This window comes from Melanaphis sacchari, unplaced genomic scaffold (genome assembly GCF_002803265.2).
Source record: "Melanaphis sacchari strain LSU unplaced genomic scaffold, SCAv2.0 Contig53_pilon_pilon, whole genome shotgun sequence".
Lineage (NCBI taxonomy): Eukaryota > Metazoa > Arthropoda > Insecta > Hemiptera > Aphididae > Melanaphis > Melanaphis sacchari.
Window position 1 is genome coordinate 92,449 of NW_020271371.1, and position 144,179 is coordinate 236,627.

Sequence of the window (144,179 nt, forward strand, 5' to 3'; positions counted from 1 at the left end):
TTTCTATACTATATAGTACATAGTATAACTGCAGTATGAATTCAGATGGCTGATCCTCACAATGGATAATAATTACGTCATTGTCAACTTAAGATTTAAAGTAAGTACTTGTTTTATTTATTTTTTAAATAAATAATGTTATAAAACTAGGAATACAGAAATAATTTGTTACTTAATTCATTATGAAATATCAACCTAAATAAAACATTAAAACAACGCTGAATTAAAATATCATTGATTAGGAAAAAAATATTAACTGATGATTCATAATAATATAAGTTATAACATTAGGCTTATTTATGTAGTATAATAATTATTGATAAAAACAGGTAAAGCGAGTATAATACATAATATAATGTATAAGCGCTTTGATAAAAATATTGTTGTGGATGTTTTTATTTAATTTTAAAACGATAAGATTTTTATTAATCTTTATTTGAAGTTTGACAGATTTTGTTGTCAATATTTCATTGCTCAACTTTCGTAACAAAAATATTTATTACCTTAAATAATTACGCATAATTTGATGATGCAACAATTTACAGACAATAACATTACATGCTATACATAGAAACAATATGTATTATACATCATAGTCCATATGACTTCATATACATACCCAAAAAAACAAATAAATTAATAAATAATAGTTAAATTAATCTTTATGCGAGTTATGTTTGTATACAAAACTAAATACTCGAAAAAATATATTTCAATCATATTCTAAAACAACGAAGTTAAGAAAAGTCAAAAAAATAAATATCAACCGACCCAATAGTGAATATTTTGTTTAATAAATTTAATAAGAGACTAATATTGATTAGATTATTTATAGGATTCGTCAAATTTTAATATTATATAAATCTGAATGATAATAAACCTACACTCTGATATGTTATTAGAAAAATGTTTTGGTAAAAAATATATCGATTACTCTAAATTTTTAGTTGGGAAATTTAATAGGTATTATTAAAATTTAAAACAACAAACGCAACTAATTACTAATTAGTATATTATTATTTTGAATTTATATATGACAATTATTGATGAATTACAAAAAAAATCACATTTTTAATTCATTATTCAAATTTTATTTTATACTTATACTTTTATTGCTATTTTAAACAACCTGTTTAAGTAGTTTGTCATAACCGCATATGTTGTCTCCATCTTACAAATGTATAATATAGTAAATTTGTGTTCGATAGAACTAATTTTGTGTTGTTAGTTTTCATATTAGAGTAAATTGACCTATCATAAAATATAAAGACATACTTATAAAATAATACATCTGTGTTTATAAGACAGTGACAACACATACGGGTAAGACGCCATGTAACATTAAATTAAAAAAATAAATAATTATATTTGAAGTCAAGACAAAAGCAATATTGTAATAATGTAATAAGCATTTTCAATAAATAAACAAGTAAATAATTGTTTTCTCCTTCAAGTGTTATAATTTATAAATAATTAATAATATTCATTGTATGTTTAAATAATTATAGCATACAACACCAAAATTAAAAGAACTAATAAATTAATAATACAACTACTATTTAATTTAAAATTATATTACTATTATTATTATTATTATTATTATTATTAATTACCTTTAAATCATAAAACATTTCAAATTTTCAAGACCTAAATGTCATACACATCTTTAGTATTAAACTTAATTACAATTTTTTAATTTCAAGTTCATTCAATTATTAATTAGAGCATTTTATTATTATAATAATAATTATAATTTGTTTTTGTAAATCGGTTTAAATACTTAAAATGTTAAAATCAATGAACAATTTGTCAACAAACAATACTTAAATTTTGTCAATAACATTTATAATAATGATTGTATTTTAATGCAAGTTAAATATTTCAGTATTTATATTATTATATACCTATGTAACATTTGGATAATTGTTTTAAATTAGTGTTTAAAATTCACTAATTTTTATCAGTTTATATTATCTTATACATAAGAGACCATAATATAAAAAAGGTATATAAAATATTTTTACAATTATTACTTATGGTTATTCAATTTTTCATTATAAATATTATATATTATTACCTTGTTCCATAGTTTCGCGTTGTTTCAAACGTCCCTTGCCAAAACACATTTTTAACGTTTTCATTCCCCACGTATTTCGATGCTTATTTCGAATTGAACACGGTACATCACGATGCATTTTCATGAAAAATAATGTTATTCTAATCTATGTTTATTCTCAGCAACGCAATAACAAACGTAGTAGAGTCATATGTACAAATATTATCTTGAGAAAAAAAAACTTTGTAAAAAATTACAATAGAATAAAAGGAACGTTCATGCGTTCTTAAGTCAGTTAGGTTAAGTTTTTATATCGGTTTTAGGCAAACGTTATAAAGACAAACCGGTGCGAATCACTTCTCATCGTGTTGACTGTTCGATCCACATTAAGCTATTATCATTTCACGACTTCACGTACCTACCTATCTACCTAACAAATTTAACCAGTCTATAAATTTGCGATAAGATAACAATACAAGAAGATTAATAAAATTACCCAGATTATTTAGGTTTTTATTCAGATGTTAAAAATAAGTTTTAATAGAAAACAAATTTGTTGGATACTTTTAAAAGCTTATAATGTTATAGTGTATTAGTGTACTAGTATATTATATCAAAAACTGTGGTTATTAATCATGATATAAGTAAATATGGTCAATTTATTAATATCTTAATACTTAATTAAAATTAAAATATGTTTAGTTCAAATATAGATTTGTTTATTTTACTTTGAATGAACTGTGGCAAATTTTACAGCATTCAATTTCAAAGTAAGTACGGTAATAAACTGTTTGGTGGGTAACTGGAATTATTATATTATTAATTTTAAAGCAAAAATAAACCATTATATTTGGAAAAACGATTTGAAAAATATTTAAAATTATCTAATAAAAATTATTTAAGATTTTGATTTTAACAAATTTATAGAAACACAATATACCTTTAATAATATTTAAAAACTAACAATACTAAGAATCTAAAATAAAATAAATATAATATCAGTCCAATCAACTTAATATAATTGACAAAATATGTATATATTTATACTTATGTTAGATTATTATATTATAGTGAACAGTATCTAACGAGCAACTAGCTTTCTTAATTTACCGTCGTACGATCGCGAGATTAAAAATAATAGAAACGAAAAAAAAATCTTGTAAACAAATTAATAATCATATATACTTTACCTTGTTAAATGTTGTACATTATAAATCATAAATGGTAAATTTCAAACAATTATGTATGTACATTAGCAGAGATAATAATTAGTGTACATTTAATGTATGTACCCGTAATATAGAAAAAAACCTCTTGTATGATTCCTATACAATATTATTTTAAAAAAATTGTAAATTAAGATTAATTATCACTTATTAATTAAATAATAAATAGCTGTTTAATTGATAAAAACAAAATTATTGAAGTAAAAATTTTAGTCAATAAAGGTAAATATTATAATACACTAATACTATAATATAAGAAACTACTTAAGTGCATCCATTTGTTTGTAAATAGTTTATATATCTTGACAAATATAGTCTAGTAAAATTGTTAAATATATTTTGATATATTACAATGTATAGCGTGCGTCTGCATATTTAAAATTATTTTATTATCGGATTTATTGATTATCTATATTTTCTATATAAATAGATGTGAGTGCAGTGAAAATAATCAGTTTTACATAATTTTAAATTCTATAATCATAATTCAAATTTAACATTTTGTAAACTATACATTATTAGCCGATAAAAAAAAAACTAGGCTACTCACTCTATTATATTCCTTAAATGGGTCCTTAAACGACGTGATGACAAAAAATATAATTTTCCTGTCACACTAGATCTAGAAGTATTAAGATTTTGAGAAGTATTAATATTAATTTTTAGATTAATTCCTAGATTTGTATGCAAATATAGATTCACAGGGTTTTTTTTTATTGGATATAGGTATTTGATTTCCACCATGGACTTACAATATAATTTTGAAAATTTTTATTTTTATTATTCAAGTATACATTTTATAAATATTTTAACTTTTAACTTTATTTTTTTTCATGTGAGTTTTGACTTAATTTCGTTGTGGAAATAGAAAAAGTTTTTTAATGCATTTTTTGGTGTTTAATTGTATTATGCCTCTCCTTCGTAAATTTCTAGCTGCAGGCGCCCATAATGGATAGAAATTGATAATCTAATCCTCCTGTACTAAAATAAAATAATTTATGTAGCAATTGGTATGATGTAAAAACATTTTATTAACATCTAATAAAAATTGTAAATATTTATAAATAACTAAATAAGGAGTCAACTTTTATTATTAATATTTACTTATTAAAATAATTAATATTTATACGATATAATAATATAATAATTATTGTTATTAATTTTCGAGTCAATACAATTTAACCATACAACAGTGTAAATAGATTCTTGGTAAAATTAGATATTATCGATGAATAATCTACATTTTTTGAAATTTTTATTGTGTATAGTAAAATTCATAATATATTATGTAAAAGCTTCAAGTCCTCATAAATAATGTTTTTGGATTATAACAAAATAATAAAAATCGTTATCTAAAGTACTATCTGTGAACTTCAAATGCTTATATATTTTTTTATTTATTTTTCCAACTATTTAAAAAATTCTAAAAATTGTTTACTTTTGAAATCTTTTCTCCTCCAGCTAAAGAATACCAACTAAATTCATTCTTCTACTAGATAAGATGAAGTTGAAAATCTAAGCATTGTTACTACTCCAAAAAATGATGACAGAAAAATAAAGGAACACACATTATTGTAAATTTAATAAATTTATTAATCCACTCAAAATCTAAAATTCATATTTTGAATTTTCACTCGACCATAATGTAAGATTTTTGGACTCTGGACTGTAAAATCGTATTATGGATACTGCATTACTGTTACGTATAAATCATTAAAATACAGCGTTCGTAGAGCTTAAGGCAACGTTTAAAAATTAGAATGACAAACGAAAATCGCACTCGAAGGGTAGGCTAACCTATAGACATATTATAGTATATATGGGGGAAACATATTTAAGCCTAATACGCTGTGTTTATCTTTAACCGGCGGCAGTCGGCGGTGTTGTTGTTTTTCCAGCCCCTTGTTTTCCGCGGGATCAGATCGCGGATTTGGGAGGGATGGTTGTTGTGTGATACACTTTATATAGCCATACGCGTGTGTATATGATAAAAAAACGACACAGAGAGCAGAGAAGGGTGGACGTCCAAAATAAGACGGAAATATTGTGAGTCATCGAACGCCGTGCCGACGGCCTGCCGGTCTGCGTATTAATAGAGAACGAGCGCGCAGGGACCTCCCACACACATACGCAAGACACGGTGCGACGTGCACATAAATGGACCTCTTCCGGCCAGTCCCTCGGTGACAAAAACAAAAGGTTTTCACAGCCGGACAGCAATGTTTTCTACTTTTCTGTTTAGATCCCTATTCACACGCCCCATTTATATTACTTTAACAATATATGATCACCATACATATTATTATGTATTTAAGTGTGATTAATCTACATACTGTGTAGAGTTGTGCTTTTTAAAGCCCTAAAAATCACATTCTTGGTCTAAAAAACACAAGCAATTCCATAATAACCTAATGTAAATGTCCTTTAATGATTTAAAAACATTATAAAAATACTTTTTAAGTTTTTAAAATCATACTTAAATTATTTATTTATTTTAAAAAATTTATAATTGCAACTTGTGAACACACAGAATATGCAAAGCAAATTATTGGGCAAGTAAACAATTATTAAAAATCTAAGAGGAAACTTTTAAAACTTAATAAGCTGCTAAGTCTGTAGCTATAATTATTAGTTATTTAGTAAACGGTACCTATAATAAAAATATTTGTAATATTTTGTTCAAATAAATAAAATGAAATATGCATTATGTGTTACAAATAACAACTAAACAGATACTGTAGACTATCTACTATAAACACTAGGTACCACAACCTGACAACCACATACCTGATATAGGCACGTAATATACCTACTTATGTGAAAAGATTGTTCAAATAGCTACTTCTTTTGGATTATTTAGTAAAATAAAAATTAGATCATAACATTAACAAAGCGACCTATGAAATATCCACACGTGTTATATCCACATATTGTTTATATATTTAATGATACATTATGTTTATAATTAAATTAATTTTTAAAATGTTTTAAAAAAGTACTATTACGGGAAATTAAACATAGATTAATATTATGCTTTACAGCAGCGGTTCTTAACCTGTGGTCTGCGGCCTTCTGGAGGTCCGTGATATTCATGTCGAGGATCCGCGGCAGCTTTAACACATAACATACGTCAATACGTGACGTATTGTAAAAGAAAAGTACTCGAAAAAAGTTAGTAAGAGGAGGGTCCATGATTTCTAAAAATCTTTGATTAGGGGTCGTGATCTTAAAGAAAGGTTAAGAACCACTGCTTTACAGTCTTAAGTAACATAATTTATTTTTTATTACAAAAAATGGGAATCAAAATGTTGTATAAAGATAGAAAAATTGAATAAAATACAGTAAACTTATTACAAATAGACAAATTAACATACATTATCTATAGTAGTATTGAAATATTTAAATAATAATAATATATATAGTTATAGTACACAATTCGTTGGTCTATAAAGTGTAATTATTTAGTTAGTTCAGTTTGTCGATGTGTCACTCTCATTGTTTTATAAATAAATTCCAAGAATAGAACATTCGTTATTAGTTATAATTAAGTAGGTATTTAGATATTATTCATATGTAAACGTTAATAGTATCGTTATTAATTTATTCTTGTAACGTATTATAAATTATAAACTAGACTAAAAACAGTAAAAACACATCATTATAATATTAATTCGTTTGGAGCACTAAGAATTTAAAGAAATATTAAAGTATTTTTTTTATGTATTTTACATATATTTGAATCACTTTTGGGTATGAACAAGAATACAAGAATAGATTAATACGTTATACGTTATGTATTAAAAAAAAAATTCTGAGACGAATATTAAGAGAGACACGAATTTGCACTTAACACCACCCCAACCCTTTTTTGTTTCTAATTGAATCGTTGGGAAAGGATATACTATAAGTGATATTTCATTTCTATGGTTTTAAATTTTTATAGGGAACCTTTTGAAAATTGGTTTGAAATTAATGAGCTATGGTCGTATTAAAATGTATTAAATATTATTAGTTATTGCCTACATATTATTTTCTTCCGTACATAATCCATGTTTAAATTTTTAATAGTGTAATATTTTTTATCACTTACACAAATCCCATCACTCTTTTATAAAACTGTAGAATTACTTAAAAGTTTTTTATTCAGCCCAGTTAAGAGTTCAAAATCATTAATGATAGGTTTAAATTAAAACTAAACTTTTACAAAATTTTAAGTAAGTACGTATCGATAAATAATTAATACTATAATCTATATTATAACTATATTTATCTCGCCCAACGTTTTCACAAACTATAAAAGTTAAACTTTTACCTATTGACTACAACGCATAACCTAACATAAATGTACATTTTATACTCTTATTAACTTTCATGCGTTATAAGTATTACGACTACGTAATACGAATAAATATTGTTGTATTATACTATTATTGCGACTATTTTATTAAATTTTCATAAAAGTTTATTCACTTGTGTTTAGGTCATATTTCCAAAGTGAAACTTTTTAATATGTGTGTAATTACTAAACATATAATTGAGCTAAAGTAACATTTTATGGTTTTTTTTTTTTTAATTATAAGTTAATATTAATACAATAATGATTAATTTTACTTTAATGAAATACACTAAAAAAAAGTTATTAAACTTAAATATTTTAGAAGGTGGTTTAATATCTTACTACGGTAAAAAATAGGTAATTTATTTGATGCCAGTGTGTCTGTGTATGTTAAATATATCAAAATAAAAATAGTTATCGGAAGTTAATAAAATAATATAGCTAGTGTTCAATTATGCCCATCATGCGTGGTCTATGCTTTTAATCGATTTTTTCCTTTGTACATTTTGTATAATACTACTGTATTATAATATTTTTATCTCGGGTGAAGTGTGCGCAGACTCATATTATAATACAAAATGCGCTATACACACAGAAAAAATATACCTATATATCGTCTGTGTATTTATCTGCGGTAGGATAAAACATTAAAGTGACACGACAGCTTTTTATCGCAAATCGTTCTTTGTGTACACCGGCGGCGGTGGTGTTGAATACACGCGCACGTGCCAGTTTGTCTGCACGTGTAAGCTCTTCGCCGCCAGGCGACAAATAATGCGAGCCAACGATGATAATGAGTCATCCTGCAGACTGCTGGGTGTGTGTAAACAGGGAGGTTCGACTTTTAAAAATATCTTCAGCGCATGTGGCGTGTAAAATATAATTGTGTATATATTTATAACATCCAAGCTAGATTGAAACGAACGTATGTATAATAATGAATAATGATATATATTATTAATATGTTATTATTTCGAATACGATTGAAAAATTTCCTTCACGTGTCGGACTCTGTAGTCTATTTTTCGACTGCAATTCTGCAATTCTATGTTTGAAATAAGTTGAATACTGTAACTATAAAAAAAAATGTAACAGTGCTGCGGTATTAGCCAAAAACATTTATGAGATTTCCAATATGTCCTAGTTAAACATTTACAGAGTAGCGTAGATATGTTAATTAAAAAAATTAAAATTTTAATTAGTTAAGTCAGCGTTTTGTATGTTAAGTTAATAACTAATGAATAATTTACGAGTACATATATCTAAAAAAAAAATTAAAGATAATACGAAGAAAATACATTAACTTTACTTTTAACTTTTAATTAAAAAAAGTATTCGTTTTTTATTGATTAAGCAACTTACAATTCATTTTTTAAATAACTAATAATTTTGTTAAAAATTGATCCTACTATTCCTTCTTATTACACATGAATATAATACATAATTATGTTTTTGTGATAGTTTTTATGATGTGAAAATATGCAATCTTATAATAATATAAGTTACTTATATTAACTTTACTAAAGAGTACCTACCCTATATTGGCTAGACGTATTAAACGTATGATATTTTCAAGCAAATTCATAAACTAGGTAAAGAATGTTGTTAATAATGATAACATTTAGAAGCTGTTAATAATAGGTATACTCACTGAATATACTACGACTATTAAAAAAAATGTAATACCATACAGAAACATTCCAACAAAAAGTACTCTCGGATACCTTAGATATATTAAAATGATTAATTTAATAATTTCCATTATTCGGACTTTCTAAAATACTTATCAAGTAAAGGTTAGCTGCTATACGTTTCTACACGCACATAAAAGTTGTTATTAAGTAAAAATTGATTGTTATAAACTTTTTCATTCATTTATTTAGTAAAGTTAATTTTTTAATTAACTTCATAACTTATAACTAGACTAATATTATCTATTATTATAATAACTTGGAGTTGTTTCTATTTAAAAAATAATAAGCATAAATATACTGCGTATAAAATTTAAATTATGTTCATACAAATCTGTAACCGTGTTTAAAATAAAAAATGAATACTATATTTTTTTGTTTTATTCTCTTCTCAGTATTCAATTTAAATTATTTAAGTTAAATATATTTTTATTTAGTAATCATAAACTTATAATTTAACATTTTGAATTATGAATTATTTTTACTAATTCAAGATATATATATTTTTTAACTTACCAATTATTGCAGACGTGTTATAGGCAAAATTTTGAATTAGGAAAATCTCAGAAATGTCTGAGTAAAACAAAAAGTGCTCACGAGAGTACAGTGTCTAAATTTAGATTAAAGTGTAATAAATAACATTCATTCAAAATCTTATTCTATTCAAAATGGCTACTCAAAATCTAATACGTTTAAAAAATTGATATTAAGGTTCTTAAATCAAAATTTACTATACGATATTGCTACTATAAGTACGAGCGTTAATTTAGATGCTATTTTGTTAAAAATTTAAAAAGTTATTAAAAAATAAAAAATAATAACCCCAAAACATTCACTTTGAAAGTCAAATAATTCTTTTAATGTAAGTACAAATATTTTCGTTTATAAAAATTGTATTATTTATAATAATAATAATACAAATATATATTATATTATTTTTTTTTTTTTTATGAAAGTCTAAAATGGGAATGTACTTATATAGTACATATTTTTAAGACCACAATCTATATATCTTGTTAAAATATACTGTTTAAACGTTCAAAAGTCCTTTAAATATTAGGTATGTGTATCATATGCTATAGTAACAAGTATAATACATTGAGCCTGCGGTAGATTATAGAGTACTTATTTTTTTATTAATTTTATTTTTTTTCGCACCATCTCCCCATTACTTTACTACTTGTCCATTAATCATATATGCGTTTCTGTGGTTGATTTTTGTAATTTAAAAGCTGTACATTTTTTTACGAGCACCATATCTTTCTTTGTATATAGCTCGGGGGTCATAATTCTATTATGAAGTCATCCACCCCTTCTATACGATGGTGCCATAGTTTGATAAGGGTGAATAATCCCGTGAAGCAAGGCATATGACTAATGGGTTATGTTAACACCCACGAAACCCCAACAACTGAGCCCTAATTTTTAAACACTCCATTAATATGGCCGAACTATATAGCGTGCATATCTCTTACCACCGGAAATCATCCCTGGAGAATTGAACCATTTATTCCAGATACGAATACCGGATTTATTTGCACAGACTATAATCTGGACATTTAAATGTAGATTTATGCATATTCGAAATACACTGTTACAATTATATATAGATATATTAATTCTTTACTGTGTTTTAAGCTTGTATAGTTATTTTATTCGACTGTATAATATATTATTAAGTTTCTTTTTTAATTAAATATTTAGTTTCAATTTAAAATTATAATTGCATTCATATAATTGTATCATATATAATCGGATATTATGATAAATAAATATATCATATATTATTAATTCATTGTGTATTTGTAACTTAGCTTATTCTCAAATTATTTTTTTGTTCTATAAATTGTGTTGTTGTACATAACTTTTTTTGAGTCAAATAATTGTAGATATAAGAAATTTTTATTTTTTTTTTATGTCGATAAAAATTGTTTGCTGTGTCAAAATCCTTGAACATTTAATACACACAATCCTCATATATGTAAGTAATTCATACAAAAATCATTAAATCTAAAAATGTATAATGATAATTTTTCTTTATAGACAGTTGAAGTTCCATTTAGATGAAATTTCTTATTTAAAAGATAAATAACGATATGTTAATTATTTTTAAGAACATGATTCGTAGGAACTTAAACTTTTATGCTTTTATATTATTATGAATTTTACTATACGTAATAACATTTTTGAATTGTTATAAAATATTATCTATTTAGAGGTACTCTAAATCTATTATTATTTTTTTTTTTTTTTAAGGATCAAACATCAAATATATCCCTAATCTGGATCCCCAAGGCACTGTAACATTGAAGGGAATGTAATGGCAGATGAAGAATCCAAGAAAGCAACGAAATCACCAAACACTTCTAAATTAAACTTAACAACTTACGCGGATATAAAAAACTAAATCCAAGCCTCTATTCAAACTGGATGGCAGGAACACTGACTGAGATAATGTACAAAACTCCGTGAAATCAAAAGTATAATATATCAATGGCCTAACTTCAATCTCAACAGTAGAGAAAGAATAGTTATCAATCGTCTCCGGATTGGTCACACAAAATTAACACTAAGTTCCTTATGGCTAAAGAAGAACTTTCTCAATGCTCAACTTGCGTAGTCATCAATAGTCAAGCACTTAATAACTGAATGCTTCAAGTATGTAAAAGACACTAAAAAACATAACATCTCATCTAACATAGACGAAGCTTTAGGCCCCAACATGAAATATATTAAGAACCTGGTCAATTTTTTAAGAAAAATTGACATGCTCAACCAAATCTAAAATAATACGACATAGCAACACACCCCCATACGGAACAGCCATAACAATGTATTATTATTAACCATATCAGCTGTATTTACTTAAACATACACATGTAAAGTTAAAAATATGTATAAAAAAAAAACTGTAACTATAATGACCTTTGCAGTCAATATATTTTAAAATCAATAAAAAAAAATCTATTTTTAATGTTTAACGGTATTCACAGAAAGATGTTACTAAATTTTGAGTTATTTAAGTTGATATAACATAGTATAAATAATAAATAAACATCGTTATAATAATTTAGCACTATAATAATATAATAAATGCAATATTTTCGGAAAAAATTTTATCAACTTACTATAACACTAAAAGTAAAATAATTTACTTTAATAGGTATTTATATTATATAGCTATATTAAAAAAAAAACATAATCACTTAGTCATGTAAGCTGATAAATCATTTTTCCTCAGAATCATTTTAAATACAATGATGTATCGTTAAATTCTAATTTAATAGACTTATAGTAATGACCCTTTTCCGCTTACCTACCTTTTTTTATATTAAAATTAATTTTTTTTTTTATATCAAAAGTTTTATAGAATGTGACATTTTTAATTTTTTACACTTTCCCAACCCTTATCTAATTGTTTTTCAATTCAAATTTCAAGCAACGCTTAGTAATTACTCCACTAAAATAATTTTTACTCTTATAAAATATTAAAATACAAGTATGATATTATACATACAATTAATGCGATTAGTATAAAAAAATAGGTTTATTTTCTATTAATTATTGTGTATATGTAAACTGTTAACCATTCGTATACCGTGTAAAAAAAGTTACGTATTATGCTGTTATGTTCTTTTGATCGATAATAATAAACTGTGTAAAAATACAGTTTTATTTTATGAGATTTAGAAGTTCTTCTCGTTTCAATTTACCGGACGGAGATCTAGGCACATCGTCTACGAATATAATGCCACCGCGCAGTCTCTCGTGGTCTCTCACTCTATCTGAAAAATATTTTACCAACAAATTGCCAACAGAAAACTTAGCACATTTCGCCAGGACATATTATTATCCATTATTGTAGAATCTCACCATTAACATATGATATGAGACTATCGGGTTCGATATTTTGACCAGGTTTGACTTTGACAACTCCTATCAACAAATCTCCATGGACACTATATTTGCCCGTCACCCCGGCATCAAGTACGGCAGGATGACTTAATAAAACGGTTTCTATGTCAATCGGTGCAATCTATAAACATTTATGCAGTATGTAAATATGTAGCTGCGTGATATTCGAAATCGAATATCTTATCGTACCCTCTGGTCCTTGTAAATCATCAATTCTTTAATTCGACCGACAATGAATATACAGCAATCTTCTGTGTAGTATCCAACATCACCGCTCTTGAACCAACCGTCCTCGTCGTACGAACAAATCGTTTTTTTCATATCGTTGACATATCCTTCCATATTGGACACCGATTTAATATAAATTTCGCCTTCAATATTGGGGCCAACACATTTACCAGTTTCCAAGCTAACAATCTAAAAATAATGTTTAAAATATAATTATTAATTTATACTCACGATAAACATTTATTTTTCAACAACATACTTTGATTTTTATACCAGCAGCTGGTCTCCCGACTGATCCGTCTCTGACGGTACCTATATCCGAATCCATAGACCAAACGGCTATAATACCCTGTTCAGAAGCACCGTATCCTTGTTTGATCGGTATCCTTCCCTGCAGTAAATTGTTCACCACAATCCTTTGTAAATCAGCTCGCATCGGAGACCCACCAACCACGCATGTCGTTAAACTCTGGATATTATACTTGTGACCATTCGCCATTTGACATGACATCATTTCATTGATTGCGGCTACACCAGTCATCATAAATGTTGGCTATAACACATAAACGCCATAAACTTACATAAATCATATTGTACATGATATATATAATGGATTATATTATACGTGTGTGTGTATATATATATATATATTATATATTTGATTTAGCGTTATTTAACTTAATTTTACATACAAAATATTGCAACTTAATATTACATTTATAGTGTAACAAAAAACGTCAAGAAATAATTAATAGTAATGTTTTCTGTTTACTTTAAATTTGTCTATTGAACAAAGTATTTGTTCAACGGTTGACTTTGTCGAAAAGAATAGTCTTGGTTTGCCAAAATGAATACCGAGCATCATTAATAATATTCCCGTGTACCAAAATAAAGGAGAAGTAATCATAAACTTGTTTTCGATAGGTTCTTCCATCAATGACCTTAAAACATTTTATGCTATATTATAGAATAATGCCAAATTACCTAACCGCATTCAATTTTAATATTTTTTTTTTTCTAAATTTATGCACTAATTGGCCGACTTTTATTTAAGTACTTACTGCTTGAACGATATTAAAGCTGATTTCATAGCGTCGTCCGACAAATATACTCCTTTCGGAGTACCTGTAGTGCCACTCGAAAAAATAATAGCACATGGGCCTCTTGTGTTTTTTGATTTTATCGGATGGACGAACAAAATTTCTTCCGCTAAAACAACGATATTCAAATAAGTAGTAAAACCATCATGAACCATAGTAGAAATTTTCAATATCGGTTGATGCGTAATATTATTTAAAATATCTGTTATTATATTTATACTAAACGTATTACAAAACACTACGCTTGGCTTGGATTCGTTAATAAGCGATATCAAGACACCTGTAAAACATAAAACGAAACAAATCAAGTAACAACATTGTACCAAATAATCATTACTATTACTTTTTCTTAAACTAGGATCCAATGCAGCTATAGTGGCTCCGATCAACATTCCAGCTAATATAACTACTTGCCCTTCGTACGAGCCATAGTCTATAATCATTACGACGTCTCCGTGTCCAAGATCATGTTTTTGAAATGCAGTAACCATTGCTAAAACGTCTTTTTTCAGTTTTGGATAACCATACTCTTTACCAGTAGAACAGTCGATCTGTATACATGGATATTATAAACATTTAAATAGATACTAAAGTACACAATAGGTATATTATAATATAAAGGTATGTAAGAATTGTATGTGCGTAATTATTGTACAATATAAAATATCTTACACCAAAAAGACCTTCATTGCTATTCAATTGATTTACAAACATTTCTGCTATTGTTTTGTTATGCATAATCATTTTTGGTCCAGATATGTGTATATTGAATGCCATTATCGCAATCGTACAAAAAGCTTACAACTGTACGAAATTTCGGAACAACCCACATATTTATAGACAAACTGATCGCGTGTATACATATTACTGGATTTGTAATTTATTAGCAATTAATACACTTGTAAATATTATAATTTACCAATTTGTTAAGTCATTATATATTTGAAATAATATTTTAGGGTAATTAAATGTTATACTCCAATGTAAAAACTCTTCGAAGGCCAATATTTCTATAATTGTTTGTTGTTCCTCAAATCTAGTTATTCAAAATTATGAATCAGTAATTAGGGACTAGAGTTACAATGAAACTTTAGTGAATCGATGTAGTCTATTCTTAGCACGCTGAATTTTTAAACTAATTTAATTTTGCTCAGTTGTTTTTATTTTTTTGTTACCTATTAGTAAACAAGTTTTTAATAATAGTTTATAATAAAACATACCTATTTGCCGATAAATAAGTATCAGTCATGTGTGAAGGTTTCAACTTAAAATATAAATAAACAGGCTAATTAGGTTACATTTGTTCATTTTTAAATTATATTTATGTATACTATAATATTAAGTCAGCAGTGGCTATGGACGATTGTAAATTTCACCGATTTACAGGTAATAGATTTTTGGGTAGAATTTTTAACTCGTAAATTCCACACTTTTTTCCCGTGAAAAAAAAAATGTTAATTTTACCGATATATATTTTTGACTTGAAAAACACGCCAACTCAACCTTAATTTGTAATAGTAATAATTTTTTCTCAAATATTAATTTGTTATGGGCTACGAGATATACTAATAATATAAATATATCATAATATAATGTTTATGAGCTACGAGATATGCTAATATATAATATAATGTGTAATATTGCTATAGGTGTTAGCAATAGTCATATAAATATATATGTGATCTAATAATTATAATGTATACTACTGCTATTTCTACAACTGTTATTTCAGGAAATGAAAAAAACGATCTATTAAATTGGAAACTTAACCAAAAATTAAAAACGTATTATTATTTTTTTTGTAAGAATAAGATACATCACTCAAACCCATTTCCAATGGTTGTTACGGAATAAACTGTATGGATATGAGTAAAAAGGTCTTTTTCAAGACCAACAATATCGATTGGGTAAAACAAGGAAGACTGACAGATAAAAATCACACTTGGTAAATATAAACAGCAGAGCAACGGTGTGATTTGTATCTGTCAGTACGAATCACGCGGACCAATGAATAACGGACTAGATGGCCGAAGACGGTATAAATACCGGACACTTTTGACCATCTAGTCAGTCCTCTTCAAACCTTCAAACTGTCAACATTCAACAAAGAAACCAGACATAAGAAGACCAGGACCACCTTCAGACCGCTGACCGACGACAACGAAACGCCACTCTACGGCTGCCAGCACAACCCGGCGACGACGATCCACCGACGGTGCCGCATCCAGACGCCCGGCGCTGATCACCCACGTGGCCACCGCTCAACGGTAAAAGACCCGTGCTGACGTGCAATCGGACGACAACGATTCACCGACGGTGCTGTAACCCAACGATCGGCGCTGACTCTCCACGTGGCTACCGCTCAACGATATCAGACCCGTGTTGGTGTATAATTCGGCAACGACGATCCACAGACGGTGCCGTATCCAGACGCCCGGCGCTGACTATCCACGTAGTTACCGCTCCACGGTATAAGGCCCGCGTCGGCGTGCCACCCGGTGACGATTCAATTAAACGGCCCTTGTCAGGGCCAACACAATACCCACCCAGGCGCTTAATTAAGCTGTCCTATCCGATCCAGGTTCGTTGTCGGAATACCGCTTATATAAGTTTGTACCGACATCGGCCGGATCCCGCACCCTATATATATATATTGTAATACAAAATACTCCCTTCTGAGTTAGAGCCCGGTAATTGCCCGGCTAAAACCCAAGCGCCCCCGATTGTGTCGACCCACTTATACAAGTCTGGTCGGCACAAATCGACGCTTTACTCAGCCCATAAATTGTAATTATTTTATCGAAATAGAAACATGTAATACCCAAAATAAAAAAGGTGTATTTATTTACGAAACGGGTCGTCCATCCGGACGAACCGTATCATGGTTTATATTTTATACTCATGATAATATTTATAAAAAACTAAAAAACTATGATAATTATATTTTTAATGGTTGCAATAACCAGTTACGTCCAATTTTGTTTTTGGACGTAACTGGTTAGTACAGCCAACAAAATATTTTATTGTGGTCAATAAGCACTCTATTATAAAATATTATTATGTATTATTAAATAATAATCATATAATTAATTTTAAAGATTAATTGATTTTTATTTGAAATATAGATTTTAATGTATCAAGTTATTTTTTAAATACATAGTTAACTAGAAATTATGCCATTATAGAGTAATATAAACCACCCTATTAGGTTATTAAACATACTCCCCTTTAATAAACCTAGTATAGGTACCTACAAAATAGCAAAATAAATGTATGCATTATTATAATATTTTATCATATGAATTCATTATTAACAATTCAATATTAACAGTTATAAGGAATGTTGAAAAAATATATTGTATAGTTACATAGTTGTCACTTAGTTATTATACAACTGGTCGAGACGATTCTGTCGACCAAGGAAAAAGATGAACGCGAGGAAGAGGCCTTGCGAAGGGCATAGGGGAACGTGCGACCGCCCTGATGGAGAACGTAACATCCAGAGTGGCGGACTCCGGTCGGCTCGCCAATCGGATGACAGGCACGCGAATTCAAGGGCGGCGGACTCCGGTCGGCCCGAGAAGGTTAGAAAGAAGTCCAGTAAAACTTGTAATGCATAAAATTCAGATTGACCTTTGTTAACGTAAAATTTAATTGTTAATGCAAAACTTTGAAAATGCTTAAACGGGTTGAGTCGGGGAGCTGTCCCGTCTGCCTCCCATGTATGTATAACATTTGATACCGTCAATAAACGATGGCGGCGCCGCGGAAGCAATGCGAAAGCAGATCCCGCGGCGTCGTCGGTTAAAACAGGAAAAAAAAAAAAAGTTATTATACAACTAAAACATTTAACAATAGGTTTATAATATTATTATAAACATAACAGAATATATATTTAAAAAAAAAAAACATAAATATTAATAGTGACTTCTTGTCGAGTATAAGATTATAATAAATATTAAATAACATTTTATTATTTTCAGTTAATAATAAAAAAAGAATCTCTTGATCAGTCTTAAAATATTGATATAATCACATTAAGTTACTATAAAACTAAAACTTTTAGTAATATTATAAATTATTATAAACAAAATAATATTAAAACAATATATATATATTAATAGTGAATAAATTACTAGACTTCTTGTCAAGTATAAATCTTTAGGTTAAGTTAGCTGTTAGGTTTATTTATTTCTCATCTTCATCAGCATTTTCAGAAGTAACTAATGATGAATAAAAATGAAGACAATCAGGTGGTACATATTTGGAGACTAGGTCTTGAACGTCTCTTAGTTTATCTGGTTTTATAGGCAATATTTTGTTATAAAGTTTTTATAAGTTTATCTGATAAATCAAGTGTAGCTGAAGGTTTTTCTAAAGTTATATGGTTACCTGTTAAATTAGTATTTGCTGCTGTACTGACTAATAATCCTTCTAATGAATAAATCATACATCTGTACAACATTAAGGTTAATTTAGTTTGCGCTTTGAATTTTTGTTTAAAATGATCAGAGTAGTTCAAAATAATATCCTGAGTAACATTTATTACAAAAAACTTTTTACAAGTCTTAGAAACAATATTTTGATACGTCACAGGCAAAAATACTCTTTCCTGCCGCCTCTTTTGTTTTTCAATAAGTCCAAAATTCCTATCACACGGTAGGAAACTGTGTCCTGGTTCTGGATTGTTGAAATTCCATATTCCTTTTTTTTTCCTGGACTATATAAATATTGAACTAAGCAATGATTTTTGTTCTGGGCACTGCAATTATCAGAAAAAATATAAACTGTATCAACTCCTCGATCCAAGTAATTGCTAAAAAAGTGGTTTATGAAGCTTATTACTTCATTTTTGCCTTTTTTACATATAAACATTATACATATAAAAATAAGATTTCCCAGTTCTACCCGAAAAAATACAGAAGTTATAAACCCAAAATAGACGTTTTTAAAACACATCACCAGCTGGGACATGTGGTAGAGGCATATTCTGCTGATAATCAAAAGCCAACACCCCACATTTATTTTCTATCACTTTGGAAATGGCTTGATATTTTTTTAAATCTTCATAAAATAGTTCAGCTTTTTCAACATATAATTCTTTTTCACTAATTAATTTTGACTTTTTTACTTCATCAGTTTCAAAATTAATTTGATTTTTAAGTAGGTCACACAACTGACAAGTATCTGTCTTTGGATGACCAAAGGACATATTATAGTTCAAAGAAAAGTAGCGACTAAAAAAATCATAGGACACGATCGGTACTACATTAGTTTCTCCGTCTTGTATTTTTTTGTAAGTTTCTGGTTCATATTTTTCCAAATAAAGGTTATGCATGATTTTTTTATTTAAATCTGGTGATAGGTAAGTAACGTTTCCATTTGATTCTCTACTGTAGTGACTTTGATGATTTGGGAAGCTTTTAATATGGTCATCGAGTTGCTTTAAAATGTTGTTTGGGATTTTATTTGAGCGGTTAGAATGTTTTCCCCTTAAATCCTTAGGACTAGGATTATTTGATTTATTACAATACACTAATCTATCTACTCTTGCCATAGTTATGCTATATATAGATATAAAAGCTCTTTTACAAACATTATATTCTATACAATTAATATTCAAAATAAACTTATTAGTAACGGATTTAGGTTTTTTAACACCAGTTCTAGGTCTACAACGCACAATATCTTTTACTTGAATTAAACCACATAAATATGTATCTTGTTTTTCTTTTTCTCCAATATTATTGAAAATATTCAAAAGACTAGCCCTGTCACCTTCGGATACTTTAGAAAAACATTTATTTTTACATGTACAAGGCCTACCTGGTTTCCTGGTACCAACCACTTTTAAAAATTTTTAGAATAATTATTCATATTATTATATTTTGTATTATTTGTACGTTGAAAATTATTATTTTGCCAACTGTTATTCTGTCTATAATTATTATTAGAACCTTTATTATTAGAAAAATCGTTTCTATATCTAGAATTTTCTCTCTCTGTATTATACTCTACCTCCTCAGCTTTAGCCAATCGCTTAGCTACCTCTAAAGTTTTAGGATTACGTGCTTTTACAATTGTTCTTATTGGAGTTATTAATCCTTTTATAAAAATATTTAGTGTTTGTTCTTTTAAAGTTTCATGTATTAGTCTAGCTTCCGATTCTTCTTTGTTAAGTGTACATGCAGTGCATAATTTATAATATAATTTTTCTACTCTATGACAATAATCATTTACATCCTCACCATTACGCATTTTAATAGAATTTAACTGTATTTGTAAACTTGAAGCTGTCGTCATATCCTCAAAAGCATCTGTTAAATAACTCCTCTAATCTTATGGTAACCATTTTCTTTACACGTGGTTTCCTTTCGTATGTTAGTTCAATATGTTCAAAATTATCTGTAACTTTACTATGAGTGATTTTCTGATTATCTAAACTTGAACTTCTAACTAATTCACTTTTTATATTCGATCTATGGCGTTCACTTGTACTTCTAAAAATACTAGGGCGTTCTTTTGAGTTTTTAGTAGGGCTAGGGTTTTTACTAGGGCTTCCTAAATCAATTAACTGTTGGGTTTTATATAATAATTCCAATTCCGAAATATCTGCAGATGTTTTATTCAATGGATTAGCTACTTCCAAAAGAGATGTACCTGTGTTCTCCATAAATTTCCTTCACACTCATTTGATACGTTTTAAATCAACAATAACTTTTATATATATATACCCTTTAATAATCAATAATAATAATTCTCAAGTATAAATTTCATTTTAATAACACCCTGGATCTGGATCTGATATTGGCATGTAACACATTTATATATTGATTTTTTATATAAGGTCAAAATTGAACATTATATACATTATAAAATAAAAATTAAATAGAAGCTAATAATTTAATTTAAATTAGTATACTTATGGCGATTGATTATTATTAAGTTAACGTTTTAAATTTATAAAAAATATTTAACCACTTGACATTGTATTATAAAAGTAATAATTTAGACAAATAATATGTATATTTCTTATTTACTATCAGTTTACCGTTAAAACTACTACATAATTTTACTGATTGGACCACCGATTTGCTATCTAAAGACAAAACCGTAAATCATAACCAGTTACATAGACAGTTATATAGACTGTAGTGTCTATACATTCGACCAAGTTAAGAAAAATAGTTGTTCTTGCATAGCTGAGAATATTTCAGGGATTTGGGAATGCTTTGTTACTTAACATAATATCTTGGAATATTTTATAAATTTTGAGGTACCTATACAATTATTTTAAATTATGATTTCGTTTAAAAATGGTTTTATGTTAATCATATTAATTATAATTTGTGAATCTTTTTAAAAAAAATGTTATAAACACAAATCGAAAAAAACAGCTTTAAAAATGTTTAAAAATTCAATTCTGAATAATTTTATATTTTATCATAACTAAAAATAATAACATTTCGTGATAAATTCAAGTGCCTAAGATTAGTCATCGAAAAAACCGAACGTCAATTTTATGGAAAACTAGTTTTGCATAAAAATTTCCTATATCCAATATTTACCGTCAAAATTGAATATCGAAGCATTTTTACTATTCCAAAAAATGATGATAGGTAAATAAAAATTTAAAAAAAAAAAACATCATTGTAAAATCAACACATCCCATTGATCTGCTTAGAATCTGAATTCGAGTAAAAAACCAACATCGTATATAGCAACGCCATCTAACGACGAAAGTCTACAACCTGCAGCATGTAATAAGGATTCTGTGAATAAAATTATAACTGTATCTATTGGTTTTTGAAACATAATATAAATATTGTACAATTAAACAGTTGTTGGGCGACGGCGGATTACGAATGGTTTAATAAACATAAAATTTGAAAAATAAATAAATCTGTCAATGAGTAGGCCACAATAATGAAAGTTTATGATTGGAATTCGAAAACTGATTCTGCGCGGAGACGCTGTAACCTCCGTTTCTAATTAATATAGGTGATTTAGTACTATAATTTATTAACATTAGTCATTACAAATTACAATAAGTAACCAAGTGATTAATTCGTTACACGAGATTTTTGATGAAATGGGCTTAATTCGACTTTATATGTTTTGTCACAATTACACGTTTTTACGTGTTTCACAATTTATTATTCCATTTTATCTCGGTAGAGTTAAACAATTTTGAAAATTTAACACACAGAGTGCCTTTCTGGTTGCATGCTGCGTGTTTCTCCAGAGTACAAATTGATTGAAAGCCTCTCACAAGTAAACCAATAATAATTAACGACTTGTGTAGTATTACATCGACGAGTCGGTGATGTCGACCGGACGCATTTTTGACGTGGTTATACGGGTAGGCACCGTGCTGACTAACAATCGTGGTATTCAATGTATTATACTGTAAATTAGTACCTACAGTGAAAACTATCTAATGCGGAATAGCATGGGACCAATCAAAAATTCCCCTTTAAGCAGTTTTCCGCTTTATTGAATAAAACAGAAAAATTCCTGATAATATAAATTCGTATCAGTTTTTCGCGTTTAAAAATGAGTTTACAACATTTTTTACAGTTTATATTTTTTGATTTACAGACTAATTATAAAATTAATTTATTACTTTACTTACTTTATATAACTTGTTTAAGATTAATTATAGACTTATTTTCTTACAAAATTATTAACATTGTATATAAACTACCTACATAAGTATGAAGGTTGAGAATTAAATTTAAACATTTAGCTTTTCCAATGTAGAGGTTTTGTTTTGTCACTGTTGTTGCCGTTTTTCCAATATCATATGTATTTGAATGGACATTACTTAATATGTACAAGCAAACTGTTCGGTGTAGACTGTAGGTGCATAACTGTGTTTCACAGCTATACATTATACATACGGGATAAGTTTGTATCGCAGATACGATAACCAAGAAATACAAATTACCTAAGTAATATATGTAGTGGAGTTTTATCTTAGTTATCGTTTTGCGATGTACCATCATATTCATATCAACGTAACATGACGCGTGTCATATTTCCGGCTTATGCAAGGTTTTTCTTGAATTGGACCTACAAAACCGGTCCGTTTCCGCGTTAGGAAAGTTCCGTTTTATTGAGGTTCAACGTCTATATTAAACTATAGGAACATGCCGGGACCATAGAAAAATTCCGTATTGGATAAGTTTTCCATTTTATTCAGGGTCCGCATTACACAATTTTCACTGTATTATGTTTTTCAATTATTTCCGGGTACAATTTTGTCGGCTAAAATATCATTTTTTCTTCGGATAAAGTCAACATGCAATGTTTTCCAATAACATCAATTGAAGTTGAAAGTTTTTTCACTCGGTATAAAAACTATTCTTACGACAGAATCAACAATCGTTTGAATTGGAAAATTAAATAATACTAAATACATGTTGTTATGAATTGCAACCGAGATAAATAATCATTTTTATTATTATTATTTAGCTACTGATATTTAATTATTTTTTCATTAAGATTCCATAAGACACAATTAAATATTAAAAAATAAAATGGAGTTATAAGTGATTATAACATATTTTGAGTATTTTAGCCCATATTTAGCTGATATAATAAATATCTATTAACCCAAGCCCTAGTTATAACTTGATATAATAACATACCATATACATAGAATAATTATGACAATATACGTTTTACCAATACTTGGTAAAAATAACTAAAAGCCTAAAAATCAGTCTTAATATTTTGAAAAACGCAATTTGTCTAGAAAATGATAATATACTAACCATAATGACAAAAAGTTTCAAATATCAATGATTAATATTTTTTGAATTAGAACAAAATAACTAAAATCAATTTGAGGAATAACGTTTTATTTTTTATTTTTATTTTTTGTCATTGGTGTACATATTTAAGACTTTTGTTGTTAATTCAACATTTTACAATAAAAATAGTTTGAAAATTTTAATGACTTTGTCAAAATTTGAACGTCAATGCTTTTAAAAATAAATTGTAAATATATATTTATGTGTAAAATGTTTAAATTGCTAAAAGTCTAATTAAGTATTCGAATACTTGTATTTTGTATGTACCTAAATACTTTAAAAATACTTAGTCTTCGTATTTTTACTCCAGCATATTAAATAAAAATTTTAGTTTTACCTTGATACTTTAATGAGCAATATTTTCAAACTTAACTGTTTTAAATATTGTTTCTAAACTAATAATTTCATAATGGTTCTAAAAATGTATAATATATTTTTATCAAGCAAGCAGACGATCTAATAACTAAAATTTAAATGACTAAGCTCAACTTGAACTTAATTAATAATTGAAATATTTACAGATAAGTTCAACACTTCAAGTATTGATTTATTGTTAATACGTACAAATATTTAGATTTACAATTTGTTGAACAAAAAAAAAGTGCTGGAGATAATGAAATTACGTAATTGCTTTCTTACTAATGTTTATAACTTCGAAAGATAAGTACTATTTAGGTTAGATATTGATAACTGAACATATTATGCACTTTGCGGCTTACAATACTTAATATGTTAAATACTTATCTACTATCTACATGTCTTACCTGGCTTGTATAGATATTTACAAGGACTATGCGTCAATATTGTATTACTGTAGTATAAATAAATAACACAATTCATACTCAAAATATATAATTAAAATTTAAAAACCATACTAATTAGGTATTTAAAGAACAGGTTGTTGCCATCGTAGTAGGATTTCTTGTATTGTAATATTCTTATCTACGCATTGTATGACTACCACACGAACACGCGAGCCTAAGAAGTGGTATGTGACTTAAGCCATGATTTTGAAATTCCATGAATTATCTCTGTCTTCAAGGTTGTATCTAGAAGATTTTTTCGGGAGGAGGTAGTCTAAAACCTGAATAGGTAATGTATATTGTATATTTACTGAAATTAGGTTTTGACATTCAGTTAACGATAAAAAAAAAAAGATTTTATTTTATTAAAATGTATAATAAATATAATCAAAATTACTTTGACATCGTATCACCTTACACTATAATATTTAATAAAACAATTTGACAAGTTTGTCACAGTCTGGCAGATGACAGTAAATTGTTATAAATTAAAATATTTTTAATTCACACAAATAGTTTTTAATCGTCATCGACTGGCATCTATAGCGGTTGTAGTCAATCAATAACAATCTATTATTAGACACTTAAATAATATTTTAATTTGATGTTATGACACAAAACAGTCGGTAGTCGATTTTATAAATTGGAATTTTATTGATTCCGGCAGCTATCGATTTCGTCCGGTATATTTTGTCTATATTGATTCTGTCAAAAAATTTGTTTATGTTGGTTATATAAAGTATATAATTTCTTAACTAACAGTACAGATTACAGTAAATAAAAACATTTTAAAAAATAATTTATTGTCGTCCACAACGAAATATATGATACAAGTATAAAGTAGCGATGTAAATACATGTAATACAATATTAACATAAATGTAAATGTAAGCATTTTACATTTTGCTATCATTAAAGTAGGTTTTTAAGTATAGGTTCAACGACAGAGTCCTTTTGGACGAGAGTAAATTATAGTTATCATAATATACTTAATGTTGTGTAATATTACTATGAATAATGACATAAAGTATTTTATAGTCCTTTATTTTTAACTCTCTAAATCGTAATGAATTTGTATTCAATCTATCTACTTACTAAATATCTATGGACAGTGTACCGATCATATTGTAACATGATATTTATAATTATTTTTAATATAAGCATAACGTGTAATAAACATAAATGCTGAGTATGCAACACACTTACAATCACGTATTTTTGCTATATACATGATCATGATAGTTGTATGTAATATTTTTTATAGACATTTTTTGCTCGATTTTCCCGGAAATCATTAGTGGGCAATGGGCAATCAAAACTCAATGTGTGGGGATGAAGGTGGTTGTAGACCCATTCTGTGGAGCAGGTGGAAATATAATTCAACTTGCTATAGTTTGCGATTCGGGTACTAACAAAATATATTATTATTTTCTTAGTGTAAATTTCATTGTTTTCTTTCTTTTCAAAATAGAATATTAAGTTTTTTTTCTAAACAAATAATAATTTAATAATAGCTATTAAAATCTTTATACAATTTAGTTATAGTAATCGATATCGACCCAATGAAAATTCAGTTGGCAAAGAATAATGCAAAAATGTGTAATGTGTACAATAAGATTATACATTCATAACTGGAGACTTTTTCAAAATGAGTGATCAGCTACAAACAGCAAATGCGATTGATACTACGCCGCCTTGGGTTAGTTCTAATTATGATAATAGCCAATTAATTAGTCCAACAAACATTTTAGTCAACAAAATGTTGGAATTAGGGATAAAGGTGGCACCAGAGATCTTATTACATATGCCGAAAAACCTAAACACAAACGATGTATATACATTATTATAGTTATGCTTCGATATAAAATATGGTTTATAAAATGTTTTTATACAAATTACTTGATATCAATTTATTTGTATAGTGTATTTTTATTGGAAAACAAATCAAAATAAGGACTTATAAAGAAGAAACGATAAAAATTAACTATATTCAGAATTCTTAACTATTGTATTTCAATTCATTTAAAGTAAGTCAAACCTAGGTGTATTATATTTTGATAATCGATGACAAAGAAATAATCTATGATTAATCAATTTAATATTAAATAAAAACTACATTTATATTACATAATATTATTTGAACATATTCATCACACCTTTTTAAATTTTTTAGGATAATGGAAAAATGCATACTAATTATTCCAATATAAATTTCGATCAGCATAAGTCAAAATAAGTGTACCTATACAATAAAATTATTATACAATTATTTATAAATTTATCTTATTTATCTTGTAAATTATTTGTCTCTAGGAGTCTACTTTAATATAAATAATTCCGAAGAAGTGTATCATAACTACCTTAAAAAAGTTGGGCACTTTTTAAGTCGTTTCCACAAAAATCAACGTGAAGTATGGAATAGCCAATTCAAAAACTTGCTCCTGATCCTACCTACTCTCTGCTCCTGCCACCATCACCACCTCTAACCATTACTCTTCTCTTCTTACCACCTCTACCACCACCCACTATACCTTCCTCTCCCTTGAAAGTTAAATTTGCTAGGCTCAACATTGATTCAAAAAGTAGTCTTGAATCATTTTTGTTGTGTGATTTAACATTTATAAAACAATAAAATTGTATGTACATTACCTATCTGTTTTGACATAGACTCTCGAAAGAACATTTTCAACAAAAAAAACGCGTAAAAAACTTTAAAAAATACTATCTATCAAATAAATTTTAAACAAATTTTTCTCTTAGGTAAAGCATTCTCCCTTCTCTTCTTCTGTCCAATAAAATGATTCCAGCGATTTCTAATGTCAAGTACTTAGGTTTGATTTTCAATAAGCAGTTAACTTGGGCTGAGCACATAAAACAAAAGTTTCTCCTATTAAACTTGAGACAAAAATTCTTATATTCTCTACTAGGCAAACATTCTAAACTTAACTTAAAAAATAAATTATTTCTCTATAAAACCCTCTTGAAGCTTATTTGAACCTACAGTGTACTCCAACTATGGGGCGCCGCAAAAAAATCCAACATTTATAAATTACAGATGTTTCAATTTATAACTTTACTTATTATTTTTCATGTATCATGATTAAAATTTAAAATAACTTTAAAATTATTCATCTGCTAAATTTTAAAATGCACTTATTTATTACGAAAAATAACAAATTAAATATTAATAGTTTTGCTAAGATTCAGTAATATTTTATATACAATTAAACAATTTAATTTTCAATAAGGGCTAAAAAAACTATTAAATTAAACTGCATAGTTTAATAAGAAATCTGATATTTGTTTATATTTTAAATCACAGTATAGAATTAATAATTGTTTTCATTTTAATAAAGTATAAAATGAATATTTAGTTTATTTAACTATTTTTAGGTATTTTATTTTATGAAGTTAATTTTTACACATAAAGAAATAATTGCATATTTTTAAGATTTTTTTTAGTGCATCAAGTTTGAGGACTGGTTATGGGGTTAACATATTTTATTTTGTTAAGTCTCATGAATGCGCAAAAATAATATTATTTCCTATGTTTAATTTACATAAAATCAAGTATGATTCAAGATTTTTATGGAAAAAATTGGTGTTTCAAAACATAAGTTCAAAATTGAGATTTCAAAAAATTAAATTTGTAAAATCAACAATAATATGTACTAATTCATATTGGAATCAAACCTTGATACAAGTCAGTACATAATTAGTATGTGTTTATAAATTTAAAATTATTTTTCTTGAAAATATTGACAGTTTTAAGCTTTAAAATATAGTTTTATTCATTTGGAGGGCAAACAACCTTACAATGAAATAGTTTAAAAAAGTCATTTTAATTCTTTAAGTGAATTAAATAAATACGTAACAAATGAACCAAACAATAAATTTATATTATTTCAAATGTACAAAAATAGATGTTTTTAAACAAATAACTACTTTCTTTTCTTTTTTAATTTATTCATTTTCCTATTTTCTTTTCTTATTTTAGATGCCATTTTAGGATTAGCCATTAATATATTCTTGTAACGTTTTTTAGTGTTTTGCTTGAATTCTGCATCTGCTAAAAGTTCATCAACCATTGTACGTTTTCGTTCCTTATTGGTGAGACGACCAGATTTACTTTCAAATGGTGAATCTATTACTGTACCAATCTAAAAATAAATAACAAATACATTTTAGAAAAATATTTTTAGAATAAATATTTTATAAATTTACTTGAAAATATTTAGGATATGCTTCAGTTTCATTTTTTTTATAAAAACGTTTAGTATCTAATGCTGATCTCATACGGATCAAGTCGAGATCGTGTCGAACATTATCTGTCAATTTAGTTGCTGGTAAATTAAACCAATCTTTACCTTTAGTTTTTGCTTCTTCTTTCTAAACACAAAATATAAAACATACATGTAATAATTAAGTTTAAGCAAAACAGTATTTTTTATAAATAATAAATACATCATATTGTATACAATTTGTTATCCATTAACTAAATATTATTTATACATTAATTGTAATACATTGTATATTAGATTTTTAAGATCAAGTACTAACAATAATTTTTGATTGATATACAACCACACTTTGCATTGCTCAATTTTAAATATAAATAAAGTAAAACTGCAATTACATGTTTAATGGGAGAACTAAAAAATAATAAGTCTTCTAAAATTATCAGAAGATTATTACTCTTTTAGCTTGTTGATACATACTATTACATTAATAGGCAATAGCTATAAATTAAAAATAAGTCTATAAATTATATTATAAAAGGAATTTAACTTACTTCAGTACTTTAATAGAGTATGATGAGTATGATACCAACAACAAACAGTATCATATACAGTAATTAATTAAAATAGAATCTATTAAGAGATCTATTAATCTATTAAATATAAAAAAAAATTATTCTATTACTATTATTCTATTTAATTATTCTATTGAATCTATTAATCTATCTTTTATGTAGTCATTGATCAACTATTAAATGTGTGTTTTTAAAATGAATGATATCATTGATTTCAAATTTTCAATTAACATTGCATCGAATTCTTGATTAGATTATTAATTATTATTAAATTAATGAAACCATACTACCATACAAAATAAACAGCTGAAATACCTTATTATTTCTTTTGATGATCTTTGAGCTCTTTTCGTTAACTGGTACCTTGTAACTTTTTTGGAAACCGGGTTTCAAAACGCTCTGACTCAGTAATGCATCGACAGCATCCATGGTTTTGACAAAACATTAAATAACGACTATCTATTTTAATAATGCCGTATATCGTAATACCTATTTGTTTTTATAAGTAGTGTAATAACATTCTAGTCACATGTCAGAAAATCAGTAAAGTTATTGTAATAATATCACAGTAATATTATTGTTGCTGGATCGAGTGATAAATGATAATGATAAGAGACTTCAAATACCATGGTTGATGTATAATATTTAACATTGTTGCCAAAGACTTTTAAATATAGACTATGCTAATACCATAGAGTAATAATATATGTTGTATGCACAATATTACGAATTACGATAAACAGTTGTTCTGTCGTTCTGTGTTCAAGTTAATAGTTATTCAAGTTGTTGCCGTACGAGTACGACTGTCGAAATTGTATGCAACTGTGTCCTCGATAAAGATAAACTTCTTTATTTTCTCGTTTCCACTTTCCACTCTTTCAGTTAAATGAGGACTTAAAAGTTTGAGATGCTTATTAAAAATTTTTATTTTTTTTTCATTTCATAAAAGTACACACTCAATAAGCTTATTAAAAATGAATAAAAGATATCAGCTGATACGAGAGATGAGAATTGCCAGTTAAAATTGTATTCTTATACTACCAATGTATATAATTAATTTTTCAACCAAGATTTAAGGACATGGAATGATCAAAGACCGTTACACAAATCAAGAATTATCTTTTTTCAAGTATTTCAGTTAAAGATTGAAGGATAATTTAATAATTAAATAATGATTATCTACTCATTTAAAATATACTTTGATATAATATTTTATTTCATAGTCCGTGGGTTTATTTTAAATTATGATTTCAATATTATTTCATATTTCTTCTGTGGTAGGTAATACCAGAGATAAACATGTTAATGTTGTTTCCTCCATGATTAGGGAAACAAAATGGTAGACTTGACGGTGTCATAATTATTTATTTTGTTAATATATGCAAACCATTCATGATTCGTGTTTCATTTTCCATCGTTTCTTTCTAGATTTTCAGACGTAAATATTCCTATATTTCATGCTATTTTCTATTAAATTACTTAATGTTTAATAAAATATCAATTTTAGAAGATTTTGAACGTTTTTATAATTGATCGCTGATCATAACGGTTAAGACAATAAAAACGACTTATTTAATGATATTTTCCATATTATAACGTATTAGTCTAAAATCGTATTTCAATGATAATTATAATCGAGAAAAATCAATTTTTATTCGCGCGTCCAGTTTAATAGTTTGTTTGATTAAAAACTATCAAATATTCAGTTCGATTAAAACGAAAATGTTTATTTTTTTGAAATATTTCAAATGTGAATTAATTTTTCATACTGATAATATATACATATATTTTTAATAATTTAACGCGTGATTCAAATATAATAATTATACTATAATAGAAATAAACTAATAAAGTATACAGAAATGTAGAATGCATTTATTGTGTTCGGGTCACTAGTAGTGGCGACCAATGACCATAAAAAAAATTATATATAACTATATAAGTATACTTTGGCGTGAAATCTTCTTGTCACCGATAGGCTGTAACGCTGCACTCTGGTCGGCATCATTTAATATCATGATCTTTTTAGAATTGCTATATTATTATTCTTGCTTATGACGCGAAAATTAAATGCGATTAGAACTACTCATCATAATATTATATCAACCGTTCTTTTTCTGACTACACGATACGATTTTAACGATATAGTACCTATATGGGTAATATATGTTTAAAAAAAATACATAACATTTTTTCGCAAAACGATGCCAAGGCGTGCGCCGATCGAGTCTGACGGTCTCGTTGCGTCGGCGTGCACGATAGCATAAATTGTAAAACGTGGAGTGCACTTCAATAAATATATATGTATTATATTATTATACGTTAATATTACGTGTAACACAACGCGACAAAAAAAAAAAAAACTTGTGGCAAGTGGGCGTTTTAAGAATACCGTCGCTTATAATTAAAGGATTTTAGTCGTTTTCGAGTGAAAATAATTAAAAACAAAACTAAATCGGAAGAACAGTGCTTACGTGTTGTGTTTGGAGATTGATTTATGATAAGTTATAAAATTTATCGTGAAAATATGTCGAAAACGTATTAAATATGTTTATAATTATAAATACAATAAAGATTTAGATACAATTCTGAGAATCATATTTTTTTCGATTTGATTTTTTGCGCTGTTGCATGTATAAAACAGAATAGTGTACCGACGTACAATGGCCGCATAATCGCCGTCGTTCTCCTCAGTGGATTTCTATGTCATGGTACACCTACTATTCTATATAATATACTGTATACTATAAAGTTATGTATACACTTTTGTGAACTCTGTTTTTTAGATCGTTAAAACACGTACATTTCGTTAATTCTGTTCACCGGACTGTTCAGTTTATTGTATTACCATAATATTGTATAAGTTTACAATGGATTTATTTCGTTTGCCAGTCAATTGTCCACCTTAGACTGCGTATGATACTATGGTTTATTAACAGAACGTCATTATAATTCATAAATAAAATATAAATATGCTTCAGAGTACTAACTAGTGACTATCAACATTTTTTACGTAGGAAAATGGAAATTGTGTGGAGTAGTGTAATATTATTATGTATTTCCTAGGTTAGGAATAAGGATTTGGGAATTGAGGGGAAATAATAATGTGTTGCACTGTTACAGCTTTCAGGGAGGGTCCTTTGCCCAAACAGCACCCTCTATCAGTTAATCAGTAGTCAGCAACCCTCGAAAATGTACTGAACTTGAACTACACTATATTTATTTGTATAGCCGCTTTATAGGTATAATATTTTCGCTATTTTTTTCATTCGATAATATTGGTTTGAATAGTGGAGAATTGTATTTCTTTGTTCGGAAAATAGGAATAATTATCTAGACGCAAACAAAATAAACTTATCTTGAGGGTTTTCCGAATTTTTATTTTTACTTTCGAAGAATAATATAATTGCAACAGACAACTACAGTGATCATCACAACATATTTTGATTTTCTTATCTAAATAGTTAATAATCTATAAATGTTGTGATGTAGCCGCCTAGCGTAGTAGCCTAAAATAATGATATTGATATAATAATGTTCGGTTATTTCCGTTAATAAATCGATCGTCGGCGTTCGTGTGGCGTCCTTTGTGGATTTTATATTTTATAATATTATATTATTACACCGCCGGCATCTGGCACGCGTCCTGCAGCTGCTATGCGCCTATGCCAAAGAACACGGTGTCGGTGTGTGTCACGAACACTTGAAAGACGAAAAAAAAAAAATTATTTAAAATATTGTAGATAGTTACGACTATCGTGTACGGAATAACCGGCTATATGGTGGGGATTGGTAGGAGGATATTTACTTTCTCGTTCATTTCGTTATTTTGTATAACATAATATAAGCATTAATGTATATGGTTGATATATCCAATTACCAATATAATTGCAGCAGGAGCAACAGATTAGCTTGAACTTGGGAAGTTCCGAACAAAAATATCTATTTAATCGCAGTTAGCAGAAAATGCTTTCGGTTATCCAAGTATTAATAACTATATTATGATAAGACACATATTTCTAATAATATATCACTAACTAATAAAATATTTATTGGGAGTGATTAAGAATGTATAAGTTGTGAAAATTCGTACTGTTTTTTAATTATTTTAGCACTTAATAATAACATTTCAAAATTATAGAATACTGGACATTCTAACACATATAAGAGTGTACGATGAAAAACGCCATGTCCGTAGAGAACATATTACACGGGATTTCGGATACTATTGATCTTAGTATCATACAGCGAAAACAGGAACGGTTATCTAGTAATAATACATTGAAAACTGTGTATTGCGGACCCTGAATAAAACAGAAAACTATTCAATACAACATTTTCTATGGTCCCGGTATGTTCCTATAGTTTTATATAGACGTGAACCTCAATAAAACGGAACTTATCCCGTATGTATAATGTATAGGTGTGAAACACAGTTATGCACCAACAGTCTTACACTGAACAGTTTGCTTGTACATACTAAGTGATGTCCATTCAAATACATATAATATTAGAAAAACAGCAATAACAGTGAGTCTGTAAATCAAAAAATATAAACTGTAAAAAATGTTGTAAACTAATTTTTAAACGTGAAAAATTGATACGAATTTATATTATCCGGAATTTTTTTGTTTTATTTAATAAAGCGGAAAACTGTTTAAAGGGGAATTTTTGTTTGGTCCCAAGCTATTCAGCGTTAGACAGTTTTCACTGTACAATAAGGCCGAGAATGGTTTATCGACGCTCACAATAATAGAATATTTTGATCGTTCGGACGGAAGAAGAGATAAGCAATCGCTTTAGTATTTCATAAATAGTTTTTAGAATATTTACTGCACATTATTATACATTTTGACGATTGCGAAAAGATGGTATGAATAGGTGGTGTGGCGGCGGTGGAGACTAAAACATAATATATGAGCCAAACGTGAAATGGCAAATATACCATGTACCACAATAAAATTTATATTGTTGACTTTTCTCTTCCGTCATTATGGTTGTAATCCCGCCATAAAAAATCCGATAATGTAATGTATTATTCGCTTATAAATGTTTAAGACGTTTAAGTGGTTGGCATAAATGTACAATAATAATAATAAAACGTACAGCTAAAAAATAATGTAGTAAGAAAAGAGATGTGTAAAAAGCGAGCGAAATTGTCGTTACACGGCGGAGGTGGGTGGTTGTGAACTCTTGATGGTCGGAGGGGTCGCGAGCGTCGTCAAAAAATAAAAGCCGACTGGAGTTGCCAACCGTGGAATTGTTTACCGGGCAACAAATACAGTTGGTCACGCCGCCCGGATGTCGTTAGTCGGATTGGCCCGACCAATCGAGGTCACTGCGCAGGCGCTCTGCCGGTTCAACGGTTTTCACCCACGCCGATCTGATCCACGGAATCGCGATCGATGGTCGTTCGATTTTCATGATCTGTGACTTACAAATACGGTCTAAAACGAAAATTTTCACAATGAAAGACGGCCAAAAGATACGTCCGTGGTTATTGATCAGTTTGCGGGAATTTTTGAGCCCCGGAACGGGTTGAGTGATCGGCAGACGTGGTCTGACGCGATATCGATAGTTTCGGCGTGAAGTCGATAGTGACGGGTACGCGTCGCGGTTGGCGTCCGGCGGCATTCCCTCCATTGTTGCCGCCGCTACCGACGCTTCTTCTCATTCGCGAAACGCAAACGCCGCGTCTCTTCCCTTTGTCGCGCTTGCTCTACTGTTTATTTATTCCGAGTCCGTTACCGAACGCACAACACAGTTCCTATTCGCTTTTCGCTTGCCCTTCTGTCTACGAACTCTAAAAATACCGCACACAATGGCCGACGTTGTAGCTGATGTTAGGTAAGTCTTATTAGCATTATTCATTTTATTATTGTTAATATTATTATTATTTTAAACTATTATTACGGTTATTATTACTATTCAGAGTGTGTGTATACTATTCTTATGTTTTGTCACTGTCTTCGCGCCGACGCGTTGTAGCCGCGGGTGCTAACGTCGTCTATAGTCGTGGGGGGCCGTTTTTTCCCTGTCCAACGCGATTACGTGCATACTTCGGCGACGCCAATGCCGTGCCGAGACTTCGGCTCGCTGCGAGTCTTTGACCGCTACCGATGATCATTGACTCCCCGACCCGTGACGACTCCTCGTCCGGAGTAAGTTTGAAATCGAATGTTTACCCTTGTCAGTTGAACGTGAGCTTACCGTTTCACCTAAAATTCGATTTCTTATCGGATATCCGGCTTTTTACGATTGTCACAGACAGGCGTGGAAATCACATGGTCTGACAGAGAACGCGGTTGTTAATTCGAAGTGTGTCGCTTTTTCCGACCTTGTCAATAGACTCCGTGTCGTATTTTTTTCGAATCATTAGACGTCTATCTGAAGCGGTTTGCTTATCTACAAGCTGCACGCTTGTCAAGACCCTCGCAAAAAAAAAAACATTTATTTTATCGATAACGTATGCATTTTGTTGCTTATGCAATTATGCTTCATCAAATTACAATTAACAGAGGTCAGCTGATTGCATTTTGACCCCTCGTTCTTATAATCACTTTCCAAGTAATTGCCCCATTAGTTGGTGTTAATATTAACACAGTAGACAATTAAAGTGTTTTCCACATGTGTCTGCTAATTCCCTTGTTTGTTATGTAAACAAATTCAATGTTTGATAAATATAGGTACTAGTAGATGCATTGGTTGGGTATTTGATAAATTTATTATGACTTTCAAAACTTTTCAAATGAATAAGGCAATTATTTCAGTTTCAACTGTGCAGTGAACACCACCACGTCTATGTCTATATTATACAGTCAGTGCCCACCTGCTAGAATTATCACATGTTGTTATTTCTAGATCTTATTTGCTTAAATATATATTATTAATCGTATCATTTAAGTATGAAACTTGGTCAAATTAAGGTTTTAATCATTTTTGTTGCTTTTGTAATGTTTAGAAAAAATATTTTATGTATATTTTTATTTACTTTAGTGAAACTATCACTACCCCAGAAAAGAAAGTAGCAGACTCGCCAGTAAAAGATAAGAAGGTGCCAGATTCTCCAGCCAAGAAAGTTGAATCTCCATTGAAAGAAAAGGCTGCTGAAAATGGATCCACAAAAGCCGAAGAGGAAGATGATGAAGTTAAAGAAAATGGTGCTTCAGAAGAAGAAGAAGAAGAGGATGTAGTTGAAAAAGAACAGAATGGTGACACCAAAGGTTTGTTTTAGTTATATATATTTAATTGAATAAAGATAAATTTTTATTTTTATTTATTTTAGACGAAGAAGAAACTGAAAGTTGTCAAAAGGGTGTTAAGAGGAAATCTGGTGCTTCTGAAGCAGCAGTTGAATCTGAAGACAGCGAGAAGAAGGCTAAATTAGAAGAAGCTGAAGAAGATCCAGCTACTGCCGAGCCCCAATTTGTCGAAGCGTAAACATATGTCCATGACATTAAATTATTCTAGACCCTACCCTCCTTTTGTTATAAAGATAACTACCATTTTGACTTCGAAGCAGATCTCTTTGATACATGAATTATAAACTTTCCATGTTCAATTTTTAACTGCTCCAAATTATAATATGACGTACAAAATGTTCCCTTTTCTCAAAACTCGACAGCTCCGCGGTACTTTGATAATTAATTAATTTTAAACTTAATTTTAAGTTAATGGTTTTTTTTACGTCTTAAACTTGGTCAATTTTTATTTTATATCTTTTTACTATAGGATATGGTAAAATTATATTATACAAAAGAATAGTTTTAGACAAGGGATGGTTTCTTTTTAATTTTAATATTGAAAACTATCAATATTTCTCTAAACTACAATGTAAGTAGCTAGAAAATTAGTAATACCTGTTGTGGTCCCACTAGTAGGGTTTTTGTATTATATTCTACTTTAAATTTAAATAAACAATTTATCTATAAGTTCAAAGTGGAATACATTTTTAAACTATGGTTGTAATTACAATTTACCTATTTAGGATAATACAGTTCTAGTATTAAATATATTTACCAATGGTAATTATATACATTAAATAGTCTATAAAGTCCTACCTATTTTATTTTTTTTACCCTTGTATACACTCTATTACATTCAATTTTTATTTGCATAAATTTGGTGTAATTTTTATGATTATTTAAAAATATTTTTCAAAGTCCTGTTTTGGTAATACTTTAAACTGTGTATCTTACACAGTTATAAATTGTACTGTACTGTATCTGTTTTAATTAATAAATTGTCTAGAATGTAAACCTTGCATTTGTGATTATTTACTAGATTAAATAAATCCTATTCAAAACCATTTTTTAATTTATTTTATAAAAATATTAAAGTTAGCTATAATATATGGTTATTAATTGATAATGATTTAACATGCTTTAATTTTAGTTTTTCATTTAATCAATTTTTTTACAGCTATTATATTTTCGTATTATGTGTAAAATAGTCAAATTAAGAGAACAATATTGTTTTTTGCCATGCATTTATTAATACATTAAAAATAATGAGTATTTACTTGTTAGTATTCATAATGTTCATTAGTGTCACAATAAACATTTTATTTTTCACATAATACAGTTATATCAATTGGTTAAAGCAAGATTAATCAGAAAATATTTTGAAGATTTATTTTTGATTATCAATATTCAAAAAAAAAAAATTCAGTTTTCTTAAATGGTTAATTATATAGTTATCTTTTATTAGTTATTTACTTACAAACTTATCTGTTTGTTACATGGATAATTGTTATTAATAGTTATAATTATTATTACCACAATAGTGGAATTTTAATGAATTAAGTATTTTTTTCTAATGATTTAATACGATGCTTATTTTGGTAAAAATTAGTTTCATATCTGTTGTAAAAATTATAAATTTTAATTTTTTTTAAGAGCATTTTCTATTTTGTGTAATTCTTAGGGTATTTTTCAGAATTGTATGAATGCTCTATCAATATAAACAATTGAAATTTATTATTTTGAATAGAATTAAGGATTTTTGTGGAATTTTCTCTTTTTTTTCGAGCATTAAATTTCTAGTTTTTATTATAATTTTTTTTTTTTTAAATTACTTCTTGTTTCTTAAAATATTATAATTGTTCAGGTAATTAAGTTAGTTATGTTGCATTGATAATTAAAACATAATACCTTAAATGTGAAATTAATAGTCTTTTAAGTGATATGTTCAGTGTTTACTACTATCATATACATAATAACTATTGTATGGTAGTATGCACGTTTTACTTGACACTTGTATGGAATACCTTGAAAAAAAATTAAAGTATCCAATTTATCTATTATTCAAACTAAGCAATTTTAAGACAATTAGCTATACTTTGTCTAACTTTCGAGTAGTATGAAATTTGAATATTTAAAAATTAATAGTCATTTCTTAGTTATAATTAACAATAAAAAATATTAAATAAATGTTATGTTTAGGGTTAGTGCTCAATATTTGTCATAATGCATCTTTTTAAAATGATAAAATCGTAAGCTCCAAAGTTATGTAAAAAAGGTGTTAATTAGAAAACTTATCGTGTGGTAATTTTTCCGGAAATTACAAGCACTTGAATGGTGGCAGTATGTTGAAAATGTTGATTTATTGTAATACATATATAATTCATATTGTTATCGTATACACTAAAAAGTAAAAAAACTTTTATCTTTTACCGTTTGGTTTATAGGTATGATGAATATATTATAATGTTATGTATTCATCTCACGACAAGTGCTTAGAGCCTTAGACGATATTATACTTAATTACTGTTAATCTTAATTTTCGATTTAAGTAGGGATAAATATTTTGTACGTCAATAAGCTGTACATTAAGTAATATTTCACCATTTGCGGATCGTATTATATTTAATACTTAGATATATTTTTTATTTTTATTAGGTAATTATGTTATATTATTACGAATGCTTAATCTTATGATTCGAGTGTATGAGATATGCCGATTACACTGGTTTTTGGGAAGATACGAAGAAAGATCGGCGGGCAAATCTAGAGAAGTGGTGTGTTTGCTAAGTAACAACTAACAACTAATAAGCTGTACTCGAGTATTTTTTATTTTGTTATCATGATTCTTTTGTTTTAAACACTAAACAAGACGTGTACGAGACCGGTCGCCATTGTTGTCCTTGTCGTTATTGTTAGTCGGCTTTCGCCGGCGTCGGTTACGTACATATCGTCGGTGGTGGCAAACGGGTGACAGTTGTGTTAACAGTGGGTGGTGTGGTGAGGTTTTGTACAGTAGCGGTGCGATGTGCGTTTTTTCTTCCCGGTCCCGGAAGTCGTTTCTTCCATGGTTGGCCCGCAGCTGGTCGATCGGCCATTTTGAGAATTTTTGGTCGGGGGAAAAGGAAAAATTCTTTTCCTATCAATTTTTTTTATTGACCATTTTGTTTATGTATTTTCGAGATTTTAATCCCCTTACTGATTCTCGTTAGTCGTTGATTAAATAATAAATTATGACAGTGCTCGATCGTTTGCGAATATCGCCGTCGTTTCGCCGAACCAGCCTCGTCCGATTTTGAGGTAAGCCCGTGATGATACACTATAAAGCTTGATTAACTTGGCAGTATAGAGACTGTTTCGATTAAAATATAGTTGACCGTGCAGCGGACGTTCGGTGCAGCACGTTAAAAAATCAGCTGTACGTCGTTAGTTAATGACAACTCGTTCGTCGGGAGCCCTGGAAGGTAAAAAAGCGAACGCAATGGGCAACGCCGCGACGGCTAATAAGAAAGGCGACTCGGCTGAGAGCGTCAAAGAGTTCCTCGACCAGGCCAAGGAGGACTTCGAGGAGAAGTGGAAAAAGAACCCCACGAACACGGCGGCCCTTGAAGACTTTGACCGTATCAAGACGTTGGGTACTGGCTCATTTGGTCGTGTCATGATTGTACAACATAAGGCTTCCAAGGAGTATTATGCTATGAAAATACTTGATAAACAGAAAGTGGTGAAGTTGAAACAGGTAGAACATACATTGAACGAAAAAAGAATTTTACAAGCAATTAGTTTCCCGTTCCTCGTCAGTTTGAAATATCACTTCAAGGACAATTCCAATTTATATATGGTGCTTGAATATGTGCCAGGAGGTGAAATGTTCTCTCACCTGCGAAAGGTTGGCCGTTTCAGCGAGCCACATTCGCGTTTTTACGCGGCTCAAATAGTGCTAGCATTCGAGTATCTACACTATCTTGACCTAATCTACAGAGATCTCAAGCCAGAAAACTTGCTGATCGATTCGCAGGGCTATTTGAAAGTAACAGACTTTGGTTTTGCGAAACGTGTCAAAGGGCGAACATGGACCCTGTGTGGTACGCCTGAATATTTGGCGCCCGAAATTATATTAAGCAAGGGATATAATAAAGCTGTCGACTGGTGGGCTCTTGGAGTTCTAGTATACGAGATGGCTGCTGGTTATCCACCATTCTTTGCAGACCAACCTATACAGATATACGAGAAAATTGTCTCGGGCAAAGTACGTTTTCCATCACATTTTGGTTCTGACCTAAAAGACCTACTGAGGAATTTGCTACAAGTGGATCTAACCAAACGATTTGGAAATCTGAAGAATGGTGTCAACGATATCAAAGGACACAAGTGGTTTGCATCAACAGATTGGATTGCAGTGTTTCAGAAGAAAATTGAAGCTCCGTTTATTCCTAGGTGCAAAGGACCTGGAGATACAAGCAATTTTGATGAATATGAGGAAGAAGCATTAAGAATCTCTTCAACAGAAAAATGCGCCAAAGAGTTTGCCGAGTTTTAAGGTACGCAAACTGTCTATTTTATTTAGATACATTTATACATTTTGTTTTCGCAGCCTCAGTACACAATTAATAATACAATAGGAGGACCAAACTGTTTATGAGAAATTCTGCTTGTATTAAAATTATTATGATTTAGTAGGTTTTTACTAAGATGGCTTTGTTTAGCCAGTGGCGTTCGCAGGAAATACATTTTGTTCAAGAGTCAGAAAACTCAGAAAAATTGTTATTATATCACTGTGTGGATATATATATATATATATATATATATACCATGCTGAACTAAAATGACAATGGTGTATTTCAATCATATTAATATACTTGGGTATATTTTTACAATGTCAAAATCTTGCTCTACGTTAGATAAGATACAATCTCTTTTTACATTGATTTTGTTTTTTGTTAACTTGTTTACAAAATCTGAATTCATATATTTCTTTTGATCCTTTCTTATTGTTAGATTTTGACAAATTGGGACTTTAGAGACATAATAGATAATTGAAATATAGTTATTTGTAAAAAAAATAAATTAACATATATATGTGTATGTATACATATATGTATATATATATAATTTATTATAACAATAATAGTAATAATAATAATAATAAAAATAATTATTAATAATTAACTAAATTAAAATATTACTAGTTGTTACTTATATCATATTATTATTATTCTCGTATAGTGTATTCTGACCTCTGCGTACACCACTGCCTAAGTTTTCTCAAACCTTTTTATTTACTCAAAATAATCGAATATGGTTTAATTAACTATTAAAATGAATAGAACAATTTTTTTAGCCAATTATTTAAGTGTATACGTAAAAAAATTTCCTCATCATAATGTATTATTTTATGTTTAAAATCGGTGCCATTTGTATTGTATCACCATTTGAACAACAGGTATCTGATTTCTTTGCTTTTATTATCTGTTTAAACATTTTAAAGAGCTTGTCTAATATTAATTACTGTATAGTAATTATTATTGTTAATCATTATTTTTGTTTTTGTTTTTTTTTTCGGAATTGGATAGTTCCTAGTGAAGTCACATTATAAATCTCCAATGTTAATGCAATTTTTTGTTCATATGATAATGTTGACAAAAAAATAAGAATAAAAAAAAAAAATTAAAAATTAAAAATTATTCCATGTTTTGAATGATTAAATCTATTGTGGAAAATGCTTAAATTTTGAAAACAAATTGCATTTAAATAATATTATATTTACTTTTATGTTTAGTTAAAATGTAAAGTTTCTTAAAAACAAATTTGAGTAATTGTTAATTTTTGTATAGACATTTAAAGAATTTTTTTTAACTTGTTATATGTTATCTACACTTGGATATTTTTGATGTTTTATTAGGAATTCACTAAGAACTATTCATTTTGTATTCTGTTTTGTTTTCTTTATACATATATATGTATTTATTTATTTATTTTTATTTTCATGTCGAGTGCAATGCTATAATGTGTTAAGTGGTTTTTTTTTTAATGTAGAGTTCACACTGAAAATATACTACATAATATATAATAATAATATAATTATAATTATAGACTTAAACAGTTAAAGATATTCTAGATATTAGTACTTTATTAGGTTTCTTAAAAAAAAAAAATCATTTTGTCCCATTTATTATACCTGTTTAATACATAATGTTAAATTGGCTTCCCAATATTTTGTGACAGAATACTAATATCCATGTATGTATTTTTTGTTTATATATATACTAAGCTCTAACTGATATTTCATTTTTCGTGCGGAGTTCAGGGTATGTTTCCCGGAGTTAGAAGCATCTACATATTACAACTTGTACTTAACTTAAAATTATGTTTTTCTTTAGGTATCAGTCTTAAAATGGTGTCAGCTCTTATGATTTTAAGTTATAATAAAACTAAAAATAATTTTATTAATAATCGCTTTACTTATCTACTTATTTATCACACACCTACTGTCTTTTTGTGATTTCTCCTAAATTAATTACATTAATTCTGTTTTATTTTAAATATTTGTTTGCCATTTTGTAAGAAGCACAATCTATGAAATCATATTCTTGTTACCAATATTTACCATGTTTAGATTTTAAATGTGTAATAATTTAAAAGTTAGTCTAAATGAGCATAAAAGATCCCTAGTCAGTATTTCAAACTAAAATAATAATTATTGTTTTATAATCTTTCACTTTATTATTGTTTAATTTTTGTTTTTCAATTGTCTATTTTTAGTTACAATTGATGAGTATTATTTTAAATTATTATGTTTTTATTATTATTATTAATTGTGATGTTTTTGTTTTGTGTTTTAACAAATCATTAGGCTATATGATAAAATTAAAAATAATATTTCTAATATTTTAGATGGCATTTAATATTAGGTATTGTTTTGTGTATGAATTTATGTTGGTTTTATTTATATTTTATTTTGTAGTGTTCTTTTAGATCTATCATAATAATAATAATTATTATAATACTATGCTGTATATATATTATATTTTATTAAAATTATTTAAAAATAATATTTTTGTTGTTTTTATGTATACAATTGTGTACCTATATTAACATGGGTACATCATAATTTACCAGAAACTGATATTTTAGGTGTTAAAAATTAAAAACACTATTTAAAACAGGAATGTGCTGTATTTCGACATAAAATAAACATGAGATAAACGTTTAAAGTCATTAAGTTTACAATTCAAATAGTCTAATTAAAAGAAATACGTACAGTAAGCAATTATGCTAATCTATAAAATTTTATAATCTGTTAACATTCTACTGAAGGTGGGATAACATTCACAAAACAATGGATGGATTATGCTTAAAATAATCATTGACTTGTAATATGTCTATATATATGTATATATATATTTATTTATTTATATTATTATATATATATAATTCATATATTTATATAATATTTAGTATATATTTGAATGTAATAGTTTGTAAATATAATTTATAACAAACTAAAAATTTAAGGTGTAAGAAGCTTAGGAAGCATATCACTGCGACGTCGGCGTCCTGGACCACCAGCAAAATTAGCTGCTGCCATGCCCATTAAATGTTTTGCAGCTTGTGTGCCTGAATAGCCTCGGCTTAAGCCCAAATCAAGCCCACGCTTAGAACTGAAAAAAAATTAAAAACATTTTAAAAATTAAATTTTTTCAAGATATTTTTCACATATATTTTTTAAATTCTTATTAAGCACTTGAAGAGCTCAATTGATTCATTTTAGTATTGAAAGGTCAAAGTATGTAACTTAGCCTTTATAATAATTTATTATTAGTAAAATTTACTTAACACAAATTTCACAGGTAAGTTATATAATTATATTGTTATAAACTTTACTTTATGGATAAAGTTGTTGTATCCCCTCAGGAAGTTTAAAAGTGTATCAGTGTTATGCAATTTTGGACAATAACAGTGTACCAAGCTTTGATATAACGTTCAATATCTATGTTGATTCTATACTATATACTTTGTTTTTTCTTACTTGAATATTTGAAGATACAGTATAATAGGTAAAATTAGGTAAAAGTTCAGTTGGTCTTCTTTTCTGTTATTTTTCCTATCAATTTCTTTAATATGTATTATTTTTGTTATTTTATATTTTTATTGAATTTGCCTATTATTATGCCTTAAGTATAGAGTATAGACTGTAAATATTCAGTTTAAGGAAATAAATGGAACTGATATTTAATTGAGTTAAATTTCTTTTTTTTTTATTTAACTTGTAACTTACAAGTAAAAAACTGATAAGTAACTTTAAAGTATAAACTTAACTTATAATTTCTATAATAATTTAACTAATGAGTTAAATAAACTCAGTTATTAGTTAACTTTCCTAGTCTCAAGAAATAGTACTTACTCTATGCTTTTATAGTTATTATAAAATTATACTTTTTAGTAAATTGTTATCTATTTCAATCAATGTATAAAATAGATAATAATATTAATTTACTAATTATCTTAATTTTATTGATTAGGTATTGAACTTGAGTGTTCAACAAAATGTAAGTTTTGTATAGAGAGTATCGAAGATAGGTAGCTAAAAGGCAGTACTATACAATTATCATTAGACACCTATGCATATTTGTGACTTGGATGTTTTATATTTAGTCACGTACAGTGAGTCTTATAATTTGTTTTCATGTTTAATTTAATTTTTTTTTTTTTATAATTGTGTATGTGAATTTTAAATTATTTGTGGGAGAGGAAGTGTTTAAATTTAATTAGTATTCACTTCAAAATTTTTTTGTTCTATGAGTACGAGTTGATTTTCAATTTGATTATTTGTAATTATTGCAATGAGAAAGTACAATTTAAATTGTATATTGTATATATATGTAGGTACTTTTGATCAGTTTATAGTTTGGTACCATGACGTATGATTGCGAGTTATTTTTTTTTAAATATTAACTCGCATATTATAGGTATTTGCTTATATAATTTAAATTAATGTTAACGAACGAGAAGGTACTGTAGGTATATTTACAATTCTTATTGTTGATTATGTAAGTATTTAATCAATTACTTGTATTTTTTTTAAATATACAAGAATATATAAATTTATGTGTACTATACGTAATATGTTTCTATATATAGGTATTAGGTACACACTACCTAGTCATTAATGTCCATAAATACACATTGCGTCATCACTATAGCGATCATATATGATATATTTTTTACTATATACTATAAAAACTAATAAGGCATATACACAACATATTAAAATTGTTAGTAAAAGAGTAGTAAAGATTATTAACTATTAGGTACTTACTGATAGGTAGTAGCATTAGTTATAGAATAGACTATTATTGCTAAACTTAGGTACTTAGATAACTATTTATTTGTTTTTTAGAACGTCTAGTAAAACTTACTTATCATAAATGTTGTTAATAAATAATTAATTTAACGTACTTGTAGTATAGGTAATTGAACTTTGTTATATTTTTTTGAATTGCAAGGAATTATTGGTTTTTTTTATTGATTTATGTTATTATTTTTCCATTCAATCCATTAAAATATATAAAACTTCGCAGGAAGTGAAGAAGCTCAAACAATTGTATTTATCCCATACATATTCAATAAAATTAAAAATCAATTTACGCGTTTCGAGAAAAAAACCACTATCAACAAATGTAGTAAACGTCGGTTAAAAAAAAATTCAAACTTACTCAAATGACCCACTTAAATCCCGTATCATATATTTTTAATATATCTACCTACTCTCATATTTATTTAAATTTTAAAACTAACACTTATATTTATTTAAATTTTAAAACTAATACGTAAAAATAATGTTTTTGAGAATTTATTATATTTTTAAAGGGAAAATATATTTCAAAAACTGTTAAAAGATTTATAATGGTTTATTGATATTACAGGGTTTTTTTATCCTCTATCTTTCAATTATTTTCATTTATGATACAGACTACAATAAATTTTTCATAATGTTAATTTATAATATTATTATGTTTTACTAGGCTTCATGAATATTAATATATACTAGAGAACTAAAAAGTCAACACGAAGTAATAATATTCCCGTTATGGATATTGTAAAATTGAACAGACATATCAGTTGTTGAAGGTTAGTTGTAGATCTACATCTGCGAAATGTAGGTAGCTATAAATGATTGACCAAACTAAGCAATTTTTCTACACGTGATAAAAACCATGTTTTTCTTTAAATACTATCTATAACCATTTAGTTATAAGTCTAGTACCTAATTAAATATGATACATTGATACGCATTTGGCATTTGTTTAGTATTTAAGCGTTCAAGTAATGTACTTTTGTAAAAAAATAACAAAAATAGCCAAGCAATATCTGATACGTTTTAGCTGTTGACGTATTATTTTTTGTTAATATAAATTTTCAATTTCGTAAAAAATAAATTAAAAATTCAGATTTTTTTTGTATGGTATTAGTACAGTATTTATAATTTTTTTTGAAATTATTGATGAAGTTATGAAAATGCCAAAAATATTGGTTATAAATGATAATATTATGCATTACAGTTAGCAGTATAATATATATTATGAACGTTTTGTTGTTTAATAGGGTCAATATTTTGGAATTAGGTTGGTAAATTATAAGCGGTCAATTGGAACAAGTTCAATTTTAATTCTCACAAGGAAAAAAAGAAGAGAAAGAATTGAAAATTCCGGTTTAGCAAAGCTTAACATTTTTATTTTTTATTTGACGTACGAGCTTAATTATGCTTATACGAAATGAATGTTTAAGTTTGTGTTGAACCAACGGAAATAAGTTCAAAATTTTAGTGTCTGCGACAATTTTTATTTCTAATAATCTCAATGTATTAAAATAACATTTTATACGTATATATAGTTATAAGTAGGTAAACTAAAAGTTTAAATATTTTGATTAGCAGAATGAAGTGACCAGTAGTACTTCGAACAATTTCGGCCCACTTCTCTGTTCATATACATTTTAAACATTTTTTAGTTATAACTAGAGCTCGGATTTTGTAGAAAATAAATCCATAAAAAAGCATTTATTAAATTTAATTCTAAAAATCAAATTTAAATTACACATAAAATTAAATATTAAAAAAGGAATTTACGACCATATATTTGGTTAAGTTACTTTCATTAAAACTCATCCTATTGGGTGCCAATAACGATTATAGAAAAATTATTTAGAACACTGTACCTCACCGATTGATATTTACCGGTCAACTAAAGTATTAGAATGTGCTATAAAGATACGCAGATAAAATTCAGATAATTTTAAAACTATACAATTTCGTTATAATAACGATAGTTATTTTATCAGTCATCCATGTATTATTGGTTTTTTCTCAGGTCTTATAATAGATGGCAATAATAATATAGTATTTTTAGTCTATAACTTATAAATGAGTTAAATTTTCAAGAAAAATAAGTAAAAATTAAGAAAAAAAGCAAATTGGAGTAAAAGCAATAAAAAGCAGGTTTTGTGGAAAAACACAAAAAAAAGTTTACTTTATTGAAATCAGAACGATTCAAAACGTATTTATATATAATAATTATCTTTCTATTACACTCCCCTCAAGAGAAGCATTTGCTACAAAATCTGAGCCCTAATTATAACTAATTTATCAATTTTTTTAATTTATTATTTTATATCGAAATACTTGGAAAAAGTTTTTGGTTTGGAATATGAAATTAAACAGGTACGTTGTTATCCTTGTCATTGATAAATTAAAAGGATTAAAAATTTATAAATAATAACAATAAAATATAGTGAAAATAGATTTTTTTCAACAATGTTGGTTGGATAGGTAATGAACTCAAATTATGTAAACAAAAATATTGCACCAAAAAATAAAATTAATTTGCTATACCCTAGGGAATAGCGCCTATTCGATTAAGCAATAATTGTATTATATCATGTCATGTTTCCAAGTTTTTTACCGTTATTGACATGTCAATATTTTATTTCATAATCGATCAATAATAAAAAATAACAAAAAGTTTTATTTTTTGTGTTTTTCATTCTTGAAAATATTAATGGGATATATACTATATGGGTAGATTGTAGATTTTATACGTTCGGTTATTTCAATGATAATATTTTTTGCATTTTTAAAATACATTCAGCATTTGCATTTTCAGGTAGGTAAGTAAATACAATCACAATAATAATCGTATGTTATTGATAACTGATACGCTTTGCTGTCGAGTCCACTTGTGTTGGAATTTTACTGAAACTAACTTGCGTCGTATATATACAATATTATTTCCGTGGGCCTGTTACTACAGGCGCCAACGCGTGAACGGTATACCTTATTAATAGAACTATATGACATATGCAACACACCCCTCAAATGGCTCAGGATACACTGTGTCAATGATGTTCACTTGCAATTATCAATTGGAGCACGACGTGACAACTATGCCAATGGCAACAATACCTTTAAATAACTTTTTAAAGTTTAGCCGAGCGGATACTACATTTTGCGGAGTACCTCTGTCTCTGTGTCACTTCATTTCACAACTTCAAAATTCCTAAAAAAATATTCCGTTTAAGCCTTAGGTACACGAGACCCACCATTTTTATTATTATTTAAAGGAGCAAAAATACTTGTAATAATTTATACACAGAATTCGCTTAATAGTCATAATGGTTAGCTTAAATATAAATTTAATCATCTTAATAATCGTGATGATAAAATAATTTTAACATTATCATCTAGGTAATGAAGAACTTACCGATCATGAACCCTCTATTTTTCAGTTTTTGTTTACTTATGTTTACTCTACATGGTGTTTTAAATTATCTACTAGAGTTTTTATGTCATTTAACTATTTAAGTAATGTCATATGGGTATACAAACTTCTTTTTAAAAAAATGAAAACCACCACTATTTTTAAAACATTTTTATGCTTATGAATCAAATTAAAAAGAATAGTTCCTGAACTATTAAACTAATTTTGGGCTAAGTATAATGGATTCTTTTTTTTAAAGATATGAGGACAATGATGATTTTTCAAAATAGTATATTATATAAATATGAAATAGGTATGTAAGTATGTATATTTAGTAATTAAAGTATTAACATTTTATGTTTATAAAAATTATTTGAGTATAATTATAGTTGTATTAGATTTATTTTATATTTGATGACAACTATTACAAAGAATTATTATTTTGATAACATAAAATTAAACAACTCAGGTGTAAATTTGAATTCGGATTTATAGATTAACTAACATTTTCGAAAAAAAATCATAAGCTTAATTATTTACAATAAAAATTAAGTTTTGAGAAATAAAAAAGTTTATATCGTCATAACCCATAGGTTACTTTTTACACACTATAAAAAAGTTCAGAAATTTTAAAATATGTATCTGGAACATACTTAAAAATTACATTCATCAAAATCTAAATAAATTCATTATTTAATGAGAGTGAGTATGCTTGTTGAATCAATTAGTATATTGTTAAGCTTGTTTGTGTAATTATTTATTAATTTATTATTTAAGGTGCAAAATGGTAATTGAAAAATAAAATTACAAGTACATTATTATTACAATATACAAATTAAAAATATGTGTGAACCTTATGATGTAGATAATTGAAAAATGCAGACCAAGAACTAAGGTATGGTTAAAACTTAATATTATGTTAGCACTATAAGGTATCCCAAGTATAATTAAAATTGAAGATGTAGAATGAAACGTGTGACACGATAAAAGAAAGGGTAGGTAAAGTAAATTCTGTAGTTGATTATAATTATGGGTAGGCACATTAAAAATAATTATACATGCTGCAAAAGAAAGGAATAAGGTTTGTACATATTTCAATCTAATTTTGCCTTTTGTAAGTCATGGATAGCACGCCACAACACAAAATTCTAGAAATAATCACAAAAGTAAAGAGAACGATAATAGTTAAGTGAAGATAAAAACTTAATGTAATGTTTGATAAATTCTAGTACTATAAGAGCATTCAATACCGCGAAGTAAGTTTATGTTTCTACATGATAAAAAAAGGAGATGTGTAATGAATTCCCATGTCTTTTTTTTGTGTAACGAGAACAACTGAGAAGCCATCAATATAATACGTTCAATTAGAGAGAGTATGAGATGTAAAAAATAAATTTAATGTTATTTGTCTAGGTGAATCCCAGATGAGAAATCTAGGCAGAGAATAAATTTAGTTCATCCTGTAGAACAGCAGAATTGGCTTGTGATTTAATATTATAAAATATTTTGTTATCGTTTGCTTAACGACGATATTTAGTCTTGATTATTTGCTGCAAGAAGAAATTATTAAAAAAAAGAGAATAGTAAAGGGCTGAGATGCTCACCTCGAAAGACACTGGAAGGGACTTCAATGACGCGAGAAACAACGCCAAATACCTTGACAAACTATTTCATGTTTATTATGTAGGATTAAAATCAGCCAAGTTATGTATATCCAACATCGAAATATTTTAGTTCATTGACGAGGAGTGAATGGTTGACAATGTCAAATGCTTTTGTAAAATCAGTGATAATTATGACTAATTGATGGACAGGTTCAACGCTTCCATTTTTGAGCGAGAAGAAAGAGACGTCACTACTATCAATTCACCAGGCTTAAATTCACGCTATTCGTCAATCAGAACGTGATTAAAACTACGTTTGATGTACTAGTAAATTATTATACACTCAAATATCTTGGAAAATTGGCAATACGCAGGCTCTAATGGAAATAGGTATGCTTATATTTTTATTTTTTGAAATGCCAACTGTGCCCGGGTTAAACACGTATAAATTATAATTATTTACTATTACTTAGTACGCAAAATTATAATGCACTTTATTCTAAATTTTCAATGACAATCGTATATTGTAGGTACTGCCAAAATAGTTACAAATAAAAGGTAGGCAGGTACCACCTACTTAGTTAAAATTTGGTATCGTCATTTATTGTAGAAGATACCCATTATCGGCTTATATTATTAAATCCTATTAGTAAATTAATCAGGCGATAGTGTTAAATCAAATGTAACTGTAAGTGTAGCTGTTGAAATTATAAGATTTGTTTTGAACAGTTGTAAATATTTGTTTTAAATCCGTTAAACTAAACGTATTTATTTTCTCATCGCTCGGTAGGTATACCAATTTGGCCAACTATAATTTAAACATTATTTTATTTATCGTATTTTTTCTTTATCAGTGTAGGTATGTTACACTGTAGGAGAGTGACATGTGTCAAAATTAATAGTCATAGTTTTCAAAGTCTGTGTAAATACAACATAATAATATATGTGTTTTTATATATTTATATACAAAGCGATTCACCAACCATGGTAACTTATTTTTATCCTTTATTTATTTATTAAAATTTCGACTTCAAGAATTTTATAGTACATCTACTTAAGGACAATATTTTCAAATCCTAAGATTTTTATATTTTTATAAAGGAATGTCCTGTGGCGATGCAAATGTTTTATTTTTGTTTTTACGAGAGCTGCTCCTCTTTCTATAAATTGTTTACCAAATGATTTTTATGAAATTAATGCTTTTAAATCAAAATATAAATAAAAAGTTTTTTAGTTATTGAAATTTACGTACTTATTAATGATCAAACATAAAATAAAAAGAATAGTCTAATACATAATAATGTTAATACTTATTAGTTATATAGTTTGATAATGTGTAAAAACTACGTATTTTTAATCAACTAATATTAATTATTATTATTTTCAAATATAACCATAACCCCTACATATTTCTATTCTATTGTCTTAAGTGCATACAAGTTAATAAATTAGAAAGTACTCGCTCGAATTTCGATTTATATTATACATAAACCCTCTTTAATAATGGTAAAAATAAAATCTAAGAACCGTAAATATAGTTTCAAAGTAAACTAATAACTTTTAATTATAATTAAATAAAAAAAATGTGGTGGAGCATATTTGACGAATCACCTTGTGTATACTCTGTATGACGTTTTCGTAGTATACAATTTTTTTTTTTTGCAAAACCGCTTTTTGTAATGATAGTAAACTATTTATTTTTTTTTTTTATCTATTTGACTGATGGTTTATTGAACACCAATATAATAAATACCAGTGACTTTACTGTTGCAGCAGACCACACATTATGTCCGTATAAAAAACACGTGCAGATGTGAACATATAGGTTTTTTCGTTCGATCATAGTAATATAATTGGTAACACTTAGCTATTTTGACTTTCTAACTCTCGTTTCACTCAGTGATTAAAAATCTGAAAGGCACTCACTTTGTAAAAAAATATGAAAAATAATGTACGATATGGAATAATTAAAAGTTCTTTGCTTATACGGGTTTGTGACGTTTGTGTACATGTTGAATTCAACTAAAATAATATGTCATTGAAAGTTTTTGAAAAATTATTTTTGAATACCGCCAGAAAACTAATTTAAAATTTAGTAATATTTAAATTGAAGAAATCTAATGAAATGCGCGTTTATTGCAAAAAATATTTGTATAACCGTACTTTATTATTTTTTTTTTCGTAATAAACATATTATATTTTATTTATATTGCTACGGTTATATCTAGAAACTAACCATTTGATCAAATAATATTATTCGCGTAGTACCCTGCGGCCAGTACTGATATATATTTTCAGTGCGTACAGTATAGAGCTATATTACCTATTTCTTTTGTATTCTTAAGATTGAAAAATAAATTCGTTTTGGAAAAAAACCAAATGAATTCCACAACGTCGATGTCTTAATACTTATAATGTTGGCCTTACTTTTCCAATTCATTTGCTCTCATGATATTTTGGCCTATTCGGGCCAATAATTCCAACATGACTTCAGGATCTCCGTCATTTTCTGATGACAAATACGCGTTATTTTGCCTGAAATAAATAAAACAGACTGTTATGAAATGTATTACTTAACCGTTATAAGTAAAATAACTTAAACTGTTACAACAACAAAAATAAAAATAATAATATTTACATTTTATTTTTTATTTTATATGCATTTCAACGAAATAGACAATAGTTAAGTTTTAAATATCTACGTGCCGTATTTCAATGCATTGCAGTACCTATGCAGAATTCAATGATTTTGATATGTTCTATTTGTGAAAGGATAGGTAATAACTATTGTAGCTATACTGGCTTAATTAGTTAACTATTTCTTTGATATCGGATAAACTTTTCACGTTTTAATTGTGCAGAAAAATGATCAGGGTCATAACTGTTATTAATTAAAAATTGAAAGTTTATTTAGGTTTTTAGTTTGTCCCAAGAAAGGCAACTGTTCCTCAAATATTAAAATAAAATGGAATAAATAAATAATGAGTAGGTAGATAGTAGGTATAAGAACTCTACTATAAAATGTTTTAAAACTAAAAACCATGTTAGTGAATAGCGATTAATGGTTATACATATAAAAGTTTACTATCTTTATATTTTGTTATTATTTTATACAAGTAATTTATGTTATCTCGTAAATAGTATAAATATATTATATATCCATATTATAAAATATAGCATTATATTATAATTTCCGTATGTAAATTTATTTTAAAATAATATTTTGTTTTAATGCGATATTTATGTGTCCATATTGTCATTATTTATTTATATCGGTGTAAGCTTTTATTATTTTTAGATAGATACCTAGTCATTTCCTTGATATTTATGTACGCGTGTGTTTAGAGACTTCAAGAAGACAATTTTCGATTAGTCGGCTGTCACGCTATAATTTGATATCTGCTGGAAACATTTAAAGTGTCAAGTATTGACGTTGGTCCCAAAAGTTTATATATATATATATCAGATCGTGTATTCAATAAATGTAAAAAAATAAATATTAAACAGGTAGGTACCTTGTAAAAAGTGAAACTTTTGAACTTTGTTTATATTTATGTTTTTAAAAGATTTTTAATCATTACATACTTTTTTTATATTAAAAACTTAGTGTTTTAAAACATAAAGAAAGATTTTTATCAGTTTTAGCATCATGTAGGTATATAGATGTAGAACATTTTAAACTTGATGTCGGGTAAAAAACTCTAGATGATTAATTTACTATGATTAAAGTTTGTAAGGATTGTATAATATAGAAATATAGTTCAAAATTCGTTAGTTTTATAAATATAATGTTCATTGATTTTGTCACTACACTTGTATGGGGTAAATGAAATATCATAATACTTTAAAATATATCTTATAAGTTATAACCAATAAAAATATATAACTAATATATATCTAAACCAAATGAATCATCATTAATGATTGAATTGTTTATCATGTGGTATATTTGTGTTCGCTGTGATTAATATCAAACGTAGGAATACGAGAGAATTTTAATGATTATTTTTAATGAAAACACTTAGTTATATCGAGTAAAATTTAACGTACATTGAATTAAAATTTTAATATAATATATTTTACTTTAAGAATAAATTAGTAGAAATAGGTGGTAGATGATGAAACGAATTACTCCAGTACATACTTATGTGTAGGCCGAAGGATCATAATTGTACGTTTTTAAAGCAATAAAAAATATTTATATCTATATTACATGGGGAGGATTCTGATGATATAAAATGAATACAAGATAACATATGCGTCTAAGATACATGTGTATAATATTCACATTATAATTATAAAATAAAAAAATACTGTAATAGCGTGAAAACGTCATTACAATAGATTGGACAAACTAGTTTTTAAAATTTTATACTGTACCTACATAATACATATACTTAAAATATATGTTATCTTAATCCATTTGTAATTTGTATCAAAATATACAATGCATTTTTATCTCTTGAGATTTATTAATAATTTTAAATTAATATTATAAGGTGCCTTATCTTTATTAATTTTCACCATTCATTTGTCTGTCACGAAGATGCATCATAATAATCGAATTTAGGTGATTAACTGTCTGATTTTCTATATGACACAACCTACAGCAGCAGCAGCGGCAGTAAATAAACGGACGATAATAATTCACAACTTCTGATAACACCGCCAATTTTGCATTTCCCCCTGCACGCCCCATCGTCCGTCGAGGAATTCAATCCCTACAGTCAGTAGCGTCAAGGGATCGCAGGGCAGCAGTTTGACCCACACCACATGTATTATTGGCGCATTTCCGAGTGTGGCGCGCAGACGTCATATGACTGGTATAAAAAGTCAGGAAATAAATTTATAGCACTGTTTTTATGGGCAATAGTTTGGGCTCGCCATGCATTATTATTATGGACGAGAGCCATCGTTATGACATATACATGTATATAATCACACGTGCGTTACATCCGTAAACAATCGTTTAAAACAAATATAGTCGGTGTACCTCTGTTGATTTATCCGCACCTACGTAAGCCCATATGTGTGTGTAACATAATATACGCCCATCGTACTATACGTATTATTTTATTGTATCACAGCCCAGACAGCAGCGTAGTTATGGTAAACTTTTGACAAAACATATTATGACGCCCAAGGGATTCGAAAAAGTTTTTAGAAACATGGGTGTATAGTTTTATTAATTAAAAAATAATAATAAAAACGAAAGTTTTTTTTTTAAATTTTATATTTTTATTTATATCTTGTATACCTGTGTTATTTATGTTTTAATTTGCCTAGTTGATTGTTGTGATACATTTGAATCAGGGTAAATTAAGTTTGTAGTGATTGTACTAGAGTTGTATAGTTACGAGTATTTTTCTACCCAGGTTATCACTGTTCAAATTGATTCATTTTTGTTGGGACAGATTTTGTTACCGTGGTTGAAAAGTTCATGTAGGTATACCGATTTTTAAGCCGTTTTTAAAATGTACCTTTCACCTCTTCATAGTTAGAAAAATGTTTTTCATCTAAAAACTCTCCGAATTCAATGAAAAGGTTAATGGGCATGATATAAATAAATATAAATATATAAATAAACCCTTTAATTCATATTATGAATTAAAGGGTGCATGATCTTAACTGTACGAGTATGCACAGTGGATGGTAATTGTTCTTTCTGAAGATACGAGGTAACAAACAGCGATGTCACGTCTGCACAAGTTACATCCATTTAAACGATGATTGTGCACAAACATAAATTTTTACCTGTAGAGCACGGTCAAATTTCTGTAAATTTCGTGAAAATTTTATGAAAATATAATAAGCACTATTTAATTTTTGGAAAAAAATTATTGTAACCTTAAGATACATTATGCATAGTAATTAGTAATTACTATTTGAACGGCTCATTGTATATTAACCGTGTACTGTTTTATAGTGGATTTTAGTCGTCTTGTTTTCTAATATTCAAAAATCTGGACTAAATCCGGAAACCAGTGTTTATCGCTCTACTTACCTCTTATGCAAGATGATGATAATATTTTTGTCATAAACCTGAAAGATTATACTACTTATATTGCTTACGGTTTATAAAAAACACAAAGGCTATGCGAAAATGATGTTGAGTGTAACTATAAGTTTGCTCTATTGTCTATAGAATACATTAAAGGTAATGAATTATTTATATAAACTCGAATTAAATTAACAAGTCTTCACACACTATAAAAATATATATTAAATTGTTTAGTGCGATTTATTTAGTCAGTGCTAAGTATATATTTGTAAATATTATATTATTTCTTTTTTTAAATTGTTTTTGTCCGAGTTGTATTTTTAAATTTGTTATATTATTTAGAAAATTACGGTTACCCTTGTAACAATGGATAAGGCGCAGATAATGATGCTGGGATAGTGCACACAAGTATCACGACCAACAAGCCACATGCCGCCGAAGCTCCCACCATCATGTTTCCTGTGAACATACTGTAAATAAATAGATTTTATAATGTATTCTATAGTAAATATAATTTGTATAAATAAAGTTAACAAAAAAAAAGTATGTTATAGATTAATATTTACAAACTACGAGTAATATAAGTATCAAAAGAAAGTAGAAAATTAAATGTTATAATGCTTTACATAGTATGACGCTGAAATGGAAAGGAAACATATCTTATAGTAAGTATGGAGATGAAAAATTTCATATTATTTATCGAAATATAACTAGGTATGTTTAAATTATTCATCTTTTTTTATGATAACATTAAACATATTCAATAATGACAACGCTAGTCACAATTTTTGTGTTTGTATTAAATTAAATATTGAAGTTTTACAAACATTAACAGAAAAAAATATTTTTACATGTATTGATGTTTAAGCGTTTCGTCTACTTTCTAATTATTTAATATAATGCTATTATTATTTTAATTATTTTAAGTAAATTGTAAATTAAAATAATAAAATAGTAAAACGTGAGGTCGGATCGTTGTTTGCCGTATTCATTCCGTTCGTGAAAGTGTATCATATTTGCCTATTCATGACGCCGTCTAACTTGTGTTTCAAACTATTATTCATAATAATAATATAATTATTTTTCAGTTACACATATACTTGAGGGAAAGGCTATATTTTATATTTTAGCGGTGGTATAGTCTGATGTATTCGTTTGAAACTACTGTAAAATATCGTAATTTTTTTTTACCGTAGGTTTTAGTCTGTTTGATGTTTTTTTATGCATAAATACATAATATATGTATATAAAAAATCAATTTATACTGTTCTTCAACAAAGTGATCCCAAATGCAGAAAATATGAGCTTTTTACTAAACGAGTATTCATAAAACTTTTGAGTATATGTTATGTGAATGGCGTATTTTGTATAAATTTGTATAAGAGAATTTAGTATTATAATCACGAGTTGTAGAGATACTTATTAAGTGAAAAAAATGTATGAATTCATGTTTAAAAGTATAATAAACTAATAAAGATTAGTATAATTTCGATAAAAAATATGTCGTAAATATTATTATGTATAGAGCGATTCTTATAAAGGTACGTTAATTTTATCAAAAATTATTTACACTTTATTTTTTTACATTACCTGAAGTTATTATAAAACAACAATTATGAAATATTTACACTATTTTTTTTTTTTATGAATTTTTGCTTTTTTGATTTATTCGTTTTTAGTATAGTATTTTGATATTTTACAATAAAATATTTTTTCGAAAATTATAAAATACAAAAATCGAATTTTGACCAAGTAGTTAATTATTTAAAGAAATTTAAAGTTTAGATGAGCGGAGCGTTTTGGTGGGTAAAGTATACACTTGTGTTTTTCAATTCAGCTCATTTAAACTTTAAATACTTTTAGTCTTAAATCATAATTCATTAAATACTAGTTTAAAGTTTGATTTTTATATTTTATAATGTTTAGTTTTGTATTTATAATGTTTTTATACAAGTTAACTTGATAACATTTTTATTCGATATTAATGGGGAGATCAAGTGTTTTTAATTATTATATGACACGTGGTTTTTATAAATCATTAATAGTTGTTGGTTGGTATATATAGCTTTAATTTATTAGCTATCTACAGCCATTTTTACCAATAAAAAATATATATATTTTTTTTTTACAAACCAATAATTATTATAATTATTAAATTTATTAAATTAAGTATCAATATTATATTTAAGGTATCTATTACATACATATTATATTAAAATGTCAAAATGTTTTTATAGTGACTTCTAGTAGTTTTTTACGTTAATATTAAACATTTTTTTTTTTAATTTAATAAAGTTATTTTTATTATGCGCTATTGACTGTGATGAATAAATATACCCGTAAGTTTACACTTCATCGTAAATTACATTATTTACATATACAAATAATAATTGATTAATTTAATTAGACTTAAATTAATTTTATTAAAATGACGATTAGCGTATAAACTATAAAGTAATAGCTATAAATACTTTTTTTGATAAGATTTGGATTGTTAATTAATATTTTTAATGTCCGAAAAAATTTTAGTTTCAGAAATTAAATGTCTATTTTTAATGTTGTTGAATTTCTATTAGTTTAAAGAAATCAGTTTATTATAATAACTAAAATAATTAATTTTAAATGAAATTCTTATCTAAAAATTACTACTTAAATCCATATAGATTTATGGATACACTCAACTTAATTTTTTTTTTTTAATAATATATTAATTAAGATTTTGATTTTGAACAATTTCTAAATAATATATTTAAGGACTATTTAGTTTTTAGTGTATTTAGTAATTTAGTTTTAGTTTACAGAATATTTTACTATTTGATGAGTTATGTGGCAGTTCAAAATTTTTATTTTAAAACGAAAACTAGGCATCTTTTTATATTTTATGTTATATTTGTTATGAAAATAATTTTTGTTGAACATGTTGAAGGACCTAAACGTCCTAATCCGAAATTTAAATGATTTATTTTTGAGTACTTTATTATAAGTATTATAGATCTATATGATTGTTATATTGTGGACGGTTATAAAATTTAATAACTTTGGAACTTTTTATTAAAATTTCGATTTAAATATATTTTATGTTTAAAAATATCTGCTTTATGATTTACATTTGAAAAGAGCAATTTTTTTGAGAAATACGGGTTTTCATTGCCATAGAACGTTCTTTAAAAGGTAAAGAATCTAAGTACTTGAAAATGATCTTTAAGTTCATTTAAAAACTTCAAGAATCGTGGTTTTAATAAATACATTATTGAAGAATAATTATTTTTGTAGTTGTGATTCACACGTGTACCGCTGCAATTGCTACACATTTAACTATTGAAAAGTAAACGCACACAGCCAACGGATTGTACAAAGGCTTAGCAAATATCGTATAATAATAGTATAATACGTCTCGTGTTTTCCCGTTGCGCGGTTTGGTGTCTGAAAACAAAGGTCCGCTGACTAATAACATTGTAAATATTAAAGGGCCCGAGGGATCAGTACCGGCCACATTAAAATAATTAATATTCCGTGCCACATATAGCTGACTAGAAACCAGAGAGTTTGTAGATATTATAACATTATTATATTATTATATCTCACGTTTTGTTGACAAAATGGCTATGATGTTCATACGTTAAAGTACAGTTGTATAGGTAAAATTATTGTAGAAGATCGGATTTCATGTATAATAAAGCATTTGCACGTTCTAATAATTAAACACCAAGAGATAATTTTTCGCCATAGTGTTGTAAGCAAGAGGTCAGTTTGTTTGCGGCAAAGAACATAACGATTTTTGATTTTTGGTTTTTTTTTGCGTTATTTTGCGAGAAACATTTTCATATCAAATACAAATATATTGGTTTCATAATCCAAGAATTTACAATCATACAATTCAATTTTTTTTTCTATTATTTGTATAATATATATATATATATATATATATATTACTTGAATTGTTTTTAACTTTTATCGCCAACTATCGAGTTGATCACGTAATTGTTTAGTTAATTTATAAATACCTATCTAATGTACAATAATTAAAACACCTATATCGTGTTTTCCATTCAACTTATTATGTTTAATTTATTTCAGTTATTTCTGTGATTTTTATTTTATTTTTTTTAAATTGTTCCTTTTTATTTCTTGTATTTTTGACAAAACTACAGTTTTATGTTCTCATTCTTAATTTTTTCATTGCATATTTCTTATAATTTTTTTTTTTTTTATTCATTCGTTAATATGGTATATAATATATATACATCTAATATCTATAATTTTGCATCTTGATATATAATAGTGATCAAAACATTACTATTATTCATACAGCTGGTTCACCAAAATGAATTATAATATACAGATTAAGCTTTTACGTGACAAATTATTTACATTAATTTTCTTTCAATAGCACATGCCGTTGCTTACTTCGTCTGGGTATCAGTGTGTTTAACGTTTAATTGCCAAAGGCCACTCAAGTTAATGCTAAATAAGAAGGAATATAGCATAGAATGAATTTTTAATAAAAATCAAGCTACTATGCAATATTAATGTGGTAATTTAACTGTGATAAAAAATTTAAAGATCAACATTTTCTTAACTCAGTTTAGTTAAATTATTCTGTTCTCCATAAAAACTGTCTGATAATGTCTAAAATAATTTCCAACTTCTGTAATTAAATATATTTTTAATTACTATTTATTAAAGTGTAACGTCGACTAAACTTGAATTAACTAAAGTTAATTTTTTTTTCTATTAAATTGCCCACTTTTGAATTTAGTTATATGAATAAAATACCTGTATAATATTTATATATTGCAGTATCATCCTTGCTAAAAAGATAATATGTTATCAAATTATTGTTTACGGGTAACGCCAATGAAATTTGAAATGACCATTTAACTAAATATCGTTTGGTGGCAAGTGAATAAGTTTTGTTGTTTTATCTTATTATTCATTTAAATATTTTATACTTAAGAAAAAAATTATTACATCGATGTCCAATAAAGCAATAAAAAATTCCACATTAAAAAATAAATTAAATAATAATACATTTGTTAAAATCAACGCAACTAATTTCTTTAATTATTATAATCTAGTTAGGTTATATACATAATTTAAAATAAAAAAATTAGGTTTTCAACGAATAAAATAACTCGTTATGTTTGTATGAAACGATGGAATAAAATTAAATAGATTAAAAATGAAAAACCCATAAAATTTAATCATAAATGGCTATTTTTAATTAGTATTTTAAATTCCTATCCAAACCACTTCGATATCTGATTGTTTTAAATATTTTGTTTACGTTTTAATACGAATTTAAGTTATCGTTATAAAAACAATTTTACTAAAACGCATAACATTAATGAAAAACAAGTAAATGAAATGACAGAACTGTTGGTCAGGAATTACAATGGCTTTTATATCTATGATTACAACCAATTGTAGGACGAAAATTAGTTTTATATACGGTTTACTCGGGTTAGTAAAAACAGAAATGTCCGTTGAACGGGACTAATAAAATAGAACATGTTAATTTAATATTAAATTAATAATCAAAAACGATTGCAGTGACTTATATTAAACTAATAAATTAATCGTGTAAATTATAGAAATAGATCAAATGACTACAGCATATGAGAAAATTAAGAGGATTATTAAGAACTTCGCAGTGTAATGTTTATTGTCGGCTTTTGTTGTAAACATCCCATGAAAACCGTAAATTAATTAGTTCTGCATTATACATATAATATATCAGTAGCGAAACCAAATGCCAAGGTTTCCAAACACCTATATCAAAGGTAGTATTATTTAAAGCTGTTACAACAAGCATGCTAGTCTGTTTGTCTCGCATATAAGGTATAGTATTTTGCAGAAAACAAAATTATAGGTAAATAATATTGTGTAAGTACACAGAATATTATTTTATGCTATAATTTTATGGGAGTGGAAAAAAAAAAACTGAACAAAAACCTTTCATAAACTGTTTAATGTTAAAACTGTTCTAATTTTTTCAGTCAAAGTACGAGTATTATAATAAGTACCATTATAAAAGCTCGCTATTGTGTGATATTGCCTACATTACATTTTTATGTTGTTATTAACATAATATTTTTTTTCTGTAACATAACTTGATAATACCTTAATAAAAAATTAGGTAAACACTTTATTTATTAATTTCTATTAATATTAAGAATATTGTGTTAGTATAATAATTTGCATATTAAAGAGATAGCTCTGAAAGCATTTTTAAAAAGTATCAACATTTTTTTTGCAGATGTCAGGTTTTTTTTTAAGATTAATACAAATTAAAAATAGCGATTAATAACTTGAAATATTATAATCTTTGTATTATTATTTATTATGAATAAATATTATTATACAGGACTATTGACTTAGCATGTTAACTCTATTATTTGTATGTATTACAATTAAATATATTACTATTATGGTTTTTAGAATTTTTAAGAACATCTTATAATCATATTTTCAAAAATTTGCTATTTTTTATACTACTTCTACACTCTTTATCTGTAATTAAATAAATATTTTTTCAATCGAAAATCTTATTTATTTCTGTAAATTGTTAAGTAGATGGTGTTTTGAAAATAATGATGTATTTACTCAAATCGAAATTTTTGTATACTTTTGAACTTTTAATAAAGGTATTTATCTATTTTATTGAAGACAAATAGTTTTTCTTTATTTAAAAAATTTAAATTTAAAGAATATTACTATATCATAGTACTTTACTTAAGTCTAGTTTTGAGTGCTTTTGTATAAGTCTGCACACTTTATAATCACATAAGACTTAATAATCATGCATTTTAGCAATTGCGTTAATTTATCAAAGTCAATTATCGGATAATGTAGATTGACTACATTTAATTTGCTTTAGAATTGCAAACGAGTTTGACATTATTCATGTCAAATTAAACGTTTTTGACAATTTTCTCGTAACAAAATTATTATTGGAAATAATGTCTTACAAGAGTTTTTTTGAGTACAGGTAATTTCAATAACAACTATACTTTAAAAAACTCTTTAAATAATTTAGTTAGGTATTTAGTCTTTTGTACAGAGTGGTTTGTGCTGCAATAATGATTATATTTACAGTGTTGATAGTAAATCCTTTTTTTATATATAAACAACAAGGATTTATTATTTCATATATATATATATATATATATATGCAAAGACTTATGCACATTTATTCTTTGTTTTGTGCCTAGTATTGAGTACTTACATTACTTACAATTGTTGTTAGCGTGTTTTTATTTTTTTTGTATTTCATTGTTGATTAATTTTTCAGACAATAGCAATAATTATTCTACACTTTTCGTGAGTTGTTAGACACGTTAAAACTTTAGGTCTTGTATTATATGATTCCTTCATAAATAACCGTAATTTAACTTTAGATAAAATATTCGAATGTATAAATCAATTACCATCAAGTAATTTCATTTCTCAATTCACCTCTTTAAAATAAAGTTAGATGAATATTTTATTATATAGCATTGTTACATCATAAAATAATTTGTTATTATTTTAAGTTATTTATAAATTGGATTTTGATTTTGTTTAATTTTGGTTTCCTTCTGGAGATTAAAGTACATTTTTTTGCAGTCATAGAAAATATTTTATGTTTGATTATTTAATTGTAATTTATACATGTCTTTTACTTTTATGAATAAAAATACATAGGCATTTAAAACATTTATAGTGCTCACCATGGTTATAAGAATTTCTTAATTTATTCAAGATGTTTAAGATTTACGTATTTTAAAAGAAACAGTAGACGTCATCAAGCTGAAATTCGACTAAATGTTCGCTTGTGCGTGTTGTATAGTGCATACGATATACCGATGTACTTACTAACAATAATATTATATTACCGATGTTTATAATATGCGTATTACTATACCTAATACCGTGCTATTTAATATTTAAAATCAATAATAAACATCGTGGTTGTGCAGCGAAGTATATTGATGGCAATAACTTTTTGAATACAAAGTACTGCGCAAATATAAGTACAACCGACAGTCATATATACTAAAACCAACGTTGCTCGGCTATTATAACAATATATGGACGTATCATATCATTCCGGAATTGTGTTTCAGACATTATATTATGTACAAGCGGAATTGGTTGATTGTATATAGGTATGTCTATGTTAATATATAATATTACGCTTGCACGCTTGCAAGAGTATCATAAACTATACGTTACTTAGCTTCAACGGTGTTTGAATTTTGAAACGTGCATTTAAATGTAGCTAATAATGGACAGAACCTTTGTATGGTATTATTTTTGTTTGGCATAGCTGTGATCACATTTTGCTGATACATAAAAATACGTGAAATACTGTGGCCGTTCAATACGTATATTTGTTATTTTAATTCAATACTTATTTTTGTTTTTTTTTTATCAATGATTTTAATCATTTTCATAATTCTTCTTGATGTCTTATTCATCCATAGAAAAAATTGTTTAAGCTTAAATTTTTGAAAAACATTTCTTTGGAATATAATATTAAAAATGTCTGCTGTCATTAAAAAAAAAAAAAAATTAAAAAATGGAAATGAAAAAAAATATTAAAAAATATAATTTTAAAATTTTGTTTTGTAAGGATTTTAAATTATGTAAAAAACAATATTTCTAAAAAAGTTACTAAGTATTGATAGATAGTATGATTATTAACCTATAAAGTGATTATTGTAATTCATTGGCATAGAATCAGATATTCATGTAGATAATCGACCAAATGTGACTTTTTTAAAGTCTAAGTTAAATATTTTTCAAGTTAAATTTATGTTGTATATTTTTATAAGAATTGGGAAAAGTTATTTTAATATTAGTAGAAATTATTTAAATTTTTAATTTTGAAACGGATTTATCGTTTTAACTAATAATTTAATTGACTTTATTATAAAATATGTATCAAGTGGTAGTTTCATTAATTCTTTCTAAAAAAAATAGATTTTCCTTTTTTAGAGCGATTAGGTAGTTAGATATTATTTTACAACTGAGGTATTGAACTGAGGAAATTAACCAAAAACCGTATGAAATTGATAAATTTAATAATACACGTAACAAATAACCTACAAATTACATAATTCCTGTTATAAAAATAAGCAAATACAAAACATAATAATATGATCATTTTGTTTTTGAAAATTATGTTATTCGTCAAGATAATTTATTTTATTATTTTTGTGTCTGAAAAACAAATAAGTAATTCTTTTTACAATGATTTATTAAAAAAATCTTTATCTTATTAGCAAATGTTTAACAGTATGCATATATAGCGCTCATATCATTTATTTTATTGTAGTAAACGCATACGGTTTCTTTAAAATTAAAAGAATATTCAGTTAATTTTTAATGTATATATATTTTGACTGAATGATGTTAAATAACCTTAAAATTAAAAATATAATTATATAAATAAAACCCAATCATATTGAAGTTGGATCATAACTCACAAAACCTCTCCTATAATGTAGTTTTTTTAAACTTTAAACATTCAGTTCTTTTTTCATCGCAGCAATATTTATTAATCGACGTATTTTTGTTCAATATCAACTAATGATTATTGTTAATAAAATAATTTTGCATGCATTGTGTGTCTAATACAATCTACCGACAACTAGGTATCTATATATTTATTTTTGCTCATATTATACCTAGTAAACTCAACACTAATCTTCGGTTTATCGTTTCTGCTATTATGTTATTCGTGTAGTAAGTAGTTTAATATTATGTTCCACTGTAGTGTGCACAATATTTTACTCTTTATAATACCGTATTAAATCTATAATATTTAAAAAATATGTTATTTGTTTTTGGTTTTTTTTTTTTATTTTTATTATTGGGATAAGCTTTGAATTCTAAGCTACTGTCTGGTTTTTATTTTTCATTTTATGACATACATGGAAACGATTATAATATCTGTATTAACGTAATATTATTTCCATATTCAAGAGATATTATTAAAATCATACGTGATCGAGATTTTTTTTTAAGTTGGGAAACGCCATTTATAAATATAAAAAAAAAATGTTCTATAAATATAATTTTATATTAGAACCAGTAATAGTGAGGAGGGAGGAAGCCGTTTATGTAACCATCGTCACAAAATCGTATAAAATAAATTTACATAGTGCATAGTACTAAGTATTATTCAGTAATTGTAGCATAACATACTTTTTTAAAGGATATGTACTCGTAATCTTGATTGTTATTTATTAGAAGGTAAACAGCTTCTACATAATTTTTATATTATATCAATAATGTATAATTTCGTGTTCAGAAAACTTAAGGTAAATTACAATTTAGAAATGTTTATAACTGATTTAATTTTTTTTTTTTTTGATATTTAAATTGCGTTTTTAATGTAATTTATAATTTCTAAATAGATGGTCGAAGATTTATTTTAAATATTTTAAAACGAACATTTTTAAATGATTAGGTACCTGCATAGTTGCTATACCTGGTTTAATATATTATAAATGGATTATCAATTATTTGTGCTTGTATAATAATACATTTAATACCGTTTATAATTTGATCTTATTAATCTTATTATAATTTAAATAATAATCGAACAGTACTTCAAACTATTAAATGTGGAATTTCTGTTAACCATCTTCAGAATAACATAATTCATTAAATTAAGTACAATGTCTGTCAAGTAGAGTCGTCCGATGTGAATTTAAATCTATTCAAATGAATGTTTTACACAACTAACTACTGTATGCCAACAAAATAATTTGATAAAAAAAAAAAAGTTAATAATTATCGGTTAAGTTTATGTTAAGTTGTATGAGGTGTGGTACTGTGATGAGCGTTTGAAATCTTTTGAACACACGAAGTTTAAATGGATTTTTGCACCTGCAGAAAAGCAGCAAACCTGGTGAAAGTTTTGCATAAATATGTACATCGTATACGCATAGGGAGGAGAACATAAGAAAACAACTGTGCAGGTCTGTTGACCTACACCGACCGGAATTATTGATGTGGACAGCTCCTCGCGGATATATACGTGTTGTATAGCAGTTGTGGCGAACCAACAGCGGACATGTGAGTTATCGTGGGTATTGTGTTTATTCTAATTGTGTTTAGTATTCTGATTTCAGTGGCGAAATTTGTTTACGCTATCCATGGTGCTTTTTTTCTCCCGAAATTTAGAACATGCCGATTTTTATCCCCGGGGATTGGTCTCGATTGTCATTGACTGATATATCAGAAAAAAACAATACATATGAGATATACGAGTCCTAAACGAAAAGAAAAAAAAACCAAACGTAACATACACTGTTGTTGTACTGTATTTGTTCACGTAAGTACGACTACAATATATATATAAATATATATTTTCATCATCTCATAGAAAGTTTTTATTTCAGAAAACTTGGTACTACAATAATAGTCACAAAGATTTGTCTTCAATATTGCCGCGAGTCCGCTGATTTCGGGGTTTGTCATGTATTGAACTCGAATACGGATGCTGTGACCGGAATTATTTTTACACGTCATGAAAAACCATTTTTCTTTCATTATACCTTTGTGCGAGCACGCATATCAAAAAGTAATGAAAAATATTACTTAAATATTGATTTAGTTGATTTAAGTTAAAGTTTCGAACATAATGAGTATAAAGTTATAATTTCAGAGTTAATAAACATATATTTTACTAAAAGTTTAAAGTTAATACGGAAAAAATATTAACTTATTTCAGTTAGGAAAATGTTAATTAATTTTTTTTTCAATAGAAATATCAACGATTATATTACTTTTAAATTTTTTAGAGAATTAAACATTTTATTCGAAATTCATCTTAATATTCCTTTTTATTGTATACTGCAATGATTTAGGTAATTATAAGTATGTGCCCCTACTAAATTATTTAATCAATATATTTTTATTTAAAATCATTGTTTATAGCTCAATTGAATAAATAAATACTAGTTTTAATTTTACCCGTAGCTATAGATTTGTATTAACATATTTTTAATTTAATGCGTACCTACTTATTATTTTTTAAATGAATTAAAAAAGACTAAGTCATTACAATGATTAATTAATTAATCTAATGAAGTTATAAGTTTATTAAAATAAAAAATAGTTTGTAAGATAAAACGCTTAAGAAAATTAAATTTTTAACTTAGCTTTGATTTATACAGTTATACACACTTCTATTATCATCTTCGTCATCATAATTATCATCTCATCGAGGATTGTTTTATTTCTAGTGGCTTATTGTTGTTTAATTTTTGATAACTTGAATACGTTTGGTATGTTGTACGTAAAATATGATATTTTTTACTAGATACTTTAGTACTTGTTTAGATTTTATCATACTCTTTTTCTCAAATTAATATAATGTTGTAAGTACTAATAATAAAAATTTTTGGCAAAAAATGAATTGCAACAAAAGTAATATGCAAAGGTAAACGTATTGTAGTATACAAATTTAATTCATAAATTATCAGTTAACAATATTCAATTGAAAAATATTACAGATTACAAGTGACTATACGAATATGTATACTATTTGACGTGAAGGTTAAGCTACAGTAATAATCATTTAGTCGAGTTTCTACAGTTGGTATTTAATTACTTGTTTGGAAATAATATTTGAATTACTTTCATTAAAATATCTCATAATATTTTCTTAAAAGTTCTAACGTTATTCATAGTTATGTTTTGTGAATGATTTGATCTATTTTTTAAAAATTTTTATTTCTTGTTTAAAATAACCATATTTTATTTTGAATTTATAACGTTGTGATGTGGTGCATAAATAACCATGATAAATTATTCAAAAGTTTCTCTAAAATCCAAGTTAAATTAAATAGACATGAAATGTTTTGAAAAATCTATCAGACTTCTAGCCTTTAAAAACACAAACATCAAACAGGAAAACCCGTAGAAGTTACTCTTCTCAGAGAACTTTAACTTTTTAGAACAGTTATTACCCGAAAACTTTTTCAATTCGTTGATGATAATTTATTTAGACGTACATTGTGCTGTAAATAATTTTTATATAAATATAGAAAACTATTCTTAAAAATAATATATGCATGAGTTGTAGCGTTCAATATGTTACCTCACTTCTTTACCAAATTTTAATATCAATTTCTTATATTAAAATGTAATCATATCCATTTGAAATTAATTATATTTAACCAAATTCAAGGCAAAGTTTTTTTTTTACATTACGACAATATAATTAGCAAATTATGTATGGGAATAGTATTATAATATATCATAAAGATATTGATCGATATAAATTCAAACAGTAAAACATATTATTAAATTTGTATCATCGTTTTTATCCAATAAACAACAGTCAAGTGCTAACGAAAAAATCATCAAATTTCATTAAAATAAAATATTATTGTTAAATAAAATTACGAAAAAAATATTAAACTGTATAGCTACTCAATACATTTAAATTAACAAGGTGATTTATCAAGCAAGCTTATCCATATTTTTTATTTAATAATGAATTTATTCAAATTTTGATATACGAAGTTTGTAAATATGTTTGAAAACCGCATTTTAAAATTCTTGAAATATTTTGAACAATGCAAACAGTATCTTGCGGCGATACAAACTTGTTTTTCAAATGAAAATCTCGATATGGGATTGATAAATGGGGTCTTGTTGTGAATTATTAAGCAAATAATTTTTTTGTATCTAATTCAATATATTCAATTTAGTATTTTTCAGTTATTAGTGTATTACTAAGAATAATAGCTCTTAAAAATGGTATTAAAAATAAATAAAATTGATGTAATATTGGATTAAGTATTTATTATACTAAGAAATTTTTTAAAAATCATAAATTTTGATAGATTACCTAATATTAATAACTAATAAGTTTAAAATAACCATAATTCTCATTTATTGAATTCCATTACTATATTATCCTATTATCTTTAATACACAAAATTAAACATATCAAAAACTACTTGTTTGGACTTTGATTTTTATATCTCAACTTTTTTAGGAAATTTATTTGTTAAATAATTTACAGTAGAAAATGGGATGGTCATTTAAAAAATAGATATTTGTATGTCCACAGTATACTTTTTAAGTAACACGAAAAAAATCCAACATTCAAATGTTAAATAATTGCATTATTGAAGTAATAAAAGGAATGAGTATAATTACCATTTGGTAAGGAAATCATCATGTATATACACATATCTAGCTTAATATAAGTACGTAATTTTGTTAGTAATATTAAGTTTGTTGTTGTTCATTCATATATACAGATGTTGAAAATATAGGCAACTATGTAATTAAAACAATATAAACATATTATGTAAAACTAATGACCAAGTTCAATTAGTGAACATATAAGAAAAAAAAAACTGTAAAACTAAACTTTTTTTTAAACATTTTTTTTTTAATATTGAAATTTAAAGTTTATTTTTAATGGTAAATTATTATAATTTTTTTATGTTATAATTTATAAATCATCTGAGAACAACAGAAAAACGAATGTTACTTATCTATTTTTAAAAGTATATTTTATATTTTTATAGGTATGTAGGTACTAAATTAACTCAATAGAATAATTTTTCAAGTGACACAATTAATTTCGGGGTTAAACTTTATATTTAAATTTATTTGATCGAAATTCGGCAAATGTTTATTTTCAATTAATAATTTAACGTTATCGTTACTTTCTTAACATCTGTTAACAATCTTATAGGAATATGAAATAAATAATTTTAGAACGGAAGTTTTAAAATGTGTTCGTTTAATTTAGATTAAGTTTACACTCGTATCGTCTTTCTACTTATAGTTTCTTATAAGTACTAACTTATTAAAGCTGAAGACGAATACAAAATTTTAATTAAACTACATCCTTGTTGCCCACTTAAGTTATTTTTGATATTAAAAAAAAAATGAATTAGGAAGAGTTTATTAGTTTGTTATGCGAACAGTTATGAGTGATTTCCATTGTATCAATACAACTTAAATGAATGCGCTTACTTTAGTAATAACAATAAATACACTACTACTATACTTATTATTATGCATTATTATTATATTTTTGCTTGACATTTTATTGTTGAATTTTTTTTTTTTTTTGCTCAGATATTGGCGTGAGCATGATTTGATGTGGAAATAAATGAAATTTGATGGATTATATAACAGTAAACATGTTAGAATATTGTTCCCTATAGATTGTTTTACAGCAATAAAAATAAAATGGAAACACACGTGATGCAGTCTTACTCGATAAGCGTTTGAAATGCAAATTGTCCATTTCCTTTGCTCGAAATTGTTTTTTTGATGTATAACAATCTATCATCGAATTCAAACTACTATTATACAAATACAACAAAAGTGAACTCTATGGTTTTTTAAATAATGACTGGTGGTTATCGTTCACTCGAACAGTTCATGGAAAATTATGGCTTTTTTTTTTATTTTCACATTTATTAATAACATATTCCATACTGTGGTTTTGTTTGGATATTTTATACGATATTCTCAAATAAAAATATTATAGTTATTTTTTCATTGATCGCCAGGGGACTTCGGAAGACTTCAAAGCTTCCGATTTTTGTAAAACTTGATATGAAATTTACTGCGGTTATACGTGTTAAAACTGATCAGAAATGTTTTAACGAAAGGCACGGAGAACACGAGTTGTAACCAGAATAGATTAAGGATCGATGATAAAATTGTATTGTGCACAATGGCAGTACTACCGTCGTCGTTTCATTTTATTTGTTGTTTTATTCAAACGGTTACGCGTGGGTTAGTCGTCAAAAAGGTTGCCGGCTATACTATTAAGCTATATACGTGGTGCAGAATCGTTCTTGACGCGCGCGGACGAAATTGGATTTGAGTCGGGCGCGCGATAAACAAGAAAATATATTAACTATAACTATTATACGAACGGGGGAGTGCTCCTGCTATTAGCCAAGCAATATGAAACGTCGGCGATCAGTCGAAATACGGTCTATCAGACGTTTTTCAGACTGCCACCTATCACGTTACACTCGTATTATATAGAAGGCGATTCTTTTTTTAAAATTAACAGTACTATTTTTTTTTTTTTTTTATAAATTTGCGTGTTTTAAAATTTTATACACGATTTGTAGTCATATATTATGATATAATATTTTTGAAAAAGTTCTATTTTTATCGTTATAGTTTGTTTCAAATTCTTAAATAATAATGCATCAATCATTTTTATTTTAGTATTCGGAAGTAGAACATTTTTCTGAAGATTTAAATTCATTATTTAAATCAAATTTTAAAACACTATTGTTAATTCGTTATGTATTTATGAACGGAGAAAATCAAAAACCAAATTTTTTTGGGAATAACAAAAATTTAATTCGTCTCATTAAAAATGTTGTGTTGTAATGATTCAAATATTATAAGAAAAATGTGAAAACAATTTGAATACCAATATTTTCAAGAAAATTAGAAAAAATTTTATGTTCACAAATTACATATCATTGTTTCGTGATGAGAGCATTAAATAAGGATAATTTTTTTTTCAAGTATAATCTTCTCTTTAAGGTGTAGTAATCAACTAAATTTTAATTTTTAAAATTTTAAGTTCATTATTATATTTTAAGACATTTAAAAATTTTTTACAAAATTTGAATAATTATTTGCTGAGTTATTTCGCTGTATATACGTACTAAAAATATTTTGTACCTTACTGAATATATGATGACAATAATTTATAATGTAACATAGGTTAGGTAATATATTATGTTCAAGATGTTTATGCTGGACAAGAAGTCATCTTGTTGTTTCTGTAAAGTTTTTACGATAGTAATTCTTCCTTAACAGAAATATACCAAGATCGGACCTTAGTAAGTGATTGTTTTCTGTAAAACACTATTCAATTCTCTTTCAGTTTTAATAATGATAGTAAATTTATGAATTCAGCTTGCCTCTATTATTATAAATGACTGTAATTTATATTGTTCGCGTCACTAGATCTGAAGTTCCGGATTGATTTGATTAGCGCGACATCTTCAAAACTTAGGTACTGGAAGTAATAGATTTTGATAATTGACAGGTGATATTTACAGTAGTAAACATTTTTTGTAAGTATAAAAATAAAAGTACTTATTTATATCTACTACCTACGTAGGTAAAACCTACACATTTAGTTATGCTTATTAATCAAACCGATCAAAGTGAAAAATTATCCAAATTAGTAAACCTTTTCGTTTTTACTGGATTAAGCCCGTGTTTTAACTTTGAAAATCACGGACGCCATCAAATCTATCATTAATTGTGTACAAATGCTGGCGTGTAGTAAACTTAAATAATAAAAATCAAACTAAATAACTCGTCACGTTTTACATTATTTTTTAGTATTTTTCGTTGCGCGTTAAAATTAGTTTCGGTATTCCGTTAACGTCACACAAATTTACTTCTACAAATTGTAAAAATAAATTCAATCTCTTAATCTTCCAGATTATGTTTGGTTGGACGAACACAGATCGTTTATTCATCAGTGATTTGTCAACACAAAAATCGTGATAAAAAACGACGAGCAAGGAGGCGCATACAATATTATTGAGAATGAATTTTCAATTCTTATTTTTCGTTTTTCATGTCTCCACATAAATGTCGATTATTGAAGATAAAAAATTAATTGAATAATCAAATTTAACATAGACAAATTAATAATAATGTTATCAACCACGATTCAACAAGAAATAGAAATAATTATAATTAAAGTAACTATTGAAAAGTAAAAATAATAAGAAACAATTTATGAAGTAAGAATGCATTTTCTAACGTCGAGAAAATAATATGTTTGGATCCGAATGAAGGTTAAACACTATCTCTGTTTTATATTACTATTTATGGTGTTTATTACGATGATTAAAAACACAAATATTAGATAAAAATGCAGTCAGCTTTGATAAACACCCACCCACAGCTCAAAACACATCTCAGAATATGCGATATGAAATGTCATATACAGTTATGTGATTATTTTCCCACGTAAACAGTTATTTATACATGTAAATTTACAGAAAGTAATCTTCTGCGGTGCATGTTCGAAATCAAAAACGTATGTCGTCATTTAAAGACTAAAAATACTTGGGACACGACTTATAATAGTGAATAATAACAGATAATATTATATAATTATTATTTTCTCTCAAAACATCGATTTATCTAGAAAATATTAAGTTCTGTTCAAAGTGACTAAAAAATCACGTACACGGTTTATACAGAATTTCTATAATGCAATATAAGAGTCGCAGTAATAGTGGTAAAGACCCGAGTGAATTGTTTCGTTGTTCGAAAAATAAACTATTTTCGACCGTACACGTTTTTGAAGAGGAATCAGTCACACGTAAGTACGCATAGTACGTATATACTAAATGTATACATTTATACATCTATATATTATGCGGTCCGTAGGAAGGTCGTTATCAAAAAATCTCTGGAGATCGTAAAATACGCACTTAGACGATTCGATCCCGACATTTTCGGTGCGATTCGCAAGCCGTCGTTTAATACCGACAGCCGCGTCTATAATATTATTATTATTTCTGCCTCGGGGCTCAGGAAGAAAAACCCTCGAACACTGGAGGGGGGAAGTGGTGAAGAAGGTGTTGACGTAGAAGGAATAACCCATTTAAGACGCACAAGATTGATTGACGAGCCTTTTAATTGGTTTCGGTAGTATAATTATGTAATTATATTGAGTCTCAGGCTTGTTGCGATGCGTATGCGGTTCATATCTATACCTACATAATGTTATGTATTATAACACGACAAATGTGCGCGGCTAAAGAGTTTACCGCGTATTTCGACCATTGCACCGTGGCCGCCGATAAATGTTAATATATTGCCGTTTCTCTCAATAGGAAATATTATTTCGATTATTCAAGTATAATGCGTTCGTATTATAAATCGGGTCCGACGCGAAATCTGCACATATTCGGACAACTTAATCGAAAACCACAGTGGCGTCCGTCTCTATTTTGCATAATAATATAATACTAAGTTCAACGTTCCTATATAATAGCAATACAACACCTCATTATAATTTAGTTAATAACAACAATAATAATAAAAGTGTGGAATAGGTACCAAAACAACTGAATTTTTTACAAAAAACTTGCAGTATTTAATGATATAACTGATATACATATATGTATGATCAAAAACACTGTGAATCCTCGTCGGTCGTCCAGCGGTAAATATACTAAAAATTAAATATGAAAAAAAATTCAATTCACTTGGTCATATACATCCTATACAACCTAACCTGTATGTACCTACATTGTGAGGTGGAAATTAAGTATTAAAATAAATGCAAACGTGTTAATAATTGTAATTTTACTTAAATTTACTTATAACCATTTAAAATATAAACGAAATATAGTGTATCTATATTATCTACAACATTATTTAAATTATATAAATTAAGTATATTGAAAAATAAATATCTTAAACGGCGTGGAGCACATAAATAAAATATTTTTAAATACATTTATTGTAAATATAATACAATCAAGAATCGTATCCTATTTAACCCAAAATATTAAATCTATAATGTAAAATAAATGATGAGAAAAATATGGAAAACTTCAATTCTTCGAGTCTTAACAAAATTATATTAAAACGTATCATTCACGGATCTCTTATCTATTCGATATAGTATCTCCTCTCCATATGTTTCATATCATTACTTTTGAATTTTTGTCATCTATGTTACTTATTGTTTATTTATGTATAATAGATTATAATACATATTTTAATGATAATAATAATAAAAAATATATATAGAATGTACGATGCATTTAAAGTTCATCAGTATTAGAGTATTAATTGGTAGGCACATGCAATTATACAGCTGACGATTTAAGTCTTTCGGTGTTACCGATCAATTTTGGTGAACATTAAACGGTCATATAGTTAATGCAGTGAATGGCATTTTTAAACAGTAAATGAATATGGAGACACGTCCTTCGTCGGCTAACAAAGCGCCTAGTAGAAAAATCAAAGAACTTTTTAAGAACCAGGTATAGTAGTTAAAAAGGATATTAAATATCAAAAACATTAGGTTAGTGTAAACTGTAGTTCAGTAGTTTCTCAGTATACTTGTATTAAAAAAATGTCTCGATGTTTTATAAAAACTAAAACTTTTTGCGCTAAATTATTTTATTCATAATCGGAATAATTCATTAATTGATTTTTGAAACTGATCTATAAAATAAATCAAATTATTTTTGTAAATAAATAAAAAAAAAAAATTTTATAAATTTCATAAGAATAGAACAGGTTATTAAGTTTTCGAATAAAATCATTTCCACATTTAAAATGAATTATATTAAAAGAGAAAACGTATTCGGTAACTTAATTACTCCGGAAAAGTTAATTAAGTTAAAAAAATATAATTAATGAGATTTGAAACTGTAAATAGATACTTTTTTTTATAATAATTGTATTAAAAAATATGAAAATTACGACAGTGTTAATATTCTCTATAACAGTGGTTGTTTTTCAAGCGAAACGGTTTTATAGAAATAATCATCATTTATTATACGGAACACGTTATTAATAGTTATCAATCGAGTGTGTTATAAGTGTCTACAATTTTATACATTTTACATGATTACAGATAAATAACTAAGCTATGGATTTTAAACAGAGTTTTTTATACTCTAATTTATTATGATGGTTAAAAATTAATGTTTAAAGGAAATTGAATTTTTTTTGCAAATAAAACGAATTAAACAAAATATTTTACAGGATAAGGCGGGTGAGGTAATCCAAGCAGACAGTGAATATTATAGTGAATTGAATGGAAAAATTGGTCACATATTTTATAGTAATTGCTTACACCACCGATTAGTCTTTAAAAAGTACAAACAAAATATGTGTACTTAAAATTACTAATACTATCACGTAAAATTCGGAATAAATAAATTACCATGTGGTTGATTTAATTTTTAAAATTTAATCAATCAAAACAAAACAAAAAAAAAAAAAGGCTGAAACACCTAAAATAAATAATTTCCAACAACGACGGTATTGACTTATACGAATATATAATGTTTGCATTATACAATACAATATGTACATATTTATAATAAATAATTTTTCGCGCATTCCGACGATGACATCGTGCAGCATAAATTCACACTTAATAGATAAATAATATACCTAAATAATATTTGAATTCACTTCATATAATATTCCTTTAATATGTGAATAATAATAATAAAAAAATAATTTAAAAAAAAATACCAAATGTTCAAATTTATTTGGATTTTCGGGTATAGTCGTGCATTTTATTATATGTGATCAGCCATTTATTTCAACCACGATTTTTAACATCAAAATTTATAACGTTGAATTTATCATATTTAAATTGAACAGCGCCGTAGAATACTATTCCGTAATCATGAACTTCCATTGTACACTACGTAAAACAAATACGAATGAATAATTCATTGGCGAGCGTATATTACTATTTATTCAACTACGAAACATTCGTGTTTCATTTATGAAGATGGTTTATGATTTTTACGATATTTTTCAATAATCTATTAAAATATTCGTCGTACGTATTTAAAATGTATATTGTTACATTGTTTATGTACGAATTTACGCATGTTTTGTATTTTGACGGCGTATTGAACTTGTTTACTGTAACTATGTTGTATAGTAACCACAGCAGTTTTTGTATCTTGTAAGTTTAACGTGCCCGTGATAATAGCTTTATAATACCATTTAATGTAATAATATAATGAAATAATGATATAATATCGTAAGTAATTACACTAACTAACCAACCAGACTAACACTAAACGCTGCATTATATATTATTATGTAATCTATGTAGTATCACCCGTGCAACCAAAACATGTGACGAAAACTTTTTATCTACTGGTACCGTTTTGTGGACATTTTACTACTACGGTAAGCTAATAAAATTATAAGGATTATATTTTCAACGTTGTTTAACCCGTAAACTTAAAATAGTTTAGTGTTATATACATTTAATACGATTTATCCACTAAATTAATTGATGACATGTTTTTACATAAAACGCCTGTGATAAGAGCACGAAAAATCACAGATAGATATAGTGTGTGCAAAAAATGAATGTAAAAATGAATTTGCGCTATACAGGTGATTAAAAATAAAAATCGTATTCTTCTACAATATGGCATTATTTAGTAATTATAATGTTAAGAGTATCATCTATCCACCTACCTAACTATCTACGTGTACGAGTTTTGTTATTGTCAATTATTATAATGAGTTAATTTTGTTTATCCTCGCAGAAGGTTATATAATTACATTATATAGCTGTAAAAACTAATAACACATTTTACATAATTAAAACCCTAGCACAGGTCTCTTGGAAAAAAAAAGTATGTATTATATTTCGAAAGTTCGGTAACAGCTTACTACTATAGACTAATAATAATTAATAAAATATATCTACAAAAAATCGCTTTTTGATATTTAAAAATAACGTACACGTGCATATTATGTAAGAATTTTTAATTATAGACTGAAATATTACACAGCGGATTGATATATTTTCATAATAACGTTTTAAACTAAAACGCTAACGACATCTGCGATGTAAATGTGTAAGACGTTTAAATACAATTCATCACAAGTGGACCTCTCTCTTTCTCTCTCTTTCTTTCTTATTTTCAAAAAACAAAATATGCTTAACTAGACAGCAGATATTTTATTTTAAAACTTTAGATTATTTTCTGTTACGCACTTTTTAATCACGATGCGTTGAATCCAATTTAATTTTGTTTATAGTTTAAATAAATGAAAACTAATGTTTGCTATTATATACGTATATATTAGAGGAAATTTAAGCACGTATAGATAACTTTGCCATTTAAGTTCATTGGTTTTTGTTTCTGCAAAGTCTCAGATGCATCGCAAATATTATTTTACGCATATTATTGTTAGTCTAATAAATCCAGATTTATTTTGGTCGACAAACTTATTCGTCCTTTATCGTTTTAATCTCATAAGAATATATTTTCTCTACTAGTGGAAAATATATATGGTGATTAGAACCGTTCAAACTTATGAGATTAGATTTCGGTAAACAAAAACATTATGACGCTAAGAAAGTTGGATAGGAAATAAGTTTCAGATTGAATTATAATGTTGACGAGTAGAGCAACTCGTTTCGGTTAAAATAGTGTTGACCGTTTTTCCTAAAAAATCAACGGTTTTAATTTTTTGCTAATGTATAATATGTTAATTATTAGTACAATAATAATGGTTTGAACTTTGAAATTTATAAACAATCACGGAATCCGTACAATAATATACAGCGATAACCACTGATGTATTTTTGTTAGTAGGTGCATATTAAACTATTTATCACGATCGATATTTTATTTTTCAAAATATTAATTTAATTGTATGACATATTACTACTAATGCACCTATTATAATAATTAATACCAGTGTTATTAAAAAATGCTGTACCTACTTTAATAATATAATGATTTTTTTTTTTAATATCCATTACTATTTATTAATAAAATACATTTTTTAATAATAATATACAATTCTATTTATTTTTTATTTTTATTATAGTGTTCACAAATCTACTCGTAATGATGTTAAATTTTTGCTCTTTTAAATGGTTTTCAAACATTATTTAACGTTAACGTCTTTTAATAGTAAAAAAAAAGTTACATTCTGGCGGAAATGGTACATCCGTAAATCGGGAAACTGGTTTTGTTCCGGAAAATTTAATGGACTGTAATTATAAACCAAGTGATTAAGCAAATTTAATAAAATGCTGTTTTTTAATGCACAGCTGATGCTCTGAGTTTAGGTTAATTGTAAATATTAATATTCAGTAATAAATTAGTTTATATTTTACCAGTGGGCGTAAGGTGTATAATTGGTAAATTACATTTTTTTTTACTCCTGAATAAAAATGCTCTGCTTTTTATAAATTATATAGTGATTTGAGCTGAAAAATAACCACTTTTAACATGTTTTTCTAATTTTATTATGTTTAATTGATTAATAAAAATAAAAGAAGCTTATTAAATTATTTTGTTACATACCTATTTGATTTTGATTTTGTTTTTAAATTTTTTATTTAAAAATTAGTTTAAATTTATATTTGTCTGTAGCTCTCAGGGAAATTATCAAAAACTAAAACAATTTTAATACTTTGTGTTTGATTTAAAAAATATTATTTGACAAGAATTCTTTCTTTTTTCTTTTCATGTATGTATACACACAAACACACACACATAGGTAATTATAATTAATATTTAATTTTCATCTATTATCATATTGTATGTATATTATTAATAATTATAGAAACTATTCGTTGCGAGTTTACGCTAAGATATTTATTTTTGAATAAATCAGAGTCCGGTTAAAATGTAAATTTATTTGATATATGCAAGTAAACAACTATAGATAAATTAATTAATTAATGATTTACCTTCGCCCGGGCTACCTAAAACAACTTGCTTAGATTTTATTTAAATATTAACTTAGGTGAATTTTATGTACTATAATTTAATAGGTACCTATGTATAATATATTATTTAAAATATTTATGTTTATTCAAAATCTTGTTGTTATTATGTGGTTTATTGTGGCTTAAAAATTTCAACGAGAGAAACAAAAATATAATATTTTCTTTTATTCAAGCAGCAAGCGAGTCTTAATATAATTTTCGACGATTATCTCTCAAAATCCGAAAACTTATGGTGCATAAATATAATATGTTTTACATTATATTTCTTAGGTTTACGGCGCCGATGGGGAAACTCAATAGATCATTATAATGTGATTATGTCACTGTATGTTCGACAGGATAAATTAAGTATTTTTGTTGATTCATCTCGATTTAAGTGTATTAATAACGTTATCGGGATATGTAACACGTTAATAACATACGCCCTCACAGAGTACTAAGCGTTTACACGTCTAATGGTGTCGCGTCTGTCACGGTTATAACGATTCAGTTAACCAAAAACCGTAAGCTTATTACGAAATTATTATTATTGTTTATATAAGTATAATATATTGTATATAGCGTAAAGCTTCATCTTACCAAACGTGATTATGATAACCGCCAACAGTTGACAACGATGCGGCAAAATCATATTAATTTAATAAAGCTGTGTTAAATAAATTGAGTGTTTAGAATTTTATTTAAGTTTGCATTTTAACATATTCTGTGTGCTATATAGAATATTCTTTATAAAGACTTACAAGTTATAACTCAATAGGGCGGTGGTTATTTCATATTTAAAAATATTTTTTTTATGATCTAAAGATCTACACGTTTTATGCTGCAAACAAAATTGTTTTTTGTTCTCGCACGTTTTAATTCGGTTTTATGTTTTATTTTTGAAATTTTTCAATCCCAACGTTATAAAGTGATTAGTCCAGTAATCAAACACTCGAGTCACGATCGTCCACCGTTGATTGCTGTCCTGTAGTAATTAAGCCGTAACTGAAAAATACGAGGGATTTCTATCGTGAGTTCCATGCGCTTGTAACATGTACAATCGTACAAAATGGTAAATTGAAATTTTAAGTTCGCCTCCGTCAAAATTATTAAGCTCAATCATAGCGTTAATAATATTTTAGTACTATAACAATTGTGTTTTATGGCTTTTTGTATAGAAATCTAATCCATGACCTTAAATGCTGTCGGCTTCAGGCATCAAATGTGAACGATGTTTATTCGCTTTTATTTCCAAGACTAGTAGATTGTGATTAGTTTTACGATAGAAATATAATATTTTTTTTTCGTTAATAAAAACATAACAATTTTAATTTTCTTTGGTTATAATTAGTGTATAGATAAATCTGATGTGGGCCAAACGGGTTGATATCACACGTGTCGTCAAATTGTTTAGTTATTTGTAAAACACTTATTCTCAAGGAATTCATAACGCAATAATATAATGTGTAAAATTGAATATAAGTAAAATTATGTTTAAAAAGCGATTTATTTTGCTATTAAAACCACCTATTGTATTGTATTGGCTGTCGATGTATCATAATCGATCTGGACACTGTATGGACATGGTTTTTCTGATATACCAATCGGTTACCACGCCGATGATTCAGCAGACAAAAAACGAACTAAACGATCCTCGTTAATTATTTTCCCTTTGCTGCAATAATATAGATAATAAGGTTTGGCTCAACGGCACAGCAAAGTCCTAAAAGCTGTGATATCAAAGGCAGTTAACCGGGTATTGGTGTTGTAAAATATTTTTCGACTTCTTTGCGGCTCAAATAGTTTTGACGTTAAAATTGAATTTGTCAATTCTCATAATTTATGAGCGTGTTTGATAGCAAATGTGTTCTTTATAAAAATCAAATTTAATTTATTAAATAATAAGTACTGTTTTCTTGGAATCTATGTGCAAGTTGGTTGCGAATGTATTATAATAAAATAAGTGTTAAACGACATCGTTGTTTATTACACTTGAAATGCGTATGCTGTATGTAGGGAAAATTTTTAGAACTTAGTACAACCTTGTTTCGATTGTTGTTAACATGATTGATTTTCGTTTAAATTCACTCGTCTCACGTTTTCGTATAAGCAAATAAAAATTTAAGCTTTGGTGTTGTTATAAAATCACATATTAAAATGGTTAGGTTATGCAAAGTCTAGATAAAATCGAAGAAAAATGTTAAATAAAATAAAATTCTATAAACATGTGATAATAAAAAGACATAAATAAAATTTAACATTTTAGCAAAACTAATATTATGTGTGAATGTGTTGGTTATTAGCGTTAGGGGCTTCTAGAAATTTGCATATTTACATTTAATACATATTCATAATTCCAGGGTATTAAAGTTAAACTTTTTTTTTTGTTGTAAATTTTACTCATTTTTTATTCAAAGTATATATTTAGTTAAAAATGCATAATCATATTAATTGATATCTACTATACAACTATAAAGGCTATGTATAATTTTATTTTTATTTTATTTCTACGTTAGTCAGACCGGTCTCTCGGAATTGTTGAGGTTGGAAATATAAGTTGATAAAAATATATTAAAAATCATTAACAAAAGTTTTTAGTGACAAATACAACTGTAGTATAATAGTTACTATTTAATGCGCTTCTTTCTTCAGCGGGCGCATAAAAAAATAACAAATAGTTAATAGTATATTATTATATTCGATTTTACTTCTAAGACGAGAGACGTATATTTGAAATGTACAAACCATAGCCATTTTTGATTTATTTTCTGCTTTAAAGCTAGTGAGAGTTTTCATTTTGGATTAGTTTTTAAATACATAATGATGTTTTAAACAAAAAAATTCTAGAAAAAATATATCTGGAGTGCCGTATTGTTCAAGGCTGCAAATTTTTTAAGCAATTCTTGTTATAATCCCGTTTCACCTGCCCATTCGAGATTCAAGACTCAAACTCTATTATAATAATAATAGTGTTTACCTAGTAGTTAAACTTACTGCATAATAACTTAGATTGGAGCTCTATACTTTCCATTATTATATGTTTTATTTAATCTAAGACTTTCAACAGCAGCATGCTAACCTACATATTGCGATACTATTTGTATTGTAAATCAGCAACCTGATTGGGGATTATGATTGACGGACCGAGATTTCACAATTCGTCTGCGCCGTTTATTAATTTGGTTGATATAATAAAACGTTGAAAAAAAAAATAACGACCTTATGTCAATAAAGTGACTACAATATTATGCATTAATATTTTTCTACTCAATTGGTTAGGTATACTAAAAGCATTGTTGTTATTAATTATTATTATTACAATTATTATTTGTAACGATTAATGAGTATATAAACTGAATACAATAATCATATTAACGTGTTGTTCGGATGAGAATTACACATACCAACATACAACTATCTCGTCACCGAATATTCAATTAAACGTTAAACTGTAATAATGATTTGATTTTGCAATATGTGCATAGCGGCACAAGCTGCGTAGATTTTCCTATTCTACGTATATCACGATTTCACCACAGAGTGACATTTCAAAAATAATCATTTTGCGCCAAAATCATTACTAAGGCACGTATCCGTAATTCCGACAATCGAATAATATAAACAATTTTCCAAGCCGTTATTGGATGGCACATGCTGTATGCAAGTGTGCTTTTGTGTGTGTATGTCAGTATCATTACATATCATATGTGTGTACTGTGTAGTATACCTATACTTATTATAGGTTAACTTAGGTTAGACCATCTCTGCATAGAACAGAAATATGCGTTTACGTGGTAACATTACGAGTATGTTCGAATTTCTTATAAATGTAAATTAACGAAAATCAAATAAATGGTTTGTTGGTATCAATGACTTTAAAATATACAATATAAAAAAAATATAAAAATTTTTAATATAAAATAAAATGTTCTTATTAATTAAATTATTTGGTAGGTACCTTCTAAAGTTAAAAAAATTACAATAATATATTTCGGTAAACTGTTTTTAGAAGATTGTCGATTATCTGCTTAAATATGTTTACATAAAATATACCTTAATCATACATTCTTATTACTGACACGTATTTTATAAAAACATAATTATTTATTTTACCAATAAAACATTAACATGATAAATTAGGTTACTGTGAGTACACATAGGTATATTAAATTTATATTCAGCACGAATTATATACATTTTAAAAATTCTAGGTAAAAAAGCAAAATTTAGTTTATTTAATTTTTATGAAAATTAAATTAAATACATCTGTTTATTATAATAATATTATCTTTCATAAAAATATAATATATATATAATATATATATATGTATTTAAAAAGCACATGCTTTTAAAATTAAAGCCTTATTAATAAATAATAAAGTGCAGTTTATATTTAAATATTGAAATTAAATCCAAACGAGCATTGGATTAAGAATTTTAATCTAGAAATTTAAAAAAAAGTAAAATGCAGAATAGAAATATGTATTGATTGTATTGTACCTATAGTAATTAATTTTATGGATCAAAGCACGCGATATAATGTTCGTCCAAGTAAAATATTTTTCTAGTTGAATTTCAACGGAATGAAATATATTTCGGTCGATCGAATACAGTTTTGTCTATATCTCTTTCAATTCAAGCATTGCAAGAATAACGTACTTGAGAAATATCACATTTTTATTTGATTGAAAATACCTATTGTTTTTTAATTAATGATTTTTGTTTTTGTTGAAACGTATTTTGATGGTTTCTTGGAGGTATCTGCCAATTTTATGTATTATAAAACCACAAAATTCATCACATTGTTAAACTCTAAATAGTATATCTCATTTGATCTTTTCTAATTAAAAACATTTAAACGTACTTACGTACCTATCTAAAGCATTTATGAATTACATCGAAACATTGAACTGAGTTTACAATGTTAATTGAAAATAACTAATTAACAACGAAAATCCACACTGCTATTATATTATATCTTATCCTGCATATTGTTTTATTAATTTTTATCATAGAAATAAAATACTCTTGTTTTATTATTTTTATCCAGGGATTTTTTTTTCAACTATATTAATGATTTTTTTCATACCCATACGGGCAAACTTTACTCAATATAATATTTGTCTGGATGTGAACTATTTTGATAAGATTAACAATATTTAGATTTACGATTTACGAAACTGTTATAAATTATGATATTATGCATGCGTGAAGGTAGTATAAACTGTACAAAACCTTTATCGGGGCCGCACTTAATGAGTAAATTATTAATTTATGGACCGGAATATATAATATAATTATTATTTATACACGCGCATTGTTACGCCCGTGTAGATTTAATTCGATAGCGAAATCTGTTCACCAGGGATTTTGATTACTTTCTAATATATAGGTAATAATAATACTAATCCACTGCCATTTGCCATAGAAAAACTTTTTGAAAAATAAAATGTAAATTTATTATCATCATTTTATGATTAGTTCGTTCGTTTTAATGAGTTATACTCGAAAGAAATTTTTAATTTAACGAAACCCCAATAAATACCTAAAACTAACTGACCGCGCTCATTCGGCACACTTATAATTTTAAATGTACGTTCATATATTAATCATTATTCAAATGTAATTTTAATTGAATAATATATATTTAATCATATAATACTTGAATGTAATCGTCAATGAACTGTATAAATATTATTATTTTCCTGCGAAATATAAATGAAAGATTAACAATACGAGATTTTTGCAACTAGAACTGATTGTACAAATAATTAAAGATTTGCAATGTTCGTATTTTCTATTAAATAACTGAAAAATAGGTATAAAAATGTGATCCTATATTATTATAAAATATACAATATATATTATATACTGTTAGTTAAAAATATGTGTGACTAACTATTTTTAATCACAGACAAAACATTTTAATTATAATAAATTCAAAAAATCGATCAAAATATTAGCTCTTTAACTAATACATATAATTTGTTACGGTTCTGTTTTATTAAATTAAAATCAATTGTTTTATACGAAATAGCATATGAATCGGTTATTTAGAAAAGGAACATCTCCAGAAATTCAAACAGGAGAGACAAAAAACTTGTTTTGGTGATAACGATCAGATTTTTAAAGGACATGTTCTCTTTTCCAAATAACCCATTCATATAGAATCTTATATTATGTCTATTTCTAATAGGCAATTAAAAACATTTTAAATGTGTATAAAATTAAAATGGATATTTTAAAATCTTAATTTTTTTAGAATTTTTTCATCAAATTTATTGAGATAATTTATGTTAATAGTAGTTTTATGAGTAATTTACTATATAATACAATACGTAAAATTAAAGTTGTATTATCACATAATACATTCCGAGTTCTGTAAATATAAATTACTGTACATGAACATAAAAAATAAAAATATTGGATACTTGTCGGTAAATAATTTATTTTTTTTTCAGTTAAAATGAGGTAGAAAAATTGGTTTGATTTATAACACAAAGTTATGATATCGTTGGTTTTTAAACTGATAAAGCAATATTTAAACCAATTTAAGCCCGAAAAAATTCAAAAATACGTTTCTACTGAAAATTATTCATACATTAATTTCCATAGTCAGATGTTTATAACAACAATATATTGTAATAAAATATTTATTATTATTCAACGTATAATACATAAAAATAGTAATATTAACAAAATATTATAATTAATCTCGAAAAAAAATGTTTATATAAATTTAAATAGAGATATAGATACAAACATTTAAAAAGTATTTAAAGACAATAATATTTTTTTTAACAATTCTTTTAATTTAATTTAAAATAGGTTGTTATTTAAGTTTTTATGTAATAGAAAATTAAAAAAATTAAAATAATCAAATATCGTTAGTTGTTAGATTACCATTTTTATTAGAAGTAGTGTTCTAATCAAAATACTTATGTAATATGCTGATGTCTTAGTTTTGTGTATTAATATTAACATTATCATAATACAATAAAACCAAATTAGAAAAATCAGTGATAATAATGGAGCCACGATATTTTTACTTAGATGTCACTTGGCCAAGTATTTGAATGCAAATTAAGTTGTAGGTATGGTAAATATTTGATTTAGAATTATTTTAATTCGATCACTCAAATACTTTTTATAGCTTATAACAATATTGAAACGTAAAATATAATTAGGCGGGTCATTATCACGATGGTCACAGTGTTTGTGTTTTACGTCTAAGTATCGTTGTTTTATTTTATTATCTGTAAGTTTAGAAGACATGGCTTAACATATTTTTTTGGTTGATCAACAAAGTAAATAATTTATAAAAAAAATATGTTTCGTGATCGAACGACCATGTATGTATAATTTTAATTTTAATATTTATCATTTTCAATCAAGTATTGAAAGAATTAAAAATTTTTAATTTTAAAAATATTATTGAACTTTCAATTAAGTTTTTTGATCGAAAAAAGTACAGCTTACAGGAATTCACGGAAATATTTTTAAATAATCGCGTTAATTATTATTATTATTTTTATTACACACTTATAATTTTTATTTTTATTTTTCTGAAGATGACGTTTTTAGTGAGTGTATGGAACGAGTTAAACATCTATTTCAAAACTATATTATTTAATCTTGAACTATGATTTTTAAATATCGTAGCCTTTACGCGACAATTTTCATTTCTGTACTTGAGAGCATATACATATTGTTTATTATTTTTTTTTTTTTTGTGTTTAGAGTGGCGCGTCATAACATTATCATTCAGTATTAATTTAGCAATATTAAATTTTAGTCGGATTTCAGGTCAAATAATTACTTGCATAGCTATGTAGTATATACGGACGCAGGTACTTACCGATGATATCCCGACTGGAAGCGAAGTCCGCTGCAGTAGGTGGTATACGTTGTACAGTGGCTGTTGCTCCAACGACCGTGATACTTGTGAAATGCCGATCAACTTGTGGCGCTCGTTTATACTCCGCGCGCTGAAATTCGATGGGACTTCGGGGGGTTGGTCGGGCGGATCGTCCACGGCGGTCGGGTAGTGATTGCAGAGGGGGATGATTTTCGTCTACGCCACAACGACAACGCCGCCCGACCAATCGGAAACCGTTGTTGGACGATTCATCCGCACCCCGGGTACAACACGTTAAACCCCCTACACCCGTGTTTGTGTCTACGTCACCAGTCAACTCAGCTAATAATAATATTAATATTTTTTATCACGTAATTATAGCGGCAAATAAACGAATGGATAAATAATATACCTACGGTCAGTATTTCAATTCCTTATGATAGAAAAAAAATGCATTTTTTTTTTTTCAAAAAAATTGTTTTTAAACTCTCCAATTTTCTCTTTAGTCTGAAAATAGTTGTAAAAATTTAAAATAATATATATGAAGTTTTTTATTTTTACTTTTCTTATTGCACTACTATAGTAGTTTTCGACCACTATAGGCTAGTACGTATTTAATACGAAATTCGGATGTGTTTCGAATTTAATGTAAGACTCGTAAAATTTGGTAGTAAATATACACCTTAAGAATTAAGAATGATGAAAATAGAATTTCCGATTTTAAATTCTTCGGCGAATTTAATGGTTTTTTTATTTGGAAAATATGTTATGTTCTAAAATTTATATATGTAGTAGTGTTAAAAAATTTTCCATGGATATTTTAATAAAATTTAAATCATTTCTAAGAGGATAAGGATGGAATTTTTTCGAGTTCCGTTACTATCCAGGTATTTATAAAAAGTTACATATTAATATTACTATATTATGTTTATAAAGATGAATTAGAAAAATGTTTTTGCGTTTGGAAATAAACCAATATCATAAAAAAATAATGTGGGTACCTTATCTTAAAAAAATCATCGTGTCCTCGTCGTACACATTTTTTATTTTATCTCGAGACATTTCTTGGGGCGTGCGAGAACGCTCTGTAACCATCCAGGTGTTATATCGCACGCAATTTTTTGTGAATTGCGTCAAAACCTATTGTTTTTTTTTCCATAAGCTTTGTGAATTTGACATTTAATACGCTTACTTGATAGGTAAGAAAGTAAACAGCGATACACGTGTATCTATACATACATGCTATGTATATTGTCATATGTTTACGTGGTGTAAAGTTTTTCATCGAGGATCATATGTGTATATAAGATTATCGTTGCAATACGAAAATATGATTCCGCCCTTACATTACTGTAGCGGGTGTTGATTTCCAAAAATACACTTATTTTATGATGTATAAAGTTAACTGATAATAAGGAGTGATCCATATGTTCCATAAAACATCATTTAATGTACATAACGTCATATATACGAGTGTATATAAATGATTTTGATTAATTATATATATATATATAATGCAAAAATTCGTTTGCACCAATTATTATTAAAAAAAAAAAAAGTAACTAATATTTGTTCTTTCCAAAATGTATCATTAGGACATACATTTTAGAACATTACATTTTTTAAGTTTGTTATAAAACATAGCTGTTTGAGCTAATAGTTTAAATTATGTGACAATGGATTCTATTATATATTATAGTTACATATGTCTTTTTTTTCAAAAAGACTTGATAATTTTAGAAATTTCTAAAAATGTTAAATGCATGTCATAATGCATAGATGAAAATTTCAAACTAAATGTTTTGAGGATTTGTAAAACATTTTTTAAGGTTTGGATTTAATTGGCAGTTCATAATTTTGCATTGATTGATACTTTAACGCATATAACGCGGATAATGATACAACAACAATAATATAATGTACTCGAATATTTAATGTTTAATTATTCAAATAAATAAATTAATATATAAACAATTTTCATGTTTATACATATACTTATATAGAAAAATATGAAATTTTAAAAACATGAATTCAGAATAAGTATTACATACCTATACATTAAATATTTTTAATTTAAACGCAATAAATAGTAATAAATGTATTAAATTTAAAATAAAAAAAATTGTATTAATTTATTTTTTATAATTTCGTCTTTTAGGGTTGAAAGACAGAATTAAAACAATAATAGTGAATATACGCACAGTACACGCAAACTCTTCGAACAAGAGCACTGTATGAACATTTATTTAAGAAAAATGTATTTAGGTGAAATATTTGTTCAATATTCGATTCATTTCTAAATAACTAAATAATATGGTCTATTTAAATAGTACAAATTAATTTTGACAATTCGGAAATCAACGGACCAGTTTGACTCTGCGTGAACATAATCTAATCTAATACAATATAAGTATAGCCTAGAAATTATATAAAAACATAATCGTTAAGCTAATAGGTTGGGGTTAATTCACTTGCAACGATAAAAATCGATTGTGAACGTTTTTATACATCTAAATTACCCTTAAAGGTATTACCATTAAGTTCGCAATATTTTTAATATTCGAAACGTTGTTAAATATTTATTATTTTCATTATCACGATGCTTAACAGTACACAAAAAAAGCACAAATGCACAAATATACTCATAATAGGAAGAATAGTTTTTGCTAGTTACTCCGTGATTTGCTTAATACATAAAATATAGATAGTATATGTTAATTATAAAATTATGTAATGTATGTAAATAATAATTAGTGTTTGTAAGTTAATAATTTTAGTTTGTGTGTGAAACTATGTCTCATTAAAAAAAAATCTTTATCCTGTTGGAGACTCCCCCCCCCCCCCTCTTCAAACTAAAAACAAAAAATGTTTGCAATTCTACCGGTGAATCGTGAACAAGCCGTTTAATTTAATAAAATCTCAATGTCTTCAGCTGTTGATCCAGAGTTTTGTAGAAAGGTTAAGTTTAGGGTAAAATAAAGTTTGATTATTATGTCGAGCTATGGTCTGAATAAACTTAATACTTATGTTATAATTCAAACAATAATAATAATATTAGCTATATACCAAACGCATCAAATTCACACGAATCGCTTGTTATTAATAATGAAAAGGACGAATTGTAGACTATAGCGATATATTGAAGTGTTACAATAATTCTTATTTACTGAGGGAAAACGTCTATAGATAATAACTTTAATTGTATGACGAGGAGAATAACGCATATGCATTTATGACGGATTTTATTACTTGTATTAAAATAATATAATATTACAATCAAACTGTTATCGTTGTATCGTGTGAACATTTATTAAGTTATTTACTTTACAAATAAATACGACATAATAGTTACTATCGTTAATCAGACTTTATTACATAGAACAAATAATACAAAATAAAAACACTGAAATTGATCGCGAGGAAGTTAAACAAATCACTCGGATAAAATACTTAAATATATAATAATATGTTAATGTTATACACATATAAGGCAATTTCATAAATGGTAAAAATTCTTCTTATTAAAAAGCTTTTTGAAATATTTTTTCAACATAATTTAAAGTCATTATAAAATAAAATTTTTGAAAAAAATTATGTTTTTTTACTAGTTAAATCATTATTATTTTTTAAGTTTTACATTTTTGGATGAATATTTTTTCTAATAATCTTATTAATGCAAATAAATTGATTTGTTGATAAGTTATTTATTAATTAAAATTTATAAATATTTTAAGTTTAGATATGTGGAGAGAGACGTGTCTCTGTGGTGTGCTCAAAATTTAAATTCACTATTTCGTTCATATTAATTTGAAATAATTTTAATTATTAACTACCTAATTAACAACACGATCACTCAAATATACGTACATTTAACTATATTTAAAAATCAATATTTTCATAACATAATAGAAATTCTTTAACATATTCCATAAATTACTTAAAAAAGAAAAATTGATGACAATAAGAATAGTAAGCAATGCCTATAAATTATCTTAAAAAAATCATTTCAAGAATGTTAATACTTTTTCTTAAATGAGTGTTAAATTTAAAAAAATGATTCTGCTCACACAAACACGTGCACACACAAACACATACAGACATGTGTACATATAAATATCTTATTACTATAATAATGTTATAAATATCTAACAATTAAATTCTGCCTTACTCGTTTTATACGCGTTATTCATACGACTGTAATAATTGATTGCTTATTAGTTATTAATAATATAATATTACCATTAAAATTTTAATTTTGCTTTATGCAGTTGAAGTATTAAATCGTTATATTATAGTTAGCAGTACCCATGTGTTAACGTATTGTTCAATTATTAAAATTAATCTATTTAGTATTTATTATTTTATTAATCCATAAATTTGTGTAAACTCTATTTCCTTAGCCGTAAAAAAATTGAATATTATGATATAAAAATAGTATAAAACACTAAAAATTTTGTATTGTGTATACAAATTGAAGTATTTAAAAATATTGGTTAAAAAAAAAAAATAAAAAAAAATTAAATTAAAATAAAATAAAATAAAATTGATACAAGTAATATATAATTTGAGTGACATTAAAAAAAAATGAATGAGACATCATATATGTTTTTAATAACTATATCCTAATTATAACTTTTACTTATATTTATATTATATTTACTTGAATGATTAAAATTGATTAAATAGTGTCAATATTTAAAATAAATATATCATGATTATTGACGGTGTAATAATAATAATTGAAGTATTTAATGACATATGACTGATTATTATTTTGTATCTCTGTATCTTTATTGTATTGTATTGAACGTTAAAATGACGGAAAAATAAACAGTAGCTTCTATTATTTATATACTATTTTATCGTAATGTATTTGGATATTTTTATTAATCTGAATCAAAAGTCAGAAATAAATTTAAAATTTAATTCTGTATTATTTTTTAATGATGGGGATTTGTGTGGAACATCGATGTGGAGTTGACATGGGGTGTATAATAGACACGAGCAGGACTTGTCTCATTGGTCAATTTAAATTGGCAATATGTAGTAAGCGTTCACTGTGATCCATAAAAACGTTTTTTGTTCGTGACGTATAAAATATCGTTACATTAAATTGTATTATTTACACGTTTAATAAAAGTTTTAAATGTATTTAAAAAAAACCAAGGAAATTTTTCTGCTGTATAGTAGGTATTGAATGAACCTCGTCATTAGATATAGGTTAATGTAATCATTTAAGTGTAATGGGTGTAACGGATGTAATAATTAATGACACTATCATAGTGATCGACTGAATGATTAGTTGTGTACACTCGAAACTTTTTAAAGAGTAGATCAACATTATTTTCCTTGTTTATAGAATATTAAACGAGGTATCTATTTTTAAATATCATTAAAATAGCGAGTATTGTTGATCCAAATAATACTAGGCACATACATATATTTACATTTATTTGAAATTTCCAGTTCAGTATAAAAATAGTTACATCACAAAAATATAATTTGAAGTATAACAATACATCATACATTTTAGACAAACTATTATAGTGTTAATTTCTGTAAGAAAAAGGTAAAAGATCTTATCAATTTTTCAAATTTTTAGTATTAAAGTTTAAAAAAATATAAATTTTTATCAAAAAATAATTTAAATATTTTCGTAATATTTATGAATTTATCAAAATGTAAATTTTAAACGTATTTTTGTCAAAATAAATAATATATATCTATACAAAAACAGGTATAAAGAGTCAAAATACCATGAAAATAATTTTAAACAATACGTTATTTAAGTAGGTAAATCAATTTATTATTTGTTGAAAATTTCAACTATCTACGGTTATTGAATTACAACAAAATAACAGAAAAATTGTTGTTAAAATGAATATTTCTTATTTTCATATTTTTTTCAGTTAATGAAAGAAATATGGGAGATATTTGACCTCACCAAGTATACCTAAACTAGATCCAGTTTGCTACAAAAAACCTTTTTCAAAGTTTAAAATGAAAGAATTTTTACTGCTCCTAAAGGTAATAAATAGAATAAAAAAAAATGTTTATCATTGACTTTACATAAATACGATCATTAATTTATTTAAAATCTAAAATAAATACTATAAGCGCAATAAGACCTTGTTGGTCCGAAAACCTCAGTAATCTGACAATTTTTTTTTCACCTTCCTTATCTTCTCGTGCATAAGAAATGTCACTTGTGAACTTGGCTTTAAAGTGTACCTATACTATGTTATGGTTTAAAAACAAAACTGACCAAAAACTTAAAAGTTAAAAAGGAAAAAGAAAATCATAGGTATATTATTATTGTTATATGTTACATTTATAAATTATAAATTAAAAATACAAATATACATTGTCGTACAAAATCGACATACCTAATTTTATGTTTGTATAACTATTTTCGACTAATAATGATATTGTTACTATTATAAGTAATATTATATGCATGTCAGTACGCGAAATAGGGGCATAAACGAATGGTTTTGAGTTTCACAGGTGTTAAGAATATATTTAATTTTCAACAAAATACATTTGTCTATCGAAGACGATAACTGCAATAGGTAATAATTTATTATATTTTCAACGTAGGTATACTTATTGTAACCAGTAATTGATCACAATACTGTAACCAAGATTATTGAAAATATTAAATGTTTAGTCAAAAATCGAGGTTTTCAATAATTTTAACTTAATAGATCAATACAAATATTCTGAAAAGCAAAACTTTGTATAGGTAATTTAATATAACACGGCATTGAATTTTACTCGAGATTATACAAGTTGCCTATAGAATACTGGTAAATAATAATAATAGAGATTATTGGAAACAATGTTATTTGTGAATGTGTAATTTAATTTATTGTGTACCTAATTCAACTATATAGTAATACGTGAACGGTAATAACGAATACTAAATTTATACTTAATGGCGTATAAAGGTTATTTTAAGCTTTAAAACATACGGTTTATTAAACATTATAATTGTATATATCTCATCCGACCTTTGAAGCAGTGTGCACTACTGGAATTTTGATGTGGTTCATACCATCAGTTTTATAATAAGTATAATTTATTAATTAATTATTGTATTCATTTATTTATTTATTTATTTATTTACTCATTACTTTTAACCAATTCAATATTAAGTTACTATTCAAGATGTTTGATACTAATTAATTTATGGTTATCACGGGAATTATAGCACATTTATTTTATCCATATTCAAGTCTTATAATATAAGATGTTATATATACACTTATACATACATACATAATTTTTTAATGATTGGTTGGGTCACTTGAACTTATGCTGTGATCTAGGGCCAATAAAAATATAAATATTTATCATATTAAAACGACGCACATTAAGCATTATTAAAACATATTTTATCGAAAATTTTCATCCATCGTTATATTATGGTTCTTTATAATTTTAAAATAATTATAATATTATATCATTCGTATAATAAAAACTTTAAACTCAATTAAAATATAATTCAAGTCTTGAAGTTTTAATGAAACAAAACATGATTTCAGTGTTCAGTGCCTATATTATTTCTGTAATATTTTCATTGTACTTGTACCTAGTGTTGTTTTGTTTCGCATGCGCATGAACATATTTTACCACGTTATGTTTTTCATTCTATTAAATATTAATAGTCTACTTCAAAACTTAAATTATTTATTCATTGCGTCGCCAACAATGGTTATTTATTCGACACGATAATTTAATTCTTGAATATATTATAGTAGGTATTATACATGTAGATACCTGTATCATATTTCTCGATGGTGAATTATTATATGTATTAACTTGGGATTTAAATTTTTTAAGAGGATTTATTGTTAAAGTCCCTAGATAAGTACATTTTTGTTGTAATATTCAACAAAGTATAAGACAATATGTCATTATAAAAACTACGAAAATGAAGTTGGTAAATTTTGATGGATTATTGAATTGTTTTTGTTATTTTATGAATTATTATATATTGATATTGACCGATTTAATAATTGTATTAAAAAAAAAATAAATAAATAATAATATTTTCTTAACCAATCTTTGCAAATATGAACTCAAAAAAAAAAAAAAAAAAAATCGTGTCTAAAATATAAGACGATCGAGTTATAACATCATCAGATACAGATGCATTAATAATTTGAATTTAGAATTACATCAACTTTGCTCGCCGGTTCAGATTTAAGTTACAATATTTCGGGGTGTTTAAATTTTAAAATCATGTTTAAGCGAATCGGGTTTATTATTCATTCTTATGAAATTCAAACGGAATACAACATAAAATTTAGTGTTAACTTGGATTAAAATAAAAATGATTAGATTAAAAATAAAACATATTGTATTAGAATAATTTATGACAATTATTCTGTTTAATTCGTAATAGTACCATATATTAGTGGTTTGTTATTCATATTAATATATATATATATATATATATATATATATTAATATGAAAATCTACAGTAATTATTTCGATAATCACATTACCTATTATTTGTGTCGAACTATCCTAATTAATGGACATTATTTGTGCGTTGTATAAATTGTTGTGCCGCTAATACGTATGAAGCACTTTTACTGCTTTCCAGCGGATTAACGTAGAAACTATTTTATTGTGTAAGGTAATTAGGCTCCACGCTCCTGTTTTCGGATATACTTAAACGAGTCGATATACGTATACTAGACTTACCCATAATAACTCGTAGATTTGAGTAAGTTGTGCGAGTTTTAATCGTCGCACGAGTCTATTACGTATGTATAATATTATGACCACGTGCCTATATAGATAATCGTTATAAGTAATTTATTACATTATTCAAATACGTACGTATGTGTTTACATACGATGTATAATAGAACGCCGCGGTGACGAATACTAATAGGTTACGCGTATCTACATGTAAATAGACCGAATAGAATACAGGTGTATAATGTACAACACAACCCTAAACATATCATACTTCATTTACCAAGTACATGATCCATCCGTTTTATTTTTCTAATGAGCGTTTACTAAAATTCTGATTTTGGGATTTTTTAAGTTAACTTAAGAGTTAAAGACCATATTTTAAAATACTTCGATGACTTTAAAATTAACGTACATTATTAATATTAATCTTTGTGCATAGTGTTATATTTTGTAGAAGTTATTTGACAGTTTTAAGCATTTATGTATATTTTATGTTTATATAAAACCACAGGTGATAGGCCCATGTTATCTAAACTTACTGTCATGGACTATTTCACTTAAAAATGTTATCCTTATTAAATAAAGTTTATTAATTTAGAAACTATTGTTTTTTTTTCCAGTTAAAATAGATCAATATTTAAAAAAAAAAATCATCTGCTTAATAATTTAGGTTTAAAATAAAAGGAAGTTACGAATTTAAAAAAAAAAAAAACAATTTTTATCAACACAGGACATTTTTTGAATGATAGAATCTATTTTAAAAAGCGGTCTTAAAGTAATCTTAGTAGTTTTAAAAATATATAATTGAATAAACGCACAATTGAAGGATAAATTAGGCGTGAGTGTGCCTAGTGAATCACCTTGCACATCGTAAAGTATTAGGCATAACAGGATTAACTAAGCTTTTGTGTTATAATAGTGATGTGTAACGGACCAACGTTTAATCGTTTGCTAACCCAATTGAGTTTTGCATCATCAGCTGTATATTACACGAACATGATATTCATACACAAGGTTAGGTTAGATTAAGAATGATTATGACATTCAGGATCAATTAAACAGTTGAAAATTTGTCTCTACGTGATTAATAATTTAATAAAAGTTACAATAATTATTTTTTAAAAGTAATAAAATTGTAATTATATATTTTTTTAACAATTCATAATATTTTCTTAAAGTTAAAATATTTTGATTTTTTAATCCTATTTCACTGTAATAAGGTTTTTAATATCTTAAAGATCCAAAATGTATAATATTATGCAGTAACTCAGAAACTCTATGCTGTATATATAGTTTAAAATGTACAGATTAAAGTAAAGGGATTTTCTAAACGAAATGCAGCATTTATCTGCAAGGAAAATAAAATAAAATGTATAAATTGATTAATATACTGACATTGAATTTTTAAATTTTTTTGAATATTCACAGTCAAATATTTGTTAATGACGAACTTCAATTATAATTATGAATTGAAAATAATATCAGTCAATATGTGCCACCTACTGCAACATATCGTAAATTGTATAGATTGATTGACATATAACTGTGTAAAAAAATGTATATAATATAATATATTATAAATTAAAAACAGTTGAAAATAAATTTTTATTCGAGGCTAAATACATACTATTTTTGAATGGTTTTTAATTATTTAGTTTTTGACGATTTATCTACGAGTAACACGGATAAAATAAATTTGAAATAACGTATTAAAATCTTTAAAACATGCAAAATAAGATTTAGAGTTTAAATTTTTAGTAGTTTCCAACAAATTTTATTGAAATTAATACTGCAGATATGTGCCTAACCTAAACCACGTGAGTTATGTGTCTTGAATTTTAATGTTTATAATTGTTTTGAATTTTTTTTTCGCACAGTCTCGCTCGTCCGATCGTGTACGACGGTAACAAGAAACAAATATTCACGCCAGAACTATACATGTATGAGCTCCGGAAAAACGTGAAATGATTTAGTTACTGTGAGTATACCTACACGAGAAGGAAAAATCACTTGTCCCTATTGTGTTAGTTCTTATATATAGCTATATATCGTGTGAGAAATGCACATTAGTAGGGCTATTATAATTATGTGATAACGGACGGTCTGTGTTTGAATTATTGCATAGTGACATGCGTGCAATGCGCTCTTTCCTTACTATACACGCTTTCATGATAATATATGTCGCGTGTTGATAATGTTTTATAATGTTACATTGTCCAGAAAAATGATTTGGACATGGATGAAACTGACTAGGATGGTAGAAAATGTAATTAATAATTAATGCCAAAAACGTTATTTTAATATTTTTAACGCCGTAGTTATACATGTTCGCCAGTGATCGCCGATAAAATAGTTCCAAGAATATTTTATCTTTATATTTTAATTAGTTCATTATTATTGACCATTGCAACATGTGTATGATCTATCAACTGAAGATAATTTACATACCATGATTGTGAAATCAAACACAATATATTTATATATACAGGGTGATTTTTTGAGCATACTAACCCCTATTATTTATTTTTACTATGTAGTTATTCAAAATCAAATTTTTGGAATTCTCAAATATATTTTTGTGTTATTTTTAAGAGTTTATTTTGAAGATATAAGGTTTTCTTTTTAAAATAAAACCCCTCTTACTACTGAAAGTTATTAAGTGAATGATTTTTCTGAAAATTTTAACGTATCAAAATCAAAATTTCAAACGAGTAGTATTTTAGTTATTTAACTTTGTATAATACGGATAATAAATCTAAGATAATGAGTTTAGAAGATATAGAGGCTAACACATTTAGATTATTTAAAGATTTAAACGATTAACATTATTTATGTTGATAAATAGTATATAAAATAGCCCAAGTATAATAAATACTTAATACAAGATTACACGTATTTTATAATTTTTTAAAATCATTTTTAAGAACTTAAGTAAGTTTTTTAATAGTTGAGATATTACTAGTTTAAAATTTGAATTTTCAAAATAATTTTCTACTAAATAATTGTTACTATAAAAGATGGTTTTTCATTTGAAAAACATGTGTTTGTGTCTGTACATAATACTCCCTAAGGACCTATAAAAAAATTCCAAAAAATTGAAATTTCGGTTAAATTACATTTAAAAATTCTAATTATCATATTTTGAATATTTTTTTTTTTTTGTTTAAGAAAACAATGTGAGAATGATAGTATGTTTACTCGGTGAATCAACCTGTACGGTTTACTTGTGAGCACATAATAAATTATATGAAATTGTTTTAAATAATTTACATCAATTATAGTTTTAGAATATTTCTAGTAATTGTTTTATTGAACGTTTAAATTCAACACTTACAAGATTAATTTGTTTGTTACTTTTTGTTCGTAAATTGTGTCTTCTTTGTTTTCAGTAAACGATCGATTAATTTTGCAACAATGACATTATATAAAATTAGTAGCCAATAATATTTAAGTCAATATATTTTCAATTTGTTTCTGTTTTATTAATAATTGTATGAAAATTTTAGATTTTATATGTAGAATAATGAATTAGATAGATAATCGTATTTGGTGGCTCATCACATTGATTTCACTCAAATAATTTTCACAGGACCTACTGAAGCGTGTTTTAGAGTAGGGTTTAGAATGTTATTTTAGGTTCCGATGCTTCTGATAAGTAATCGAAGTGACCTGCCTATCCATTTCAACGACTTGTATTGTATTAAAACAACTTAAAACATACTTAGTGTTTATCTGTTTAAATTTTGTTTTCAGTACTTAATCAAAATACAATAAATAACAATACACACAACATGTACGCGTAAAATCAGATTTTTAATTTTATTTGCATAGTTATTACATTGTACAATTTTTATAAACATATTAAATATATTTTATTCTTCTTAATAATTTTACAAAGTTGTAAGCAAAAACTTTAAGAAATCATAAAATTATGTATATACATATTTAACCACTTTATTTTAATCGCGTTATTTCAAAGAAAATATTCCATAACTATAGTATTTGATTTTATATACTTCATGCAATTTTATGAGTAAAATTAGTTTAAAAAAAATAAATACATTTTTCTTAAATTTGGATATCATACAGAGTGTTGAAAACAATTCACTGATGGTGACCAATGTATGTACCCATTATTGCACACAATTATGTTACTTAAAAATATATTTTTATTTTATTAGGAATTGTCAATCGTCATAACACTATCAATAATAAATCTGGAAGTATGTTAGTAGTTTATATCGCGCACGTGTTATTCCATTGTGTAGAAATATAAATACCTATATCCTATAAATATTGAATTTGTAATGGATAGTTTTAAATTCAATTTATAAGAAAACAGTTATTTATATCGTTTCTAGATAATAATTACGGGTAGCAAAAGCTAAATGTTTCATTTATTAGGGAGCACGGAGTCACACATACGATTTAAAATGATATCATATTTTAATTAAAAATTAATAAAATATTCGATAAAAATTTGTGGGATCTATCGAGTGAAAAAAGTATTCAGAAATATCTACGAATGTATTACCATAAGATTTTATGTTTATAAAAACTGCCGAAAATCAGACTAAAATTGGAGATTAGACTAGATTTTTATATTTTATAGTACTTAAGTATAATCTATTCATCGAACAAATGTCAATCGATCTTATTAGTAGATACAATGTTATTGTGCGTAAATACTTTTTCTAGTTATAAAATAATTAAAAGGATATATCATATAATTAAAGAGCACCCATTTTTAAATTGGCTCTTTTTAAAAACACAGGAATAACGTGATATACATATTACATAGGTATTATATTTTAAAAGGACCCTGTAAGACGCTTCAGATAGCAGACAGGGATTTATCTTGGATCATTATTTGTTTAATTAATTTAGCGTCTTTGTATAATCGTATATATACTCGTATACTCCATAAAGGAAATTTGTAAGCCGAGCACTCTTTTACGGTACTACTGCAGCAAGCTGAGCGTATTACATAAGCGATTCGAAAAACGTAGGTACTTGACGTAATTACTCGGTTATTTCATTTAGTACAGTACATTTGTAATGTATATTGTATTCAACTTAAATAAAACGTTATCTCACGACATTAGAAAAAATATTACAGTGGTTTTTTATTTGTGGTATATTTAAATATGTATTATTTGAATATTGAATATTATAAAGTATGAAATAATATTTTTTGAATTAAAAGTCATATATTTTGTTACTGATTGAAAGTTGAACTTTAATTTTTTTTTAGAATTATTTATAAACAAAAATAATACAAATATGAATAATATACCTATGTGATTTTCATATTAATTCAGTATTGCAAAATACATAAAAATCATATTGTATTGATATATGTATAAATGGTTGTATACATTGAATTATACAAAATGTACAAATAAAAATAGGTATTAAATATAAACTTAAAGTATTTATCTAAAACATTATAAAATACTAAATAAATAAAAAACTGCTTAGAGTTTTCACTTTTCTTTTTTTACCTTTTTGAAGAGTTTGAATTTAACATTTAAGACCAACTTCAGTTGATGTAATTCAATATCCTTGAAAAAATATTAAGTCTAGTAAGTATGATGTAATTAAAAAAAAAAAATTGGTATCATCTGTAGGCTGCGTAAAGTTAATTACCCTTATAATATGTTCATCTTTTATAAAAAAAGATCATTACTTCAAAAATATTAATTTTCAATTTTTTAGTTATAATTAAAATATTATAATTATTTTCAAAATATCGAGAAAGTTTTGGTGATAATCAAATAACATGAAAGTTGAGTGAAAACATATTTCATACAAGTGTACAGGATAAGCAAATATATCAATAAAATATTATTAAACTAAATTTCGTTTGAAAATCAAAAATTTTGAATGCAAACTTTGAATATAATAATAATGGAGTTATAATAGTCCAAAATTTGGATTTAGTATACACATTAACGTTCTTAAAAAAATATTTCGCTAAAAAATATAAAATTCAATATGTAACTATATGTTTTTATTTAAAAATATAAAAATATTTATTGTAATTTAGAGTATGCAACAAAAATATTAAATCTAAATAATTATGATGTTGGAAAATCATGAACATATTTTTTGAAATTGCATGGAATCAAAATAATTTTGTTTAAAATTATAATGTATTATTTAAGTTTTCATCGTTGTACCATAGCAACTGTCAACAATTGTAACAAAAAAATGTGTTACGAATTTCAGATGATAAACTATATAGTTAAATGTTATTTTCATGTTCATATATTATCAAAAACACATATGTCTAATGTAAATATTATTATATAGTGTGTATATAAAAGAATAAAAGAAAAGAATAAAATAATCTTCTTGTATACATTGTTAGTTATTAGGAATATATAAATAAAATATCAACAGATGACAGATAGTCGAACAGAAATAACGTAACAGTTAGTGATTATGATTCGAAATATTTTAAGTCTCTTTTCGAATTAGTTCATAATGTTCATATTTGGTTTTATCTTAAAGTACTATCAATAAATTACCTGTAATTTCATTACTCCTGAATGTTTTATTTTTTTCTATAAATCGTATAGAAATAAATAATAATGTATATTAACGAATAGGATATATTATTTAAATATAGATACCTACGTAACAATATATTTAGATAAATTACAGTAGATGATTGAAGTTTTCATCCAAGACAAACTAAAATGGATAACAAGCAGATTTTTATTCAGATAAGTCTCAACACTGTTTGTTTATAGAAATTCGACTGTAATATTGTGTGAGTACCCACGTCTAATGCACGGAGAGTGCGCCAAAGAGTATATCAAAGTCAATCTAAAGTCAGCTTACATTTGTCGCAAAACTTTTTACTTTACCGTCCGAAAACCCTCAAGCTATCTCTTTAATCCGCCGGATGACAGTGGTTACGCACGCATCCAAAGTTTTGTTACTACTGTGCGTTATTTTTGGTCAAAGAGTGAAACATTTTAGCGGTTATGTAGCAAAACATGTATAATAATATATTGCACTCAAAAAGGTCTAATACGCGAGTTTATCCACAGTAAAATTATTACCCACAGATTTTGTCTCACATGTTTATGTTGTAGCGACTTATTATTATACAGACGAGTCAAATATATGAATCGAATATCAAGGAACATAAAAAAAAAAAAATAGTTTTTATATATATAATCCTGTTGTAATCATAGTATTACCAATAAAATTGAAATTAAGCATAAAACCTGGTCCAAGATGTATTTTTTCATTAAAAAAAAATAATTAAAATAATTGGGTGAGTGACAAAGATTTCCATTTTCACATTTATACATAACATATATATAATTTAACGTTATGTATTTTATCATTTAAACTTCTAGGAATACATACATGTTGGTGTACGCGCGATTTTATTTTTAACAATAAATTTACTGATATCTACGGTAGTTGAAAACCCCAGTGCCGTCACGCCGCATATTGTTACACCATTTACATGTTTATTTTAATTAATAATTATTTATTAACTTAATCGGACTAAATGTATGCCTATGGTATTCACAAATAATGTGGCTTTCTATTGGTAAAAGAATTTTATAAATCAGTTCAGTAGATCCAGAGCCAGAGATTACCCTCTACAACCTCACAAACTTTACCTTTTTATATAATAGTATAGATATGTATATAATATACTTATAATATAATTTGAACTTAGACTTATGCATTGCAAATAAAATTACCTTAAATAATTGGTTGCACAATTTTGAATAGTTTGGAGCTTAAAACAAAATTTTTGCTAGTTTAACCTATTTGTATTTGTATTATACATATTTAAAACTGGTGTTCAGTTTTAATCCAAATTTAAACAATAAAAATGTAATTAGTTAATATCTTTTACCTGGTATAAATAAAAATTTGAATTAAAAAAGAAATGGCGTAATTATGAAGAATGATTTTTAAGTGTACCTATCCATTTATTTTTCGGCAAGGCTATAGTGGTTACTTAGTTTATCATTATTCCATCATAAAAGGTCTGACGCACTTTATGAACAGAACTTTATACATTTTAAAGTGAATAATTTATATCATAATAAATCTGAATTATAGAAAATGTATGTTTATTTTCACAGTATACAAGTAAAAAATGTTCAACATTTAAGGTTTCACGAAATGTTTCAAACACGCGTTTTTAAATTTGATTTGGACTTTTTTTTTTATTACATAAAGGACTAAATATTACATATGTATTACTGTGAAATTTTAAATCATTACCTTTATTTTTGAATTGCAACTCCTTCTTTAAGTTCTATTTTGAATCATGTTTTTTTTTTTACAACTTTGACTTATACTGTTTTTCTGTGTTGAAAGTGTACTTATTAAAAATTAGTTAAACCTACAATGCGTATATATTTATTGCATTTTTTATTGTTAATAACCTATGGTTTTAAAAATAATTTCAATATGATTTGATGTGATTTATTGAAACTTTTATGCTCTTACCAATTCACCAATTTGTTATAGGAAAAAAACTTAAAAACTCAATGTTGTTTAAAAAATATAATGAAGCTCAATCTCAAAAAGAGGATTAGATTATTTTTATTATTTAACCTTCCTTTAAAATCATAATACCTAATAATGTTAAACACTTTTGTGTATGAATTTGATTTAAAATATTTTTCTAAATAACTTTGAATTTTGAAATTATGTTTTAAATATAATATTAAAAAATATTATTTATTTATTTATATATAATACACATTTTTTAAGCTTCTACAGTTTCCTTATACACTTAAGATTAAAAAAGAATATTATATATTCATATATATATAATTTTTTTTTTTTGTAATTTTTTAATTCATATTTTGTTAATTGCATTTTTAATACTCCTATTTGTTGTATTTTGTATTCAGACGAATGACAGTTTATTTTATAAAATGTACCATTTATCACTTGCAGTTTATCAATTTCTTTCATATTATAAAAATATGTGTTCAACGACTATATCTTATTTATTATCTATACTGAAATAAAACCGTTGTACGATATGAAATGAATATAAATATTTTTCCAAAAAATAATTTTAAATATATATTTAGGTTATAAATTATATTTTTGTAATTTATATACTGTTAGTTGTTTTATGATTTTTTTTAGTAGATTATATTTTATTTTATTTAAAAATCGAGTTATAAAAAAAAAAGTATAAAAAAATATGCTTAAATATGAGAAATTCTTTAAATAAGTCTTATTTTCTTTGAAGGAAATATATTTTTTTCTAAACATAATCAAAAAAAAAAAAAAAAATTAAAAAAAATTAAAATTGTTATAATTGATAAAAATTAAAATACAAAGATACCGGACTCTATAACAGTCATTAATATATGATACCTTTAAATCCTTTGATATATAATGTTATGCATGATTTATATATCATTGTCTATTGTTTAATTTTATGAATTCTGTGATTTGCCAAAAAATAAAAATATAGAAAAATCTACCAAAACTACAGAACATAGGAATATGGTAGGTTTTTTTTCAATGATTCATGCTGAAGAACTTTGGAATGATCTAAAATATATTGTACCACTCTAAGAGATCATATATTGTGTATTTTTTATATAATATTTTTTAACTAATGTTACAGTGAATCGTGGCATTTCGTAAAATCAAAATTTGTTCACAGATTTAACCCAAACGATTTTTTTCATCATCTTTTATATAAATGAAAAACACCAGAGTCAAATATTGAATCCAACGACGGTGAGATCACGTGCCGTCAAACAATTTTCAGTATTGCATTTTAGTAGTTATCCATCATTCTAGACACTCAATCGACTGTATGGTTTTGGGATTATTATATCTTGCGATCTAAGGTTTTTGTGACATATTTCTAGCTTTTTTTGGATTTTTTTTTTATCTAGGATCTTCACTATTTAATCAGCGTCCAATGTGACAAAAGAATATAATATATAAATATACATAGATTATAGAATGGTCATTTCTCTAGAAAGAGATAAATAGGTTCAATCAAATCACTTAAAACACACCAAAACGATTATTGAATTTTAGAATTGCACATTAAGGGTGGATATTTATATTAATTAGATATCTGACTTTCTTCTCATTCTTTTGCTTTTGTGATTTAATCATCCACATAAACATTTTGCCTTTATATTATTACTTTTCTAGAAATAGAAATTCGAACCTAACGATATTGAGAGTTTATTAAGATAATGTGGTATATATTACTGTAACTAGTTATTGTACAACATATTCTACGTAATAAAATCGAGATTTACCGATTATCATAACACAACACAGTTTATGTTGAGACACAAATAACAGGGATCATTATAGGTTTACCTTACATTCGTAATATTATTATTATATAAATGTTCGACATAAGTTATCATTAGCAAATTATATGCTGCGGTAGATTAGTACCAACTTACAATTTCTACAACAGAACATTTATACTATAGTTATCAGAAATTATGAGGCATGTAAAAACTAAATAGAAAAGTAATATCATGTTCTAGGTACCTAGAAGATATCTATCTGTAAATTGGTATTTAGTGTTACTGCAAACGGTACAACTAAAGTTATACCGATAGGGGTTAGGTTAAACGTACCTTATTGCATTGTGTGGTAAATGTGCAGTCTGAAACATTAACGTCATTGTAAATTAAGTTACTCCAAGTCCGAAGGTTTCACATATCGCATGCTATTTATATACATATGTGAACATTACATATATTATTATATTAAAGGTAGATAATAATATATGTGTTGGAAAACCAGACATTGGAAGTAATCTGCAGCAATGCATCGAATGCGCGTGTGTCGGTCTATTTCTGTGACTATATGCATTTGTAATATTGCAAATATTAAAATGTAATGTACGGTATGATTTTTGTATTGAAAATAGAGCAGTGCTAGGAATTTTTTAAACTTTAAACACGTCTACTGTTAAATGACTTAAACGATAATTGTACAGTAAATCATAAGACGGTTAGGTTAGGTTTGAAATAATTAAAAATTCGATTGTGTTTAGCGACATATTGATTGGTTCACCACAAATCAAATAACACATCAGACGGAAAACAAACGTATTGAATTGACGGCTATGATAAAGAACGCATCGGCCAAGTGCATATACGTATTTCTACATCCACCGACGTTCTAATATTTTTAGTACACACACGGAATAATATTATGACGTATAATAATATTATTGTTGTTATTGCTTATTATATTTTTGCGTATACACCTATGAAAATTGTACTCACGCGTACTACATGATTTACAATATAATATATGATGTATGAGTGATACAGTGTGGGGTGAATTTTATTTTACTGACTTCGTAGAAAAATGGTCTATTATTCACGCTCATAGCAACATATTATTAATATAATATATTGTATAATACGTGCGAGGCCACATGGAAATGATTTAGGTACGAAGTTTTTTTTTTTTACCAAGCCATCGTCTGCAAAGTTTTTTCATGTACATTTAATTTAACTATTGCTCAATTTAAGGTAGGTATACATCATGATATAACGGTTAAAATATTAAATTATAGGCTGCAGTAAGCCTGCAAAAGTTATTTCTATGAATGAATTATTTCCAATAAACTAGTATAATTCAATATATTTAATTTTGTAAATATTTGATTTATTTTAACGAAATTCGATACCTTAGAATTAGATAGTTAAAATATATATTTATATTAGATTTTAGAAAATTGTAAATTTTGATGATATATTATATAATACTAATTAATGTAGTTTCGTTAAAATATATTGGATTATGTTCATTGTAAATTTTTTTCTGTACTAAAAAAATCGCTGATATTTCTTACTTCCATCAAAAATCAAACTGCACAATATGCTCTTAAATAAAATATATGAATATATATTTATATTAAAGTACATATGGACACAGACTCTATAACATTCATAACTCATAAATTATAAGTCATAACTAAAAAATACTTCTTAGTACTTCCGATAACCGATAATACTGATGTATCACTGTTCAATGTTCGATTTCATCAGATCTGTTGGTTTTCTAAGAAAAAGAAAAATAGGAAAGTATATAAAGCTTGTAGGTATTTAGATTATGGTAGTTAGTTTAAATGATTTAGGCTGGATATATATATATATATATATATATATATACTATAAAGTTATAAAGGTCATTGCTACTTCGTTTCCCACAAAAAGTATTTATTTTTTAATTTAATTATTTGATACAATTTTAATTCTTAGTGAAAGTTACCTGAAACGACCTTTTTAAATTATTAATTTAATAAAGTTCAGTATGATAAAATTTTAAAATTCGTAGTATTAAAAATTTACAAAAATGAGAAAGTTATTTTCAAATTATCATCCGAAGCGAATTAAAATATTTTCAGAAGTTTTATCTGATTATGAGAATACTTGGTTATCATAACATTGATATATTATATTGGCAGAAAGCCAAGCTGAAATAGAATCCCATAATACAATATTAATACTTACTATTATTGTATCTAAATAAATATTATTTTATTATATTCGACACAATTGAAATAATGTTATTTAAAAAATTATTTTTCTTGATTAATAATAGCGATGATTGTAGATATTATTACACATAAAGTCTAAAGCTGGTACTCGAGTTATAACTTATGTATAAACGATTAAATTATGTCCATACCAAAACGTCTTCATAGCTAAATAGTTATATTTAAGTATGGTTTTTTTATTTAAGAGCCTTTTGGCGATAAACAATAATTATATACAGCTGGATCGACCATTAATAAAATATTACTAAAAGGTAGGGTAGAAAAACATAAAATTATTAATTATTAAAGTTAGTATTATATTATCATGTATATTGTACGTTGTATAATATGCATAATGTAATCGAGATTGCCCGTCGTGGCCGTAGGAGTAAAACGATTAACTCTAATTTTATTTTTATTTGAATTTAGCATTATTTCTATTATTTTTTTTTTTTATAGTTATTACGATCGGATTATATACTTATCCGATAATGGAACTCATATAGAGTAGTACAGTGCGTCATGTTTATCGGATAGATACTCGGAATCGATTAATATTTTATTTCTTTTTTTTACCATAGGTTTCTTATTATCATGTATAATATAATAAAAGATAACATTTTTTTTATGCATAGTGACGAATTTAAATACTAATGATTTTCGTAACTGTTCCTGACTTTGTGGTTTTAACACAATTATAAAAATGTAATAATTAGATTTAGTGGATTATTATGAGAGAAAATTAAAATATCTTTTTAAAAATATGGTAAAAATGTTTTAAAATGCATTTAAAATTCAAAAAATGTACAAAAAAAGTAAAGTTTTAAAAATAATACAATTATTTACAAATTCTAATATTTATATTAAATTTAACCCTCCTCTGTAAAATATTTATTTAAGTGTGTAAATATAACTTAAAAAAATATTAAATTTGAAAACTTTTATACCATTGTATTAAGATACTTGCTGAAGTTTTTTCTTAAATGTATTTTTTAGAAATTAGTATATTTTCTGAAAAATATTATTTGAAAATGATTTCAGTACTTTATTGTTTTTGACTATTTCATTAAACAATAAGTGTTTTATGATCAAGGTTTTTGAATAAAAATTATTTCTTGATGTGAGCTATCAGTAAATAAATATTTGGATTGTACCAGGAAATGACAAATATTACTTAACATATTATACACGTCTCTAAAATATTAAAAAAAAAACAATATTTATCTAAGTACATAAAATTTATGTAAAATATAATAAGTAGTTTCATAGTAATTAAAAAAAATGTATTTGTTACTACAAATTTACTAATTAATAATGATCGTGATAATATACTGTGCATTGTTTTGTTGGTGGATCGAACACATGGTTACTGTTTTTATTTCATCGTTGATCATTGTATCAACCGCATATGTTCGCATATACAGATTCGTATGATTATTGATTATCTTAGTAATAGTGAGTTGAGTTTTTCGAATTTTTGTTTCATATTAATTATGATATTAATATACAGCTTTGGTATATTGATACAATTTGGTATATATATACATAATGGCAGTCAAAAAACTGGTAAAATATAAAATTACCTATTTGTAACCAGAATTCTCAATATCAAAAATCGGTTATTGTTTTTTATTAGATTTATAAAAAAATGTTATCATAAGAATATCTATGATTTTATTGTGTATTATATTAATTAATTATTTTTAAATATTATCAAAAAGTTTAATTAATTAAAATTAAGTTTTACTAGAATATAAAAAATAAGTATAAAAAAAAAACCGTTGAGTCGGTAACCTCACTGCTACACAATAAGCATCGAGTATACCTTATCCCTGAGTAGGTCACCGCAATGTATATGTTCAACTTAAATTTAATGATTTATTATATACGATGAAAAACGGTTGAGTGATAACTGATAAGATGGTATAACTTTTTGTTAATCATGGTTTATTATTAAAAATCTCTATCGAACTTTATGAATGGAACATTTTTCTACTATGATATATCCTCAGAAATAAAAATAATTTTTAAATCTAAAATTAGAGGTTTATTACAGCATTTATAACATTTACAGCATTACAGTATTTATATTATTTAATTACATAATATTTTTATGTTACTGGTCAGAAAATTAACTTGTTGTTTAGTAAAATGTTGTCTATATTTCTACAAGGTCCAAGTAGGTAATTAAAATTGATTACTTTTATCATTTATGTAAAAAAAAAAAAAAATTCTCACGAAATCACATCTTTTTTACACTGTCGTTTATTGTCGTTTTTAAATTCAATAAGAAATCGTCAACGTAGTCAACATATATTTTTTTACATATTAACACAATTATAACATCTGATAGTTGGCAATATGCAATTATACATAGGTAGGTACATGGAAATTTACTCTCTTGCTGTGTTCGTAAGCAGTGAGGGTTCTCCAATGGGAGTGTATTGTTCTAGTCGCAAACGATAACAATAAATAACAATAAAAAAATAGTCTCCGAAAGTCTTGTTTATATCACATTTAGTATTGCGTTGTCAGTTATTCTTACTCGAACGACAGGGACTATCGAATCTACAAACTCATACATAACGTGCACAATATACGCTATCTCAAGAGTCTGTTCGACGATAATGGAGTGTTGATAAAAAAATGCATACGACGACAACTGCTCAAACAGATGGATGGATATATAATAATCGATGAAAACGGATATGAATGCAGAATGGAAATCGAAAGGAATAAATCATTCGTCTTAACGTTTTCGACAGTTTCTGAGTGTAGTTGTCATTTATCTGCTACTATCCTCATGAGATGTGTTTAAATTTTTTTCTAGCTTATAAAAAATAAAATAGGTATAGATGCCGTGGGAGAAAAAATAGGAAATTCATTTTTAAACTATTATTACATTTCAATACCGAATTGCGATTTTACCGAAAGTTATTTTACGCTTATAATAAGATGGAAACTTTATTTATTTTTTCAATTCGCTTGCAGCTGTATACGTATCATTCTATGCTGAAATTTCATAGTAACTGCAAGTTTTTCACAAAAGTTTTCCGATCGCTTGGTGGATTTTATGTTTTCATTTTGATCTCAACTTATACGTTCGTTTACTCTCGTAATACCGGGTGGTCATTTCAACAATAAATACATATAATATTTTTTAACACTTTTGATAACATTTTACAAAATCGTCTTAACAATAAAAATTTTAAATAAAATATTATGAAAATATATTATTAATTTGTATATTTTTTTCTTTTTTTTTGATTTGTTTCATAAATTAATATCTATAAAATAATATTCCACTTTGGAATTTGAAATTAAGAATGAATGTTATATAAATTAAAGCATTTATGGACTTTTTTTTTTTATAAACAATAAAAAAATAAATAAAAAAAGCACAAACAACAATTTTCAAAATATATAATTTTTGAGATTAAGATTATATTTTACTGTAAAAATAATCATCCTGTATAATAATTTTTATAACAGTTTTGCACGAATCAAAAACTGTGACGCTTAACAAAACCGTCGATCTAATATTTTTATATGACATACGAGAGTGATCAGAGTTACGTGATATTTCCCAGGTGAAAACTCTTATAAAACAATACCAATAAATAAAGATATCGGCATACCGTAATTTCAAGTTAAGTGGATTCTGTAGAAAATTGTAAATAATATGTTATTATAGGTACAAGGTGATTCTTTTATCATTCAAACAGCAATTATTCTTTATTCGAATTTATGTGTTTTTGAAAATAAAAATAATTATTTATGGTCATAATAGCGATCTATATTGTTATAATTTTTCGAGTTTTTATGATTCTTATGAATGATCAAATACTATTTTAATTTCATGATTTCAGATAGGTAGGCACAAGATCGGTAGACTTTCATGTACAACCGCGTGTCTCCTCAGATGGCGTTTAGACTATAAGGACTATCATATATTGTGTGGTATGGACCATCGGTTGAAAAAAGAAAAAAATATATATTTTCTGAGCCGATGATTTGAAATGTGAAAATAACATATGCTTTGCAACAAACGATTTACATTTTTATTGATAGTTATACTTTAACACTGTTTATATGTTATTCACGGACACGCACAAACAATAAAAATAAGTACGTAAATATATAAAACTATATTATACGAAACAACTTAAGATAAAACTTTATTACGACTTTAAAATTTAGACTTTTAATTATTTCTGTAGACCTTTAAAAAATGTATAACCTAACTTATACGCGCGTTTATTACACCTAATAATTTTAATAACAGATATAACTATAATTATTATGTATATTTTACTGGCAAAGTATATAATTTGGGCATTATCTACAACACCTGGACATCTTATACAATGCCCGGGAATTATATAAGATGGCCATCTTATATCGGGCAATATATATATATATATTATATAATATTTAATAGTAAATTATTGTCAAAATATTAGAGCCAGATTAAGCACTGATTATTATTTAATAGATTTAGATTAGCTAGTGTGTTTTTTTTGTTTGTTCTTATCGGTTTTCTTAAAATGGGAACGTTTTAGAGGTCTAGTTTTGTCTATGAGGTTCATTTTCATAAAATTAACTTTTTAGTTACCACGAATCATTTGTATAGTGTAATTAAATTGCGTACTAACTTACAATTAAAATATGGAAAAAATTTAAATCAGATTTAAATGATTTGTTAAAAAATGTTCAAATTTTAAATTTTTTACTGAGTAAAAAAATTCCACAGTAGTAATACATGCAAAAATAAGTGATACAAAAGATAAATATAAAAAAATTATATTTTCCAATAATATAAATATATTTTATTCATTATATTTTTACAATATTTTACTAATAAAATATATTATATTGTCTATATTGCCCAATATAAGAAGGTAATTTTATATAACTTCTGGGCGTTGTAGAAAATGCCCAAATTGTATACTTTGCCTGTAACATATATACGTATACATTTTATATAATACCGCGAATTATAAGAACTGCTTGTGAAGATGTAAAGTAGTAAAAATTATTTGGCACGTTTACTCATGCACTGTTAAATCGTTTTTTCGTGTGACAAATATATCTACGTATAAAAAAGAAACACAAAATTGATTCAATAAATCTAAAATGTAAATAAACAAGTTATTAAAATCGCAAATTGGTTTAAAAAAATAATATTTTTTGTACTATTTTATGAATAATTTGAACCCGAATGAAAATACTTGGATAATTGATTGATATTCACGGCAAAAAAAAAAAATTTAATACGCAATACGCAATTCATTCATAAACAATAACTGTGAACGTATTTCAATTTAATTTTAGAATTAAATTTACAACAGTTTTGGTCAGAATAATTACTAATCTTTTTTAGAACGACAAAAATATGTTAATGTAGTACAGTGTACACGATGTGCGATATTCGTTTTGAGGTATATTGCAAAATATAAATTTGTTTTTATTTTTGTATGTACAATAAATTATTCTGTATACGTTTGTTAAATTAAATACTTAATTAGCTAACACAAAACTTCCGCATTTCAGTGACAATGTAATTATGTTATATGCAAAATGCCAAAACTGTGGCCCGCATCTTGTGCATTAGCGTCTACTGATTAGTGAGTTTTAATGAAGTTGGTTACGTAGTTGGTTTAAAAATTAATAAAAAAAAATAAATATGAAATTCGACTGTGGTGAGAAAATTCGACATAACAATTTATTTTGGTATTCAATTTTGTAGTTGTCAACATCATTATCTCATAAATCATTATTATATTACTTTATATTTTATACATTTTTTATGATCATCATTGACATCTTTAAAATGTTAAATATAATTATTAAGAATATTAACTGAGCTCTACTCAAAAGTAATGTGATGATTTATTGATACTTTTTAATTTAGAAAATAATATAAATATAGCAATGGCTTCTATTAAAAAAGCGAGATGGCCTATGCTCAATGTCTGTATTTAATGAGCACTAGACATTTTTAAAAATAAATGAAATTTATATACTTACTATTTACAAAACCTAAATGTTTTACTTGGATTTATTAAGATTATGTATGATTTTAAACACAAGAAAATAAAAATAAAAGGTATTTATAATTTGAATTATACCGTATACACTATACGTTTGATACATCTTCAAGATATATTCTATAGAATAACTAAACATTTAACTACAATAACGATGTAAATTTACGCTGTTTTACGAATCCTAAAATTCTAAACGCTGTTGGTGAAATAAAATTATAATAACTATAGGTACCCTATTTTATCTTGGCAATGTTTTAAATAAACGCAGTTATTTGTGTCGTTGTTTGTACACAAAAATAATTTAACTAGTCGTGATATTTTATCTCCATTTGAAAAATATTTGTGATTTCCATTTTAGGTTTGTATAAACAACTTTAATATTTCTTCTTACTTCTGAGAAAAAATGTATAAATTGTATATGCAGTGTTGGTCTTGGTCTAAATTATATAATTAGCCGGTCGCATTTTTAATTACGTTTATTCGTGTTGTTGAGCGCTGTTCAGAATTTAAGAAACCTTAAATAGATTTTTAACACGAAAACTTGCAAACGCGGACGTTAGTTTTGGTCATGAAACAAATTCATAATATTATACGTGCTAAGAATCGGAAACTGCTAAGTACAATAAACAGTGCGAGGTATTTAAAAACCAAATCAAAAATTTTAACTCAATTAGCGGGAAATTTAACGTCAATATTAATTAGTTAACACAAAGTTAATATTAAAGTGATGTATTTTCCCGAGTAGAAACTTTGCTAATTATATTTTAATTACTCAATAGTATAAGATATTCAATCATTAATACCAAACTACGTGTTCCAATTATCTATACATATATATATATATATATTCGTTATTATACGATTAAAGAAAAGTATGTTGTGATTAAATTAAGGTTGTTGTGATACGGAAATGAGTTCGGATTTACAAACCAAACTTTAAAATTTATATGATATCACTTATTGTTGTACACTTCAAGAAAATAAGTTACACAGATAAATGATTCTACGGCCATGATAGGAGATAATTAATTTTATAAGTTTCAATATTTTGTATCGATTTCATCTTAAACATGTCCTTTGTTAATTTATATATATTATTCAATATTATTAATATACGATAGACATTATACCTATACAGTATGATAATTTAATATTTAAGTGAAAAATTATCAGATCATCCAGAAACACTTTTTACATTAAATATTTGAATAGCGATAAGGGTCAAAATATAATACCATAATATAATACTGTTGTTATAATATAAAGGTGGATGAGAAATATCATTTTACACTTTTTACAGCCGATAATGATATGCAAGAAAATTTTAGCATATAATATAAAACCTATAGTATAATAATATTTAATTTTTGTTCTAATCGTTAAGGGGATTAGTGATTGTTCGGTTTATTGTTAATAGTGTGGAAATAAGTTAAATGTAAAAAATTGATAACGATTATTTTTATTTACTCTATTTGAAACTGGCCGTGTTACGATGATTGTTCTCGTGAATCATCACGAAAAGTTCAAATCACTATTACGTAATCCTTCTTCATGCGTCACTCTAGTTTCATTTTTTATTTTGATTTTTAACGATAAATCATTATCAAAATATGATATAATCGCCATCACTCATCTCATATCATGTATCAAAATAAATATATATAGGCAACAGGGATACATATATTATAGATTATTGTAATGCAAACGACTGTATCTTTATGATGAGTTCATAATACGTTATTCTACGTAGTGTTAGTAAAACGTGTTCAGCTGCAATCATCGAATATTTATTTTTTCCATTTATATTTCATTTTAAAAATCGTGAAGGATGTTCTATGTAACTGCGCTAGAAGTGGCCAAAATCTTTTGGATAAAAATCTATCGAGAATACAATATGTTGCCTTTAGATAAAAAAAATTGTATGTCAGGACAAAACATGACTGTCTTTATCATAAATATAAGTAATAATAGAATAATCTGCTATTATAAATATAATGTTTAATTGATAGTAAGTTATAGGAAATATTTATATATTTCTGATAGGTTTATATTTGAAACGAATGTTAAGTTTTTTCAATAATATTGGTTATGTATTTAATATGAACGGACATAATATATAAAATATTTTTCATCAAACACCGATTTTATTTCAAAACTATGTGATTATGAAATACAATACTTCATTACATTATCTTATTATACATACTTTTAGGTATTTTCTATAATATATTAAGTTAACTTTTAGGTATTTCCCATTTATTTCATACCTAATCGAGTTTGGGTTTATTGTTTTTCAATTAAGTATATTTGCACTATATATTGCGTCTTATAAAAAACAACTTCCAGGTGCTGACCGATTTTTGTCTGGTTTAGGGTCATAGAACACTTCTCAATTTAATTTGTTTTCATCATCACTTCAATGTATTCATTTTAGCATTATTGACATCTATTATTTTTTATTATTGAAATATCTATACAACCGGAGCAAGCGGTAAATCCTTGTACAACAATTCAAGAGTTTATTTATGTTTTTTTTTTTTTTTAATATTTTAATATTGTGTATTAAACATTTTTAAATAAATTGAATGAAATTATTAAATTTAATTAAAAATTAAAATGTTTATTACTTCAATAATGTTAGATAAAAATAACGGAAAATATAAAATCAGGGAAGTTTCATTGTAGTATATCAGGTATAGAATTTATTTAGTAATTAAATTAATATATTTTACATTTTGTTCTGTACGAAAAAGACTTTTAAAAAAGACTATATATGTCAGCTTCTATTTCAAAAATATTTTATAATTTGTTTTTAATAATATTTATACTTATTTTTCTAGTATAATAAGTTAATAGGTTGAATTTTTGCTGAAAACAATACATATCTTAAATAAAAATTATTTCAACGTTATTTTGATTATCTTATAAGTCAATATTGATGTAAATAGTTTCGATGATATAAACAGCTAAAATGTTATCTTAATTATTCTGCGAATTCCTCTGTATCTACATAAAATATATTAAAATGTATAAAATGCAAAAAAATTCGAACAGTTTATATTTTTTTGAATTTCGACGACATAACTTAAATTGTTGTTTTAAATTGTAATTTTATAATTTACACAAAAGCTAATTTCATGTCAATGAAAACAAATTGAGCATATTATATATTTTGGTTATTCAAAAGTGCAATAAAAATAATTTATAGATGAGTTTATTTTTAATTTTATAGTTTGTTTTACTTACAAATAAAAATTATATCATGATAAATTGTAAAAAAAAAAAAAAAAATCAAACTTCTTTATTACCCTTTAAATAGTCATAATATTTTTAAAATTATGTCATTAAGACATTTATCACTTTACAATAAATATTTCGTAAAAACCACTTCATTTTAAAACTGAAGCATTAATACTTTTTTTTTATATTGTTTCATTGAATTGACCTTTTCAGTTTTTATCAATGTCTTTTCACAAGAGTAGAGTATATACCCAGTACACTGTTATCTTCTTCCCTAAGAAAATAATTTTCACTTGTGTGGACGTCACTCCTAGTGGAGTGGATCTTGCGGGGCAGTGTGGAGAAATCTGAACGAAGGCTGGGGATTTGACTACGAAGTAATATTTTTTGCACTTTGGAACCAATGACCACACGCTTTATGGCTAGCTGTGTGACTATTGCACCACACAATATCTACTAAACATTATTTTTGGCTTAATAAAGTAATATCAGTGTCTAGGGCACAAATAAAAGTTAAAACTATACATATTTTTACAACCGATACATATTCATAATTACTCCATTCAAAGTCTATAATTGAATTTTACCAATTACTTTTTTTAAATGTCCGTTCATTTTTATTAAAAAATTTTCTTGGTTTGTTTTTATAATGTTTATAATGATGTTTGGTATCATAATCTATATTAATCAAATTTTTAAACATTTTGTATTTACAATTTCATTTATTTCCTATATAATATAATAATTTGCTTATTAATGTAGGTTTTTTTAGACTTCTTTTGTTGTCATGAGATTTTAACTATGTGGGATTGAATGAAATACTATTTAAAAAATTTTTAATGTTCAATTTTGAAGATTTAACTTAATAATATACCATATACTTTATTTATTTGGTTGTGGGAACAATAGAGAAACATACAATAAATACAAGTGTTCATACTATAATTTTAGTAAGTATATGAAAATAAAACATTTTGTCATCAGTACGAATTGAAATATTGTATTACTTACATGTATTCACGTAAATATGTAATGTAAATCTGCATTAAAAAAAAAAAAAAAAACAAAAGTTATTTTGTAAGAAATATAATATATATGTAATATATGTAATATTATATTACTGTACAAATATTTCTTTTGAAAACTTTTTTAAAAGTAATTTTTAGTAATTTTTTTAAATTAATTTACTATTAATAAATTTTCATAAGGTACTTCTTATGCAAAATTGCCCTTGAATTTTGTAACTAGAGATGATTTTTTATTTAAACATAAATTCATTTTAATTTGTAGATCTTTTGTGTTTTTACACTGACAAACTATGTTAAATTTTAATCAAAATGTTCATTGTAATTAAAAAATGTATGCATCATAGTAAAAATATAATAAAAATCATCGATAATTTAGAATAATAAAATATGTCATTTAAAAAAAAAAAAACGCAAGACATTTTTTAACGTATCAATGGCAAGTTATACATAAAATAAGTGTGTGCTTTAAAGACAAAAAAAATATTTTGATTTATCACTTATATTAAATCGACAGCTAATATTGAGTTTATAATAGTTTTATTAAGTGAAAATTAATTCAAGTTAGCTACAATGTACAATACTATATTATTGATACATTTTAAGTATTCATGTAAGACTATTATAATTTATTACACATGGACATGAGTAATAGCCCCAAATGATAGACTACGGATTAATATTCTGTTGTATTAACAATTTAGACATTCATTAAACTGATAAATTTATAATAATTGCGTATTTATACTAATAAAATAACGTATAGTTGTACACTTGCATTATTTAAGATCTGACTTGCAGTATGAATATTGCATTAAAAATATTTCAGCATAAAAATAACTTTTTATGGAATAAAACAAAATTAATATTCGAGAATTTACTATGATTACCTTTTTTTTTCTATGTATTTATTATTTTATTCATAATATATGAATTGACGTCGTATACATCGGTGTAAAACAATATTATATCGTTAGAAGTGTTATTAATCAGGAATACAGTTTTATAATTTTTATTAGAAAGAAAATGTATTCGTCTAACATAATGTGTATTTTTTTAGAGTAAACAAAATACATACATTTTTAGCTTTGAAAGTAGTAAAAAATTACACCTATTCGATACTTTGGAGAGTAAAAATTAAAAACTTACGAATAATTTTCAGTATCATAAGAAAAAAACAAGAAATATCGAGAATTTGTATGGGAAATTAGATTGCAATAAAATCTTGTAAAAATTGGTTTTGCATAAAAATTTTATTTTTTTTTCGAACTTTTATTTTTGTTATTCTCAATTATTTTGAAAAATACTAAAAGTTTTACTTTTTAATTCAACTAGATCTGATTTTCAATTCAAAACTATCTTTAAAGTGGAAGATTGAAATATAATTGTTATGCTTCAAATTACGATAGCCAATATATTAATTTCTCTGCTCAGAATAAAAAATGGATATGTAGTGATTTTTATTTTAAATCAGGACTTATGACTAATACTACTTATATTCTTTACGTGATTATACATAGTGTGATTTAATTCTACGTAATATATAACAAATCGTGTAGGTATATTTATTATAGTATTATTAAATTATTTTTTTTATGTCTTCAGAGCGTATAACATTGTTTTTACGAGATTCTCATGTACGAGTAAATATAGGTAGGCTTTATTATATAGCCGGCTTATGGTAAGCGTTGTAAATTTATCGTAAATATATCCAATAAAAGTTTCATCATACATTTCAAATAAAACTATGAAATTATAACTCTTTACCTACTTGTATCTGCATCATAATATTATATAGTTAACACATTGCTATATTGTAATGAATAATAAAAAATTATAGTAGGACAATTATTTTGTTATTATTCACAAATCATTTAAATTTATTAAAAAAATAAATCGTTTTAAAACTAACGTTTTGTACGTGAATCCTGCATCAAGACTTTAGTACTATTGTTTATATAACTGGCTACGTAACGAACTCAAACGTGGTACGAGTCATCTAAAATAAATAAAATAAATATTAAAAATAAATCCTTGCAACTTTTTCGTTCTTTGTTGTGAACTACTTAACGACTTATAGTTGTTACTTATACCAGGGGTCGTAATCTCTTCGTAGGAGTAGTCACAAAACCATAATGTCCAAAGAGCTGCCGAGGTTCGAATGATTGAAAAACCTTTTTATTTTATTTTATGTCCTATACACTCATAACTCGATATTTTAATGTGATTTATAAGATTTATTTTACTGCGATTTGTTATTTATGATTAATTTTCAACGTATTTACCAAGATCTATTTCATCACCAAACACAAATTATGAGTTTAAAATTTATGAGCTGTTTTATTCGTATTACATCCATATTTCAGTTATGATTTTTATTTTTATAATTTTTTTTTTCATCCTTCATATGAAATTAAAAACATTGTAGCTTTTTGATTTTTTTCGGGTTACTAAAAAATACATTTAATACGTATTTTTTTTTATTAAAATACTTTTTCATTATTGGTACTCTCGTTTTAACTTAATCACCGGTTTAGAAAAAAATATTTCTTAATTTTAATTTTTATACCTTTTTGACAATGTTAAAATACTGGACCTTATAAAAAATATACATTTAATATTAAAATATGTGTTAATTCACATTGTATTAAACGACCTAATAAATAAAACGTTACAATTGGCGATCGGTAATTTTTTTCATTTTTTTTCCTAAAATAAGACTTATTTTTACTTGATACTAGGTATATTGACACAAATCTTTATTAACCAAAGCCGGAACTTAGGATTAACAACATTACAAATTACAACGTTTAGAAAAAAACTAAAGTAGCAAAATAATAAAAAGTCAAAAATCGTTGACAAAAAACAAACTCAACAGAAAGACAAGATATAATGAACTATATAATAATTTGTACGTATCACTTGCAAAAATATAAAACTGTATTAGAGTTACCAGTCAGAATTACATTATTTTTGTATTTTTTTTATCATTATGTTAATATTAAACGTGGACGTGAACGAATTCAGTTTTTATATAAACTTTCCAAACATTGACTTAGAAGCACTGAAGAAAAATACAGCGTTGTACATTTTTATTTTAGAAAGATATTTCATTCAATTTATGAAAATTAAATATCAATTTACAAAGTCATAGATAAGATATAGCTAAAATACCTTTTATCGGAATCCAAATAAATATCTTGACGAGACGACTTACAAAACACCGGAAAACTCAATGGTAAACGCATTAGATACACAAATTATTGAGAAGAGATATAAGTAGAAGAAATTAAACTAGAAAACTTAGAAAATCAACTCGTAAAATACTCACGGGAACCAATTATCACCAAAGTATCGTTATTATAAACGTCAAGAAATGTTGAAGAGTTATCTCATTACTAGTGATACTCATGTGACATGTATGTACATATATTATTATGTTCCAACTTTAATGAGATTTTCAGATGTTCATACAATCAACGGCGAATCAAAGCACGCTCAATAAAATATTAACGTTGACCTGTTGCCAGTGTGGGAGTTAAGTCGATTTAGATGTTAATCCAGCAGTATATATGAACAGCTTTTCGATTTTTGGATTGTTGGCAGGAGGTATTTTATGTAATGGGTTCGATAGTTGTTCTATCTATAGTATTCGTTTCATATATTATAACGACGCATATGTAAATATTTACAAGAATAATTTTCACGAAATTGATGTAAATTTTTTCGGCATACATGTATAACATAATAAAGTATTAAGTGCATACATTATCGAGGTCACAATTTGCTATTTTAAAATTATTATGCTTTGTGGTACGTAAATTAAAGAATACATTATTAAAACTAATCAGATGTATAAATAAAAAATTCATTTGAACGAGCATACGTGAAAATAATGACAAACACAAACGTTGTATGCGGAAAGTATAAAATAAAAATATGTTTATAAAATTTAAGCTAATTTTTAATATATTTGATAAGAAATTATATCGTGAGATCGAATTCAATATTGTAATGATCATTATTGTATTCGATGTTAACAAAAACAGTATGGAATAATAATTTATGTATTGGGATGCCATAATATAATTATCTTGTTGATAAACAGTATTTTTGACTCACATAATTATAACTTTTGTATCTTTTTTTTTTTTTTTTTTATACCGAAATAGCATCTCCGAGTCACTGTGTCATATGCATTGAGTGTCATAATATGTACAATAATAATATCACTACATTGTACACACATGATGCATTAGCAAGCTACAACAATACTAAAATGTTTTATTTGTATTATTTGGTGTTGAGTTGTGTTTTAATTAGTCACATTCGTCTAAGCTCATTTTTTTTAAAACCATCCAGGACGTAGTTTTTGCTTAAGAAAGTACCGTAAAACTTAAGTGATGTAAAATTAACAAAATTGTGAATCCGACTAGTTTATAAGAAAATAAAAATAAATTATGGAGAGATTTGAGATGACAGATTCGTGTCTATTAATTTCCATTTGATTTTCCGTTTAAATCAATGAATTTGCGTATAATTTGGTCATATAATAGCGAATAATACAAGTGCTCCAAATTGCAATTTAACATAGATTTATATTCAAACATTTAAAAAATATGAAATTTTTATTAAATTCATAGAATGTGAATTCATTTGAATTTTAATAATAAGAAATGTTATTATTTTTTAATTTGATTTATATTTTAGATTTTGAACATAGAGAAAGCTGATGTTTGTTTTTTATTTTTATCGGAAGACACTTTTTCTAATAGAAATTTATTCTCTAGTCATCAACTTAGAAGAATATTTTTGATAGTAAATTGGATTTAGTTGGTGCTTTTGGTAAGTCATAATTGAAAATTTTTGGTAGTTTTTAAAATAATTGAGCTAGCTGAAAAATGAATATTTGTTACAATAATTGCTTAAAAAAGTTTTTACTTATTAAAAATTTAGACCGTCTTCGATCGGAATGTTTTTCATTTCAAATAATGATTAAAAATAAACATAATTTACAATTATAATGCATTTTGTTGTACAGCTCTCATTTATAAAAAAATGTAGATTATGCTATTAAATGGTATGATAGAAGAGCAAAATGTATGCAATATTTTTGAACATAATATATTAAGACAAAAAGTGACAAATCCAAATAAATCGACTGTTGATTTGATTAATGTTATATATTTAATAAATTCGACATGTTTACTATTCATTATAAACAAATAGACATTTTTTTATTAATTGATTTTAATTTTATATATATTTTAGAATAATTTTAAGCATTTTAATATTCGTATCTGATAAATTAACGTTTTAAAAAATAAATAACTGTATGAATGGAGTAAATGGAATTTATCTTTTTTCTGACAGAATATAGTATTATTTTGATCATAAAATGACACATACTATGATATTTTCAATTTGTTTTTCATATATATACAGTTAAAAAATAATGTTTAAAATTAAAAACAAAGCATTTAAACTAATTCTATTCAATACTATTTTATAAAGATTAATATTTAAACTGTTTTTTCTCTTATTAAATAAACACGAAAATTATAGACGGATAGATAATCGGTATCATACATTAAAATAAAACCAAGAAAATTAAAAAATGTAGTGAATAGTATACATTTTTATCAATCATATGAGTAAAATATATGAATATGTTTTTTAAACAGTTATTTTAGAATTTAAAAAAAAAAAAAACTATGGGAGAGAACATATTATTAATTTTAGACGTATTGTAACAATTTATTATAAGCTGTTATACTACTTAAACAAAATATTTCATCATATTTAACATGAAAAATATAACTATTTTTATTTAACACGCAAAAAAATTTTAAATGTCTCTGTCCTGTAACTTTTAATATGTTTATTAATTATTTACTAATATGTGTAAATTATAAATGTATGGCATATCACAGGTATCATATATATATTATATAGTCTAAATTTTAAGGTGACTAATACAGCATATTTTTTTTAGTTTTGGGATGATTTATAGGTCCAGCTTAATTTCAAAACTGTATACATTTATTATTTTATGCAAATAGAATTTATTTGAATTTGTAAATATTTTCAATTAAAAAAAACATGCTTTATCAAAGTATGGATCAAACGAGTTTCCGTTAAATATATATAAACAAAAATTAAATATAATGAAATAAATTTTGAAACCATAGCACGAGTTAATTGGTCATAAATAACACAAATTATTGTTTAAAAGTAAGTATCTCGTGAAGTTATAAAAAAAAATTCATTAAATTTTGATTTGATAGTCATACGCACTAAAAAAAGGAATCATTAAAATGTTATAGTCTTGTTTTCGAAATGTGATGTAAATAAATTTCTCATTCGCATGGATAATTATAAAGTTCACGTTGTTCTAAGTGTTTTTAAACGTTTTTACGTCTGGAAAATTAGTTATTATTATTTACATTTAAGTCTCATTATTCTTTAGTTCTTTCTTAAACCATAAGAAGTTATTACAGTATCTTATGTAGAGGATTAGTTTTGTGTGTATATGTGTATATGTGCATTATTAAACCTTATTTGGTGAAGACATAAAGTTTCAAGCTTAAATCAACATTCGAATAATAGCTAGCCAGAACATTTTAAAACATTCACCGGTCGAATTAAATCTTCACTCTACCATTTTATCATAAATAAACTTTGTGTTTATTCATAGGGATCTTTTATACTGTTATTACATTAGCTTAAAGTTTACTATTTATTGTTCTCTTTTATTAGTTTTATGGTATACGTAATAATATAAATCATGATAACGTCTATAGATGGTTAGAATTTATTATACGATCATCCAAATTCTAAACACACATAAAAAGTTAATTGGTTTATTAATTTTTCATTTCGATAATATTAAGTATTTACAATCTTCTACGATGCTTAAAAGCTTTAACGTAATTTATATGATGATAATAATTGATAAAACAATCACTGATGTAATTATACGTATGATGTAGTTATTACGTTTTTTTCTGTTTCATATTTATAGGTTTAAGTATTCTAAAAAATTAAGTTTCAATTTTAGTGAACTTAACAAAATCATCATCATTGATTATTTATTCCCAACAATATTCATTATAAGATATAATTAAACTTGTTTATAAAAACTATTTTATTTAATATTTTAAAGTTAGACTATTCTTTGGTTTTGTGTGTAACATGAAGAATAATAACAATTTAATTTGAATCCATTTTTTTATTTTAATCCATAGTAACGAAATACTCAATTTGATTTATAGCGGAGAGTAATATCAAATTTATATCATTATTTAATTTTTAGTTAATCCGTTCTATCTATAGTGATCTTTCAGGCAGAATAATCAATATTGTATATAATATGGTATGCGATCGATAGTCATACGTATTTACATATTGCAGGCCAATCATCGCACTTGAATAAATTTCCCACTAACCTACATAATATCCCTATTTAGAAAAGAGTTTCAAAATTGTGTTTTTAAAAATTTGACTGAATGCAAATTTTAATGGTTGAACAAATTATATTATAATTTACTATATTTTCTCTTACGTAATATATCGCATATATTTTTGCCTTGCTTATATTTTTATATTTTCCATAAAAGTACACTTTAGAAAAGTTATTGTCTTCAATAAGTGTTGTGTTACATTCCGATGACGAATAATTGTCTTGTAAATATTTAATTATCTAAAAGTCACAATCCATATAGTTATTTGTTTATAATTTATTGACTTCATAAGATTTCCACTTAGTATCTTTAAAATACCAATTCAAAAAAATTTAAAATGTTATTCAATTATTGTTTGATACTTTTATTATATTGCTAAGGTTAACTTAATATTAACCTGCAGTGTATCTTTATCACATTGCAATAGTTGAAAACAAATTTTAAATTTGCTACATATATGATTTAAAATGTATTCATTTAAATTAATAAAATGTTTTCTCCTTAAATTATTGACTATTTAGATTAGTAATATGTATTATTGATGTTAATAATTAAAGTAATTACAATTTATTATGACTAAAGTTAGTAAACATGTAGTTAAACTAATCATACTTCATGCTTAAAAATGTATTTATTTTTTACAAATAATTAATTGTGTTTTACTTTATTTTTATTTATTGAAAAAGATTTATTTGAATGTTGTTTTATATTATACTGTTAAAAATATTATACTCATAAACAGGTATCGATAAATTTAATGTATAATTGAATATGTAATATACAATACATAATATGTATGTGCATTATTTTAAATTTATAATTTTTAATAAAATATATTTTATTAAATTTATCGCGGGCCACCTGTTGTCCATCTAAAATACATATATTATCCTTATAAATTTAAATTATCTGTTAATTATAAAGATTTTAATCTTATCAAAAGTTAATACAAATCACGCAGTGATGGTTTTGGCAAGTAGCGACAACGAAAGTCAAGATTTTTGTTCAACGTATCAGTATCCTCAAAACAAATCACATCATATTACATCGTTGTGTCATGACTACTGGCAGCGTGTAATGAAACTCCCATCCAATTAAAATCAGAAATAAAATCAAGCGAATTATTAAATATCAGTATATTATCGTTCTCGGGAGAAGATGGGTGACTTATAAAGTGAGAAAATTATGTACTGTATTGTACACATGGTAGCAGAAAATGATTAGTCTTTTGTGAATGTATCGAACACAAATTTATTTGAAGAGTAATTTCCTATCAGAAACTTGACCTCCGTCAAACGTGCACGGCACTTGCGAAGTTTGAGCTTATATAACTGTCACACATCGAGACAAGGGAAACTCGATATTGTCTCGTTGTTACGATTCAATATTAAACACTTATATACACGCAAGTCAGTTCTCGGCCGAAACCTCGCATGCCCGAAACGATTTCGGGCGTTATGAAATAAGCATGGGGTTGTAAGTTTTGCATATTCTCAATTATTAAGGTTATTTTAACATAATTTAAGTAATAGATACCAATTTAATTTATATTATGTTACAGTAAAATTAAATGTGACATAAAATTTGATCCCTGATTGTTTGTTAAGTTTTTTTTTTCATGTCTCATTATGATAAGTATTTCAATGTTCGGTTTACATTCTGCTTATGCTATAAAATAAATTAATTTCATTAAATTAGAAAAGTTTTAAAAAAAACTTATAATACGAAAAAAAATTAAGTTATCAAATTTTTAAATATTTAAATTAAATAATTAAAAATCCTGTTAATAATTTGATTGATATCAGAGAATGTGAGTGCCAACATTAATAAATACATTATTAAAGAACAAGCAATTTATTTCATCGATATAAACGTTAATAGCAAAAGAAAAAAAAATCATTAAACCATAATTTTAGAAAAAGATAGCACATACTTAAGGTTTCATCAAACGCACAGGTACTGATTTTTTTTCCTGAAAATTCTGGAAAGGTGTAGTTTATACATTATTAATATGTCTTTAGTTCTATACGCTGGTAGTACCTGGGCACTAAGCTAGATTTTTGAAAAGGATATTTTCAATTTTCTAAAGGTAAATATTTTGAAGGAGCAAATATATAATACAAATTTTTTATCAAATAATTTTCATAATTTAATTTAAACGAATAATATTCTGTTTAGTTTTTGGAAAATAATTTTATTATTTTGATACGTTGTTTTTTTTTTAAAAGGTTGTATTTTCGCAAAAGGGTGGTATCTACATTCGTTATTTGATATATTATGTTCCGTTCAATCGAACCGTATACTAAAAACGTCATATATAATTCAAGCTACTTATATATATTTTAAATGGATACGCCTAATTTATATGTAGATATATTAGAAAGAATACTCAATAAGAAAATATTTACGATTCTTTGCTTCAACTGAATGAACTTCAATTTGTATCACACAAATGCCGTTTAATCCCCAATTATATTTTACTCATTTTATAATCTTAATGTTTAATTTATCGTGTAGTAAATAACAGTTGGAAAAAAAAAATGCCTGCGTGTAGTATAATATAATTATTGATATGATTCTCGGATAAACACGAGCAATGAGAAACTTGTACTTAAACACGGGTCTATTATGTTTCAAAAATTGGAAAATTTTAAAAGCTGTAAAATTATTCATTTATTTGTACCTTTAGCGTTTTAGACATTAATATAATATGTGACTTTTTTATCTATTTTTTTAAGAATTTTTTTTTGTTTAATCGTTATTATCATGACATCTTTCTAAAAGATTCCTATATTTGTCTCGGAAATAGTATCGGATAATAAACACGAGAATTGTGTACATAACTTATGAATGACCTGTTCATTTGCATACAAAAGGCTAAAAACGTGTTTATTTGCTTATTTTTTTGTTTGATCGCTTACAGTAATAATTTAACGACAGAAATGGGATAAATAAAAATAGTGTATTATTGTTAATACTGTATGAATAAATGAGTTGAAAATTGAAATGTATAGCCTCACAATAAAGATCTAAAATATTTTTAAGAGAAAAAAAGAATTTCTTAAATAATATTTTTATTGCTAAAAATACAATATTGAACTAAAATCTTTTTTTTTTTTTACACATTTTATATGTTGTAGTTTTTCAATAAACATCAAGTTTGGTCAAAAAAAAAAAAAAGCTAAAAAGATAACAGAGTGGTGTACTACAACTATTATAATAATAACCACAGTAATATTTAAATAATTTAGATCCATAAATCCTTTGTTGTTGTTTATAATTTTTTTTTTCGTTACTTTACAGGTAAAAAAGTTATCTCGATTCGGATAATTAAATCCTGACCTACATTTTTAAAAACAAACCTTATAATTGAAACGATTGTCCGATAAATTTATTTGTCTGGTACTTTTGCTCTGCGTTTTATATTTTATGCTAATTGCACTTATTATTAAAATGTACATTTTGAACAAAATTTAATTCGTCCCCAAAATGATGATTGCTGAACAATATGATTTTATATAGTCAACTCATATATTTAAATAAATAATAATTAATAAACACTTTTTTGTCGTATTCGTATAATGTTATTATATTAATAAATATACATTTATTATATACACCTTTTTTGGTTGTTGTTGAAGCAAATTTAATTACCATAAATATAATTCAAAATGAAGACTGTTGTAATAAATTATTGTACTATATAAATTATGAGGTCTTTAACCTTGTTGAACTAGTAAGTTAATACACTTAAAACTCGAAGCTTCTAGTGAAAACATTTATTTATTTCAACATTTAACAATGCATTTTTTGTATAATTATAAATGTGATACGTTTAAAATTTTTTATAGGTACATATAATATAATCATATATATAATAATTATGTGTTAATCGAGATACAAGTAATGATTGTAAATATTTCGGTAGAACTGAGGTATTTCACAATGCTGTAACTTCCATAGAAGTTTTCTGTCCATATTGTTTTTATTTTACACTAATATTTTTTAATAGGTTTAATCAAGTTTATGAACGCGATCGAACAACTATGGAATGATACTATGTTATTGCGATTGACACTTCTTCAATTACGGATATTAAATGATAAAAATTAAAAAAAAAAATAATAGATAAAATATTATGCTCATTATCTTAAAATTTTTGAATGTTCACCAAACACCCTTGGAAAAAAATTATCTCAACAAATCTTCCCCAAAATGATTGAAAAGAAACTACTGGTGTCAAGACATAATCCTCACATAACGCTTTTTATCTAAAAGCTTAGAAGTCAAGGGGAATTCTTTAAATCAAATTGTTTTGTATTGATAAATCATTTTTTTCCACGAATATCACTTTTATATTTCTTTTACATTATTTGTATAGGTAGCGTAAATCAAACGAATGAAAAAAAGTACATTTGCATATCATATCATAAACAGTATATTTCTCTGAACTTTGTTTGTATTAAATAAACATTTTTTACAAATGCTCCAGTCTCACACATATTTTTAGATACGAGAAAAATCACGTACATTTTATACAATATAGTTAAGACACGACATATTTATTGTTTAAACATATGTGCATGTAAAAAAAAAAGTTATTAAATCTTATTATTTAAGAAGAGTACAACCTTTTTTTGATAAACGTGATGGATGCACTTTTTGTTTATTAAAAACTAGTTGATAAATATGAAATATTTTTTATGCATTGATAAGTGAGCAATTATTATAGGCATAATATGATTTTAGTAAAATAAAAAGTTGAATAAAATAATAAGCCTATGCAATACATTAAACATTGTGTAATTAAATTTAAAAAACGCAAACAGTATAAAAATAGCATAAGATATATTCGTAAGGATTTATATTTTTTAAATATACAAAAATCCTCGAAAAACTTTATTTTTTCGTTAAATAGCCAATATTATAACTATTTTTATTATTTTCATTGATTTTTTCCATAAATTTTCCGGACATGACCTTTATTATATTATTATGACGTTGCTTCAGTTGAGTTTGATTTCCAATCGATTAATATTGACACATGACATATTATATATTAAACTTTTATCGTAACGAAAAGTGATTAAAAAAAAAAAAAAAATGTACGAGTACACATCGTTATAAGACCTAAAATGTAAATTATATTGCTGCATCAATTAAAATGCTTACTTGAACATATTTTCTGAAAATATAAAATTTGAATACCTGTATAGAACTTTTTGAATATGCATTAAGCTTGCATTAATATATAAACTATTTACTATCGAACTTGATTACACATTTACACGTTATATATATATATATATCTTAAGATATTTATAGATCATACACATCATTAACTGATTATATCTAAATGATGATTTACGTATTGATGTTTTAACTCACGAATGGGTTTTTCGTCTCACAATTAAATGACGCGACGGGTGATATCCGATCGACTTAAGCAATAAAACAAAATGGTTATTGTTCAATCTACAAGTTTTTATAGCAGATAATGTCAAGGTCTTAAATTCTTATACGGAGTGATCCAATTAAGTCCTCACACTATTTAAATCAATTTTTTTAGTTTTGAAAAATAAAAAACAAAATAATATTTTTATGTGATAGTGTGAACTAATTATAAGATTTTCTTTTTACGATTATCATTGTTATAATTCATATATTATCCTCAGTGTTTAGTTTTTCAGTTAATACTGACGACCCAATGATAACAATATATTAGATACATTAAACTGAGACAATCAATATTATAAATAATTAATTGTTACAATTGAAGAATTATAATTTATGGTAACATAAAATTAGGAATAAGTTTAGTTATAATTAAACTATATTGTGACTGTAGATTAATGGAATCAAAGATAATTATTTAAGAGGAAGTGGTTCTTTGATAATAAGTGTATTTAGATTTTGTTGTTTGGAGAGATGTAAGCGGGTTCACGATATAAATAAATGAGGTAATAAGTCTAAAACAAATAACGCGCAGTGGGTATAACAAGTATACATACAAATAAATTAAAAGATGAATGTTGTTGTTAATGATTTTTTTGGTTTAATATTCATAATATGATGTTTTTGTATTAAATTATTGCATCTGACCGGAAGAAATCATAGTTAATAGAATATTTGAAATTAAAATACTTTATTATGAATAAATATAAATGTAGGCAGTAGTCATTCATTTTTATTTTTATATTTTAACATAAAACAAAAAAGCTGTTTGTATTGTACATGGTTAAATTAGGTAAAATGATTAAAATGTTTTATTTTCTAAATATAAAAATTGAATTCGAAGAATAATTCATCTAATTTTCATTAGTATTAACTATTAATATGTATATTAGGGTATATGGAAATATTGTATACATTAATACTATATCGGAGACATTGGAGTTTAAGAGTGTTTTTTATATCGTTTAGCGGGCAATCATTTATAGACAATATACATTTTTATTTGTAATACGTGCTTGAAAATTTATTTTTCAATAAAAAGGCGTCAATATAATATAAAGACGGGAAATCGATTTTCTACGTGACTGATATATTTGCGCGCCCTGAAAATTAAACGGCCGACGATAATATTAAATTCGTTGTAATAATAATAATCATTGCTGTTTTGGTTTAAGAGGAAAAATACAATAAAATAAATTTACGGATAAAAAATATTATATAAAAAAAAAAAAAAAATCACGCGACGGTTTTTTTCTATATATACCCCGCTCGACTTAAATATTTGATCCAAAATAATATATTCTGCACATCGTCATAACATTATATATATATATTAATATTATATTGTATGCGTTTTAATAATGCGGACGTTTGAGTTTGATGAACAATATTATATTGTAATATTATAATGTTCGAAGAAAACCATGATAATATAATCCTTATTTTCAATAAAAGATTTTAAAATATGATATTTTTATCTACCTACCGTGGGTACTGACATAGTGAGGTGTAAGAATTTTAGTTTTGTAAACCATTTGATTTTCTCTTTATCTGCACATAATTTTTTAATAGTTAGAGTTCCAATTTTGTTGGCAATAAAGTTAGAATTTTTAGGTAAGCCTTGCCTGTATATTTCAACTTTCAACTCATAAATTAAATCATGTAATTGTGTATATCAACATATTTAGGTTGTTTGTTTTAGATTCTGAACAGAGTGATTCATTTTACAACGAAGAGTGTGTATCTTTTAAACTTCTATTTTTATTTCAATAAAAATTTTAATATACTGAGTTAAATTATTGTTGAACATAAAATTTTTCCATATTGTAAAATGCTTTTGATACGTTCAAATTTAATATTATAAAATAATAATAATAATTTGTAAACTTGTACATTGTAAATTATTACATTTTGTCGTAAAATGTATAAATAATTTTTAAAATTAGCACCAGTATCGGCATATTGGCAATTTCTATAAAAATTTAAAATTATTAAGATATTTTTTTTAGATTTTCTATGATCCTTATTGCTCCAGGGGAAATTTTAAATTTGGTTGCGTAATATTGATTTCCAAAAATAATGTTGTTAAGTTCTAAAAAATATTTCTGAATGATTTTTAGCACAAAATACTTGTAAATTTATGTCGTTAGTGACGAGGGTCCCAGAAATGTAAAAATGGTTTAACAAAATAAAGTGAATAATAATATGAAAATAATTCGCAAATTAAAATAATAATAATAATATTAATGGTCAATAATGAATTTATTCAAATTCTAATTAAAATTTTTTTTTAACGTTAATATTATGTATTTATTAATAGTGATTAAAAAAATTATTGAAAAATTTCCAGTAAAAATTAACATAACTTAAAATATATGTGTGTTTATTTAGAAAAATATGGACCATCGTGCACTTAAAACTTCTAAGTTTCAAATCCAAACATCTCAAAACCAATTTCTATAAAATTTGATTTATTCTATCTACTATCCGAATAAATATGTAATTTAATAACTATATATTTTATTATATCCGTAAACTATAAGGTGTTTTTTGTATATTTTATTGCTGATATTGCGTGTTTTTAAAATAAAAATAGAAACCTCTTCTCGTAGTATTTGGTTACGTCACTGCAACCCTAGTGACTATGTTTGTAAATATATACATAGATGTAATACTTTGTAAATTTGTAATTTTCGTCTGGGGAACACCGTAGAGCATAGACGTTTACGAACGGCATCTAATTAAATACATATTAGGCATAGCGTAGAAAATGTTGTGGGAATTCTCTGCACAAACGACCCACAGTGAATAAGCTATATCAGTATCCTAACTTACCTTTTTTTTTTCTTTATGAGAGACCATTTAGAAAAGCGCGTTCCCAGAAGTAGCTTTCACGATTCACAATACAGAGAATTATTTTCCTAAGTTATTACTCATCTCTAAATTGGCGTATACCGTTTATTGCTAAATAATATAATAAATACTACATAACTTACATACCTATATTATATTACATATTAATACATAACATCTTTGATCATTTCTTCTACGTTAGCCGGTCTGCGCTGTTACCTCTCATCCTTCTCTCTCTAATTGTCAGGACGTAATCCACATACCGCATTCCAATTATTTTGACTCTCTAAAATGTTTTCGATCATGGTTTATAGTTTGAGGTCCCCTTCAATCTCCACTTCAAAGTCACTTTTTGCCACAATTACCAATTACATATGAAAAATGCATGCTCAGCATTGTCCAATGGTACACGGTAGTCATGGTATCTAGGATTGTGAAGCTTCTTGTATTTTTGGAATTAATAGGCAAAATATCCTTAACCAGTCGAAAACTGAGTAATATAGTTAACGGATTTAAAATAGATACTTAGTCATCCACTATAATTGAATATCCAGGATAAGCCTTTTTGTCTGTCGGCCAATGTTTGCGCTTTCCTGCTCGACCTGTCATTGCTCTAATAATTTATCCCCCTGCTTTATCTTTGGTCTTTCTCAACCATCTTCTGTACCTCTAGGATGCAGTGAAGGATATTGTGCTATAACTGCCGCAACATCACATGAAATGGTGTGACAGGAGCAAATAATTATCATCGTAGAACGGCCTTATACCACTCTCATTCTGTTCAGCGCCTTTAAATTCACCGTGTCTTGCCATATTTGTTAGGTATACAGTAGCCTTGAATTTTTCACGCTGGCTATCAGGCACTTGTGGCATTCGCTTGGTCTTCTAATATTTGGAATTATTTTAACCCAGTTTTTAACTGCTGCTGCTACGTCAGGTTTGCGTGGTCGTTAAAATTCCTACTTGAGTTGATTTGAATACCTAGGTATTTAACACTATGTTTTTAAAATATCAAATGGCCACCAATATTTTGTAATGTTTGGTTTTACTTTTTCTTATACGATAACACACTGTTTTGTTTATTTTCCTCTGGGAATCTGCAGGTGGCTGCTAAATTCTCCGTTTCTCTTTATCATCTATACCTACACCCTCAATAAACTGCAATGCGTGATTCACGTATAAGCACACTGAATTAGTTATATTTGCCGTTTCTTAGTTTCCGACGGCGATGGATTCTGGGCTGAATTTTTCTCATACATAGCGTGATTTGTAACGATTATAATATAATAGGTTTGTCTGCGTACTTGAATATTTATAATAATATTCAGCATATATCATCATAAATTATTTTAAAATCTGTTAGATTGGCACTCCATAAAAATATATATAATAAGCTGATAGTTTTATTCTAAATCATAATAATCCAACGCTTGGCGTAAAATTATAGGTCTTATGACCTATTTGGACAAAATAATATCATACAAAAATTAGTTTATGGCATGGCCAAATTTATGAAAAAACTGCATCCAGTAAAAAAACTTATACATGCTACTTGTAATGTAAATGGTATTATGGTACTTATAATTACATTAACCCAAAAATGACGATTTCATTTGGACATATCCAACATATTACCTATACATTTTAATGTTGTGAAAATTAAATACTTAACATAATTTGCATTCACCAGTTATAGGTCATAACTCACAGCAGATAATGTGTTGTATGGTAAATCAATGCTTATAATGTATAAGTAGCATAATTAATTTAATACAAATGGAAGTCGAAATCTCCACAAAAAAAATGTAGTTCAATTAATTTTTGTAAATGTGTAAGGAAATGTTATATAAAACTTTTATCATTTTTTTTCGAGCTAGTAAAAATAAAAAATAAAAATTACTTCAAAATATACTTAAATTATTTTATTAAAAATCTTATAATTTATTTTATATAAATATGACTTCTTTAAAAATTACTTTGAAATTTTAAACAGCAGCTTTAATTGAATAATTAATTAATAACTAAAGAAGTGAAAAAAATGGCAAAACCATAATTAAGCAAAAACAGTGCTATATTTGGTATTTTACCTATTAGCAATATAATGTAAAACAAAGACATTAACAAATTTAGTATTTATAAAGACAACTAAGAAAATATACTAAGTTGTAAATCATGTTTTGAAGTTTGGAACATCCAGGATATACTTAGTTAAGAAAATTGGTATTGTAAATCATACAAAAGCTTGTATTTTAGATTAGACACGTAATTAAGGAAAATTATTGTTGAACAAATTATAAACTGTTTTAAAAAGTTATTGTTGTTACGTTGTAATGAAAATCTCTTTAAAAATCTAAGAAGACACGAAAACTTCTTTGACAAATATTTTAGAATAATTAAAACGAGGAATGATATTTGTTACTTTTAATACCTACACATTTTTTTTATTATGTTCATGGGCGTTAAAGGAGTGTTTTCAATATTTTATCAGAGAACAGAAGATTTTTGTTTTTGAACATAATAAACAAAATAGGATTTTTCAATGCTCACAATTTAACAGGTATTAAATCATTGAACTTAGATTTTAATAAAATCTAACATGATAAATGCACGTTGTACTTATTTATATATACTTACATTTATACTTAGAATGAATAATACAATTGCCCCTGGAATTATTTGTGATGATGTTCATTGACAAGAAAAACAATTATCAACGTAATTACCGATTTTCTTTGTTTAATTTTAAAAGTATTAATTCTCCTTGAACGTTAAAAAATGAATTAATTTAATTTTATGCAATAAAATATTATTAAAAAAAATTTAAACGGATCAAATGTGAAAAGATATTTTTTACGAATTTTATAATCGTTTTTAGGATTTTAAATATAATACTTATCATACAAGTTTAAAAATTAGTAGAAACTTTTGAAGATATCTACTTCCATTAATATTGAACAAAATAGATATAATATCGATAATTATTGAATAATTTGCGAACGAGGACTACTTCCATAAATCATAACTATGGTGTTACCATTGTATACATATTATAATGCGTTTAAATACGATCGCAAGTAATACAATTTTTATTTTTATTATTACTATCATGATTAAATAGTGGTAATTATATTATCATTTTTATTAACATTATTAAACTTAAATCAATCTAAAATCCTTGATTTTCATTAAACTTGATAAAAATGTTATACTTTCATGAAACATTCTTATTTTTGCTTTTTAATAAGAAAATATAAAAAAATTAAGATATCAATTTTATTCAAGTGAATATATCATTTTTGAAAAAATGAATCCAATCTAAACTCGGTCACCCAATACTATTACTATTTGAAGCCATAGTTGTGGCAAACTTCATAAAGACGTATTGCTTTTCGATATTCAATTTGAAATGTTGTTATTTTATATTATTCACATTTTACATTTATATTTACACATCTGTACTTTAATTATAATCTTATTGTCATACAGCACTTTTCGTAGTTTCGTATGTATCATATAATATTACACTACGAACTTATACAACATGCTTAATTATGAACAAATTATCTAGTGAAGTCGTGAAAACCTTGAGGAACTCTCACGCACCGTCTTGATATGTTTATGAAATATTGTATAATGTTTTGTATAGACGAGATGGGATTTAATACAAAAATCATATCTCATATTTCGATTTGATAAGTTAAATCTAAGAAGTTCACCAACAAACTGTTGAAAGTATACTGTAGGTATTATTGTCATGTATAGTATATGTGTCTTAGGAAATTTATCAATACTTAAATAATATATTAAGTGTATATTTCCACACGTAGCACCACAGAAATATAAATCTATTAAACGATTTATTTATTTTTTCGTCTTCTATTTTATCATTTGAGCCAACGAACCAAACATGCTTTCAACAATGTTATGTTATTTTCATAGTGTAATCTGTTTAAAATTATCATAAATCAAATTGGACTTATGCAGATTTCACAATAATTTGTATGTTAAATGTGTAGACATTATTATTTATTATGTACAATTTGAATAGAAGTGTCATTAGAAAATCGAATTCATTATAGAACGTCCTTATTTTTTTTTTTTTTAATTATGTAATTCTGTGCGAAAATTTAAAACGTTAACAGAATAATAACTATAATAATAGTTTTATAATATGTCATATTATTACATTTTTTTTACAAAGCGTCTAGTAAATAATAATAAATACACTAAATGTAAATTGCTTTTTTTAATTTTCAATATGAATACATTCAAAAAATAAATATAACACATAAGACATGACCGATCTAAAAGTACTTAAAAGAGTTATTAAAAGTGTTGTAACAAAATAAATGGATTATGATAGTTAGAAATTTCGTGTAAGTAAATTTAAAGCTGATCTGTTTCATAAAGTTTGTGTGATTGTTTTCTAAAAAAACAATAAGCTCTAATGTTAAAATATATTTATCACAAAATTTATGAAATGAACAACATTATAACTGATCATTTCGTAGATTTAAAAATATCAACTATATCAACTAATTATTATTTATTAATTATTAATAATAAAAACAGATCACTCAAAATGTATTTTATAGCAAAAACTATAGATAAAATTAATTAATTAATAAAATGACTAAAAGTTATAACTGCCCTATACTTTCCCATTAGGGGATGAAGTCAAAACATAAAAATTTAATTATCAAGGTTACTCATAGTTTTTTTTTTTTCATTTAAGGTAGTTAAAATATATTGATTAAACAATATTACAATTTTGATTTATAATCGTTTAAAGTTTAACTTTTACGTAAATTTTCAAATATTTTGTTATTATACATTTAGAAAATTACAATAATAAATATAAACATATTTAATATTATACGGGTTTAACGCCATTACGTAAATAATTATTTTCTTTGTATAATTCAATATTAGAAATATTTAATCAAATAAATTATAATTGTAATTTTAAGCTAATTATACGATGTAATTCGATACTATTGACATCATTCTATAGTAATTCAGTATTAACATAAAAGTTTAAAGTTAATAAAAATAATATTAATTTAATTTAATGATCTACTAATTAACAATTTCATAAATTCGATGTAATATGTACACTTTCAGTGATGAATTTTTTTTTTTTTCAAACTAGAATCACCTATTTTTAATAAATATTTGGATAATTAAGTATTTTTTTTTTATATTAAAAATAATTTAAATCGAAAGTTGAACGACTAATTTTCTTATGGATCTTATACAAGCGATAGTAAAAAATATTTTCAATAATAGTTAATAAATATAAAATATATTGTTATATTTAATCAAATGCTTATTTATTGGTATTCGGATTTACAAACCAAAATCTATAAACTATAAGTAAATTAATATTGATATTTTTAATTTTAAAATCATCATAGCCTCTAAATCTTTAAACTTGTTATCGTGGACTATAATGATTTATCTTAATACTTGAAGATTTATAATTCAGAGTTTACTAATTTTAATTTCATGTATATTATATACCGGCATTTTTAAAAATCGCATCCTTGATATATTATAATAATAAAGTTTAGTACTCGTTTAAAAAAAATAAGTTTGTTACAAGACATTCTAAAATTTGCATAAAAACCTAAGGATTTGAAAATATAGTCCTAAAGTATACTTAAAGGTTTCAAATATCAGGAATTGAATACGTTCACTATTTAAAATAGTGAACAGCGGTGAACGCTATAGGTATAAAAGCAATTACAAACATAGAACTTGCGCTACTTCCATGGCTTCACATTTTATTCATACACCTTACGTTCGTTTTCATCATCGATTCCCTTATCTCTCGTTAAAAAAAAAAAATATGTTTTTATTACTGTTTATTAGTATATACTTTGTTATAACGATCAAACTGATTTATCAACATTTATTTTTTTTTTTTTTTTGTGCCTATATGTAGACAAAACGTATGCGAATATCGATATTTTTGCTCTGTAAAACATAACACACACACACACAAATATGTATAAATATACGTGTATTGTCTAAACTAGCATAGTGTATTTTTTCGTCGTAAAACTATTTTGCGTAGGTGGTTAGAGGTATTCCTTATGGAATCGGTCTAACGGGTCATTGTCGCGGTTTCGCTCTATGGCTCTATATACACAATACACATACATATTTACATGAATATGGTTAGACTTTGGGGTGGATTTCGAAACGATTACCGGAAAATACGAAACGTCGATGTAGACCGTTATAATATTAAAACTAGCCATAGGTACCCGCAGTATACAGTGTATATGCGCGACGCGGAAAACAATATTGTATAATGACGGCGTCGGGACGCGATTTCCCACTGTATTATATATAATATGTGTAATCGGTACAAAAGGGTGCATGCCGGGTCATGAGAATCGCAACGCGATAAAACCCCTTTAATCCAATTGCGGAGTCGATTGGTTTTGGGATTTTATTTGTTTTCACAGATTGTCTGCTCTTGAATTATAAATATATGCATGTACAATGTACATTGTGTACTATCTGACGTGTAACAGCGTGCCCCAAGGTATAGGTGTGTTTTTATAAATATTTTCCGGCAACGATTTTTGCACGAATCTGCGTTTTTTTCTCAGACATTTTTGCAAGCATGTCTATGTCCTACACATATTTTTATACAGACAACAATAATGGTGAGTTTTAACAATTTACATAGTGAATTTGTATATACTTATAGGTATAACATTTTAAGAGTGATTTTAACTTATTGAATTTCGATGGAATTATCTTTTGAAATTAATCTGATTGTAGGGAGTAAAATTGTTATATTATCCCATGACACATTTTCGCATTTAAATTGTTTAAAAAAGAAATTAATATCAACATTTCACGTTTTATTATTCATTATCAT

At 25.9% G+C, this 144,179-nt stretch overlaps 7 protein-coding genes across 7 annotated transcripts in view; 2 read left to right on the forward strand and 5 right to left on the reverse strand.

Annotated features, from left to right (window-relative positions):
* LOC112599560 (dual specificity protein phosphatase 10) overlaps positions 1-2,201 on the reverse strand; it is a 39,548-nt gene extending 37,347 nt beyond the window's left edge. The window contains exon 1 of the mRNA XM_025346496.1: positions 2,078-2,201. Coding sequence (XP_025202281.1) covers positions 2,078-2,201 — 124 coding nt within the window. The remainder of the gene's footprint in view (positions 1-2,077) is intronic.
* Positions 2,202-12,523: 10,322 nt separating this feature from the next.
* On the reverse strand, positions 12,524-15,344 carry LOC112599587 (4-coumarate--CoA ligase 1-like). The gene is made up of 8 exons (XM_025346538.1): positions 15,225-15,344; positions 14,896-15,103; positions 14,514-14,832; positions 14,225-14,393; positions 13,712-14,005; positions 13,414-13,641; positions 13,183-13,345; positions 12,524-13,094 (listed from the first exon to the last, which is right to left on the reverse strand). The coding sequence occupies exons 1-8, from the start codon at positions 15,327-15,329 to the stop codon at positions 12,982-12,984; spliced, it is 1,599 nt and encodes a 532-aa protein (XP_025202323.1). The 5' UTR covers positions 15,330-15,344; the 3' UTR covers positions 12,524-12,981.
* Positions 15,345-20,171: 4,827 nt separating this feature from the next.
* Positions 20,172-20,855, reverse strand: LOC112599562. Its single transcript, XM_025346501.1, has 2 exons — positions 20,510-20,855; positions 20,172-20,224 (listed from the first exon to the last, which is right to left on the reverse strand). The coding sequence occupies exons 1-2, from the start codon at positions 20,853-20,855 to the stop codon at positions 20,172-20,174; spliced, it is 399 nt and encodes a 132-aa protein (XP_025202286.1).
* Positions 20,856-29,113: 8,258 nt separating this feature from the next.
* LOC112599596 (deoxynucleotidyltransferase terminal-interacting protein 2) lies at positions 29,114-30,558 on the reverse strand. The gene is made up of 3 exons (XM_025346555.1): positions 30,301-30,558; positions 29,397-29,561; positions 29,114-29,332 (listed from the first exon to the last, which is right to left on the reverse strand). The coding sequence occupies exons 1-3, from the start codon at positions 30,412-30,414 to the stop codon at positions 29,114-29,116; spliced, it is 498 nt and encodes a 165-aa protein (XP_025202340.1). The 5' UTR covers positions 30,415-30,558.
* A 5,063-nt stretch (positions 30,559-35,621) lies between these two features.
* Positions 35,622-37,999, forward strand: LOC112599604 (prothymosin alpha-like). Its single transcript, XM_025346574.1, has 3 exons — positions 35,622-35,832; positions 36,982-37,208; positions 37,271-37,999. The coding sequence occupies exons 1-3, from the start codon at positions 35,807-35,809 to the stop codon at positions 37,423-37,425; spliced, it is 408 nt and encodes a 135-aa protein (XP_025202359.1). The 5' UTR covers positions 35,622-35,806; the 3' UTR covers positions 37,426-37,999.
* A 2,308-nt stretch (positions 38,000-40,307) lies between these two features.
* On the forward strand, positions 40,308-42,261 carry LOC112599556 (cAMP-dependent protein kinase catalytic subunit). Its single transcript, XM_025346490.1, has 2 exons — positions 40,308-40,526; positions 40,599-42,261. Exon 2 carries the CDS (start codon positions 40,660-40,662, stop codon positions 41,764-41,766), a length of 1,107 nt encoding a protein of 368 aa, XP_025202275.1. The 5' UTR covers positions 40,308-40,526; positions 40,599-40,659; the 3' UTR covers positions 41,767-42,261.
* Positions 42,262-44,669: 2,408 nt separating this feature from the next.
* LOC112599593 (diuretic hormone class 2) lies at positions 44,670-90,048 on the reverse strand. Its single transcript, XM_025346548.1, has 4 exons — positions 89,938-90,048; positions 57,943-58,056; positions 54,013-54,120; positions 44,670-44,887 (listed from the first exon to the last, which is right to left on the reverse strand). Exons 2-4 carry the CDS (start codon positions 58,053-58,055, stop codon positions 44,737-44,739), a joined length of 372 nt encoding a protein of 123 aa, XP_025202333.1. The 5' UTR covers position 58,056; positions 89,938-90,048; the 3' UTR covers positions 44,670-44,736.
* Positions 90,049-144,179: the final 54,131 nt, after the last annotated feature.

Coding starts and splice junctions, on each gene's coding strand:
- LOC112599587 (XM_025346538.1), bottom strand. CDS start 15,329: ATGGCATTCAATATACACATATCTGGACCAAAAATGATTATGCATAAC. Junction 15,104..15,224: donor GCAATGAAGGTCTTTTTGGT/GTAAGATATTTT, acceptor CCATGTATACAG/ATCGACTGTTCTACTGGTAA. Junction 13,642..13,711: donor CTGCTGGTATAAAAATCAAA/GTATGTTGTTGA, acceptor CATTATTTTTAG/ATTGTTAGCTTGGAAACTGG.
- LOC112599562 (XM_025346501.1), bottom strand. CDS start 20,855: ATGACGACAGCTTCAAGTTTACAAATACAGTTAAATTCTATTAAAATG. Junction 20,225..20,509: donor CGATTTTTCTAATAATAAAG/GTTCTAATAATA, acceptor TGTGCGTTGTAG/ACCTAGAACTGGTGTTAAAA.
- LOC112599596 (XM_025346555.1), bottom strand. CDS start 30,414: ATGGATGCTGTCGATGCATTACTGAGTCAGAGCGTTTTGAAACCCGGT. Junction 29,562..30,300: donor TCATCAAAAGAAATAATAAG/GTATTTCAGCTG, acceptor TTTTGTGTTTAG/AAAGAAGAAGCAAAAACTAA. Junction 29,333..29,396: donor CATATCCTAAATATTTTCAA/GTAAATTTATAA, acceptor ATTTATTTTTAG/ATTGGTACAGTAATAGATTC.
- LOC112599604 (XM_025346574.1), top strand. CDS start 35,807: ATGGCCGACGTTGTAGCTGATGTTAG. Junction 35,833..36,981: donor GACGTTGTAGCTGATGTTAG/GTAAGTCTTATT, acceptor TATTTACTTTAG/TGAAACTATCACTACCCCAG. Junction 37,209..37,270: donor ACAGAATGGTGACACCAAAG/GTTTGTTTTAGT, acceptor TATTTATTTTAG/ACGAAGAAGAAACTGAAAGT.
- LOC112599556 (XM_025346490.1), top strand. CDS start 40,660: ATGACAACTCGTTCGTCGGGAGCCCTGGAAGGTAAAAAAGCGAACGCA.
- LOC112599593 (XM_025346548.1), bottom strand. CDS start 58,055: ATGTTCACAGGAAACATGATGGTGGGAGCTTCGGCGGCATGTGGCTTG. Junction 54,121..57,942: donor CCTTATCCATTGTTACAAGG/GTAACCGTAATT, acceptor TATTTATTTCAG/GCAAAATAACGCGTATTTGT. Junction 44,888..54,012: donor AGAGCAAATGAATTGGAAAA/GTAAGGCCAACA, acceptor ATTTTTTTTCAG/TTCTAAGCGTGGGCTTGATT.